Source organism: Dermacentor albipictus, chromosome 2 (genome assembly GCF_038994185.2).
Source record: "Dermacentor albipictus isolate Rhodes 1998 colony chromosome 2, USDA_Dalb.pri_finalv2, whole genome shotgun sequence".
NCBI lineage: Eukaryota > Metazoa > Arthropoda > Arachnida > Ixodida > Ixodidae > Dermacentor > Dermacentor albipictus.
The window spans coordinates 104456022-104599778 of NC_091822.1; the positions used below are offsets into that span (position 1 = coordinate 104456022).

General features: G+C 47.2%; 5 protein-coding genes and 4 non-coding genes across 13 annotated transcripts; 4 read left to right on the plus strand and 5 right to left on the minus strand.

Moving 5' to 3' along the window:
- The first annotated feature begins 4402 nt into the window (after positions 1–4402).
- On the plus strand, positions 4403–19583 carry LOC135921072 (sporozoite surface protein 2-like). The gene is made up of 3 exons (XM_065455391.1): positions 4403–4541; positions 17710–17813; positions 17928–19583. Exons 2-3 carry the CDS (start codon positions 17799–17801, stop codon positions 19257–19259), a joined length of 1347 nt encoding a protein of 448 aa, XP_065311463.1. The 5' UTR covers positions 4403–4541; positions 17710–17798; the 3' UTR covers positions 19260–19583.
- LOC139055755 (uncharacterized) lies at positions 12895–13749 on the minus strand. The gene has a single exon (XM_070533288.1). The coding sequence runs from the start codon at positions 13747–13749 to the stop codon at positions 12895–12897; it is 855 nt and encodes a 284-aa protein (XP_070389389.1).
- A 22196-nt stretch (positions 19584–41779) lies between the features above and the next one.
- bur (GMP synthase burgundy) lies at positions 41780–82345 on the minus strand. 2 transcript variants are annotated; one of them, XM_065455408.1, is made up of 14 exons: positions 82195–82345; positions 75350–75558; positions 73408–73522; positions 71472–71569; positions 70188–70291; positions 66525–66718; positions 65309–65434; positions 64564–64752; positions 62780–63059; positions 61024–61139; positions 60490–60615; positions 56604–56722; positions 50669–50972; positions 41780–42825 (listed from the first exon to the last, which is right to left on the minus strand). In XM_065455408.1, the coding sequence occupies exons 2-14, from the start codon at positions 75532–75534 to the stop codon at positions 42724–42726; spliced, it is 2058 nt and encodes a 685-aa protein (XP_065311480.1). In that variant the 5' UTR covers positions 75535–75558; positions 82195–82345; the 3' UTR covers positions 41780–42723. The 2 variants fall into 2 exon arrangements, with proteins under 2 accessions (XP_065311480.1, XP_065311481.1); XM_065455409.1 differs by lacking the exon at positions 82195–82345 and adding an exon at positions 81884–82188.
- Positions 81512–111108, plus strand: LOC135921087 (nicotinate-nucleotide pyrophosphorylase [carboxylating]-like). Of its 3 annotated transcripts, none has more exons than XM_065455412.2 (5): positions 81512–81744; positions 100014–100273; positions 106668–106949; positions 107998–108129; positions 110314–111108. In XM_065455412.2, exons 2-5 carry the CDS (start codon positions 100019–100021, stop codon positions 110512–110514), a joined length of 870 nt encoding a protein of 289 aa, XP_065311484.1. In that variant the 5' UTR covers positions 81512–81744; positions 100014–100018; the 3' UTR covers positions 110515–111108. The 3 variants fall into 3 exon arrangements, with proteins under 3 accessions (XP_065311484.1, XP_065311482.1, XP_065311483.1); XM_065455410.2 differs by lacking the exon at positions 81512–81744 and adding an exon at positions 83284–83421; XM_065455411.2 differs by lacking the exon at positions 81512–81744 and adding an exon at positions 95386–95756.
- Positions 111109–113934: 2826 nt separating this feature from the next.
- On the minus strand, positions 113935–119670 carry LOC135921070 (uncharacterized). Of its 2 annotated transcripts, none has more exons than XM_065455387.2 (2): positions 117566–118980; positions 113935–114436 (listed from the first exon to the last, which is right to left on the minus strand). In XM_065455387.2, the coding sequence occupies exons 1-2, from the start codon at positions 118463–118465 to the stop codon at positions 114089–114091; spliced, it is 1248 nt and encodes a 415-aa protein (XP_065311459.1). In that variant the 5' UTR covers positions 118466–118980; the 3' UTR covers positions 113935–114088. The 2 variants fall into 2 exon arrangements, 1 of the variants encoding a protein (XP_065311459.1); XR_010570432.2 differs by lacking the exon at positions 117566–118980 and adding an exon at positions 119417–119670 and having other exon boundaries at positions 114303–114436.
- Positions 119671–121438: 1768 nt separating this feature from the next.
- Positions 121439–121511, minus strand: TRNAK-CUU (transfer RNA lysine (anticodon CUU)). Its single transcript has one exon. It is a non-coding gene; the product is annotated as a tRNA-Lys (tRNA).
- Positions 121512–129392: 7881 nt separating this feature from the next.
- Positions 129393–129465, plus strand: TRNAK-CUU (transfer RNA lysine (anticodon CUU)). Its single transcript has one exon. It is a non-coding gene; the product is annotated as a tRNA-Lys (tRNA).
- A 7547-nt stretch (positions 129466–137012) lies between these two features.
- TRNAA-AGC (transfer RNA alanine (anticodon AGC)) lies at positions 137013–137085 on the minus strand. The gene has a single exon. It is a non-coding gene; the product is annotated as a tRNA-Ala (tRNA).
- A 3611-nt stretch (positions 137086–140696) lies between these two features.
- Positions 140697–140769, plus strand: TRNAK-CUU (transfer RNA lysine (anticodon CUU)). The gene has a single exon. It is a non-coding gene; the product is annotated as a tRNA-Lys (tRNA).
- The last annotated feature ends 2988 nt before the right edge of the window (positions 140770–143757 follow it).

Below are 143757 nucleotides of genomic sequence, written 5' to 3' on the forward strand. Positions count from 1 at the left end.
TTGGCCAATGCTTCAGGTAATTCATTTTTTTCTCGAGCCGGTTCAACATTTTACCATTTGAATATATTTCATGCAGATAACCTGGGGGCATTAGGTTTATGTATGTTTCTTTTCCGCGCAAACAAGGTGAGCTGGCGTTCTGGTCAGTGTGACAAGTATCTAAAACTTGTGCAAAACTATCCCGTTTTGTTGTCGTCGTCGTCGTCGTTGTTGTTGTTGTTGTTGTTGTTGTTGTTGTTGTTGTTGTTGTTGTTGTTGTTGTTGTTGTTGTTGTTGTTGTTGTTGTTGTTGTTGTTGTTGTTGTTGTTGTTGTTGTTGTTGTTGTTGTTGCACCACTCAGCAGGACCACTTTCAAGAACCTACCTGAGTGACGTGACTGCATTGTGGCATTTGAGTTGAACTTCAAATTTGAAGCTTCCTTACTTTCAATTTTTGTGTAAATCAGCACTTAGATGACTGGTGAGGAGGCAATCATTGTGTTAAAGGAATACGGACACGAAAATTTAGTGTCCCCCTTTTCTGCCCATTTAAGGTAGCTGTCAACTCCATAGTTATCGTATGAAGTCTTAATTCCTCGAGACCACCACTAATGAATAATTACAGGACCTTTTGGATGGCCTGCCCAGAACACACGCCAAACGCAGCGGCACCTCTGACGTAAGAAAGTACTTCTCGCGTCACTGAAAGCGGAGGTAACGGGGTGTGGTTGTGGAAGGGCATATAATGACTGTGTTGCAGAAAGCTGCTAAAGTGGCCCCTCCGATTGTTTCGCTTATCTTGGTATCCCAGAAGGACGCTCTCTCCCCTATTGTCCCGTCGAGTAATGCATGGGCTCAACTTTTTATATAGGCACCACTATAACAGTGTGTGCGTACGCGTCAGTGGTATCTGCTACCACGAGAGCGTCGCAACAGGGTTCTGTGACGAAATAGGCAACATTTTCACATTCGAAGCCGCGCTGCTCTTGGTGCGCGTGTTGAAATGGTCGTATTACAAAACTGCCGCAATTGATTATTTGCTGTGCTCTCGGGTAACTGAGACTCCATAACGTAAATGCTGGGTCCAGGGCTATCCAATAAAGCACTAAAAACAGGGCAAAAAGTGCTGTCAGTCCTCCTTTTAAGGCGTCTTCAGTTTCCGGCTCAATGACACTTTCCGAAGGGCCTCGCCTGGGAATTCATCATCTCTGGAGCCAAAACATCTACTGCACTGGTCACGAGCGAAAGGGCACAGTGCCACCTACGAGGTTTGAGCGATTTCACTGTTCCCGTACATTTGCAGTGCTGCCTATACAGGGCACTTGGCGCCTGCGAATCTTGTGAGCTACTGTGCAAGTTGTGAGCCACTCTCGCTTCCAAGTCGTTGTTCGCATGGGCGTTGTCAATGCTTTCGGCATTGTAGTTCACCAAGCACCTGGTTCTCGGCACGTCCTCAAGTTTGGTTACGTCTCATCTCTGAGGCTTGTCATCACAGATGTCATAGACGCTGCTTTGATGACGCCAAGGCAGTTTTCACTAAAATGACAACGAATAACATCGAGCGAACTCACAGCCATCTTTTCAAGAAACATTTTTACTCGATGTGTACAGTGTAATCCTCGTCCACTAGCGTATTGCTCGTTTTGGCTTACGAAATGCATGCCCGGACGCCGCTGTTCTCAAAGTCTGTGAGAATTAGTGCAAATCCTTGCTCTAATTGCTAAGGACTGTCGTTGCGCGATAGCTTACCGGTTAGCGAGCTCGACCCCCAAATACACCGTGCTTCACTGGAATATACTTAAATCCTGGTAAGGGCGGTTGTGGAGAATGTTTGGTTTCTTTGCGCCGTACAGTGGCAAGCTGGGGATGACGAGGTGGCCTAACGATGACAAAGAATGTTCGTTGTAGATCTTCCATATCGACACCTGTCGTCTTCAGCGGCAGGCCCAATCTTGACTGTACTGATGTCGCAGTAAAGGTACGTTCGCTTTCGAGTGAAAATTACTTTCATGGTAGCAAAACATTATTATGTCACTTTTTGACGCCATTTTGACCCTCCAAATGGGGCATTGTTAAGCATGAACGGTAGAAATAATGAAAATGGGATTTTTTAATATTTTTATTAGCCAGGCTAGGTTCCAGGTATTAGGAAAGAAACGTCAAGTTTTTGTCCATTTGTTCTCACTTTTCAGACGTCTGTTTTGCTTCTTCGGTGACAGCAATACACACCAGAATGCGTTTTACACGCAGCTGTAAAATTTAAGACATAGCTTAAGGCTTTAAAGAGCTACACAATTTACTAATTCTCTAAAAATAAATGTCTCAGCAGGAAGCCAAAATACACTATCATCTGTATAAATATTTCGGCCACCTTAATATTAAATTTAGCGATTCGCACGTTCTTTGAATTTCTTTCTTTCAAGTTCCTAAGTGCATGAGATATCCTTAGATATCATATTTACTCTTCCTTAAGCCACAAAATTACGCGTAAATTCGATTATCTCCGGGAAAGACATGAACTTTTCATGATGCATAGCGAGCACGACGCGTAAAGATAAATGATAATAAATAAATTATTTGCTGCTGAAAGATCAACACCATGTTTTACTTAGGAAAGCCCCTTGCTAGCATTTAGGACAATAATTGCATTCTACCGAAGGAAGATGCTTTATTAAAGAGAACACAGGAACGGTCGACCTTAGGAGCGTGCCTCTCGCTGGCTACTCCGTACCAAGATAAGCATTTTCGGTATGATATAATTTTTGAGAATGAAATTTTAGTTCTTTCTGACAAAATAGAATGGCTGGATAAATAACTTGGTCATCAGAAATGCTCAGGCGAGCTCTTTTGATCTTAAAATCTTAAATGCTCATCTCTAAACTCTATCAATTGCATCTTGTCGACAGAGGAAATAATTGGTCGTTAAAAACGAAGAAACCCGAATTTCAACAGATCTGTTATGTGACCCCATTATAGTAAACACGCAAGTAAATCTCTATTTTACACGATACAAATACTAAGCTAGGAAGCATGACAACCGCGATTGAAACAGACACAGTTGTGTGATAAAGAAGGTTGGCTATTGACGGTTGAAATGTGCATTATTCGGACGCTTAAAAAATCTATTACCTCTATGTTTCCTGGCAGCACACAAGGTCAGGAACAACGGTATAATTGACACAGCGTTAATGTCAAACAGTACTGGTTTTATGATGCGTTTCGAAAGGAAGACTGGCAGCGTTGGCGAAGACCTACAGGCTTTGCACATTAGCATGAAAATTGTGATAAAACGGCAGAAATCACGAAATGAGTACATAATATTATTACGATAACTTTATTTTAAAATTGAGGTGCCACATAGGCTTTGAGTGCCAAACCGATTTATACGTGGGATACACCGAATTCGATAAAAGACAAGGCTGCCTTTCTAGGATGGGGACAAATACGAAGCTCAATGAAAATTAGTTTAGAATCATGCGTACGGACGCATTCTACTTGTGTGTCATTTAGAACGCTCCGGTTGAGACTCAATCAGATTATATATATATATATATATATATATATATATATATATATATATATATATATATATATATATATATATATATATATATATATATATATATATATATATATATATATGTAAAGCAAGAGTCTGCCGGGATCCGGTAGTGGAGCTGATTATTCAAAACTGAAGGCAGCTAGAAAGAACAACAAAATCTAGTGCAGTGACCCCAATGTCACAACTACAAAATACATCCGCTTAATTATTTCTATTATCCGTTTCCCATGTTCTTACCAGTATGCAATTCAAGTGGCCAAGCCACCTCTATTTGTAAAAAGATTATGTCGGCGCCCTGGAACCACTGACACAGTGCCTAATACTATAGCTTCTTCGAAATCCTCTCACATGGGCATGTAAGTGTCGCATGACTGTGTGCAGTGACACATACATGCGGTGCAAAACGTTGGTATAAATAACCATCACACTGGCAAGGTTAGCATCCCGCGATTTCCTTTCATTCGAAAGTGGAGTTGTAAAACGGTATTGATATCAGTCATTTATATGACGTTATCAACATTATCAAGCGATCGCAATGGAAGCATTTTCTTTGAGGCACATGCTGATGCCAACTTTATGTGGTTTTTCCAGCCAAAGCATTGCCCGTCCACGACTTCACCTGCGGATCACACGCACCTGGCGAAGCACTCTGCCCAATTTTAATACAACTTTCCAAACTCAATACGACAATGACTGTGTACTGCGTCGAGCAGTGCGGAATATGGCAATGCAAAAAACACTGACCTTGACGTGGAAAGTCTCTGGATAAACACAAAAGATCGCCTCGTAGACTTTAGGAAAGGGCTTCGCATTTGATGTCGCCAAGTTTGTTCTTCCAATTTTTCTGTCCTGCAGCAAGTAAAAGCACACGACTTTGCCTGCGCTATCTACACGATAGCTGGTAACATCGTCTGTCCGCACAGCGGGCTCACCGATACAGGCTCGAGGATGGCTGTTATACGCCCATGGCTGGGGCTGCTCATTGTCGCAGTCTGTATAAGGTAAACTTATATTTTTGTTTGATTTATGTTTATTATCTGTAATGTTAACGTTACAAACCTGATTTATAGTATAGCCCTAACGACAGTTATCTCTTCGTTTTTGGGGAAATTTGTTGCAGCTCTTGGTAAACTTTGACTCTCAACTATGTACAGTGATGATAGTTAGTTAGACGTCTGAACAAATGTTATCCAAAGCTATCTAATGAACCTTTCATTTTAACCACCAGTATAAGCCACAATTCTCATTCTTACGTGAACCTCTAAGCTACCGAAATAAAGCTCAGCCCAGCGATTTGGACAGTTTTGACCGCAAGTATGCCATATGAGAAAAGTTAACGATCGGTTGCAAGTGGAAGAGCTGTATGAATTGTTAGTTGCACGATGATTCAAAATTGCCAGCAACAAATTGGTGCAGCTCATAATTCAGTGAAATCTTGACAGTTCTCAGAGCAAGGACCCGAATGTGCATCTTGCAGTATTCTTGGAGAGGCTGTCGACGTTTGACCATCTTGACATACATCTCTGTGTTCCTTGATGTATTTCTTATAAGTTTACGAATATTAGTTAGCTGCACTTTATCTGATATCACATGGACAACTCAACGATAGCGCAACATCACTTAAGGTTCATACGTGTGGGACAACCTAAATGCATTTGGGAGAAACGGGGGCGAAAATATGAGCCAGAAAGCGGTTGAAATCGTAATCACGCCTGAAATTTCGGACACTTATAGCGTGGAAATATATTTATTGCAAAGCAGCACGCAATTAACGAGGGCAGTAAATATATTAGGAAGGACGAAGCTGCAAAATACCTTGTAAGTCGGTTGATGTAGATTTTCGAGAGCTCACTCACGCTCAGAGCCACTTGTGATACACAGTGAGGTTCTCAGTCAAAATTTAGTGAGCCCAGGTGAACCCCGGAGGACAGAACTGCTAGTCTCATCGAGTAAACCGGCGTCCGAGTGGAGTATGCTGAGGCGAACCTAAGTGGGCGTGAGACAGAGCTATAGCGAGTCCTATTGAACGCGACGTTGTGTGAGTTTGAATAATATCACACCTGAATGTCATGTGATGTCACCTGTTTCTGAGTCAACCAAAGCTCACTGCGGTGCTGAGCTCACATGATCCCAAATTAATCACACTCTGCGCGTTCACAAGCAGGGTCCGCCAGAATAATGGACGTTGTCGCATACCAGTTTTGATTATTTGAATAAAATTACTGTTGAATTGAAAAAAACTAGTAAGCCAAAGTGCAGCCATATGGAAAGTGGCCTATGAATTTAACTTTATTAGTTTAGTATTAGTTTATTAGTATATTAGTTTATTATTATTTATTTGTTATTAGTGTAATCCATTATAGGCTGATGTACAGAACGAGGTTTCAAAGTTAAGCTGAACTGAGCTTCATAAATGCAAGGTACCTAGCTATATTGCAATTACGGCTGACCTACTCTTGTGAACGGTACATTTTAGCAAAGATCCCTAGCTTTACAGTGGTTGGGATTAAGCGCTTACCCTGCCCTCTGCCCTGCACCTTAGAGTAGAGTTTTTTTTTTGTTTAGTTCACAGGTACTTATGCGTTCTGTCATTGATATAACGCTCGCGTCATTGACTAATTGCTCATGAAAATCAAGCAGAGGCTTTCTTTTAAATTCAATAACACTAAAATTGGGTTCAGTGCAAGACCACTGGTCCAAAATGCAATCTCGCACCGTACAGAATGGACGACGAATCCAAATCAGTGCGACGATTTCTTACATGGGTGACGTGCCTGTAATGCCTTAAACCTTTTTACGTACAGCTGAATAATTTTTATGAATAAAAATACGTTCCACAACAGGCCTATTGTATTACCGTTTTGCTAGATTCCATGCACGGGTAAGTTGCTTTAGGCGGGTCACGCAGAATATGATAATACAACGAAACGTGACGAAACTTTCTTGCCCACATCACTTTAAAGTAATGCGCCGTTAACATATAAACGGGCATGACACATGCCACTAATATTTCCTGTTAAATGTTTGTTAACACACGAGCTCATTAAGGCTGCGCTGAGTGGATGATGATGACACACGCTACAGTATACCCTGCCTGCATAACCAACGTCCGCGGCCGCAGTGGACGCGTCCGGGTGACGGTCGAGTGGAGATGAATGTACTCTGGGTTGATGTCGACCATCGGCATTTTATTTTGCAAAATGCAACAAGCGCCTTTGTCGGCGGTACCACGAGGAGTGGGCATGCGTCAATGGATCGCAATCTACGAAACGTTTGCGCGCTACAACACGAAAGCGGTTGTATGAATGGTGCAATTTTCTGATCGCCGACTCACAATGGCGCCCATTTCGCGCGCCGGGAAAGTGTACCAGAGCAGCGACGTGCAAAACGTGCTCATAGTTCTGCCGTTAGTAAAGCGCTTGAATCCGTGCCATCTGGACTCCATTAGGCAACATACTTTTAAAAAATATGGGACTTCACGCGCCAAAACCACGATCTCAGTATGAGGTACGTCGTAGTAAGGGACTCGGGCATAATTCGCACCACCCGGTGTTCTTTAACGTGCAGTCCAAGTACACGGATGCTTTCGCATTTTGCCCCCTCGAAATGCAGCCGCCGTGGCCGGGATTCAATCCCGCGACCTCGTGCTTAGCAGCCAAACGCCATAGCCACGGCGGGTAGGCAACACACTTCAAATCAGGCTCTTGGTTTTTTTTTCCGAGTACGCACTTCCCGTTTTCGCAGGATAGTTCCTTTTGCGTCAGTATAGCAAGATACAATTTAATTTGGCAGCCAGTCAGCAAGAAGATGCGACCTACCTCCTGCCAAAAGACCCTATTCCTACGCGTAGTGCACCTTGTCCGCCACTACCAGTTAAGTACGTGAAATGTTGTCCCTGACCATTTAGGAAAGCCAACGCTCGTTCCAAGTTGCAGACAACGACATTCGACATCACCAAAGGTTCAGTTCGAGCAGTCTTAAGGTCTCCTGCTGACTTTCAGTTGACCTCTGGCGGTGAGAAATGTCGTCCGGGTCGAGTGTAAGAAACAGCGCTGGTGAAAGCGAGTTTGCCGCAATAACGAAAGAGCAATTCCCGTTGCCTATTCGTGATACCAGCGCCGTCTTATTTTACCGATAGGTCAAGTAGTTCATGTACGTATTTGCAGATAAAATTCGTGATGAAAAATGTCAGCGGATTGGCCTGAAGGTTACTTAGTTTGTTTGACCGTATTTCTAAGCGATCGCCTTCGCGACATTATTCTCAGACGATGAATTTCCGTTTTCGTTCAAGGTTTAGTCGACGTAGGTCTAGATTATCTATATCAAGAACTGCCGCATGGTCGATTTCGAGTATTATCAGCTTCTGTCCTTTTCTGTCGAGTCAAAGCTCTTCACTTTCAATCAAAGCTCTAGCATAAACTCTAAGGTAGACCGGAAACCAGGAAAAAAACCTGGACCCAAGATAAACTCGCACGTATAGCCACTACATCGGAAGTTTAACACAAGGAACTGGAGCATTTTCGGTCATCGCACTCAACGGACACCAAATCACGCACTGACGATGTCACAGAAAAACAAGAGAATAAAAGAAGTCATAATTAGTTGTCCTGATCAAGCCTCTACTCACAGCTGTAAAATCGATTTTCTAAAGCCAACAGCTTTTTTTCTTTTTTTACTACCGTGCCAATTTCTGGAAAATTACCGAATTACGTCAGCGCTCGGGGGAAATGGGCATTCCTCTTCTGCCTGTGTGCACGTGACTTGGTGTAGCGCGGAGACGTTAGATACCCCTTTCTCCACCGCATGCTCTCTCTCCGATTCGTGTGCTTACAAGTCCAAAACCGTACCAACTACGATGCTGCCTGAATGCAGTCACTAACCTAAAGCTGGGCAGGTGGGGCACGTAATGTTAAAGTGAACAGCGCACATTCTAAATGTGTTGTTATATGACAAGACCGCAATGCGGCTGCACGTTACGAGACTCGACCATTGTCGCCGCGCTGTTATTCAAGACGCTTAAATGATAGAATCCTCTTCGTTATCCAGTGATTAATGAACAGCGAACTTCACTGTGCTGCCACGAGTTGACGAAGCCCCACCCGCGAATTTTCGCACCCGTGAATATCCGTCTGGACGGCATTTCCAAGATGCGTACTGCGCTGAAAGCAAAATCCTCGCCGAGCATCCTTTTTGTGACAGCGGGCGCTTCGAACCTGAACTAAGTTTCCTGAAAGATTAGTAATTCGCTCTCGCATTGTCGCGTCGAGCCTGCCACTGAGACAAACTTTCATTGTATACAATGCCCCAGATTTGCTGCGTCTGCAAGAAAACATGTCACATGTGAAAAATTGAAGATCAGATAACAATGGCTACTCGTCGCAGCTGATAATAGAGGAAGGCCAATTAAAAGACAATGCTAAAAACTTTTAATTGAACTTGCACTTCCTAAATATAAACCAGGAGCATACTTGTGGAATGCACCCTGTAGCTTTTTGTTTATGTCATGTTAACGCATTATCATTCTCAAAGTGTGGCATGCACTTATATTCTCCAAAATACTGTTGCAATATTTCTTTCGTACGTCTCCTGTTCACTTTTACTATACCTTTTTTTTACTGTTATGTGGCAATTCGCTGTACCTACTTTGCAACAGCCAAGACAGCCAACAGTATCCAGATGTAAATAAATTATTTAAATAAATAATAGATCCCACACAGTCCCTTACACAAAGAATTAACGTAGCAACATATTTGACAGCACCTGTCGCAATGTAGTAGCAGCTTCAATTCATCTATGACAACTTGTCACCTGCAAGTGAGAAGCCAGATGCGTTTACGATAGGAAATGCATCGACACTGGCAGTTGTCACGCACATCTTCCTAATCTCGCTTACTGAGCAACTGGAAGATGCCGAAATTGGCCCAAAACCCGATATTTACGGCCAAGGAACATCAAACGTAACTTTCAGCATTTAGGCTTGACTATCGAAACGCTTTTTTCTGAAGTAAAGGTATGACGAGTACACGTAATTTTTGACTTGCCATATCGGAATAAAGCCGTTGTCAACAATGTCCCCGCTCGCAAATATTTCTTCAGACTCAAAGCTGTGTATTCCTCACCGTGACATTGAACACATTTTAAATATACGCACAAATAAGGCTGCGATAGATGCCGAAGTTCACCGAGTGGCTCATTCCCCAGAATCATAAAAAGCCAACATTCCCTACACGGAGGGTAGCAGAGCTGTCACGATCCACCCCGGTTCGTGAACAAGGGAGTGCTCAAGGCACGCTCCGATAGACGGACGCTCCGCAGCGTGGTGGTGCAGAACGATGACTAACCGGCAAGCAGCCGTGCTCGTCGGTGTTTATTGTGATGCGGCGACCAATGTTGCCTGCCGAGCTTTAGCAGGCCACCGAGCTTGGCGGGCGAACCAAGATTATGTCCGAGGGGGCGTCACATACTTGCTACACCACCTTAACCCCAGTTTGTTCGTTAAATAAAAAACAAACGTCCACGTTCACAATATGAGGATCTGCCTCGATCCTAGCTGGGTTGACTGTGCCTGCTGCCCAGGCGAGTAACGGTCTGGTGGCCTCCGCGGTCGAGTACTCCTCCTGGGTGCCGGTGTTGATTGGTCGGGTGTGGCAACGCCGGGTGTTGCCTGAGCCAGCCTTGCTCCATCCGGAGGGTTCGTAGTGGTCGGCCTTGCGAGTGGTGCTGGGCTCAACACCAGTCGAACGGGAGCCGCACCAGTGGCTACGGTTGCCGCCTCCGAGGTAGGTGGTGCTCTGCTGGGAGCGACTGGTGCTGCCGCTAGTCCTTCTGCGGGCTGGAACTCAGTGGCAGTCGAGGGTGCTGGCCAGGTCCCGAGGCGAGGCCTGACATGGTCGGCGTGTCTGTGCCACATGGCCCCATCTGGCATGCGGACGAGCAGCGATGAGGCGCTGGCAGGAGACACCACCTGTCCGGCAGACCAGGGTGGGCCAGGACGGAAGTTCCTGGCGAAAACTGGAGCTCCCGACACTGGCAAAGGCCCGGGACGGCATCCTTGGTCAGCAGCCAGCTTCTGCTTCAGCTGCTTTAAAAGCACTGTGGATCGAAGGTCCGGATGCAAGACGTGCAAGGGTGTCTTGACCATCCGACCCAGCAAGAGCTCACAGGGGGCACGGCCAGTAACATCGTGAGGTGTGGTCCGGTACTGGAATAGTATCTGGGCAATCTGCGTCCGGAAATCACCAGTCTGGCTCTTCTTGAGCTTGTCTTTGATGGTTTGCACCAACCGCTCGGCTGCACCATTTGAAGCAGGGTGGTACGGTGGAACCATCATGCGGCGGATTCCGTTTTTCGTCAGCCAGGCCAGGTACTCTGCGCTGGCGAAAGCAGGACCATTGTCGGACACGATGACATCTGGCAACCCCTGGGCGGCGAAGACCTGTCGTAGCGCTGCAATGGTCGCGCCTGGTTATGGAGTGGCGACAGGTATAACCTCCGCACACTTCGAAAAGGCGTCCACCACCACCAGGAAGTAATGGCCTTTGAAGGGTCCCCCAAAATCCACATGTAGGCGGGACTAGGGTCTCTGTGAGAACGGCCAGGGGGTGATTTCGACACGACGCGAGGCTCGCTGATTCTCCTGGCAGATTTGGCAGCTCTGCACCAAATGAGCGGTGTCTTGGTCCAGGCCAGGCCACCAAACATGGGACCGGGCCACCATCTTGGTCTTTTCTATCCCTGGATGACCCACGTGCAGCAACTGCAGAACCCTAGACCGGAGATTTTGTGGGATCACCACCCTCGAACCCCACAGTAGGCAGCCCTGCTGCAAGCTCAGCTCAGCGGCCTTGTGGCTATAGGCCTGCTGCACCAATTTCTCTCCACGGGACACCGTCTTGACCACCTGAGACAGGACTGGGTCCCGGCTGGTCGCTTGAGATACCGCAGATCTGGAGAGCACCTCCGGGTACGCGTGTTCCAGCATGAACACTTCGGCAGGTTCTGGAACAGCATCAGGCACCTCTGGCAGGGGCAGGCGGCTCAGGGCATCAGCAGGTCCCAGGTCCTTTCCCGGATGGCAAACCAGCTGGTAGCTGTAAGCCGCCAGCCTCAAGGCCCAGCGTACCACTCGAGGTGATGCTTGCACAGGAACTGCCTTGTCGGGCCCCAGCAGCCCCAACAGCGGCTTGTGGTCCGTGACCGCCTCGAACTTCCGGCCCCACAGGTACTGGTCGAAGCGTTCGACACCGAACATGAGGGCCAAAGCTTCCTTGTCCAGCTGGCTGTAACGTTGTTCTGCAGCATTAAGCCGTCGAGAAGCAAAGGACACAGGGTGTTCCTGCCCATCTTTGTCCCGGTGTGCCCGGACGGCTCCCACACCGTACGGCGACGCATCTCCGGTAAGGACAATAGGCTTAGCAGGATCGAAGTGCACCAGCACTGGAGCCTTGGTCATTAGCTCCTTGCTGTGCTGGAAGGCCTGGTCCTGCTCCTTCTTCCAGACCCATTGTTGACCATCTCGAAGCAGAAGATGGAGCGGCTGTAGATGCTGCGACAGGTTAGGCAGAAAACTCCTGTAGAAGTTGATGAGGCCCACGTAGCTCTGAAGCTCCTTCTTCTTCTGGGGCTTAGGTGCCTTGAGCACCGCATCAACTTTGCGGGGAGCCAGGGCTAGGCCTGCCTGGGAAATGACATGTCGCAAGTACTCAACTCTGGGAGCTAGGAAAACACACTTTTCCAGCTTGAGCTTGAGGCAGGCGTCCTGTAGTCGTGCCAAGATGTTGTGCAGGTTCTGCAGATGGTCCCCGTCATCGCTGCCAGTAACCAGGATGTCGTCCAAGTACACCGCCACGTGCTTCATGCCCCTGAAGAGGTTTTCCATTTCCCTCTGGAATATGGCTGGGGCCGAGGCCACGCCAAACGGTAAGCGCGTGTACTGAAAGAGTCCCAAAGTTGTCGATATGGTGACATACTTCCGGGAGGCATCCTGGAGCACCAGCTGCTGGTAAGCATCTCTGAAGTCGAGCTTGGTAAACTTCTGTCCACCAGACAATGCTGACCAGAGATCTTCAATCGGGGCAGCGGGTACTTCTCGACGGTAGCGACGGGGTTGATGGTAACTTTGAAATCCCCGCAGATGCTGACACTGCCATCTCGCTTGAGGACTGGCACGATGGGAGCGGCCCATTCAGATGTCTTTACGGGCACCAGGATGCCGTCTCGCTGCAACCGTTGCAGCTCCTGGTTGACCCCGTCCTTCAGGGCGAACGGCAGTGGGCGAGGCTTGAAAAAACGTGGCCGGGCTCCCTCAGGTACATAGATGCCAGCCATCGTGCTGGCAAATGTGCCCGCCCCTGGCTATAACAGGGACTTGAACTGGGTCAGGAGGCTGGGGACGTCTTGCACCACATGCAGGCTGGCTTCCTGGTACTGTGGCAGACGAACGCCCAGTGCATGGATCCAGTTTCGGCCCAGCAGCGTCGCCGATGACCCCTTCGTTGAGTAAAAAGGAAGGGTTGCCTCCCTGTCGCCAAAGCGAACGGTGACCTGTGCCTGACCCTGGACCTGGGAGAGTTGCCTGGAGTAGCTGCGCAGCATCACGCCCGAAGCCTCGACGGACACGCCAGGGAAAGTACGCTCGAAAAGCTTCCCGGCCATTACAGACACGCCGGCCCCTGTGTCCAGCTCCATGGAAATGGGGTGCCCACAGATTTCGACGGTCAGCATGTATGGCGGCACAGACGACGGTACAAAGCCTGTGTGCCACATGTCGGAAATCGGCGGGTCCTCGGCCACGATGTGGAGCCTGGCCGCGGCAGAACTTGAGCTTGCTGACATACGCCTCCGCCGCATACGCTTGCGATGGCTACACTGGCCGTGGGCTTGTCTGGTACCTGGGCTTGAATCAGGCTGCTCCTGCTGCTGTTTGCTGTTCGTTCTCCCCCTTCGGCATGCACGTGCCAGGTGCCCAGTTTTCCCGCACGTAAAGCATTGTGCTCGAGAAAACTGGCACTGTGAGGGGGCGTGGGCACCACCACAGCGACCGCAGGTACTGCTCTTTGTCTCGAACTTGTTGACCGCCGCTTCCGCCGACGGTGAGCCAGTCGCACGGGAAATCTCGCCGGCGTCCTTGGTGGCAGCTTTCATTGCCAGCGCTGCCTTCACGGCGTCGTCCAGCGATGGGTCAGGAAGCTCCAGGAGTCGCGTCTGCATGGCGGGGTTGTTGATTCCGCAGACGAAACGGTCCCGGAGCAGCGAGTCCAGTTGGTCCCCGAAGGCACAGGCACTCGCTAACCCTCGTAGCGCAGCAACGAATTGTCCGAGGGTCTCTCCTTCCCGGCGGCTCCGGTTGTTGAAGCGGAGACGCTCCATTAGTGTGGACGGTGCTGGGTTAAAATGCGAGCGCAGTATGGCAAGCACCTCACCCAACGTCTTAACGTGCGGCGTGGCTGGCTTGAGAAGGTTGAGCAAGAGGCTGAAGTCGCGGGTCCCACAGCTGGCAAGGAAAATGTCTCGCTGTTTGGCCTCGGGTGTATCGTTTGCCCGGAAGAACACGTGGACTTGCTCCTCGTAAATTTGCCAGGCGGACCCATCTCCCTCGAACGGCTCGAGCCTTCCGTACAGCGGCATGGCGACAGCAACGGGGGGCGGTGTTTCGGCGCTCACAGCGGCGTGTAACGCTCCGTGGGTACTCGTCGCCTGTGTCACGATCCACCCCGGGTCCACCCCAAGGCACGCTCCGATAGACGGACGCTCCACAGCGTGGTGGTGCTGAACAATGAATGACCGGCAAGCAGCCGTGCTAGTCGGTGTTTATTGTGGTGCGGTGACCAATGTTGCCTGCCGAGCTTTAGCAGGCCACCGAGCTTGGCGGGCGAACCAAGATTATGTCCGAGGGGGCGTCACATACTTGCTACAAGAGCGATACAGATTCACAGTGTTAGTTTGACAATCACGGCTCTAGTGTATGTAAAGAATCTTCGCACAGCAGTTATTGCCACAGCAAATTATTTATGAGCGTATGGATAAGCCCTTTGAGTTGCTGAACCACACTCGCACTAAAAACATCCGTGTCAATATTCAATTGAAAAATGTGACTGAACTGGTTCAGCTTCTGTGGATTCAATCCCAGAAGTCTGATAATAAACGTCAGCCGCAAGCAGTCATTGTAAGGTGAAAAATTCAGGATGTCTTTTCGTAGGGTGTCTCTGCAAACTATGGCTTTTTTCTATCTGTTTACTCGTCGGATGCAGCTGTATACCCGAAGAGATCATATTTTGTCATATTAGAAAGATGCCGGGCTGCAACAAAGAGCCGAACGGCGCTCAATCTGTTTCAGGGTTGGATCATATTTGCATTCAAAAGAGTGTTCAAGAAGGCACTTGGTGTCCGGTGTTGAACGAATTATTGTATGAATGAAATATATTTGGGAATAGTGGCTCCATGGCTCATGATCGGGGGTAGGAACATGGGACGGGGTATAAAGAAGAGGTGTGGTGCCACTGAAGACAAGATTCCCGGAAGCACTTCGCCACTCCAAGCGCCGACAGTAAGGCTCACCTCTTCCTCGAAGGCCTACATCCAGTTGACCGCGCTGGTCATCAAGACAAAGTTCCAGAGAGACAGTAGGGCAGCCGCGGCGAACACCGCGGACAGAAATATCCACCTTGCCATCGTACTTGCAGAAACATGATAGAGATAACTGGCAGCTTAGTGGCCTAGCGAATTTCAGAGCATGTGCGAGTAGTGGGTTTCGGTCCATCTTGGCAACTCGAGCACTCAACCTGGCATGGTTATGATTATGTCGGATTGTACTGTAGTTCTAGTTATCTGCGCTTTGCCACAAGCACGTAAGCCAGCGACTCTTCGAGCCATCTTCGTAGTCGCTTTAAGTATTGGAGAGCACTGTTTCGGCATCGACAAGTTCGTTACCTTGCAGAGCATAGTTCCCGGGTATCCGCGTATGTAGCACAGCGGAACCTTGTTCATAAATTTTCGGTGAAAGCGCGAGAAAAAACACTGTCCGGAGAAACACACAATCCCAAGTGACTAAAAAATTTGACAGACCTAACTGCAGTTGACATGTAGGGGATGCAATTTGTCGCGGCATAAGGCGAGATGCGACGACGCGCGTCGAGCTGGTGGGGCTTCGGCGGCCCAAGGCACGTTTTGGTGTTTTCCTGTTGCGTAGTGTTTTACGAAAGCGATGGGAAGCCCAAACGAAATAGAGCTGGTGGACGACGCCAGATGCCGCCGAAGCGAAACGGGACGCTCGCATCGCCTGCAGCAGCGAACGGCAGCGCAGTTGCGTTATCGCCTGGTAAATGAGTGCAGTACAATTCCAGCGGCACTAAGCTCCGCGCTATATAACAGATAGGTGAAGGTGCTTATCGCAATAGTGTCGGCGGTGACAGTTGGGAATGCGTCGTGCGTTGGCCTGGCAAGTGATTCGCGTGTGCCGGATTAAGAAACTGAGTGCGAGCCGGCGTTGTCACACAGGACGGCTGGGCGAGTATTGCGGTGCAGCTGCCACGGCGGGCTGCTAGTGTTCTCGATCGCGCGCTCCTCGCGCTTTTTCTTGTTCGCATGGGATCCAGTGGCCGGCAAACGCATCATACAATCACAGTTTAGCGATGTACCGAACGTTGGTGCCAAAAGAGCGTGTATTTGTGGAACGTGTGGACCGGTAAAAATTATTCGCAACTCTATTGGGTCATTCCTACAGCGAAGCTGTCAGCCTCTCGGTGGTCGGCATTTTTCGTGTCCGTCCGCAAAAGGACATTATCATCGCCAGCAATGACCAATACCCTTCCAGGCTAGCAAAAATGCAATAGCTCAGCCCCCTCGTAATGCACAGGCTACGAGGATTCAGCAAAGTAAAACGAACGGTGCATACATTCATTGAAATCACGCATGCAGCACAAAGAACAGCGTGTGTTTCAAAAAGAATAGGCTCAAAACAAGCATCCGAACCATCAGTAAAGCAGTGCATACCCCCATCAGCAGTTGGAGTGATGGTTTTGCAAAGGCTTCGATGGACATCCACTTTCGCAAGGCCCGGAGCCGAGTCACTTTTAATGCATAAGCAATCTTTGGCGAGTACCCCAGATCCATCACGTAATAAGTGTAATGCCTTGGATCTGCACAAAAATGCTCAATTTTCGAAGACATCTATACGTTATAATAGGCTAAATGTAGATGATTGTTAGCTTTATACGCGATGAGAAACAATCTAAACCAAAATGAAAAAGAAGCAAATGTCCGTAAGGATACATAGGGGCGCAGAAAATGCAAGGAAAAGCTTATAGTAGGGGCGGACCAACTGAAATTTAGGGATGGAACAACTTGAAAGCCGTGGGTGGGCTAACTTAAACTATGGATCCGTCAAATTGAAATTTGCGACAGGGCCAACATAAATATGTAAGTCGGCCAACTGGAAATTTCGGGAGGACCAAGTGAAATTTATGGTGGATCAACTTCAAATTTGGGGGTGAGCTGACTTCAAGTTTGAATCTGGGCCAGTTCAAATTTAGGGGTGGGTGAACTTTGTGGGTGGGCCAGGTTAAATTTGGGGGTACGCTTACGCATACTTAGACAAATCCCGTGGAGCTTCTGCATTTTTTTTATGTTATCGATCGAGAACATTAGTGCCGGGAAAGCGTACGTAACGGGATCGTGTCAAGGAGGTGTTACTACAATATAACCATTTCCTCTCGATAGAGAATAGAACTCATTAGTATGAAGAGCTATCAATCTGTACACGACTAGGGACCATAGAGCACTAGTATAATTCGCCTAAGATGTACCATTCGTTACGTTTGGTTAAGTTTGGTTCAATTTATGTGAAACGCCCAGTATATTAGCAGTGGTGTATATACGTCATAGTGGGTTTGCGAGTGAGATAGAAACCTGAAAAAGGACACGCGAAAGGCAAGAAGGGTTTATTGTTCTTGTGTCTTTGTTTTCTAAGCCCGCGCTCTTCGAGCCATGAAGCCTTACACTTTGCTCAGTTTTCCCTCGTTTTACCTCGCATGTGACCTACTTGACCAGAAAAATTATATTATAAAATTTCTTAAGCAAGCATTACTGAGGAATTAGGAGTTGGCAAGTTTTTACCGAAGAAATTACTCCTGTGTGCACGTTATAATACTAAATTTTCTATTCTTTCTTTAGCCTTACCTGCGCAGCACCATATCGGTCCATACCAAACGACCATGATGCAGAGAAAGGGCACGAACAAGCGAAGTTAACTGAAAGACGTGATGATGGCAGTCAAGGTGAGAATTACTCTGGCAGTGGAAGCAATATCAGTGACAGATACTATGTAGAATGTGGTAGCGGGATAGATAATAGCAACGATGACGAAAACTCAAACGATGCTCTTGGCGCAGGTGCTTCGGAAGAATCCGAAGAATCGCAAGAATCCGAAGAATCGCAAGAATCCGAAGAATCCCAAGAATCGCAAGAATCCCAAGAATCCCAAGAATCCCAAGAATCCGAAGAATCCCAAGAATCGAAAGAATCGCAAGAATCCCAAGAATCGCAAGAATCCCAAGAATCCGAAGAATCCCAAGAATCCGAAGAATCGCAAGAATCCGAAGAATCGCAAGAATCCGAAGAATCGCAAGAATCCGAAGAATCGCAAGAATCCGAAGAATCCGAAGAATCGCAAGAATCCGAAGAATCGCAAGAATCCCAAGAATCGCAAGAATCTCAAGAATCCCAAGAATCCGAAGAATCCCAAGAATCCGAAGAATCCCAAGAATCCGAAGAATCCCAAGAATCCCAAGAATCGCGAGAATCCGAAGAATCGCAAGAATCCCAAGAATCGCAAGAATCCCAAGAATCGCAAGAATCCCAAGAATCCCAAGAATCCCAAGAATCCGAAGAATCGCAGGAATCCGAAGAATCCGAAGAATCCCAAGAATCGCAAGAATCCCAAGAATCCGAAGAATCCCAAGAATCTCAAGAATCCGAAGAATCCCAAGAATCCGAAGAATCCGAAGAATCCCAAGAATCCGAAGAATCCCAAGAATCCGAAGAATCCCAAGAATCCGAAGAATCCCGAGAATCCGAAGAATCGCAAGAATCGCAAGAATCCCAAGAATCGCAAGAATCCCAAGAATCCGAAGAATCCCAAGAATCCGAAGAATCCGAAGAATCGCAAGAATCCGAAGAATCGCAAGAATCCGAAGAATCGCAAGAATCCGAAGAATCCCAAGAATCCGAAGAATCCGAAGGATCGCAAGAATCCGAAGAATCGCAAGAATCCCAAGAATCGCAAGAATCTCAAGAATCCCAAGAATCCGAAGAATCCCAAGAATCCGAAGAATCCCAAGAATCCGAAGAATCCCAAGAATCCCAAGAATCGCGAGAATCCGAAGAATCGCAAGAATCCGAAGAATCGCAAGAATCCCAAGAATCGCAAGAATCCCAAGAATCCCAAGAATCCCGAGAATCGCAGGAATCCGAAGAATCCGAAGAATCCCAAGAATCGCAAGAATCCCAAGAATCCGAAGAATCCCAAGAATCCCAAGAATCCGAAGAATCCGAAGAATCCCAAGAATCCGAAGAATCCCAAGAATCCCAAGAATCCGAAGAATCCGAATCCGATGATGATGGCGATGACGACGACGACGACGATGATGATGATGATGACGACGACGAATAGGAAGAAGAGTCGAACGAGGAAAGTGACGGAAGTTCCTGCACTGGTATATTAGTGGCTCTTATGAGTCTAGCGAGTGATAAGGCAATAAACACTTGGTAAGGATGATGAAGGAGCATACTTCAATGCCGAGGTAGGCACCTAGTTAATCTGGACTGAAAAAAGGAAATATTCGGCAGACCTCTAGGACAAGAATAATCCATTAAATATTTACGCATAAAAAATTACGGCTACCTTCCCCTAGATATGCAGGAACGTTGAATTTCGCCGGGAACATGTCACACAAGAAATACGCTCTATAATAACAGATAACGTCTTTTCCGTCTAAAGCCACCTTGAATAATGTATTGACCTTCAATAAACGTTGCGCTCCCATTGCCACGAATCGCATTCTTTGAAACTTACATTCTTGGATTTTCCAAGCCAAGTGTCCCAGACGTGCGGCGCGACACCGTCACATTTTGCTCTAAATATCGTTGATCTTGAGATCCTTACTCAAAGTGATCTCCCGATATACGTTTGCTTAGAAAAAGTTTTTCTCTGACGTGACGCATTTTCAATATTTGATCAAGCACACGAAACAAGGTACTGCAAAAAAATTCACAGTTCCGCCCCGCCCGAAAGGTGAAGCGCCAATTGCAATAGCAAATTAGTAGATAGCTGTACGAAGTAAGGGTGGTAGATTTATCGGCCGCGCAAAATGGTAGACGTTCCCATACTAACTAAATTAACAATGATAGAATGTGAAAGCGTGACTCAACGAGGAAGTAGAAAGAAACAGGCACACGGAGACAGCGCTGTCCTTGTGCGTCTACTTCTACCTCCTTGCTCAGTCGCGCCCACACATTCTATCATGGATTCAAACCAACTAGCCTGCCAACGTGTTTTAAATAAATTAACCAGCATGGTGTCACGCGCGCACATGTAAACATGAACACACCTCGCTCGATGAGCGCGGAAACTAGCTGTGAAAATTCTGGAGTGAGGAATCGCGGCAGCAGCAAGCAACGTTGACCTTCGTGCATCTCTCACTTCCACGCCAACGAAACGTCGAAAGCACAGCACATTCGATGATACCGGCACTACGCTTACTCTGCAAAGATCGCAAATCGCTTCGAAGATGAGGCCCGCGCGGGCGCGCACTTTGGCCCCGTCGCAGATGGTTTTCTATAGCTTTCAAAACACGAGCACCGCCAACGCGTCCCTACGCGATTTGCGACGCCAACGCCGTAGTAGACTCCACGGTGTCTCCACTCTGTACGGAGCGGCGAGCGAGGACATCTGTCGTGTCCGCTGCCGCAGCGGTGATGCGAGCGAAAGACTGACGCCACTCCGATGTAGCCACGTACCCAAAAAGCCCCGCTTTTATTAGACAGCCGCTTTTTATCGCTTTTCCTCAATGACGTCGCAGAGCCTGCGGACACGAGTGCTTGGTCAGATCAGAGATAACCGATAACACTACACCTTCCTTTTTTTTAACACATAGAAAACAAATGAACCACAAAATAACCAAACAGTATGAAACATACAAGTAGGATCAGTATGCATCGCGAATCGCAACAGCACTGAACTGTAGTATGCAGCTCTCAAGTGTAGCCATATTGCTGTGGCGGCCTTATTTCTCGGCCGTAGCGTGTCCATATAACCACCGGGTCTCCCGCCCTCATATGAGGCTGCAGCCGGCGTTGAATTAAGCGCAGAATGCTCTGCCGAGGCCTTGTGTTCCTCGGATTGGCCTGCAGCGTCCAGAGTCGCAGGAACATCGTAGGACGGATCATGCGTGCCGGTTCGCTCGCTGTGCCGTACCAACGAGCGTCTGTTTCTCTTTAGTTCAACCCCATCCTCTGTCCGCACCCGATAAGACCGAGGCCGCATCGTTGGACTCAACACTTTTGCTGGAATTTTGCTGTCCTTTAATCATACCAGGTTTCCTGGGGCGAGTAGCGGTAGCTGCATTGCCGCATGGCGACGGTCGTAGTCGAGTTTTTGCTCATTCCGCACTGTCTTGTCTTTGTATCGGAGGCTCCTGAGACTACTGGTCATTGACGGTGCTAGCTTTTTCGGGTACACGGGAAGCGTCCAGCGCAACCGTCGGCCCATCAATAACTGGGCTGGGCTTGTACCAATGGACCTGGGGAATCCCTATAAGCTAGGATGGTCAGGTAAGGGTCAACCGATTTTTTCAACATCCGTTTTACCGTCTGCACTGTACCTTCGGCCACTCCATTTGACTGCGGGTACCTGGGGCTGGACGTGACGTGATGGAAGCCATAACTTGTCGCAAAAAACGCTAATTCTGCAGAAGCGAATTGAGGACGGTTGTCTGTTACGACAAGTTCTGTAATCCAGTGCCTAGCAAATATACTCTTTATTTGCACAATAACCGCCACCGAGCTCGTGAAAGATAAAAGGGCAATCTCTGGATAGCGCGAAAAATAATCTACGCCGACAAGGTATGATCTCCCGTGCAAATGGAAAAGGTCAGCTCCTACCTTCAGCAAAGGCAAGCTGGGTGACTCTGACGGCATCATGGGCTCCGCTTTTTGAACGCGCAGTCTCGCGCACTCTCGACAACTGTTTACCAGAGCTCCTAGCTCAGCGCTGAGACCGGGCCAGCACGCAGATTCGCGGGCCCTTGCGCAACATTTCACAATGCCCTGGCGACCAACATGCAATGAACCAAGTATTTCACTTCTTAGATTCTGAGGCACCACGAGACGAGACCCATGCAGAAGCACACCATCACATATTGTAAGGATTGCTCTCTCCGACTAGTAACAGCTTAGCCAACTGCTCACTTTAGCGCGACGTGGCCAGCCCTGCTTACAATACAACAGAAGTTGTTGGCAGGTTCAGTCTTTTTCCTGCGCGAACTTTATTTTGTTCCAATAGGCTGAAAATTTCAGTTCCCTGGTACAGCCTTGTGCATGGCTCAATACTTCAGTGCAATCTAGCTCCCCCATCTCTACATCCGCTTCCGTGCAAGGTGCCAGAGAAAGGGCGTCGGCGGTGCCAATCTGCTTTCCTGGAACATAGGAGACTGAAAAGCGATATCGCATGAGCCTCAATCGGAATCTTTGTATTCTAGGGGGAAGCACATCAAGGGGTGACTGACCGAGTAGCGATACGAGCGGTTTGTGATCGGTCTCAAATTGAAATTCCAGCCCTATCAAAAACCCTTCCAACCTTTCTGCTGCCCGCGTCAGCGCAAGCGCTACCTTTTCTATCTGCGCGTACCGTTCTTCTGTTGGTGTTAATCAACGATAGTGATATGCAACCGGCCGCCTTTCCCCATCTGATTGCACATGCATGAGCACACAGCCGAGACCGAATGACGACGCGTCGGCGGACACAATAGTGCGCAGCTTAGAGTCGAATTTTGCGACGCATTGCGCCGAGGCGATCAATTCTTTCAGAGACTCGAATGATTTTTGCTGAGGCAGGCCCCAGTGCCACTCACGGCCTTTCAAGAGAAGACTACGGAGCGGTGCTGACATGTGGGCAAGGTTGTTTACAAACCTTGCCAGATAGTTTATCATGCCCAAGAACCTGCAGACATCAGCAACACTTGATGGCGTAGCCATTTCGCTTATGGCTCGAACTTTCTTGGGATCCGGCGTGATTTCCGACGCATCGACCACGTAGCCTAAAAACGCTACTCTGCTGACGCAAAAAGACCATTTTGCCCGAGTGAATGTTACCCGCGCTGCAACCAACGTTTTGAGCACTGCGTGCAGCCGCTCATCATGTTCACGCTTCGTAGCTCCGTAAACCAGAGCGTCGTCCCTCAGGGTCACTACTCCTTGAAGGCCATGTAAGTTTGCCGCCATTCGCTTTTGAAAGTATTCCGGGGCCGAGGTGATACCGAACGGCAGTCGCTGGAAGCACTACCTACCAAACGGGGTGATGAATGTTGTTAGCTCTAGACTTTCTTTCGCTAATTTAACCTGCTTAAATCCTGAATCGGCATCTAATTTCGAAAAGTATGCGAAAAGATGTATGCGTTGAGAGACAAAGCCGGCAATATCATTACTAATATGGATGAGATCGTTCATGTGGCTGAGGAGTTCTATAGAGATTTATGCAGTACCAGTGGCACCCACGACGATAATGCAAGAGATAATGCCTAGTGGAATTCGAAATCTCACAAGTAACGCCGGAAGAAGTAAAGAAAGCCTTGGAAGCTATGCAAAGAGGGAAGGCAGCTGGGGAGAATCAGGTCACGTCAGATTTGTTGAAGGATGGTCGGCACATTGTTCTGGAAAAACTGGCCACCCTGTATACGCAATGCCTCATGACTTCGAGCGTACCGGAATCTTGGAAGAACGCTAGCATAATCCTAATCCATGAGAAAGGGGACGCCAAAGACTTGAAAAATTATAGACCGATCAGCTTACTGTCCGTTGCCTAAAAAGCATTTACTAAGGTAATTGGAAATATAATCAGGAACACCTTAGACTTCTGTCAACCGACGGACCAGGCAGTATTCCGTAAAGGCTACTCAACAATAGACCATATTCACACTATCAATCAGGTGATAGAGAAATGTGTGGAAATGTGATTCAGTCGAAACCTCAGCAGTCATGGAGGCATTACGGAATCAGGGTGTAGACGAGCCGTATGTAATAATTCTGAAAGATATCTATAGCGGCTCCACAACCACCGTAGTCCTCCATAAAGAAAGCAACAAAATACCAATAAAAAAGGTGTCAGGCAGGGAGATTCCATCTCTCCAATGCTATTCACAGCGCGTTTACAGGAGGTATTCAGAGACCTGGATTGGGAATAATTGGGGATAAGATTTAATGTAGAATACCTTAGTAACTTGCGATTCACTGATGATATTACCTTGCTTAGTAAGTCAGGGGACCAATTGCAATGCATGCTCACTGACCTGGAGAGGCAAAGCGGAAAGGTGGGTCTAAAAATTAATCTGCAGAAAACTAAAGTAATGTTTAACAGTCTCGGAAGAGAACAGGAGTATACTATAGGTAGCGAGCCACTGGAAGTGGTAAGGGAATACATCTACTTGGGACACGTAGTGACCGCGGATCTGGATCATGAGATTGAAATAATCAGAAGTATAAGAATGGGCTCGGGTGCGTTTGGCAGGCATGCTCAGATCATGAACAGCAGGTAGCCATTATCCCTCAAGAGAAAAGTATAACAGCTGTGTCTTACCAGTACTCACGTACGGGGAAGAAACCTGGAGGCTTACGAAAAGGGTTCTGCTTAAATTGAGGACGACGCAACGAGCTATGGAAAGAAGAATGATGGGTGTAACGTTAAGGGATAAGAAAAGAGCAGATTGGGTGAGGGAACAAACACGAGTTAATTAATGACATCTTAGTTGAAATAAAGAAATGAAATGGGCATGGGCAGGACATGGAGGAGGGAAGATATCCGATGGTTATTTAGGGTTACGGACTGGATTCCAAGGGAAGGGAAGCGTAGCAGCGGGCGGCAGAAGGTTAGGTGGGCGGATGAGATTAAGAAGTTTGCAGGGACAACATGGCCACAATTTGTACATGACCGGGGTAGTTGGAGAAGTATGGGAGACGCCTTTGCCCTGCAGTGGGCGTAACCAGGATGATGATGATGATGATGATGTTGATGATGATGATGATGATTCTCCCGAGCAAGCCGCAGTGATTTTGGCGTCACCGCTTTCGTCACGCGGGGCTTGGCAGTTGGATGTAATAAAGCAGAGCGCACAGGTCTGATATCTAGGATGCGCTGCCGGCGTCGGCGATTGGCCCGCTTCTCATTGCTTCCCTTCCGTGGCAGGTAGAAGATCGTGGTGAGGTGCAAAAGAAGGTCTAATATGCCGTTGAAACGAATTCTCAGCCAATAAAAGTTGGCAAAGCGATGTTTTGTACGTGCCGAAAGGACTCGACAGCGTTATGCTGCCTCGCATAAATTTTTATTATACGTAAATAAATTCATTCTCGCGGCCAGCTCCGAGTAGTCAGTGCCAGAACGATCGTCTGGCTACCATCTTCTATTTATTTCGGAACGGGGCACTGTCCGGTGATTGCGAAAGAAAATTCAGTTTTGTTCGGCATATTAATGCATCTTTGATGCGCATACGTCACTTGTGCGTGGTGAGTTTTCGCAGTTTTGTGACGGCGCGTGATAAACAAGCGAAGTGGGCGCAGCCCGAGCGCTTTTGACCAATGGCGAAGGGGTGGTGATGAAAAAGTTGTAGAATCAGAAAGAATTATGTTTTCTTTTCTTCGGTCTAATCATGCATAATCGGTGTACACGCATAATATCAGATGAGTTTTCGCAGCTTTGCTCACGCCGCGTGACATACAAGCGAACTTGGAATGACCCGAAAAATGTTTTACCAATTTTGGAAGGCCGATTGCAGAAATGGAATAGGAAAGCTTGGAATAGCTTTACGTTAAAGCGCCTCAGCAGTGAGTGTCGGTTAGCGTGAGTATGAACGAAATTCAGTGAGTGTGAGTTTGAGTGGACGCATGAACACGAGTGACTGTCGGCGAGCGCGATTGTACGTGAGTAGTTATGTGACAGGGTGCCGGTGACATGGAGTGGACGCGAGTGTGAGCGTGAGTTGATGCATGCCATGCCAATAGAAGCGACTGCGTACGCGAGTAAGCGTTGGTGAGTATGACTTGATGCTCGTAGGAACGTAAGTGAGAGCCGATGAGCGTGTTTACATAATGTCAGGGAGCACAGAGCCTGCAAAAAATATCGGTGAGTTAGGTAAAGGGAATAGCCACTTACTCGGTCGGTGTCTCCATTTTCTTTTTTACCTATATTCATCTTCTAGCGCAAAAGTTCATTCTGTCATATCATCACTTAGAACAACCGGGGCGGACTTAGATTCCATTAGCACTTCAATAATAGAACTAATAAACGACACAGTTTCGCCGGTTCTTGCTAGCGTCATCAGTAAAATATTCAGGAACGTTACGTTTCTAAGCTCCTTAAAAAGCGGAAAGATAACACCCGTTTTCAAGAAAGGTGATCGCGAATGTATGAATAATTACCGTCCAATTTGCATTCTTCCATTCTTTAGTAAAGTAATCGAAAAGCTTTTGTACCGACGCCTAATGTCATATTTAAAAAATTAGACTTACTCTCTTCCCATCAGTTTGGCTTCCATCCAGGGTTGTCAACCGAACGGGCACTCATTAGTTTCACGAACAAAATTAAACTTGCTATACATGATGAATCACTAATTGGTGCAGTTTTTGTTGACCTTACTAAAGCTTTTGACGCTATTAATCGCACCATTCTCTTTCATAAAGTCGAGTCTTACGGAATTACTGGCCCAGCTTTGAATCTTATAGAAGCTTATTTAAAAACAGGTCGCAAGTTGTCGCATTCTATGGTAGCATCTCCAGTGCCAAGATTACTAACCAAGGAGTAAACCTCGGGGATCTTTTGTAGGCCTTTTGCTTTTTCTATTATTTATCAATGATTTGCCCCTAATACTTCGCCACACTGACTGCTTACTATATGCTGATGATACAAATATACATTACTCTCACATAAACATCACTGTATTGCAAGAAAAGCTCAATGTTTATTTAAAAAATGCCAGTGTTTGGTGCAAGAATAGCTTTCTGTGCATTAACCCGACAAAAACTACGTTTGTAATATTTCATTCCCAATTATTAAATGTCTCTCCCGTGGTGCTCACGATAGGGCAAGAAGAAATAACGGCTACTAAGTGCACCAAGTATTTAGGTGTGACCTTGGACGAACACTTAAAGTATAATCGTCTCGTTCATTCATTAATACAGAAAGTTTCTTTTGGTATCCATGTAATCATTAAATCCCTTGACTATATCCAGAGGCACATTATTTTGTCATTATGTTACTCCAACATTCACAGCCATCTTTCTTGTTGTATATCGTCTTGAGGTAACACTTATTACTGTCACCTAGACGCCTTTCAACGCCTTCAAAACAAGCGCTCCGACTAATGATATTTAATAATATTTTCACGCACTCGAAACCACAGTACCAAAGCCTCAATATTCTACCGCTAACTGAACTGTTGAAACAAAGGCTATCACTATTTATCTTCAAGCTTAAACGTTATGACACCTTAATATCGGTTTTTCTAAATTAGTTCCTCAAAAATACTAACATCGCCAGGTTTTCTGCAAACGGTAATTTACTACTTCCCTGCGTTCGAAAAAAATACGGAAATTTAACTGCCGTCTTCTCTGGGACATCATTTATACCGTACGAAATTAAATCATCATCATCGGTACATATGTTTGTATACCTCCTCAAGCAACATCTGCTACAGTAGGATACAACTTGAAAAAAAACAGCAGTTGGCAACCGAAGCACACAGACCGCGCGGCGTTCTGCTGTTCCGCTAGCCCCGTGCGCTAGCCAATCACAAAACCAAACAAAGTCGTCGTCACTCGTCGCACTTGATACCTCCGGAGCGTCTGCTGTTCTTGAAGAGTCTTTTCATCGGTGGAATCGATGAAGTGTGCAACAGACATGGTCGAAGTGTATAGAGTCTGAGCATTTCACTCTTTAAAAGTCCTCGGTACAGTTCATTTCATTGCTGAGCCCGTTTTACTCGTGAAACTTCACTGCCAACTGAAGTTAAACTTGACCGTAAATAGTTGCGGCGAAGCAAGCGTTTTATTTCTGTTCAGTAAAGAATTAGGCTTTCGTCGTTTCACTATCACAGAGGAGTAAAAACGTATAAAATTGCGCGCTTATAACTTTACTTTTGTGGTTGCCGCCTCACTTAGGTGACAGGAAAAGTTTGAAGTACGAACTATTCGCAGCCTCGCGGAGGAACAGTGGCTGGTGGTTATGAGGGTGTGAATGGGACTTCACTGCAGGCTTAAGTTGTATCCGACTATAGACAAGTTATATTAAGAATTGCAGTGATTATTATTTGTGACAATTTTGTTTTATTTCATGACCTGTTGCTCTAGTTTTCTTTTTTTCATTTTTTCCCCTTTCCTTTCCCGTGCATGGGTAAATCATGCAAAATATAATCGTACGTATGTGTTTTTATTGCTCCTGGAAGCATCAATTTTGCTTTCGCTTGTTGCGGGACCGCTTTATATACTGGTGTCATTCTGGAAGTTCATTTCAAGTGAATAGGTCTTCCGAGCTCACCGGCTACAATTCGCAAATTGCAATGGGTGCCGTAAGCCAATTCAGAAGATAGTTAGTGAGTTTATGCTAATTACATGAATATGTGTTTCGAGTTCTCGTGATAGTAATGTCTACCTCTTCGAATAATCCAGCTCAAAAAGGACGAGAATTCTGTGATCTGCAACCGGCAATTATTACAAGTTGCGTAAAACTTAAAAATGATCACCCTATAAATGCGTCATTTTGCGTCCATCTCACTACGTTTTGCTGCTCCATCAGTACAATGGTATACAATGGTGGTCAGTTATAGGCTATCTGTATTATTAACGCGACAGCGTTAAGGAGCTCGTGTCGCAGAAAAGCCGGTGTCGTCGGCGGCGTTGGCCGTGAGCGATAAATCCCAGCAGGCACTTTATGAATATTATGCTTCGCCCTTTCGAGTTTTATTTCGTGCCCTGCGAGGAATGGCTCCACAGAAGTGAGTTCAGCTGTGAATGATCGAACAAGAGAACCACTGCGGTAATAGAGACGGATTTTCGTTCGCACGGCGTGATGATGACCAACAATATTGGCCTCGAGCTCCACCACTGGAAAAGCTGGCGCCACCGTCGGCGTGACGTGCTAGGAGGGATCACGTGGACATAGCGGCCGCGTCGGCTGCTTCGGGCGCGCCGAAGCGAGCTGAAAACGAGAGTTTAAATTCCCTCGTACGCTGCGGTCCTCATTTAGTGGCGAGATTTTCCCGCTTCGAGTGTCTCCTTTACAACGCTTGAAAGCACTACAATAGGCAGTGGCTGCTTTTGAAGGCGCACAACATGGTAGGCTACTGCTCGGTGCCGCAATGCCGTACGCACGCAACGGAGCAGGGTGTCAGCCTTATTCACACGTAGCCGCAGGACAAGAAGCTATGTGAAGCTTGGCTCGCGAAACATAAAACCGGCAAACAGTCATCGCCAACAACTCGGGTATGCAGCAAGCACAAACGCGAGGAAGATTTCTGCTACGGCGCCCGGTCTGCGATGTTCTGAAAACGCGCACTGAGACGCTCGCCCGAGTCCGCTGCCCGACTAATGTCATGACGGTTCGGTCCATGAATTTGTCGATGCTTTATAAACTGGCAAGTTCAGTGGAGTGGAAAGGCAGCGGTATAAGAAGCACATTTTAAAAAAGCATGGCATATGGTCATGTTTGTGTTATGAACTAATGCACTGGATTACAAAAAAGGAGCAGCGGGGAATTGCACACTGAGAACCCCGATAAACATACAGTGCGACGCATCTCGAGAAATAGTATTGAAAGGTCAAAGAATTTAGAAGAAAAAAAAGATTGAATCGTCGCGACGGCACATCACAGTCCCCGTACGCGTCGAAGTCTCTACAATGAAATTATTTTTGAACAGCTCTGATAGCGCCCACGCAACAATGGTTGCTTGTATACTGTCAAATGCTCATATTCTGCGGCCTGAAGCTCATGGCACGGTGCGAAAACGCGCGCGCGGAGAAAGCTAAACAGTGCGCGGACAAGCATGCAGACGCGCGCAGTCGGTCGCTGCGAATCTGCGCGATCGCTGCATTGAGGCTTCGTTCTATTACGCTCCATTTAGTTATACAAACACTATAAGAAGATATTTCAGATAGTTTGCTCTCAGCGTTTACCTACCTTTCACGCAAGAAGCCGGTTCGGGAGACTCCATCGCGGCGACCGCGCACAGTGGCGTTCACTGTGCGTATTCGGTAAAGAGATAGCGTCTGTAAACGACTGTGTGCTTCCAGTTTGCCCAAGAGTATTATATAGACAGTAAGAAACTTCTCTCATTTCGAAAGTACTTACAGAAATGTCCGGGAGAGCTCGCGCGTGGTGTTTTCAGTGAGCGCTGACAGCAAAACCTATGAGGAGCGCGCCACGTGATCCCTCATACTACGCCAGCGAGGCGCTTCCGATAGATGGCGACTCCGTAACTCCTCGCCGCCAATAGGCTACACCACACGTTGGGACGAGCGCTGACTCGGCCATGGGGAGGGACAGAGGCTCGTCTTTCACTTGCGAAAGGTATTGCATCTCTTCATTCATTCATTCTTTCCATTACAGTGAACTAGCGATAATAGATGATTTTTCCTTGGCCCATATATATATATATATATATATATATATATATATATATATATATATATATATATATATATATATATAGCCACGGCAGAGAACGTGTTTTGCAAAACATTTTCCAAAATTCTGCAAAACATCGTTAGAATGGCTCCGACTTGACCTCAAGCCCGGGGCTGTGGGAGGAAGGGAGGGGGCTTAATAAAGTTCGCCGGAAAAGAAACTGCAAGCCCAAAGACGATTTTCAGCGCCGGGTGACTAAAACACAACCATGCAGTAAATATATCTAGAGCAGCGTTCTTTACTTATATCCGGATGTTTGTGTTATCGCGGGCTAAAATATGCGACACATTGACTGCGGAAGGAGTCCCCAACCTTTCGGCCCTCAGAAAAGGCAAGTGCTATGACAGAAAGCTCTCACGGAGGTCTGGCGGCATCTCCTGTTTATCTTCCGAATATATAGATGCAATAGTGGACCTGTAGTGAATTGTGCTTCAAGTGGACCTTGAAACACAACAGACTGTCGCAGCACGCTGTCTACACGCGGATGCCGCCTTGTGTATTACGGGTATGGTATTCCCAAAATTGTACACGTGCGATATACAGTACAACCTCCGGCTGAGGTCTAAGTTCTAGCTTTTTTCGAATACCGGCTACACATTTCTATCACGGGGCTTTTCTCATTGATTAATCTCGATGTTCTGACAAACCCGCCAAGGTCGCTTAGTGGCTTCCGCACTTCGCTCGTAAACAGGAGGTCGCGGGATCAAATCACGGCCACAGAGGCCGAATTTCTATATAGAGGTGAATTGCGAAACCGGCCGTGGGCATCGCGTTTTGGGTGCACGTTACAGAATTCTTTAGCGTGCACCCAATGCTCGTAACAGCTGGTGCTAATCCCAGGTGGTCTAAATTAATCCAGTGTCATCACTACGGCGTGCCTCACAATCGCAATGTGGTTTTCGCATTATAAAACCCAAGAAATTAAGAATGAATGTTGCGATCAGACACTACTCGAAAAAAGTACAGCATCCATGTCATTTCCTTTGTCTTTCTTTTTCCTCTTTGTAAAAACTAGAACATGTAGGATTTCTCAATTACTCACCATGTAACACCATCTGTGTTTGAAATATTTATTGCTTTAGCAATGTGTCACACGGTGGCGCCGAACTAGGTACGACTTTGTAATAAAGAGACTGCCCGCTCAAGACTGCGGGAGACAAGAGGCTGCGCACCAAGCTGCCGCATTCGGAGTGGTCGCAGCGGCTGCGACGGTTTGTCGAAGGAAAGCAGAGCCAAAGAAGAAAATAGGTCAATCCGTCAATTGTAAGTGCGACAGTGGTGTGTTACGGCTTTCCGTGTTGTTAAACTCTATTTAGAGAACTAGCCCACTTGTTATTATCATATTCCCTAATAGATACTTTATTTCGAGTTACCCCATCGCATCCACCAGTCAGCAGCGAGACTGACTGGACAGCCTGTCTCAGGTCCGGGGACGTCGACCGACAGCTTGAACTGGTGGAGCGGGCGGAGAAGGGCAAGCAGGCCCAGGGCCTTACTTGAGCCCGATCTCTCAGCCGCCTCCCCCTTTCCCCTTCCCCCTATCAATAAAGTTTACCACCACCACCACCGCTGATGAAAAGAGTCTTCGCGAACAGCAGACGCTTCGGAGGTATGAAGCACGAGGCCATTTTGAAAACGTCGCATGGTGACGACTTGGTTTGCTTCTGTGATTGGCTAGCGGAGTAACACAACCCCGCAGTCCATGTGCCTTGGTTGCCAACTGCTGTATTTTTTTTAAGTTGTATCCTACTATAGACTTTCAGAATTCCAGGTGGTGTGGGTCTCACTGCGCTGTTGTGCTAGCAGTAGTGAGGCCGATAAAGGCACTCCGAGTTCCGTCTGCGGACACGGCTACCTTGGAGTTTGTTGTCGCTAGTTTCTGCACTTGTGCCTCGCCTTTTTAACGCGACAGCGTTAAGGAGCTTGTGTCGCAGAAAAGCCGGTGTCGTCGGCGTCGGCGACACCGGCGGCGTTGGCCGTGAGCGATAAATCCCAGAAGGCACTTCATAAATACAAAACATCTTGCAAGATGGGCTGGTAGGAATCGAACCAGGGTCTGCGGAGTGTGAGACGGAGACGCTACCACTCAACCACGAGTTCGTTCCTTCGAAATGGGACAAAATCGCCTCTAGTGAATGCGGTGTTGCCTTAGAAACGCGCCGTGGAAAGTTATACTGCGGTGTATATCGGTAATTATGACCATGCAACTTACAGAAGTCACAGTTTCACGAGTAGCGAAGTACGTTTCCGTTAAATTTCTTCTGCGCTCTGCGCACTCGCAGAGCCATCTTGCGGCAAACACAGAAGACCCTCTCCTCACAATGTACGGCGCTGCCCCGACACGTGGCGCGCCACCTTACCCATGACCGCGTCCGCCTTCATGGCGCGTCGGGGCCCGGCTATCTCTACCGATCGCGACGTTTGGCTGGCGTAGCGCGTTTGAGTAGGCGGTGCGAACGGGATGCGATAACGTTATCGCGTTCCACACTTGAAGGCGAAGCTTAAGCGTCCTCCAATTTTTTGTATTCCTTTACACGTTCTGTAGACATTTCGCAAATTCAGGAAGTCTTCGAGCGCAGCCTTCCGCGTCGGACGTACCAAAGCGGTTCTCTTTTCTATATCGACATCGGACATCTACAGCCACATGTCATTGTTAGCGTCAAATACTCGGGGAAAGGTCCATCGCCGATTTGAAATAAAGTCAAAACGTAGCAGAACATGCATATCGCTGCGTATGAGCCACGTTTTTCCACCCTGAGACGAGTCAATATATGAGCGGTCGAGCCGCTTAAACAACGGCAGCTGTTATCTAGATACATGTATTACTGGATGTTAATTTATTACCGATTCTCGCTTTTCCTTTAACTTCATACACACAGCTTGCGTGTGCCATAAAGCATTACAAGAGAAAACTTTGCTCGCATAAGCGCGCACTTATAGGCCGTGTTGTTCTCTCGCAAGAACGTGGATACCAACTCTGACACCGTCGGTAACTGATCGAGGCCATTGTTTGTGCTGCTCTACCGAATGCATAGCGTCTCTTTTCCCGTTTGACGCAGAGGTAAACGGTGCAATTCTTGAATTACAACAGTAAAAGCGGACACCGATGACGAAAGTTTATAAGAGGGAAAGACGTTCCGGCTCTCGCACGGGAGCCTTGTTCACAATGAAGTTGAAGGCGGAAATGGTCCGGTTACGTAGATATTAAGATGTGACGTAGGCAACTTGTGCATACAAGCGGCGAAAGTTGCCGTCATTGCAATTAAGTGCGCGCTCGGTGGTCTGGATTGTCAGGGATTTTTTTTAAAAAAAGGGCGTAGAAGTCCAGTTCTTTTTTTTTCACTATTTTTGCGTCGTCACAGTCAATTTCGTGGCGAGTCGCTTCTGCGTGTTTTACAAGCACGCAGATTTTCGCGCGACTGGCCGCCCGAGGCACTTTGCGTGTATTCGCGGGCTTTTTTCACAATCGGAAAAACATTTTCATGTAGCACGCACTGAGCAATAGAAAGCTGTATCCGGAGCTTTTAATGTTATTCTGCAATTTTGTCATCGACACTTTTCATGAAATTATATTATTTGAGAAGTTAATTAATTAAAACAAATGTAATTAGGTGGAATGCAAAAATAATCTGAGTACCTCCAAGCCACGGCAAGCAACATTACCTCGGTTCTGTCCAGCTACGTGACATTTGCATATCCTTAAATCTTGGTGCATGATATAGTTGGGACACCCTGCGTAACAACACGCGTACATTGCTATATATTTGCCTGGAGAGTAAGTCTGCAAAAATAACGTGAACTATTGACATCGATATTGTTCATGTGATGGAGGTTAGACTACAAACGCAGATGAATTATTTTCACCCTCTGTGTAACGTTCGTCGTTGAAAGTCATAACTCCTAACGCATTGTAGTGTTTGATAGGACGACGTCATGGTTAAAGAAAGGCCAAAAAGAGCAAAGGTAAAATGGCATCACGTATAGCACATTGCATGCAGTTTACCGCCTCTTTCTTTTGAGTGACACAGAGTCGGACAAGACATGGGCAGGGAGGGATGTTTCCCACCGGACATGCATGGACTTCACAATCAGCGTCTACGAATAGCACGACTACCAGAGCGTAAATGTTATTGCAAAAACAATTACACGGACACTCCAGGCGAATTTTCGTCGTAGTCGTCGGCGTAGCCGTGATGTTCTGTCTAAAATACAAGTCCGATAACACTGCGACCATATGCCCTATGCTGCGCGTGCGAGTGAGAGCGTGCGAACGTGCCGAGAAGAATGGTGCCTCTGTCTCGCGCTCGCAAGGGCAGCAGGGGGGGGGGGGGGGGGGTAAGGGGGGGGGGTGTTGGGAGGGTAGCATTCTACTTCGTCGGTGGCTGTGTATGACGCGGCTGAGCGGGCTCTGTATTGAAATCGATCTATGGTGGGTGCAGAATCTAAGCGCGCAGAGGGCTGATAACTTCGTGTGCGTTGTGTTCTCGCCGCTTAGTTCGCGTTCAAGCGAGAGGCAGCGCGAAGACCAATTCGCTCGCTGCTGTTGCCGATCTTTCTCACGACAGCGTTCCGACAGCGAGTGTCCGCGGTCGTCGAGTGAGCTGTGGTAATGTTTGCCTGTTCGCGCGACACCAAGCTTGTTAGTTTGCAAGCTAATGGTCGCAAGTTTACACGGCCGATAAATATATCCTTACTTCGTATAGCTGTTCAATAATTTGCTATAGTAATCGATGCTTCGCCGCGAAACAGAGGCATTTTTGCACGTGTGATGCGTTTCTTTGCGGACGAACGAGTACGCGGAATCGCATTGCAATGCAACATTGTTTTAGAGGCTTGGCGCGAAAATGTGAATGAGCATGTTTTAAGGGCAATCAAGTTCGAAGCACACGTCGTCATCAAGAGAAGCTTAATGCGGCTATCGGTTTTACAGCAGTGGGATTCTTGAGAATAGGATCCGTATACGGATATCAACGGGCGCAAAAACACGCTGGCATGGTTTCGTCGATTCGTGACCGCACAGTGAAGGGCACCTCTTATCATTGCCTGGACTTTACAGCCGCCTTGCAGCAAGGCCTTAACATACACAGCAACGCAACCAATGCCGCCAGATGACTACGCATTTACAATATTCTCTATTGCTTAGCGATTGATGATAAATTGTGCAAAATATGGGCACACCAAGAACTGAGCAAGGCCCCCCATATTATGTAACATATGACCAAGCCCAGAATGCCATGCTCTTATGTGCTGGCCGTACCAGAGTATTGCCACAAAGACATTTGTTGTCCCTTCGGTCTTTCTACGGCAGTTTTTTTTTTCTTTTCATGTCCTTCCTGACGGCAAGGAATAATATAGTGCTACAAGCACAAACTTCAAGTGAATGTAGGAAATATTTGCTACAGTGCTAGCCATCATTGAGGTAAAAACTGGAATAATGTTACAAAAATACACTGACGATTATGAAACTCCCCAATGCGAAATTTAAGCGTTAGAATTTTGCAAAATAGTGTCTGGCGCGGACAATCTGTCTCGGGCGGCACGTTGCAAATGCAGCGAAGTGCGGGGCGACGGCCTCGCTAATCTAGAGATCGCGAGCCAGCGCGTGGGTGACGCGTGGGCGGAATTCACAGCAGCCACCGCCGACAGACCTCCCAGAGGACGCGCGCGGTACCCTGGCGCCATCTCGCGTCCATTGTCGCCGCACTACGCTTTTCTTCTCACGCTTTCACCGAGCCCTCCTCAGCTTTCCGCCTCATGGTTCCGCTGCACCCTCCTCTTCGCTTTCCTCCTCGAGTATTTTATCTCCCCCACTGCGCTCCGCTTTCGCTTTCATCTTTCGCTGCGTTCGCTCGCTCGGGTACAGGATAGGCACGCCCGCTATAAAGTTTGGAGAACGCGTAAGCTTCGCCTTTAAAAATGGAGCACGATAGCACTTTAAGATCTCTGACTGCTTCACACACTTCCCGGCAACTGCAGCTGATGTAACAGTAATGTTTTTCTGAAAACGCTGGCGGAGAACGCCATGTACGAAGGCAAGCTTTCTGAGGCGCACCGCGCCTACCACGGCAGCTGGATAAGGTGCTTGTGTTCGAGTTTCCGCGCAACAGAATTGTTTTCTCGTATATTCAAATTACAATCCGACGATATCATGTATGTAGGTCGTCGTACTTTACGATTTTTTCGACGCATTTGACTTTGAGAAATTCAGTTACTCGGTGATGCTTCTGCGCTATACGGAGGGCCTGCATGGTTGGGTATGCGTAGTTCGGAATCATTCCCAAAACAATGATCGACGCCGGATTCTCTGCGACATGGAGCCCCTTATGCCATCGCGTTAAAATTTTCAAAAGGGCTCTTACGAATCTGTACCGGTTTAAGAATCTGTACCGGTCATTACGCAAGATGGGTCCAAATAGGTCACGGAGCTTCGTGCAAAAAGCGGTTCGTAACCAACTGTCACCGACATCAGCAAGGGTGGTTATGGCCCGGGAGCAGCAATTGAAGAGTAACTATGTGAGGAGACAGACAGACAGACAGACAGACAGACAGACAGACAGACAGACAGACAGACAGACAGACAGACAGACAGACAGACAGACAGACAGACAGACAGACAAAGAACTTTACTAATGGTCCTGAGGAACAGCGTTAGGGTACCTCCCTTTTCAGGGACTCCCTGCAGTGTAGCCGTCGCGGGCCGCACCCACGTCGGGGTAGCAAGATTGTGGTCCTCCGCGCTGTCGCAGGCCCTCTGTACAGCCCGTGAGCTGCGTAACGCAAGGCATTGCCAGAGCATATGGGATAAGGAGCAGTACGCCTCCCCACAATCTGGACAGTGGGGTTCTACATTAGGCGCAAAATGACTGAGTCGGTCCCTGGAGGGGAACGACCCCGTTTGTAGCATGCGAAATACCGACGATTGTGGTCTATTAAGTTTAGGGTCTGGTAGCGGAAAGGCCCGTCGAGCGAGTTGGTAATGTGCCAAGATTTCATGGAAGGTGAGAAGTGAATCCCTGTACATTCCTAAGTCGCCGCCCGTGAGCCCACCTGAACTGCCGCGGTGTGTAAGACCTCGCGCACAGTCATGGGCCAACTCATTAGCGTTAACAACCTCAGAGCGCACATTGATTCCCATATGGGCCGGGAACCATTTGATGCTGTGAAAACCAGCAGCCCCCTCGCTGCCGAGGATGGCCGCCGCCTCCTTTGAGATCGAGCCGGGGGCGAAAGCTCGGGCTGCAGACCTGGAGTCTGTCACTATATTCGGACGTAGAAGGTCCTTCAGTGCTATAGCTATAGCAACCTGCTCGGCTACTGTTGCAGAAACCTTCCGCACGGATGCTGAGTTAATGAGAGTGCCGTTGGGGTCAACCGAAACTACGGCATAGTGATCAGAGCGCTCGTACTGGGCAGCGTCAAGAAAACATGCCAGATTCGGAGTGGCCGCAGCCGCTTTTAACAGGGAACGAGCCCTGGCTACCCGGCGCCCTACATTGTATTGAAGGTGGACGTTACGTGGCATGGGATCTACCTTGAACGAGTCTCGGACCACGGGTGATAGGATCACATTGCGCTCCATGATTTCTTGGTGACCGCATCCAACTGATTCGAGGATACGTCTCCCCGCTCGCGATGATGAGAGTCGTATTATTCGGGCCACTCGTTGAGCCTCGATCACCTGTGATAGGGTGTTGTGCATGCCTAGTTGCATGAGACTCGCGGTGCTGGTAGAGAGTGGTAAACCCAGCAGGCGCTTGAGGCTTTTGCGCATGAGGGCGTCGATTTTGGCCTCATCCCGTTTAGACCAGCGCAACGCGGAGGCTACATAGTTAACATGGCTCATCAGAAACGCGTGGTAGAGTCTGAGGAGATTGCTCTCGCTTAAACCCCCTCTGCAGTTCGAGATCCTGAAGATAAGCCGAAGCATATATTCTCCGTCTTGGAGGTAATGCGGGCTATAGTCTGTGAGTTGCCCCCACGAGATTCCAGCAAGAGTCCGAGGACCCTGATGGCATCCACTCTGTGGATTTGTTGTCCGTCCCTCGTATAAAGGGCTATGGCAACTTGATCTAAGGGTGTGGAGCACCCCCCTCCCCCCCCCCCCCGTCGGGTGGGCCTATCCAATAGGAGTTCGGACTTCATTGGTGAAAGACTCAGGCCCGTGTCTAGTAGGAAGTGTTCTGTGATGTCGAGAGCCTCTTAGAGCGCACTCTCAACTGCAGCGTCAGACCCTCCCACGCACCACACGGTAATAACATCCGCGTAGAGGGCGTGACCCGTTCCTCTTACTGTGGCCAGTCTGTCCGAGAGGCCCTTCATGGCGATGTTAAACAGTAGGGGAGAGATGACCGCCCCTTGCGGGGTGCCTCTCGCTCCCAGTGTAAATTCCTTGGATTTGATTTGCCCTATTTTGACAGTGGCCTTTCGATCCCTCAGGAAGGAGCTAACGTGCGCATGGAATCGTGGCCCCAGGCCCAGGTCCGAGATGGCGTCTAGCACGAACCGGTGAGAGATTTTATCAAAAGCCTTGGACAAGTCTAGAGCAAGGATGCCCCGAGTGTCTCTAGTGTCGTCATCAATGATTTGAGAGTGCCGGTCGAAAGCCGACCATGTTGTGATGGAATAACTCATTAGTTTCTATGTGCCTAGATATACGGTTGTGAATGGCATGTTCGGCCACCTTACCCACGCAGGACGTAAGCGAGATGGGTCGCATGTTCTCCGGCGCAAGAGGTTTGCGTGGTTTCGGGATGAGCACCACTGAGGCTGTTTTCCAGGAGTCGGGGACGAGGCCCGCTTCCCAAATTTTATTGACCTCCCCGGTGAGCAGCGCAACTGATTGTTCGTCCAAGTTGCGGAGGAGCTTATTGGAGATGCCATCCGGGCCCGGTGCAGAGCGACCGTTGAGCGTTTGGAGCACCTCCCAGATTTCGGATTCCGTGAAGGGAGCGTCGAGCTCCCCCCCCCCACTCCCCCCCGCGCTCCCCCCCCCCCGGGTAATGAGGATAATCCCCGTCATCGGAGGGGCCCAGCGGGAGATACTTTTCGGCCAACTCTTGAAGGAGGACGTGCTCAGATACACCCGCCGCCTTTTGATTATATACTATGCGATCGATGGCTAGTCTCCGATTGTTTTTGCTTTGCGAATCGTCGAGGAAGTGTTTGGGCAGGTTCCATTTGCCGAGGAGCAAACATTGCGAAAAAGAATACTTAATTAAAACGAGACAGTTGGATTCATTCAACAAAAACAAAATTCCTTATCAATGTTGTGTGTCTATGGCAAGGAAAGAAAAGACAGCTCTATTTTACTGTGAATATCAATAAATACCTTTTTTTCAGCAACCACTATAAAAGGGGGCGTTTACGCCACTATCACTTGCAATGCAATGCAGCTCGAGAAGTGTGCAAAAAGGCGCACTCGTAAAGTTCATCTGTTACAATACGCCTCCCTCACACATGGTTGTTTTGCTTGTCAACGTATGTCTGAATTTGGTGGCGCTGATGATTTCATTGTTCCATCCTTGCACCTGTTCAGTCAAAAGTAGTGTTACAACTGCCAGATAAGTGTTTAACTATTTCCGTGCGGCTGCGCTGGCCAACGGGCTTCGGAGCTGATGATGCAACCAGTACTGTTCCCCCAAGTCTTTCGTTGGCTTCCGAAGTATGTGTTCTGCGCAGGGATGCAATTTCGACACCCATACGGCTGACCTTTAGCTGCATCGCTTCACGCAATGAAGGCCGAAAACACCCACAGAATCGAATTTCGGGGCATTTGGAAATACAGCTCTAATGACAGGCCACCAAAAAGAAATTTCACGCCTTTGAGAACCAAATGACAATACGTTTCTTTTTTTACCGGATATGGCATCTTTTTTTCTTCAGCCAGAAGCGTTCATGTTTGAAATTTGAAGCGCCCATAAGACGGGGACAAAAATAGGGGAGGTAGACAGGATGGTGCCGTCCAGTCTACTTTCCTATTTGTGTCCCCGTCTTATGTGTGCTTCAATATAATTTCAATTATGAATGTCTACCAACTAGCCCAGCTCGCCATCTTATTGCAGAAGTGTTCCCTCGTCCACAGATGGTGCCAAGTGCGATGAACCACTGATAAACTGCCACGTTTTACGATTAATAGAATTTAGTGGAACTAAAATTTCCAGCGCGATCCCTTGAAATAAGAACTGCATGCAATTTCGGCCTAGTATGCAAGTAATTTTTTCTATCTAAACAAGGCCTGTGAACTTGCATGTTTGTTCAAACATGGTTGAGATTATGCTCATTATATGTACGCACTATAGGTGTACTTATGTATGCATATGTATATGTATGCGCTTTTTCCTACGGTTTTCTTGCGTGCTTTTTTCCCCTCTAGTTGAACTGTGCATATTTTGTTGTATATTACATTGGACCAGCCACTAGCCCCTTAAGGCTACCAGTTCAAATAATCCTTGTATATTTTTTTCTGGTGTTAATGAAAAATAACATTCCATTGATTGATTGATTGTTTTGAACATATGGGCTTCTATGGAAGCTCCGCTACCTGGTGTTCTCGCCTTCATTACCTACAGCCCTTTTTCCTCACGCATAAGAACTTCAGACGCTCACGAGCAGCAGGTTAACACGGGCAAGTGTGGCTCACCAACTGCATCTAGTGTAGCTAGACCTACGGGTCACGCCAGCCAACTAGAACAGAAGTGAGAAGCAGAAGAAAGGCTCCTCTTTTGTCCACCTCCATTTGGCCCCTGCACCGACGATATGGGCAGCCCATCGCAGAACACACGATGCCGCAGTAAATAGAAATGGCGACACAGAGCATAGGTTACACATCGCAGCAAATAGGAACCAGAGTTGTGTCAGCCTCTGGAAAGCCGAGGAGGGCACTGTCCTGCCAGCGATTCTCCCGCGGCTGTGCCATTAAAACTGTGGTGTGAAGCAGCGGTAGTGAAAAAGCGTGATGCAGAGGGAGTGGCAGCACAAGCCCTTCGGTGGCTTTTAGAGAACAAATTTCTCAAACCACAAACGAGCGCAGGCACCTAGCAGTTGAACTACGACATTGTTCAATGTGGCTACTGTGCGACCCTCGCCTCAAAATAAAAATCTATGTGCTGTTCCCTCAAAACACTTTAGCGAAAGAAGCATACAATTACGACAGAGAAATACTTGACGATACAATGGGCTTACTTCTATCCTTGCCTTTCATCAAGTTCATTTATTATTCACAGACAAACCGACCTGTTCAATCTGCGATTCCCTTACAAACATTGGGGCAGACAAAGGTAAGAAAAGAACACAAGCCTCCAGTGCACTTGCCAAAATTTCATATTCTTTAATCACTTTCACCTAGCAACATTGTACAGCGACACTGCTCACTCGTTCATTGCAGGGGCACCATTCACGGAACAAAATCTCTCTGCACGTGCCGCTTGTTAGCAAAGGTTTGTTCACAGCACAGACACTTCCATTCTTTGCACTTTTGTACTGCATTACACAGCTTCCGACAGGCTTCTTGAGGCCACAATGCACTCTGAAGGGCTGCTGCTTACTTTCCAGAACCAAGGAAAACTTATATATTATGCTTCTGGCAAACACTGGTTAGAGTCATTGAAAACCAGAGCCTATTTCTGCCCATCATTAGCACAATTGTAAAGCACAAGAAAGAAGATGCTACTGCATTCATGTACTCCACAGAGAAGCAATGCAAACTCTGCAGCAACGGATTGAACGAAACAAGATGTCTGTGCAGCACAATCTGAGCAAATGTTAATGCTGCAGACATTACACGACAAACCTTTCTGAATGAGAGAAAATAGTAGCAGCCAGTATTAGAGTATCACTCCCATTTCTTACATTTTAAAAATGGAAGGAAAGAGAATTCATTCACAGGATGTCCACAAGAAAGAAGACTTTAGCTGCAAAGAAAGGTTTAGAAACAATGCCAGCTTTGCTTACTGGACAGTTTAACATTTCATCTCAACTACAGAACAAAGACTTGTCAGAAAAGAAAAAAAAAGTTCCTCGAGGACTAAAACAATGTACGAGGGGGAAATGAACAAAGAAAACGATAGAAGTCCAATTCAAAACAACAGTCTAAAACATAGCTAACTCAGTCTCATACAGATGCTAGTCCCAACGCACAAAAATCCCGCAGCGAAAGTTGAGATACGCAGAACTGAGACAGAGCCCTGAGCTGCAAGGGCAAAAGAGCACAGTGGAGCCGATGCCATTGCAATCGCACATTGTGTCTTCTACTCCCACTCCGTCGTTCCTGGAGGCTTGGGTGTAAGGTCGTACATGACACGAGAGATGCCGGGGACGGCCTGGATTTCGCTCACCATCTTCTTGATGACCTGCACAAATGTGAAATGGAAGCCAAGAACATGAGCTTGGACACAGGCTATTTCAAGCAAGGTCACCTTCGTATACTATATTTCTGCACATAGAACACGCTCCAAATATGTGGGTGAAAAAGTCAGTAGCCCAGCTGCGGATTATAGGAATTTGACATTGTTAATAAAACAGATACCAAAACATTCTGGTGCATTATAAAGCCACTGATCAAGCTGACTAAAGCTCGATCGAATGATCAGGAAATGCTGTTTCAATGTTTTCATACCAAACTTTTCTGAAATTTCGATTATTTCCCTGCCTGCCACACAGTCTTACAACAATCCTTTAGTGTTTCCAATAGTAATAAGGGCAACTGGCGTCGAGTGTCATTAACAAAATGAAATCTTCCTCCTGGGCAGGCTGCAATTCCACTAGACCCAAATTCTTAAATAGCACTGCTGTCACATCACTGAAATATTTTAAGTCTCTTGAAACAGGTTCTCTGCTGGCACAGTGGAAAGTTGGTAAGGATATTCCACACTACAAATGCAGTAACAAGCATTTCCAACTTAGCTACTGTCAGATTTCATGTACTAGTATCGCCAGCAAAATTTTTGAGCACATCTTAGTATGTAATCTCGCTAACTTTCTTAAATCGAACTGCTTTTTCACTAATGTGTAGCACGGCTTCCGGAAGACTTACTCAAGTGAAACATTTTTTGTGCATAAACTAAGCGTCATCTTCGATCATTCCTCTTAAGCAGACAGCATATTTTTAGACTTTTATAAGGTATTCGATAAAGTAAATCACCAGCTACTAATACATAAACTTCACTGTTTAGACACTGACACAAAGTTCACAGCATGGCACGAGTGTTTCTTTATTAAGCATTCCCAGAACACTTCAACTACCAGCTTAAACTTGGAGGCAGGCCATGTTCTTTCCGGTCTACCGGAAGGCTCCATACTCTCCTCTTTCTTACCTACATTAGCAACTTACCATCCTGCATTTTCTCACATATTCAATTGTTTGCTGAAGATAATACAATCAGCAATTTACCCCACATAGGTGCGCCCCCCAACTTTGCGTCGGTTCTTTTCCGAAAGAAAGTGCGTTCGTTAAGCAAGTACATTTGGTATCTTTCAGAGCGAGCTCCTTTCCAATTTTTCAACGCACATCTATTGATGAAAGTGAAAAAGGTGAGAGTAGAAATAGTGACAACTCCACCCTCAATGTTGGCCCTGACATGGTAATGAGGAAAAATCTGGACAGTGGTAGCCCTGAAGGTATCTGCATTCACTTGGCTAGTGGAACGCAGTCGACCTTTATTCAAGTTGCTACAAGATAGAGATTTGGCATGTATATTAATGTATCAATAATACTATCAGTTATTTGTAATTACAGCATGTCGATGGTCAAAATACAGACTTGCCAGGTTACTCGCAATTGTATGTGCAAGCAGTGCGACTTAGAGAATAAAGACTTATTTCTGGCAACCCATTCTTTTGTTCTTCTTTTTTTTTTTTTGCTTTCCTATTACTTCAGATGTTTAGCCGGCCCTCCACTGAGTCTGAATTATCACTTGGTGACTGCTTATGATGCATGCAAAAAATAACTGCAAAAAACTTTGACAAAGTAAAGAAGCCCGTCTCAATAAACCGTCAATCAGCATTGCTCCAAAGGCGAATTGCAATGAAACTTCACTTAGGCTAAACTGCCTATAAATGTTTAGGATGCACGGTAGAACCTTACTCATACGTTTCCATTATGCAAGTTTTTCTGACACCAACGTTCGCAATGGAGAACACAAAAAAATGACCCGATAAAGTTGAGCGCAAGACACATGGTGCGATATTGCGTGCGATCCCTTGTGCGACCATTCGCACCCCGCAGCGGCACTCAACAAGTTCTCAACAGGATCCGCCACATGCGGCATCGAATCACACGCCGCGCGTGCAACCAACTTGCTGGATATTGTCGTACGACCGCCGCGTCGGTCAGACGACCGCAGCCAATGACAGTGCCTGTAGGGTGAACATCATGGCCATGTGGTAGACCCGGCGGGGTGGGGCCGTCAAGGAAGCGCCTAGCCGCTCCGATAGCGCCTGTGTTTTTCTTTTCTTTCTCTCTCCCTGGCCGAAACACTGGCCTATTTCGCCACTAACGGTGGCACATACATAGACTACATGTTGTTTTGACATGAAATAACTTATAGAATAAAGTGACCTGGAAAGCATGCATGTTACACAATGTTGTGCGAAATAGTAAATTGTTGGCATGATTTCTACTCAGAAGCGGGTTGTGCAACGAGACGCCGCAGCAATCGTTTTTGCGAAGCAGCTCGCCTGTCTGGCTTGTTTACTCATCGCTACCAACAGTGTCAGGAAAACTAATTGTATTTTCACTTAAAAGCAACATAGATGTTCCAACATTAATTGTGCTGGCAAATTCAGGCACTTTATTTGGAGCTGCAAGCTTGCCTGGCATGCTCATTCGCTTCCGTCTGCGTCGATGAAATCAAATGTACTGCAACTTAAGCGTGACAATTGTGTACACGTTTGTGCCAACTAACATAGGCGTTTCGTTATACAAGCTGCAACCGATCGTGTCACAGATGCCATCATTGTCGGATTCAAGAGCTCAGCGAGCTATGCCGGCTGGCTCCTAGTCATTGGCAGCTGTCAATGGAGCCGACACTGCGAACGTGGCTTTGCAGAAACACGTCTACAGCGTTCACATAGACATGCTTATCGTTTGTTTAAAACGAGATAGCTGTGCGAACATGCTTGCTTTCACTTCCTTCGCGAAGTTACGCAGCTTTCCCTATCCATGCAGGCGCCGGATCTGGGCGGAGCTACGCACCACATGCTCATTCGTACCATGTGTCCTGAATCGTCGCATGCGGCAAGTCAGATGCTTCGTGCCGTACGATGGATCACACGCAAAATCGCACCATGTGATTTGAGCTTTACGGTCATTTTCTACTGGTTCGTACGTTCTCAGAAAACACAATTTTTTGGCACCCATGTTCAGTACGTCAGCAAACTGCGATCGTATGATAGGTTTTCCGGCTGCTAAATCCCATTAAACAAGAAAATGCACAAGGCACACACGACTGAGAACAGTATATAGCTGCCCGCCGGGGCAGCTTCACCGCAATACTTGCCCACCCATCTCTCATGAAAGCGGCGGCATGCACTCCGTTTTTCATTTCGGCCCCAGCAAATCTTCTCCGGGGTCGTCGCACGCCACATTCACCGCTATCACCGCCAATCCCATTGCAATAAGGATCTTTGCTGTTTGTTTTTTCTACGTGTTTCACAGCACGTTTTGCCGTCGAAAGAGTAGTGCCTGCTTTTAACAGGCGATACTAAAACGTCACGCTGTTCCCCACTGCAGACTGTGATCGTATTTGTTTTCCGGCCGCTAGATCCCATGTGAACAAGAAAAGATGCGAGGTGCGTGCGTTTGAGAACAATAGCCCATCTCACGGGAAAACAACGGCACGCACAGCTTTTTGTTCCAGTACCAGCAAGTCTCCACCCAGGTCGTCGTCACATGCCGCATTCACAACCAAACCTATTGCGATAAGCATCTTCATCTATCTGTTTTACAACGTGTAGTGCGTAGTGCCATTGGTAGCGTGCTGCACGCTTTCAGTAGGCGATAATGCAAACGCACCGCCATTCCCTACTGCAGGCGGCGCTATGTGGGCATCACACTTCACTTCGGCGGTATTCAGCGTGGCCCACCACTGGATTTCGTTTCGGTTTCCCATCGCCCTCTTAAAATTCCACGCAGCAGGAAAACAACAAAATGCGTCTTGGACCGCCGGAGCACCACCAGCTCAACGCGCGACGGCATCTCGTGCCGCAACAATCCACGCGACCTTTCGCATTATGCATATGTCAATAGTCAAGTCGGTCAAATTTTTTGTTACTTCGGGTCGTACACTTTTCCAGTTAAAACGTGTTTCTCACGGTTACTTCCAGAATTTGTGAAAGAGGTTCTACTGTACTATCCATGTAATATTGGAATGGCTGCAGGGTTAGTAATTGCCCAGTTTTCTTATTAGCAACCCTTAAATGGCACTGTGGGGATGCGTGACTCACATGTCCCTTGATACATTGTTTTCTTGCATAGCTCCTGTTTCCCGTAATCTGGCTTCGCCACGTGGCCTGGGGCCCGCAGCAGTCGGTGTGGCTGAAGCGCAGTAAGAGAGATGGCGCGAGTGTTGCGCTGCGAATGCTGCCTCACGGCGGGGTTATTTGGGCGCAGAAAGATGAAGGCGCTTCCTCTTTGGTTCGGCGACAGCAAGCAACGCGGACATGCCGCGCATGCACCGATCCGTGCTTCTGCGTGACCGTCTCGCGTGGCCTCCTTCGAACGTGCCACCGTTCGCGTGTACGGTCACGCGAACGACCAGGCGTTGGGATCCAGCATGGGGCGAACATATTCGCTCGTTATCCGGTCGCGGTGAGTCGGACGTCTAGATATGTTGCGCACCCATCGGCATGTTTTGTGGATAGCAACTCGGCTAGCAGGCATTGATTTATGAAAGGTGCAATAAATGCCCTTGTGATCGTTTGCACTACTGTGTTGTCGTTCCTTTTGTGCCAAGAGCACGGGTGAGAGACCCCACAGCGCCTAAGCAGATGGCGTGCACTTGACGGTCAGCAGTAGTGATGTGGATACGGTGGAAGTTACAGAACAGTACGCAACTGCTGATCCCTCATTCGTGCCTAGGCACCCACGTGTGTTGCAAGCTCATTTGCAAGTTTACGGGTGTCCCTCTCAGCGTGCTTTCTCATTGCACACTTGATTTGAGCTGTTGCAAGAATGGTTGCTCGCTGCATGGCTGTCAGTTGTGCAAACACATACTTGAACACAAAGGATGGCTGTGCAGGCACACAACGCTGCATAAAGAAATCACGATAGCCCTTGCTATCAAAGCGATAGAACAAAACCAAAAACAAATAACCATCATATCAGACTCTCAAGCGGCATGCAGAAGCTACATCAGGGGACGAGTATGCACCGCAGCCTATAGGATTATACGAGACATAAAACCCCGAGCCAGGTTTCACCTTTTATGGGTACCCAGTCGTGAGGGAATCCGGGGAAACGAAGAGGCTGACAGAGTAGCTCGTGTGCATGCTACACACCATGGGTGCTCATAGGACGCCTCTGACGACCCGATCCCGATTGACCAGAACTACTCTGCAATTTTAAACTATCACAGAGGAAATAGAATGGAGCGACCCCCGCCAGATAAGAATCTCAGTAAGGAAGAACTGGTTATATAGAGAAAGCTGCAGACCTATACATATAACAACCTGCACATTCTTCATAAAGTTCATCCCGAAAGATATACGGATACACGCCCATGGTGCGGAGCCACGCCAACCTGAGACGACATCTCATGGGCATGCACGGTATATCCACAACAGACAAGCGCAGATATTGCTGAGCATACACAATGGGAGGCAGCGCTGTTCAGCTCACAGGAAGAGGTCCAAAGGGCCATCATCCGACAAGCAAGATGAGGTGCGGAAGCAAGGGGGCCCTTGTCCAGGGGCTCCACCCATTGAGCGTTTTATTCTTCAATAAAGTTGTACTTTTTCTACCCGTGCAACATCTGCTTAACAAACGCTTTCTCAGGATGACTACAAGTACTATCAGCCGCGATGGCACATGAAAAGCAAAGGTAAGTTAATTCAGGGGCGATACTCTCAAGCAATCATTTCCAGGAGTGCATCATCTTTGAGACATTTCACCCGTCTCTACATCGGACGCATTGAAGTAGACGGACGAAAGCCTTTCTGATATAGCACCAGAAACGCTGTCAACAGAAATCGCATTCTGCATTGGACCCGAAAATAGCGAAGCAATGGCCATGGTGCAGATGTGACAACTAGCCACCCAGGAAAGCGATGCCTCCAGGGCAAAATGGCAGAAACTTTACCCTGGCTACAGTCCAGCCTGTCCGGCCGTGACTTTATGTGCTCTTTGTGCAGAGTCCACAGCCAGGCAGAGGGAACCCACGGCCGAGACAGAAGGTAGACGGACCCCTCCAGCCTGGCCACGCCGACCATGCAGAGCCTCGGCTACTTCTCATACTTTACTACAGATGGCAGTAGTTGTCTGATCGGTCAACGAGTCTAACGTTTCCAGCGTGCCAGACAGAGGCTGGTGAAGTTGAATACGTGATGTTGGAGACAAGATAGCCAAAATTTTGCCCAGAGCATTAAATGTGATCCACAGCAGCCTGGCGATCAGTTGTTGCTGCAGAGGAAGAACACAAGTGTGGGGCAAGCAAGCGCTTTGTTATTTGTCGAAGGTGCACACTCAAGACGCTCACTTCAGTGAACCCAAACGGTATATTATAGACCAGCATGAGGCTGGTCAGCCAAGCTAACGTGCGATGCACTGCTCCAGCAGCTCCAGTGCGAGATAGGACATACTCTACTCCCACACCGGCCACGCTACACTGCAGAGCCCGTACAGCGTGCAACGTTCGCCACTTTAGCATGTAACTGCGCTGTGCATGGATCGCATCCATGTTACGCTGGACTACATCCACGCCTTTAGCTTGGTCACCCCAATGCGCTGTCTCCGTGCGGAGACAGAACGCATCGAGGGTCTGCTCGGAGCATACTTTACATTAAAAGAACATCGCAGGCACACAACAGCGTGAACAAAGCGCAGGAAGCAGCTGGCAGTGTATACTAACTCTGCGGCTAGCAGATGTGTGGGACCTGTTCACTGATAGAGAGCAACGGTACACAAGCAAAGGAAGCAGACTCAGGTGCTGGTTCTTTACAGTCTAAAAAGTATGTCACTTCAGACAAGTGGCAATGGGGGCGTTTGTTTTTCTTTCTTTTTTTTAAGTTTTGCTATGAAAAACATGAATTTTTGCGAGCGTGTTCTTAAAGGGCAACTCCGGCGTTTTTTTAACTATATCAGGATATTGTCATGTTCAAATGGCATTGACAGTCCTGTCACCGGTAGAGTGGTTCAATTTGCTTATGAATTCATAAATAATTTTAAATAACAGATAAACGAGATACCGAAACCAAAATAGGTAGCTGCTTCGTGTGACATCACGATGAGTCGATGTCAGGTCCTACACTACCATAATGTAAACCCGCAAAAAGCGTGTTAAGCATGCAGTACACATGGCGCTAAAGCCAAACAAGTGAAGCTGATGATGTCTCCTGAAGACACAGGGAGCTTTTACGGATTTTCTGAACCAGACAGCGGCGATTTCAGCGACGGTGGCGATGTAGTCTCCGATGTCCAAACACAGGGTGGCTGGTAAAAATGTCATGAGACAGGAACGCAACCGATATTTAATATTTATTTTCAAGAAAATTCAATGACTTGCAGCCATATTGCTTGGCAAAGATAACCAGAGCGCAAAATAGAATGTATATTCTAAATTTTATTAAGATCAATGGACATCGAAATATCACAGGAGTTGTCGTTTAAACACTCACTCGCATTTCAAGCGTAAAAGTTTCCACGGAGGTTACTTTATATCTAGTTTATCTAAAACGGCATTTTACGCGGTCCAGAATTTAATTGCAGTTGGCCTTTAAGTTGGGATCCTGGCGAACATTTCACAACAGATGCACGGGGGCATCTGTTTGGTCATTTGTTTATGGCACCAAAGGTAGCAAAAGAAAGGCTGACGAGTTAGAAAAGCTAGGAAACGAGTCAGTAAATGTTTTCAATTACCACTGTCACCCCACTGCAACAGCACACTGCAACAGCACACTTTCAAGCCACTCATAAAGCAATTAATTGAAGCAGAAAGCTGGCAAAAAAAAAAGCTTACGCAAAAACAAAAGCACACTCACGTCCAGGGGTAGGTGTCTGTTTGGTGTGGCGGGGATACCGGTCATGAAGTCCTGAGTGATGAACGTCCTGATGACAATCGAGTGCTGGCACGACGGCTGTCGGCTCACGACATCCCGGTCAAGGTGCAGGGGCAACAAAATCACTGGCATCTGCGAGAGTGTCGACAGGTAGCCAGAGGCCCGCAGTGCCCGTTGTGCCACAAAGTCACATTGCCGTAGCGTGCTCAGCACCAGAGGTGTCAAGAACGTTGGTGTCACGTCTTGCACCGGAAACACCACTGGGCCACCAAAGATGTACACCACCCTGCACAATTGCACACCAGGAACAGTGCAGGTTATACTGTCAACTCAACCCCTTGGCTCAAGAAAAGACCAGTCTAATCAACCCACTAATACAGTAGAACTTCATTCGTAGGTATTGGACAAAAATAACAAGGAAAATGTGCCAACTGAAGTCCCTAAAAAATTTGGCAGACTCAACTGTAGTTTACATCTAAGTAACGTGAAGCATTGTGCAAATCACTGCAGCACAAGATGACGCGCACTGCTGCCGTGCACATGGGGCAGGAGTCAGCCGACATGGGGCAGGAGTGACCCGAGACTCACATTTTCATTTTTGTTGTTTGTGCATGTTAGAGACATATTCGTACTCCTTTAATTCGGCCTGTGTCAGCAGCTTAAGTGGAGCGTTTTGACAGTAAGTTTTGAGGTGCCTACACAGTGAGAATCCTTGCAACACAAGACACGATGCGCATTGAGCTGGTAGGAACTCAAGCTGCCCAAGACACGCATTGTTGTTGCTGGGAAAGCCTAAACAAAATCGTGCTGGTGAACAACTCCAGATAACGATGCCAGAATGTCGCCAGAGCGAAACATGATGCCCGTTTTTTGCATCTGCAGCAGGAAACAATGGCACATTTGGGTTATCGCCTATTAAGGGGGGACACTGGTCAGAGACCTCTTTTCTTTACTGACAGTCCAAATATTATGAAACTAGGCACATATATTAAGTTTTTTCTGCTGATTTCAAATATGCAACTGTTTTTCCTGTAGATTAATTAGTTCCTGAGATATTAGAAAATTATTGCTACTGTCTGCCCAAACAATAGAAAAAAAATTACTCATCAGAAATTCAAATTTAACATATGGGTAGATACTACAATGTTTAAGGAGTGCAACGCTGAAAGCAGTTTTCAAATTGGGCTAACATTAGAGATTTAGCAGCCCACTGAACTTTGTGCTCCCAACATGGCGACTGGACAAGAAAAACAATGCAGAAAAAAAATTCCTAGAGATAAAAATAAAAAATCTGCTTCCAGCACTGCATCCTTTATAGTTTCAGCTTCACATTGCAAAAAGAATTATAGTTCTAGCTGCTCTAGGTGCTGAGATATCTCTTGGGCAAACTTGCAACCAGACACAAAACAAAGTTTTGAGAAAAAGGCAAAAAACAAACAAAACTAAGTTTATCAAGTACAAGCAAAAAATAATTACATGTTTACATCTCCAAAGGGTTAATAAGCCCCAGGCATGTAATCAGTCTGTTTTTTTTCACCAACGTGGCGATTTTTCAAGGCCTTCTGCATATTTTCTCTACATGCACGCTTGCATACTGATGCTCGGCTTCTGCGCAGGTCTTTTTCGAGCATGCGCTTTTCGCTTTGGGCACTTGCGTTGAGGATCAGCTCAGTGAGGATGGCTGCTGAGGTTCTTGCATTCCCGCTGTTGAATTTCATTACGGCTTCGGCCACAGCAGCCTCCACGGTAAACAATGAGGCATGCGACCGCTTGGGAGAAAGTGCCTATATCATTGAATGTAGACTCTCGTTGTTATTTTGAGTCTTCCCACGCAAGCATCGTTCCAGGAGTTTCTTCTCTGAAAGGCGCTCAAATATGGGCAGCAAGGCCTCACCGACAAGGGGAGGCAGATTGCGGGGGTGCCTTAGGGCAGGCTCACCTCTGGCTTTTGCCGCATTCTGTTTGCACCACGAGCTAGGCCCTGGTGGGCAAAATGAGTGGTTGGCCTTGGTGTCGTTGGCAGTGATATGATAGAATGTGGCCATCACTGCCCTGTTCATTGCATCCACGTCTTTGTGGGTTTTCAGTGCCCACCCATAATATGAGCTGATTCTGTTGATCAGCTCTCCCGTAAGTTTGCCCCGTCCACCGAGGCTGTTGGAGCCAGAGCCCTTATGCTTGGCTACTGCGTTTCTTAGTGCTGTGCCCATGCGCTTCTCGACATGGTTTACGCAGTCCTCTTTTTCAATGGGTATGTATCCATACACCTTTTCTTCCACTAAAGCCAGGTAAGTCCTGCTGTCGCCGTCGCAGAGAACAGTGGTGTAGCGCATGTTGTGGCGCTCGAGCGACCTCTTGAAGAGAATCAGCGCGGCCTCCACGTCCATCTCACCTGCCTTCGTCGTATTTTTTTGACAGACATGGCTGGCTGCCCATGTTTCGTAAGAAGGGTCACCCTCCTTCGGGCCCGACTCGCATCCGGCACAGCAGTTGCTTAGGACAACATAGTCCAGCACCAAACCGCTGAAAAGTTCGATAACCGTGCCGACGCCAACATGCGATGAATGTCCGCGCGTCATCCGAGATCCATCGTAGGAAACTGCGATGTTTCCCGGATTGCTTACGTGCAGTTCGGCGTAGAGGTCGCGAACCGACTGCGCGCACTTGCTGACGAGCTTTTGGGCCACGCGATTGGCAGCAGGCGTCAGCTTTGTTTTCACATATGCCTGCCACGTTTTTGTGTGCAGGCCTCGATGGCTCACATTCATTGCCGCGAACACGTCGTTCAAAGCCATTTGGCGATTGCCAGTGGCCTGCATGGCACGCGCGGCGAGGACATTCACAATAAATGGATTCACTTTCTGAGTGCCGTCGACGCGCGGCGAGCTCCATGCCGACGACGTCTTATCGCAATTATCGCACACAAGGTGCAACTTCACCGCAAGTCCATATTCCCGTTCGTCTCTCACTACTTTGACGCCACCACTGCACGTTTTGCATTTCGCGGACTCTGGTAAAGCGTTCACCGCATCCAAGCACAGAATGGTGAATGGAGTTCCGCCGAGTGGTTGGGCGTCGGCGCTGTCAGCGAGAAGTTCTTTTTTTTGCTCTGTTGCTGCAGTCGATCCAAGTTTCTCCGTTTTGTCTGCCGCTTTTCTTCGCTGCTCTTCTGCTTCCGAGGGCTGCAGAAAGGTCGTGTCGTGGCATACCCGGCTCCTGTCGTTGCCGCCGGTGCCGCTTTCGGACGTCGGACAAGTTAGGCCTACCGTGGTGGCTTCGACGACGCCGTCATCGGACGCTTGAAGTTCGATGTCTTGAGTATCCCGTGGTGTTGCGGTGCCCTTTTTGAAGTTCTCGCTGAGCGAACGCTTCACCTTCTTCCCGAAAGGATGTTTGGAGCGAAATTTCACAGCTCGTCGATGCATCGCGTGTACCGCTCCGCTGTCAACACAAGAACAAAATGGCGCTCGCTTGCGCACTGCAGCTCCGGCCGAGCGCGTCGAGCAGACGACGAAGGCGGCTTCAGCCAACCGTGTAGCGCCCTCGCGTCACGTGCCTCGAGTAACAAATAGGAGTGCGCGTCGGGACCTTTTTTTGGCGCGTTTTTTTTCTCTGGCAAACGAACGGGCGGAGACATGAATGGCGGGAATTTGAAGAGGGAAAGCTGCTCTTTCAAGAGAGACCAAGATGGCTCCGATAGCCCGAGTGGTACAGGAGCTGCGCGTCACAGTAAACTGCCGTTTTTGGCATCCATTACCGCTGAAATTTGGTGAACAGTGACAATATAAATTGATATTGCGCGTAAAATACTTAATTTAGAAGCGTGAAACCTTGCAGACAGGTGAAGAACTGGCAGCAGGTTTCGAGAATAACATTTTCAAAAAATCGATTTTTCGACGATTTTTCGGATTCTAAGACCCGTGTCCCCCCTTAAAAGAGTGCAGTACGCTTGCTATGCCTGACGCGCCGTGATATAGAAGAAAATGCTTATTGCAAAAGGGTTGGTTGGCGATAGCTGTGCGTGGCAATGTGTGACAACCCAAAAGGAGATCTGCTGGTACCAAAACAGGAAACCAGGGGCATGGTGGCATTTTCATGTGACATGTGCGGATGAACACTGATGGGAAGCTGCCATTGCGAGCGCCTGCTGCTCTGAATTGTGCTGCCTCATGCCTTTTCTTGTTCACATGGGACTTAACAGCCAGAAAATGTAATGTTGTAGATTGGCAATATACTGAAAGTTGGTGCAAAAACAGTGTTTTCAAGGAAAGTATGAACCGATATAAAAGAAGCGTAGCCGTATTGGGTCATTTTTGGTGTTTCTCGATCTGAAAGGTTGGTGGCTGGAAGTCGTACATAACAAGATCGTATCAATGAGGTTCCACTGTATCTGATGCTGCACTAAGCTGCAGCCTTGCACGTGGACTTCTCCTAACGACTTCCCATCACTTCTCACTTCATTGAAAATATTCATGGAGATGCTGTCACACTGAATCTAAAGGGCACTAGCAAAAAGTGAGCAAGGTGCACCTCTCAACACATGGATGGCTCATGCAGCAAAGGTTTTATTTGAGCTCCGTAACAACGCATTTGCTTCAATAGGTTCACAGAAACACGGCCCTGTAAAGCGGTGAAGCATACGACCTGCTGCCGTTTGTTAGTGGAAAGGGGATCTGCCACGCTGCTTCTCCATCACAAAAGGCCTTCCGGTCCGATATGTGCATTCCATGAGAATGCATGGCTAGCACCATCTTTCTTACTGAGTGGCTCCAGGCATGGGATGCCGAATGAGAGACGTCTGCACTGCCTGGTTTGTCTTGTAACCAGCATCTTTGGGTTCCTCAAGCAACCAAAACAAATCTGAACCGAACTTCCACTTGGGCAGATTTTTATATCACAGCTTGCATTTAACAAAACCACCACGCACCACACCCACCCTTCGCAAAAAGACTATTGCGGAGCATGACTCTCCACAATTCATGGGCCCAGAGAACACGCCGAACGCATTCCACAGGCACACGTCAGTGAGGATGGACTCTGGTGTAATGCAGGCTAAAAGCTCCTTTAGAATGAAACGGGGTCTGCTTGGTCGACTTGCTGCCGACGTACGACTATCACCCGTTTAAATGGCATATTGTAATGGACACGCACCATTCGCAGTACAAGTGCGCTGGTGGCAGCCCAGTGCATACAGAATTATTTGCTACAATTCCCAATTGCATGACAAATCTCGGCCACATGCACATTTACGCTGGTGTAAGAAGACAGCAATGAGAGAAATGGACACCGCGGTGACGAACTAGGCTGACTGGACGTGCAGACATCATTCGCTAGCGTGGAAGACGAAGTCATCGATGCAGCTGGTGATGGCAGAGATGCTCGGGCTCACTCCTACGCCCACTTTACTGATAGTTATCTAGTCCCTGAACATTATCTGCAGCTTTGTTGAGTAACAGTTGTGACTGAGATGCTGCACACAATTCACAGGCTAGTAAAGATCCTGACCCTTGGTGCAGTGAGCTACGATACCAAGCAATCCTGTATCAATGATTACTTCAAGTAGTCCTACCATACACACAATAAACGTGACATGCATTTGTCAGGCAGTTCTGCCCTTCTATTTGTTTTTTGTTTTTTTTTGTTGTTGTTTTCGGGCAATTAGAAAATTCCCTTAATTTGAAGACTTCTTGTGGTTCAGCGGACTAGGCCAAGTAGGTCAAGCGCACTGGCCGCTGCCAACCCAGTCGCACATTATCGTTTATCCCATCACGCTGTCCCAGCATTCAATTTTGCGACCTTCGGCCTGCTTAGGGTTTGGAGATCCCGGCCCCCGTGAAGACGATGTTTCCCATCACGGCCTGAACAAGCCAGCTGCCATATGGCTGCCAGAAATCAGATAATTGAAGAGGCCCAGTACCTGTTGATGTTGTGACATATCTTGGGGATGAGCTTGGCCAGGCGCATCAAGTCCTCCCAGTCGCTAGGCTCTTCGGCCGATGAGAGGCCTACTACGTAGCTGTACGTTCGCCGGTCACCCTGTGACAATGATAAGGCAACAGCAGAAACACTTCCATAAAAATTGTCACAATGCGTGAAACTAACTAAATACAACATCCTATTTTGTGTTGCCACTGGTAAAACAAGTTACACTGACCAACGGACAAGTTTAACCCGTTGTCCTTTCCATTTATTGTTCTAGCCTTTAAATTCAATGCACGTTACATATGCTGTCTTCAATTTTCATTAGCCACTAACAATGCTGTAAGAACATCTCAAATTTTTTTAGCCATTTTCACATTATTTCTTTTACCTGTGGTATATCCGACTAACGACTTTTAAGTGTTATGGCAGCATGCTTTTAAGGCTTTTTGCTAGTCGAAACCAAGCTTTCTGAACACATTTCTTTGGGCTCTACCTTCCACTGTATTCATCCAGCATATGGAGCAGATAATTTGACACTGTTGCCAGCCAAAAAGTACTGTTGGAGCGTTTACATGAGGCATGCAATAGCATGAGTATGCATACCACAGCAAGCAAAATACTCGTAGACTAGGCAAACGCGGGGGAAGAAAATGAGAGAGAGCCATTCATGCTCACAAGCAACACAGTCGAAGCATGCCCGATGACCTGCAGCCTGTGCGATCTCCCGTTTTGAAGACAATGTCTTTCTTGGTAAAGTACTCCAACTTTTACGTATTGGGTATGTCTGTTTCTAGCATCTTTGATGGACCAATCCCCAAGATAGTGCAGTCTAAAAATGTGGGCAGACTTCCACAATCATGCAGTAAAAGAAACATAAGCAGTTCGGCGGTACTCATACTGCCCTCGCGCATAGAGTGCCATCCACATCGACTCCATCCCATTCTCATGCTTCACTCACTCAACAAGATATTGTCGTTCATAAATGTGGACGGGAAGTTGAATCACCTTTCGAACTTATTTTTTTCTTCGGAACGCAGCTATGTGCATGATATCAGTCACACACCTAAAAATTTCGCGCCCCAGCTATGACTCTGGCAAGAATGTCACTTGGAGAGACCAGCATCCAACTGCAGCTCACCCACATCTTTAGTTTTAATGAGTAAAAAATATTTAATAATGGGGTTTTACAGTCCAAAACCAAATTATTAGAGGCATGCCGTAGTGGGAGCATGAATTTTAACTGCCTGGGGTTTTTCAACCTCCGCCTAAATCTAAGTACAGAAGTGTTCTTGCATTTTACACCCATTGAAATGCCGCTACCACAACCAGGATTGCACCCACGACCTTGGGGAGTTTTGAAAGCACCATGCTATAGTCACTGGGCTACCACGAGTAGTTTGGCCACAGCTTTCAGAAGTGATTAGGTCAGGAACATGCCAAGGCACGAGGCAAGAAACAAGAAGGATTTTCTTTATACTAAAACAAAGCTTGCAAACAGTTCTTGCAGCCTGCTTTGCTTAGCCAACAGTGGAATGGCATACTAGGGCTTCTTGTCGCCTTTTCCGTTATTTAAGTCTGCCAGATATTTCTGGAAAAACTGTCCAGCTTGTGTCACGGTTGAATTAACTGAAGACAACAGTTCAAGGTTCTAAGTTTAAGTGGCAGCTCCAAACAACCGAAGCGGTGGCAGGCTCACCAATGCAACCTAAGGCAGTCTGTGCTCAGAAGTACCATATTTACTCGAATCTAGGCCGACCCCCGAATCTCCAGAGCCAAAAAAAAATTTTGAAAACTTGCTTCAAATGTAGGCAGAAAAAGAAAAGTAAGGACAGCGTTCGCAAAATGAAAACAGCATTTATGTAATATGAACATGCCGAGCTCATGCTACGTCATCATCGCTGCTAGCCTTATCGATATAGCCGAGACCACACGTATGCTTGTGGTTGCACGCAAGCCCGTGTCCGTGCGCCCATGCACGTGCAGACAGGGTGCCACGGGTTGTATGTGTCGAAACATGGCGCACAATCTCAGTGAACAGTTCTTCTCCCTTATCGCACGCTTATTTTCCTTATCACTGTCATCTACTCGTTGCAGCACACACAAAAGCATCTCCCGTCGTTTTCCCGTTTGAAAGCGGCACTATAGTAGCATCGCCTGTCTGGTGCCATTACAATAACGTCCCATTACGGGCCACACCGCATGCCAATACGGCCGATACAACACAGGTCAAAATGGCAAAGTCGCTCGTGTACTTCAGTTGGCTACTGACACGGCTGGCAGCGGCTGCGATACTGACTTATCTAGATGGCGCTAGCTGTGCACCATATTTATAATTTTCAATTACAAACTGGCACATTTTTTAAATTCTCTAATCGAAGCCGACCCTAGATTTTGATATATGACTATTTGAAGAAAACTGTCAGCCTAGTTTTGAATATATACAGTAATAAAACTGCCTCAGTGAATCAAATGAGCAAAGAATACCTTGAATGAAGAAATGCCATATACTATACTTACTCGATTCTAACACGCCCTCAACTGTAATGCGCACCCGTTTTCATGACCAAAAAAAAGGGGAACAAGAAAGCCCTTGACTGTAACATGCACCCGTTTGCCACTACCTAAAAAAATAAAGTTTTACAGTACCATGTGCCTAAATCTTTCATTCGGAAATACAACTTTCTCTCATTTGAAAAAAAATGAAGATTTACTCCCAATGCACTAAATAAAAATTGTAGCTTGACGTAGCAGTTCTGTGGAAACCCGCAAGGTGGAGTGAAGTAATGAATAAAGAGAAAATCGGACATCCACCCGTTCATAGCAATTGCTACAAAGGAAACCCATACGGGTTCCTCGAAATACGGGTTCCTCGATGCTTTTCGTATGGGTTTCCTTTGTAGCAATTGCTACGAACGGGTGGATGTCTGATTTTCTCTTTATTCAAAAATTGTAGCAGTTTCGCCCGAAACGTGAAGCATCGATTACGACAGCAAATTAGTAGACAGCTATACGAAAAGTAAGGATAGTAGTTTTATCGGTTGTACAAACTTTTAAGCATTCCCTTACTAAATGTATTGACAAGCAAGAATCAACGTGCGCACAAGCAAACATGAACACGTCTCACTCAATAACTGCGGAAACTCTTTATCAAAGCGGTAGACTGAGGAAGTGTAGCTGGAGCGAGCGAATTGACCTTTGCGCGGCCTCTCGCGTCAACACGAACTAAGCAACGAGTATACAGCATGCGCCTAGATGCGTAGACTCTTGTCTCCGTCGCAGATCGCTTTTCAGATAGGGGCTGTGCGGCTGCGCCATATGTAGCAGCTGCCAGCATAAAACGCCTCTCCAGTTCGCGCCAGTCCAGCACGCAAGTTACGACAACTCCGAACGCCCGTGATAAGGCCTGATTATCGTTCCTACACACACATCGCTTTCCTTTAAATTGCAGCATCGTGATAAACTCGGCATGCCTCTGCAGTCGGCACTTCCATGTTGAGAGCAAAAGAAGAAAACGGAAAGATGGACGGCGCACTAACCTAAGCTAGGTAAGCCAAAAGAGGCATTGCTTAAGCAGATGTACTATAGCACATCGAGGAAGCTACAGCAGCTAGGCTCGAAGCCGCTCGAAGCGCATACAAGGTGGCCATTTTGAAATGCCGATGCGATATGGTAACGAAGATTTAGGGTCGTACTTTGTTCTAATGCACACACAGTTTTCGGAGCCGTTTTATCGGAAAAAAAGTGAACACTAGATTCGAGTAAGTACGGTAGCACTGCCAGACGTTTAGAACTGTAAGCATCCACCAACACAAAATTTACATGAGATGACATGACATGGCAGAAGTGTTACATGACCTTTACATGACAGAAGTGTCACACACCTGAACACCGACACTCTTTATCGGCAGCAGGGTAGATGTGAGCTTGTACTGTGTCGAGACGCGACTGAGGAACTCGCACTCGTCTTCCGTCGCACCATTCTGAACTCTGTTAATGAGGGAGTGCTTCTGCAGAAACCAAAGAATAACACCAGAGCAATGTTTTCAGTGAAAGGCATCCAAAAGACTTTCATAAACACTACTGAAAATTGAATCATCTTGCTGCTGGCAGTCTTAACCTGCCACTGCTAAATAAACATAACAGAAAGGAGATTACACTTTATTCAGTTCACAATACAAATGCATAATGCACACACCTAGAAGCAGCAGAAACAATACACACACTACCTGGCTCATTCCAGCAAATGCACATATGACAAAACGCATTACAGGAAGTACAATCATATAAAGCCCTAATTTCAATTCTTTCAAGAAATTTAACACAACTTGAGCAAAAACTGCAGCAGCTGGTGATACACTGAGAGCAGATTGGTCAAGCAAATGGTTGAAGGAACTGCTCTCGCAATGTGAACCCACCTTTTTAAGAGAGTTAGAGTAGTCAATGATTATCTTGACCAAGACACTAGTTTCTGAAAAGTCCTTCTCCATGTAAGGTTCGTCCCCACACAATACCCTGACAGCAAGGCCAGGACCTGGGAGGGTAGAAAGGGGACGCAATCATAAGTCAATGCTGCCACTATGCCATGCACACGCATGCACGATGAAAAAGGAGAAGGTGAAAATGTTTATCACAATAGGGCAGGCAAAGATGGCAATGAATGGCATCGTGCAATGACCCTCGAGATCTGCTGGTCAGGAAACCAAAACAAAATCCATCTGGCAAGCCAGAATACGATGCTGCCGGAGCAAAACACGATGCTAACTTTGCACTGCCTGAAGCAGGGAAGCATTTGGGTCATCGCCTATTAAAAGCATGCAGTACACTTCGAAGTTTCAACGGCACCATCCACACACGCATGCACTGTGAAGCAGATAGGTAAAGATGCCTATTGCAATAGGGTTGACAGTGACGGCTGTGAATGGTGATGTGCAACAACCTCGAGAGATCTGCTGGTACCAACAGAGGAATCCGTGCGCGCTGGCATTTTCACGTGACATGGGCGAGAGCCTACTTCTTTCGTTTCCATGTGTTTGAGCCTTTCTTTGTTTACATGGGATCTAGCAGCAGGAAAACATATTGTATCATCGCAACTTGGTGACGCGCTGAGCATTTGTGCTGAAATAATGTGTTTTCAATGAACATATCAATAGGTAAGAAAGAAGAAAAATTGCATTTTGGATAATATTTTGTGTTCTCAGTTGTCAATGTTGCCGCTAGGGAATCGTACAAAACAGGATCGTATCAACGAGGCTTTACTTTATTCAGGCAATGGACCTTGTTGGCTGACATAAGATGGGTTAAGTGGATATCATTCTTGTCATGCTGCGGGTAAAAAGTAGGAGGAACATGATGCTGCTGCAATAGCAATGATCCAATAAGAAAACATTCTCATTAAGCAGCCATCAAGTGCCTGAAATAAAAAATTCACTGACGATTACAATACTCCCCCATGTGAAACTTGAGCACAGCTTTATAGACATTCTCATTTCGCATATCAATATCTCGTATTAGTATATAGGTGCACTGTTTAGATTACGAAGAGAACGCTGTGAGTAGCGCGCTTTGTTTCCATGGAGACAGCGCCTGCTACTCTGGCGCCATATTGTAGCCATCGTCGCCGCTCAGCCCGTCCTGTGTGGCACCGCCCTTTTCTTTTCACGCTTTCGTTCCACCAACGACAAGCGCAGCCCTTCGTCACGGGGTAACCATGCCACCAGCGTCAGAGGTAACACCCAAGAGAGCCTTGCATAGAGCCTAACTCGTAGCCGCTTGCCATGACCCTTGCAGGAGCAGCGATCCCCGTGACACACACTGGTACCGCAGACTGACCACAGCAGCTGAAGCCGCAGACGAGCGCAGCTCTCCCCCCACCTCATGCCACCCCGGCCCCCTCCCTCAGAAGCGAAAACCAGATCGCCCCCGCTGCTGCGGATGCCGTGGATGCTGGCAACTCAGCACATACGCAGGCAGTTTCCCCTCCACTCCCCAACCACCTTCCACCTCGTGCGCGCTTCTTTAATCTCCCACTACGCTCTGCGTTCATTTTCATCTTTCGCTGTGGTACCTCGTTACGGAGCGAGTGACGACACCAAGGCACGTCGACACTTAACGCAGGAACTGCGCCTAGGAGTTGCATTCTAGAATGCCTTGCAGTGAGGTAATGCCACTCACCGGGGAAGGGGTGCCTCTGGACAAGCTCGCTGGGCAGGCCAAGGTCACGGCCTAAGGCACGCACTTCGTCCTTGTGGAAGTCCTTGAGGGGCTCCACAACGCGACCACGTGTCCGCAGTTGCCGCACCAAGTCGGTGTCGTTGTGGTGCGTCTTGATGGCGTCTGCTTGGCCGCTGGCCAGGTGCGAGGCACTCTCGATAAGGTCGGGCCTCAGCGTACCCTGCCCCAGGAACACCTCTTCCGGGTTCAGCTGAAGCTCCCCAATCACCTCATTGGCCACCTACACACACGGAAAGGAGGCATGGGTGTTAACATGGGTGTTAACTAAGTGCGAATGAAAATTTTTGGAATTGCTTGTGCGACTTATTTATTGATCCGTTTGAGCTACTGACCATTTGTAGTCCCAAGATTCAATCGACCCAAAAGTTTATGGGACACGACATGTGACAAAGTTGAACAATGGTGATTAACCCTTTCAGTGTCAATTTTGTTCACAACACGTGACCTGCAAGGGTTGATTTCCTTTATTGCAGATTTGTAATGTTTGGAGTGACCTATTCTGAGAAAAAAAAATTTTAAGCGACCATAAATTGATAAAAGAACATTTTCAATCAACATGCATTGTTTATTCAGGAGCGCTGATGCTCTTGCATAACTACTCATAATAACAATGCAGAAGGAATGCCAAAATACACTGCTGCTTCATTTAGCAATATTTTTTTTATTCTAACACACCCTCAAATCAAACATGCTCACATTTTTTATCGAGTAACTAGAAAACTAACATGTAAATCACATTAAAGCTCTTAAATAAAGTAGAAATTTATTCCACATCCTATCTTTCAGCGAGAAAAATGGGAAAAAAGTGTTGCACTACGACAGCCAATCTCCTAAAGTCAGATTCGCTGCAATACAACTGTGTTATGCAGTAAAGCATAGAAACGCCGTGAAGACAATGTGTCATGTACGATTGCACTGCGCAGGCAATTTTCAGCCAATTTTCTCGCAAAATAAAAAAAAAGAACAGCAAACCGCTACAATCGAGTAAATACCATAATCAGACATGGTGAGCTAGGGTAATGGCTTGAAAATCTTCCTAGGGCAGGCTGAAAATACGCACTTTCGACGAGAGATGATGTGTGTTAAACGCATTCAATGTCCTCAAGCACCAATCAATAAATTCTCAGGTTTTATGAGTCAAAACAACTAGGATTTGATAATGAGGCGCAGCGTAGCGGGGGCAACTCCGGATTAATTTTAACCACTAGGAGATTTTTAACATGCCCCCATTGCATGGGACACAGGTTCTTTCAGTTCACCTTCATCGAAATCGAAATGCGGCCACGACAGCTGGGATTTGATCCCGCAACCTCGTGCTTAGCACCACAAAACCACAGCCGACATGGAACCGCGGCAGGGTGTGCCTAGCTACTCCGAGAGAAAAACCGTCACTAAGGGAGTCGCTATCGAGGTCATCATAGAGGTAAGGCATAGACATTCTGACTGGTCGAGTTCGAATTATCTGGCGAAAACCAGTTTCAGAAAACAAAAAGTTCGAATTACCTGGCGAAAGCCAATTTCAGAACACAAAAAAACGAAGTATGGGCGCATAGGAACACGTGTATCGGCCGGGATCTTTGGTCGGGATTGAATAAACCAAAAAATCGCATTAACTAAAGTCGAATTAGTGGAAGCCTACTGTAGTTAAATTTACAAATCGCGAGATTTAATAGGCGATTTACAGGCACGAAATGATGCCGCCATAGCCACCGGAGTGCACGTACCCGCATGAAGGTGTCCCCAATGATCTTGCGCTTCTCCTCGGGATGTGCTGTCACGCAGAGCATCTTGGTGGTACGCTTGCGCTGGGGGTCCTTGGGGTCAATGGGTACAGTCGTGGTGCCATTGTAGAACTGGTGCGATGCGTCCACCATGCGCAGGCTAAGGCCCAACTGCCGCAAAGACTGCTCCACCTGGTCACAGCATGAGCGCAGGTATCGCATTAGCATGCCACTTAAGAAGCCGATCTGTTCGTTGCATATGCAACAGGCAATGAATGTCTACAGAGTTTATACAATAGGTCTGACTTTTTGCGTACACCAACATGTGGACAAACCTTAGATAGCTACATCTGTACAACTATTTCGGTATCCCGTATTCTGTCCTAACGAGATGCCACAAAAGGTCCAAACACTGCTGGCCCATCGGTAGAAAGTAGAAACGCTAAAATTTACAGTAACAAAGGTTTATTACAGACAAGTGTTAGATAGCCTGCCCTAGAGTTCCACTTAGACAGTTTCGGTAAAGGGCAGGTGGAGGAAGGGCTTGCAATGGCCAACTCTGTTACACAAGACATGAACAAACAAACTCAATGCTGTTAGGATACTAAATTCATTCGTGTTAGACTGAAATTCTGGCAAGGAATATAGATGCCCAGCATCCCTCTAACTGTGTTTTAAAAGAATCTGTTCAATTACGATCTTCATTCATGGGTCATTCACTCGTTCAAGGCGCTGAAGACAGTCTTACCTGTACACTCTCATCCTTGCGCATGAAGCCGTTGTCTATGTGCAGTGCTATCACCTGGTCCTCCCGAAGCGCCTTGTGCAGGAGGGCAGCACACACCGTGGAATCCACACCGCCGCTCACCAACATCTATAAGGCACAGAGTGTGGAGGGTTTCCCTCGTAATACAAAAAAGATTTCCTCGTCACAACCAAAGCAAGAAGTACTACACAACCACTCCGATGTCATCAGGTACAAGCACACGTGCACAACAACTTGTAGATGTGCTACTGCCAACTACTTGTAAATGAAGGTTGTCATGCCAAAGCAGCTAGTAGATGTTGGCTGCCTTGTGGTTACCACTCGTGTCACTGCAAAATAAACTAGAGGAAACATCCGCAATGTTGCTGATCCACTCGGTGACTCCAGGCACATTCCAGCGCACACACCGCAGTGCCATGAAAGACAAAATTAGCACATAGCCCAGACAACTTTACAGCTAGCTGTGAACAGCAGTACCGCAAGCTAGGAAAGATCACAAGGGGGAAGAAGATACTGCTTGATCAAGTCTGTTTCAATCATGCCTGAAAAGGAAGATCGATGGTGGTAGTGACAGCACAGTGTTTGGTTTTTAACGCAGCGAGAAGCAGGTCAGGAAACAAGATGACAAAGTTTTGTTCTGCCTCTGGCAAGTTGTAATGGAAACTGTGTCAACCGCAAAGCACAAGGTTTTCGTAGAGCCAGCTTAAACTAAAGCTACTTGAACTTCGCTGTCATGATAGAATAAGCACAACAGCAGCTTTACTATAAATGTCAGCTGCACTGCAGACCAAAAAGCACGGCTGGACATCAGCTGCTCCTGCTGCTGGGCACATTAACATGCCATATGGCAAATGGTCATGGGGCACCGTCTTCTCACTGCGTAACAAAAAAATTTGGCAGACTCAAGTGTAGTTTACATCTACGTAATGCGAAGCCACACAAGACGCCGACATTCATCAACCGGGTGGGGCCCTAGCGGCCCAAGACACACTTTGTCCTTTCCCTGTTGCCTAACACTTAGTTGGAAGCTTTAGCTCAGGGCCAACTCCAATGTCACCTCTCTCTCTCTCTCTCTCTCTCTCTCTCTCTGTCTCTCTCTCTCTCTCTCTCACAGCCTCACTTAAATGAACATTCACCTTTGGTGTCCCTTAAAGCAAGAACCGTTCACAAATGCACACAGGCCGTGCACGACACTGACCAAGACTTTGCTCTGTCCCACAGTGCGGCGGATGTACTCGATGCACTCGACCTCTCGACTTTGCAAGGTGAAGTTGCCCGAGAGGCCGGCAATGTCGTAGAGGAAGTTTGAGAACATGGCCTTGCCCTTGGGCGTCAGGTCCACCTCGGGGTGGAACTGCACACCGTACAGCTTCATCTTCTCATTGGCGATTGCTGCACAGAGAAAGAGAGAAAAAAGTAAAGAAAAAGATGGCTAAGTAGGGGAGATGTAAGCATGAAAGGAGTGCGTCTGTCTACACCAGGTAGCCATAAGGAACTCAGATGAGGAGAGGGTGCTCTGTAATACTACAGAAATGCATGGAAGTATGTATGACACGTAGTCCAAGTCCTGAATGGCAACATACAGATATCCTTGAAACAGAAGTATGCAACTGCTGCATTCTGTGAGTACTAACCTGCAGGGCCAGAACATCACAGCTGAAAAAGTTAAAAGTTTACTACTTTTACTTACCGTATTTACACGACTGTAAGTCGACCCCTTTTTTAAAATTTGAAAGTCTGAAGTTGGGGGGTCAACTTACAATCGAAACCGAAACGTGGCCCCGCCAAATAAAAAGCGATACCAACAGGAGCTACAACGTAGTTAGAATTTTATGTTTGCTTTATGGCCCTACCCATATCTTTTCACTATCCCGCGTGTTTGTTTGTTTTTCGGAAGGGTTTTTCAACATTTTTGAGAGTTTTACAGTGCATGCAACACTCATGGGGGGTGTCGATAGTTGATGGAAGCGCCGCAGTTCCCATTTGCGGCGTCACCCTCAGAACTGCGGCGCTTGCGGGGTATATCGGTAGTTCATGGAAGAGCAGGCACTGTTCGCTGGTTTCTCTTTCTCTGTTTGAAGGCATTGGTATTGGCATGGTATTGGTTTGACGTGTTCCACTTGACTGCTGGCTACGTGCTAGTTCTATGCTTCCCCAGTCGTCACGAGTGCTCCAGGCCCACTAATCGTTCGGCACTTGTTCACAGCAGCGTTCAAGAGGGCTGCCATCCTTTACGCCGAAGAAACATATCACTGCGTTTCTAAACGGTTGGTGCGAGAGTGGCGACTGCAGCGAAGCGAAATTTTCACCTGTGACGACAAGTGAGAAATTTCCCACGTGCCAAAGTCTGGACGCTTTCCGTAGCTGCAGGCTAAGCTTGCGGCGTACGTCGCTGAAATGCGTGATCGGTCCCTGCCAGTGAAGTGCGACGTGGTCATGAAACAAGCCCGGACTTTCGCCTTAATTAAGGTTCTGCTCCGCCGTGAGTACAACGAGTGGCTGGCGGCAGAAGACTGCGAAATTACGCCAACCGGACCTATCAAAAGAGCCTCCCTGACGGCTGCGTGTGGTTAGGTGCATTTGGCGTGGGCTGCTGTTCTGCAAGATGTCCTGGTGTGGTCGTTTGCCAAATTTGAAATTTCGCTGGACCACGACGCACTGTGGGACCGCAGCAACGATGACGATGGCAGCACCAGTGAAGACGAGTAGTCCAGTGACCATGTCAGCTACTAATAAATTTTCGTTATCGAATGCGCCCTAGGGTATGCTCTAGCAATTATTTTTTTTCCGGTCACGCGATATGGGGGGGTCGACTTACATTCGAGTCGACTTACAATCTTGTAAATACGGTATTGATGAAAGGTGCAGAGATTGTCAAACCAATGTACAGGGTCATGCACATTTAGGGTAAACGCCTCATTAGTATTCAAGCCGTCATAATTTCAACAGAGACGTTCCTTATGCAGTGAAATCCTGATAATCTGAATTGATGGATAATTCAAACCACTCTGTTGATCCCGGCAAAGTCCAATGTACTACTTGAATAGGAAAAAAACTCCCGCAAATTCTAGCTCTGAAAACTGCACCACCGTTATTTCTAACAAAATTTGCCTCTCCCGTTAACTACTTTTCAGACCAACCCGAGCCAAAGGCAAAAGTTTGATGCATGGCTAGCTACCGTAATTTCTCATGCTGTGAAAGCGACGAGAAAACACGCGCGAAGAGCCGAGACCAAACCGCAGCAAGCACAGCGGCTTGTCCCCCTTTCCCATACGAGAAAGGAGCAAGAAGAAAAAGAAAGTTATAGTTCTGCCCGAAAGGCACAACGTTGACCGCAATAACAAAGTATTAGACAACTACATGAAGTAATGTCTGTTGTTTTATCAGCCATGTATACTGCAGTAATCAATAGCTTACTAATTAGTATAGTAACAAGCATGGCGTCACGTGCGCAGGGAAACAAAGATATCTTAATTGAACATTTGCTGTCACAGTGCTAGTGTCGTGAAGGGTGCCTGCCTCAGAGGGACACGCTTCGGATTGCATTTTGCTTCAATGCATGTCCGAGTCTTGAGATTGCATGATCTCCCACACCAGCTACTCAAGAAGACAGCGCATGAAGTGGCCAGTCATCTCAACGCACCCGCCACAGACTGCAGTCAAATCTCAATATAACGAATCACGTGGCACCGCTGAAAATCGTTCATTAATCTGAAAGGTTGTTATAGTGACAGCCCCAAAATTAACCATTCCACCCATCAACCCATCAGTTCATAAATTGTCATCGTTCGAGTTATCCACGAAAACATCGCTGTTGGCTTTTGGCTCGCTCCATTGCTATTTTCCGTTGATTCTGATTTTAAGCTGACTTTAAGGAACCGGTATTATGTAACACCCTCTGCAGTGGTAGCTTCGGTCCTGCGGTAACGGCAGAATGTCCCGAAAACAAGACTGCAAAGGGTTTTTGCGTCTGAAATTTCAGACGTTGTTATACACCGACTCTATGGGGTACGTGGCAGTGCTGCAGAGGCGTCTGAATTATCAGGAATGTCCGAAAAATCGGACGTTCAGTAAATCGGTTGACTGTTTATAGCCACGGAGCTCCATTCTAATAAAGCTGTTGCAAATAAGCATTTTGGTGTTACTGCTGCCTCTGTCACCATTTTCTCGCTAGTACTGTTGCTTTTGTTCACCTCTAATGAAAAGTTCAAGGGCGAATGTATGATCAATGAGAAGCTCATGCACAAACCATTTTTGCATGCATTTTACTAGCCCAAGCTCTGCTGAATACCATCAGCAAATGAGGTATCCGATTACACCGACAGTACTGAGCAGCAGAGCACCAAGGTTTTACCACAGCTAGCCTGCCTCGTCACAAATGCCTTGGGCGTGCCAGCAAAATGCTACCACAGATCAACTTTGGCAACTGCCCACTATCATTGGCCCGAGTTAAACCCTTCACAAGCGCTCTACACATTTTTATGGAGAGCACTTTCAGAAATAAACAAGACAAACAATGAATTGTACGGAAACCATCGACAATGACTGTCCATGTCAACAGCCCAAACGAACATCCAAGCAAGAAAACCAGCGAGTGAGCGAGTGGACAAACAAATGTTTTGTTTGCCGAGCTCTCTACAAAGCTCATGTGCAACAGTCCCCTCTCCCCTTCCTTTCTTCTTCCTTCCTTCTCGCATCTCGGGAGCGCGAGAGTGCACACCCTTCCCTTTGGTACCTTTGTACAGCAAGTCCGACCATCAACCACCAACCTATTACCGCCGATCGCCACCAATCACAAAAATGGCCGAAAGAGCCAAGGAAAGCTACCAATTCTAAAAGAAAGCCAAACTGCACAGCTCACCTGCAACAGTTGTTCCCGACGTAGCGATGACCTTGAAGTTCTCTGCAGGCTTATCAACACTGTCGCCATGGGTTAGTAGTGCCTCTTCCTCTTTGTCCATACCTCTGCAATAAAATAAAGTGGGCAGATGGCCGAGGTTATTCCTTACAGTAACGGCGGCGCATTGGAAAACAGTGAGCACATTCTTTTTTCTCCGAGGATGCTATATATATTTTTTTTTTCATGCAACAAAAGTTGATTCTCCTCATCCATCCTAAGGAACTGTAAAATGGGTGAAAAATGAATCGCCTAAAGCAAAACGTGGAGAAAAAGGTAGCCTACTGTGTGCAGGGATGCAAGGTGTCACCCAGCCGACCTAAATGTGGAAAGTTCATTTGGGGGAAACAGTGCTAATGAATAAGTAATGTAAACTGAGTCCTCACTACAGTTAAACCTCAATCTAACAAAGTCGGTAACATCAGCACTCTACTTCTTTGTATCACTTTCGCTGCATTGAAATTTAACCTTTTATACACGGTACAGTAACCAACAGATTCTTCCTTTTATAAGGAAGAGGCTGCTAGAGAAGTCGTAATAATTGGGCAGTCTAAAAAGCTAATTTCAATAACAAAAAATACATTTTGTTGATACTGAGAGCCAGCAACCACTTTTATGGTTTGATGCTGCACCAATGAAGTGCTCGTTACAGCAGCGATTGGTGTAAACGAAACTTTCGCATCCATTCTGCTGCAAAATTTAGATATGATGAAGTAATGTGCTGATTTTTACCAACATTGTTATATTGAGGTTTAACTGTGCTACATTTGACTACCATTAATTCAACAGCATGTAATTTGACCATGTTCAAAAGTCCCAAAAGGCATTATTGCCTTTCAGGCACTTCCTCCAATTTGAACTTTTGTGAATCGCAAATAAACACTACAGTCCTCACAACGTGTAATTAAGGGCTATTGACTCCATTACAATGTCACTGATGCTCAGAAACAAAGCACCTTGAGACCAAGAAGTTTTCTAAGCTACTGAGAGATTTTCGATGTAGTCTTCAATAATGCACTTGTCATGAAAGCCAAGATTAAGATAAGCAGAGTAACGCCTTAACTGTATCCTAACAAAAGCGGGTCTTAGACAGCGAAGTTACTGGCACTATGCTTCAAAATTTTATAGAATGTTTCCGTTTTGATCTTGTTCTTTGCCTCTCTGTAGTTCTTCACAGCAGTATTGTTTGTTTACTGCCTTTATTAAGCAAAGTGTGAACGCCGTTAAAGAACAAGCCCGACAACTCACTTGAACAATGGACACTTCTGGTCCACCACAATCTTGAATTGCCCATCTTCTCGAGAGTCCTTTTGCGTCACAGTTCCGCCAAACTCACGGTTGATCATCTAGTGGGAACAAACAGCAGACGACGACAAAGGTGGCTGAAAACTTCAAAGCCAAGGATGCACTTTGCAATGAAGGCATCAAAATAGTAATGTGCAAAAGACATAACATGAGACATCAATTAATCATTGTTGCAACAATTTTCCACAAAAATTTGTGTGATATCACGAGTTTCCCTGGAAATTCATGAATTCAAATTTGTGGCAACTTTCCTGGAAATTTTGGCTTTCATGTTGCATAAAATCACAAAAAACAATATTGTGCAACCAAACTTTCAACGCACACTTGCTAAAGGGCCCCTTCCCCTGATTTGGGCATTACATACGAGTGCAGAGCATAGGTCACGTGGCAGCAATCATGCCTGCAAAGAGCCAAATGGCTGCACGGCCCAAAAACAGTTGAAATTTCAAACAGAAGCTCGCATACCTTTCCTCTCAATGAAGTCCCGCTTCCAGTCGGAGAGTCAAGGTCACATGCACAAATGCGTGAGACTCACTGCCCGCAACATCACTCGTGCTCATACTGCTGCCACTGACTTTTTTTCTTTTAAAAAATTTTTGCATTCTAGCAAATATTAGCACCTGGCCACCATTTTTTTTTTTTTCAGTATTCACATTTCTGAATTTTTGTTTTGTAGTCCACACACTCTCTCTCGGTGAGAATGCATCTATCGTGTTGCTTTCCCCTGCTTGCTGCATCAACTTCCACTTCCTTTCAAGCACTCCATTACCACACATATACACAGAACTTCCACGCGAGTGGTTCTCAAATGCGGTACTAGTTTGACACGTGTGCATTGTTTAGCTTTTCAGGGCAACCATTCTATACTAAATAGCAAATGTCAAGGTTATCGCTTGGTGCAAAACGCATCTTAACGCATAGGAAATTACTAATTCTGTTACCGATTCTATCACGAAAATATCTTGTCGAATACTATTGCGTGCCTGACACAAATGGTGCTGTATATACTGGAACATACTCAAGCACCAGCGATTATACTGGAATATACAATGATTCGTGCATAATTAGCCACACACTTGACCCGTAGATAAAATTTTCAATGACCGACGACTGTGCTCGCCACTATCATTGCATTTTGTTGATGTTCTGCTGGGCAAAAGGTCACCAAATTAGGAATTCAATTTCCAGCTACTGCATTAGGAAGTTCTATTCTTCACCATCACTACAGCACAACAATATTACACCACTCGGTGAACAGAGAACTGCGAGAGACGCTTGGAAAATCAAACGCACAACTTCCTAGTTGAAATGCTACGAAGCTCATGCTGACAGCGACAAAAAAATCTCTTCTAAGTTAAAGGATGCAATGTGCTAGTTTCATGTACTGTAATAAGAGCAGTTATTATAAGTGGAGTCAGGCATGCTTCTCAGAGCCTACACTGCAACACACAAATCCTTCTATACACAAGACCCAAAAGTTGGTACTACTACATCAGCACACACTATTTGAACTGCAGCAGTTCTTGAGAGTCAACAATGTGGTTGCTAAAAGCTATTCAAGGTGTGTAGTAAACCTGTAAGGCTAGTTTGCGATGCTTCATAATTATGCTTCAGAAACATTTATTTTGCAATAAAGTTTTCAGCTGCAGATGCATTATCATTTATACCTTTTTATTCATCTGGGTTGCCATGCAGCACAACTGTTGGAATTAAATTGCATGTAATCATGGAGGCCTGTGTCGGGTCGATGCTGCAGCTGAGAATGGTGAAATGCATTATCTATGAGGCAGTGTTTATGGCTGTAATGTTGCCTGCATATTTGTCTTTTGGCACGTTGTTCCTAACCACAATTCAAGACATGCTTGCATGGTCAGCATACCTGCATTCCATAGCAGATGCCCAGAACCGGAAGGCCACATTGGAAGATCTCAGGGTCGTATTTGGGAGCATCGGGTGCATACACGGAGCCAGGACCCCCAGAGATGACGATGGCCCTGAACGCAGTGCCGGTAAAAGAGAACAGCAGTAAGCAACCGCACCCCAAATGTATGAGAATCCAATCATAACTTGAAAGCAAGGGAGATTTTTATATGCAGTTTCTGAAACCAGCACTTCACACATATGGTCATGAATGTCTAACTTTCTGAGCCTGCTAGGAAGTTGGACAAATGGTAGGCTGAACAAGAAACAAAACTGATGCACTGGTATGAAAAATTACCAGCTTTTACCACTACCTTCCTTTCCCCCGTATTTCTGCATCAGGTTGTTCGACCTGCTATGCACCTAGATGCCCAATTTGAAACCGTCAACCCTGCACTACAGCATTAGAGTGACAGCCTTTCCCAAGCAAGGACCTCATCACAGGTGCTACATTGAAGTAAATATGAACTACGGTTGCATGGAGCATTTTTTTGTTTTGTTTAAACACTGGTAACAAATCCTTTGCATGAATGAATGACAAAGAAAATAATGCTCAGCTCCTTTTATCAGCAAAATACACTGCCTTAATATCTTATTTTCTCCCACAATTACGTGTCTTTCTTTCCATCTGGCACATTGGAAGACCCAATGCTTTGGGCAGTAAAGAATGGTTGCCAGGAGAGGGAAATGCAGTAAAGAAAAAAAGAACAAAGTCTAGGGTGTTGCATGCCAAAACCATGATCTGATTATGAGGCAAGCTATAATGTGGCACTCCCGATTCATTTTTTACCACCTGGGGTTCTCTTTAACGTGCACCTAAATCTAAGTACACACGCGTTCTTGCCTTTCACCACCACTGAAATGTGGCCGCCATGGCAAGGATTTCATACTGCAACCTCGAGCTCTGCAGCGAACGTTGTAGCCACTGGGCTACCGCAGCAGGGTGCACAGTAAACAGGAAGAATTATGTGGCCTGATGAGATCAGCAAATGTGTAAGCAGTTGATTAAGGAGAAGCCTTTGGTGTTGGAGTGGACGTAAAATAGGCCAATGATTACGATGGCTTCAGTAATTGCCACATCTCCAAAGGGAGAATTCCTGATGAAAAGCGGAGGGCACTAGGGAGACGACCAAGGCCCGCAAGCACCTTGGTGTCAGTGAAACATTACCACCAGAAGAAAAGCCTTCTGGCCTTGCTTGCAAACGTATTAGCAGCACCCCTGAACTGTATGCCATACAGTGTCACATCATCCAGCAGACCTCCCTATGCTGACTTGAACGACACTTCTGCTTTATTATCAGATAAAATCGTGGAAGCTTCTACCCAAATGGGGCATAGTATTTTCCTCGGTACCTTAATCTCGTTCCGCATTGCCGACAGTTGTAGGTGCCTTTAGGTTATGAACACAGAACAGTAGCTCAACCAACGCATCTTGCCCGGTACTGCGTGGGCGGTTAAGATGAAAGTGACCAGTGACAAAATATGGCCAGGTGCATCCACGTAGATGGGCCAAAGCCTTTCTAAATAAACTATACACTAAGCCTTGCATGTGCCACAGAAGTACAGCAGGCTTGAGGCTAAGCAAGGAGGTAAGAGAAAAAACGGAAAGAATGCAGCAGAAGCTACGATCAGTGCTCTGAAGCTTTTCTGAATGCATAAATCCAACTCGTGAAACCACATACAGCCACAAACTTTTGCAAACTGGAGTGTTTCACATGTTGATGCAAAATAAACTCGTGAGGCAGTGTGAAGTGAGACAAGGAGAAAATGCTCATGACAAATCAATGCGGTAAGCTGCCAAAGTCTATATAGGAAGTGCTCAAACAGCAGATTTCTTCCTTGTTTCTATAGTTGCCGAAAGAAACCCAAACACTGTATTTCGGGTGAGGAAGCCAACCCACCTGTATCCCTGGCTGACCAGTGTCTTGGCGCTGGTGGTCAGGGGCAGCATGACGGACTCGACGCAGAGCTCACGTATGCGCCGGTCAATGACCTTGCCATACTGGGCCCCTGCGTCTAGGATGGCCACCCGCTCGCTGTGTAGCACACCATTGAGGTGGCCCTCACTCTGGCCCGTGTCATGCATCCCGCGCTTCGTCCCACAGCAGCACTGCACCACACACAGAGGCAATAAAACGACAACAAATGAGTACAGGAGGACACAATGTTATATGGTATGGCCCATTCCTACAGCGAACATCAGATTAGTATGCTGCCATCGATTACTGCCAAGTTATAACACGAAAGCCTGCAGACTATGTATGTATTGACCCTTCATATAGGGCCATTTCCTCCGATAAGGCTCAAGAACCCATGTCGTTACGTCCTATTTATCATTTAGGAATTCCCTTTAAGAAAAAAATCATACTGTACTCTTATGGTGTTAGAAACTAAGATAGCACCCGTCACAGTAGCTCTGTGCCCAAGACATTCCACTGCTGAAAAAACAAGGCTGCAGCTTCATGCTCCATCCCTGGCATCAGCTTGTGATGTAAACTTTTATCAACGCATTAGGTTCACAATAGCATTTTGATGAACAGCCCAGCTGAAGATGAGTCAGCAATGCGAATGAGTTGCACATCTGCTGAACATAGTGAGCAAACAGGCTTTTGCAAAAACAGCATTTCGCATGTTTCGCACAAACCATTCTGTCAACACCTTGAGCAACCACACAACGAGCAATTTAAGTTATGCTGACACTAGGTATACCATGCCCCAATTTCTTTTTTTGTTAGATATGCTTCTACTCATGCAATGGGATCCCTGGAGGCATACAATATGAATGCACTACAGAATGTGCTTTCAACTATGGTGCAAGATGTCAGCATGATAGCACCCCCCCTTTAGACTAGACTTCCGAGAGTTAAAGCTATGGCTGTGCCCCTACCATTTGCCATCAACAGCACAACAGTTATTCCTAACCCTGCGCCAAAGTCCTCTAACACTACAACCCCAACTGCAGGTCATTCCACGTGTGCACATTTCTCTTCAGCTGCTTCCTAGCCTTCATGATGCAACAGTTATTTTATAAATAAAGGTAACAAAACTGCACCCAATGTGTTTGTGTGGAGGGAATGCTCGAAAATACTTTTCGACCAATTGTTGCTCCAAGGTGAAACTTGGGAATTCACAACAAACAAACAAAATCTTGCAGACCTATGCAACCTCTCAGCAGGCATAGGTAATGTAGCGGCATAACCACAAAGGCACCACGGGCACACCCACCATCAGAAGCGACTACAACCCAGTGACTCCCTTCCTCAGACTGCAACCTTGATGCCACAACCAGGGACGTATATCAGGGTGCCTTTAAGACAATCAGCTGCTGCCTTCACATTTACAATTGAGCGTGTAGCTACATCCTTCGTCAAATGTATGTAGGATACTGTACATAGCTTGTACGTCCATCTTCAACTTTGGTGTTATCAGTTCCTCTGTTTTCTCATGCTTTCGTCCCGTTTTCTGCACTTCTTTTCGCCTGTGGTTTTTGCTTTGTTCGTCCTTTTTACCAGAATGGAAACTGAGGGGGGTGGTATATGTAGCGATATAACCAAAGCTTTGATGGCACCCGAGAAGAACACAAGGCCAAACAAGCGAGCCTCAAGCACTGCTGCCATGTCCAGCCTTCCATATCAGGTTTCATCATGCAGTCGTGGCCAGACAGGGAGAAGTTTACATGAGGACTGTTAGAAACTTTGAAAAGGTTCTCTGCCAGCCGCCAAGTCGCCCACGGTTCACTGCAATTTGCAAGGTTCTCCCGAGACCTGGCATGCAACTTTCTTTGCCAAATGTTTATATATTATGCTACGTTGTGCACTGCAACACTGAAATGCAGACTTTCTGTTACTTTTCCTAAAGTTCTTTAACCTTCTACCCTCCTCCATGGAACTGTCCACTATACTGGACATGGGCCCCGTACAAGGTCCTTGTCCTTGCACTAAAATGTACATTTGTGTGGTATTTGTATTATGATTAAGGCTGAAAGTGATTAAAAAGGTTATGATGCATGAAAAAAAATCAAAAGTAGATATGTGTCGACCCGCTTCCTAATCATACATCTGTCGTGGACCACACGCACACTCAATGCCAATACTTCAAGAGCTACTGCAAGACGAGAAAAACAAAGCTTTCACCATACTCGCTCTGCTTTCCCGTCTACCCTGATGGTGAGTGGGATGCATATTCTTGGGTATTGGAGGGACGGTTATGTCTCCGATGTGTCTGGGCATATCTGCTTTGATGCCGTGTCGGGTATGATACTTTATACCTAGGCAATCCAATATTTGCCTACCCTGTCTTTTCTTTTTTTACTTGGGATGCTGAAGCACAGTAACTGTTCTCAAAAATTCGCCACCTTTAGCCTTTGGCTCTCTTAAAGAATAATTAGGCCCAAGGCCTGAGCAGACGCTGTCAAAAATCAGGGTGTCACAGCAAGCTGGTGCAAGAAGTTAAAGACCCACCCATCTTTAGTTTTTTTAGTCTTTTCTGGCTTGACAAGTATCTTCACATGGTAGTAGTTGCTTTTTATTACTGTAGAAGTGTGATTACTCATAAGCTCGAGTAAATTTTTCTCTTTCACGCCATTAAAGAGACTCACCAATACCTACACAGGTTCTCCACTATGTTCTTACTTCTTCATTGCTTCTACTGAATTGAAAAAATATCTGCCTCAGAAGACTTGCCTAATTTTAGTCTGAAGCATGGCCGTTAAATAACAGTGGCTCAGCAACAGCGGCAACAGAATGCTGCGATAAAATTGAAACAAGTCTAATGACTGCGACCACTTACATCCGCTGCCAAGTTTTACTTTTTTTTAACCTAAGCACACAGCCAGTGAAACCTTCAGATTCTCATTTCTTTTGCGCAAGTCAACTGAGGTAATTTCTCTACTGCACAAGGTCAACAACTTGGGCTTTTTGCCAATGCTACAATGAACTGAAATGTGAACAGACCCAATTGTTATCAAGGCCAAACCAGTGGCGCACTAAATGGCCAATCAAATGTGTTAATTATCAAATTCATGGATATGCAAATATGAAGTTCCTAACTGAAGCACCCATTTCATGCTCCTGCATGTGCATTAGCATATCCGTAATAAACCATTGGTCCAGAATCATGTGTCAGCTACAAGAACTTAGGCCTATTATCAACATCACTTGCCCAACATCTGGTCCCATCCAACAACTTTTACACTGCAAGCAATACTATGACAAAGCGTATATTTGATCTTGGCTGAGTCTTTTGGAGGAATTATGAGAAATGTGCAGTAGATATACATGCATGCGCACAATACTGCGGTATCTAGATAACGAAAAGGTCCTTCATGATGCACAACGACTACAAGAGTAGTAGCCCTATTGTGCTTGCATTCCTACCAAGCTGTCTCCCATGTACCTAAGAGGTCCCGCAGTACAGTTAAACGTTTTCAATGCTTCAGGCCTAAGCATGTTCAAATGGCCTAGCATAAAGGGACATTAAAGAGCTACACGAAGTCATAATAATGCACAATTGCTACTTTTGCAACTTCAGTTCTATACTTTCACTGCTAGTCGGAGTTCCTATTCCTTGATTATATTTCTGGTTTTGTAGATAAGACAACTTTTTTATTCTTGCAATGTTACGTTGGTGTTCTATGTTTTGATTGAATTGATTATTTTGCCTTCTTTTTTTACATATTTCTATGATTGGATGGCTTTCTATTTGCTTAAATTTTTATTTTTCTGCTCGTTTGCAATTTGCTTCTATCAATTATGTATAGAGTGTCCTGGAACAGCCACTCGCATTGGGACCCTCTTCTGCATATTCTATTCCTACAATCACGTTTTGATAAACTCAAAGTTGAAACTTACACTACATTGGTGAGTTACGCTAACAAATTTGGGTTGTTTCCAACATAAAAGCCGTCGAAATGCATGACAACAGTAAATAATCCACGAGACCACGCTGCTGTTGTAAGCACACATTCTACGTTTGAAATTTCAGAACAGGAAATTTGACCTTCCTTCCACTAACAGTTGTCCCTCCTCCATCAATGAAAACAAACATGAGAGTTTTGAAAGAATGCTCTTCCAGTTGGAACCTATTCACCCCTCAAGTGTAGATTTCGACAACACATGCAGGCACTGAAGGCTATCACACCGAACTTGTCAAGCCTGTTTGTGAAGATAAAGAGTCCGATAGCCGGTAGGAGTGTAATGTCCCGAAGCAATCGCAGCCTGCAAGTTGTGCTGCCAGTCAGGGATTTCCATATTAATTTTGACTCTCTGCGACCACCCAGAGCTTCGCACAAAAGGAGTTTTTATTTTTTCATTCCGGCCCCTATCGAAATGTGGCTATGAAACAAACCCCCAACCTCGTACACAGCAGCCGAATCCCACTGAACCCCTGAACCGGACACAGCTGCACAAAACGACAGCTAATAAGGGTGTGCATTATTTATGGGCCAACTCAAAATACAAGACGAAGTGTCCCGGTCTAATCGCCTCGAGTCATACGCATTCCGAGTAACAGCATCTCCTGAACATGCTAAAGCCAATGAAAAAATTTCATTGCTGTCCGGATGGACAGAGCAGCAGGCCTGGCAGAACAGGATGAGAGAAGTCAGCATATTATCGGTTTTCATGCACCCATGGTCATTTTAGGCAGTAACAAACATAGAAAGGCTATTGCAAAGTGTCCAAACAAAATGGCTGCAATGTAACGATGCGTGCCCTTTGATCAACAAACTTTAGTTAATCTTTTTTACATACAAAGAGCTTCTCCTCAAAACATCTATTAAGTTTGCCATTACTAAAAAAGTATACTATTTCAGAGCAGCAAATTATACGAGTCACCTCACACTCCCAATGTGCACAGCACCATCCATACACTGGGCATTTCCTATCGGAATTTTCAGACTGACAGAACTCTGATGAATGCAGTCATGAATGCAGAGTGCTTTATTGCACTCAAGTGCAATAAAGCACATAATATTTAAAAGAAGAATACGGTGGAGACCATGCTATTTTTTCAAGATTTATGGCGTCGATGGGGGGAGATGGGATTTCAGTAGCCACAGCAAAAACCAAGTTTGCTTACATCTGTACCCCTTTCACTAGCACACAAGTGAGGAAACGGACGTTTGTGGCTTCAGAACACAGTAACAATTTCTTAAATTTATGAGAGTAGAAATGGAATCTTTCAATGAACCAATGATTACACAGAAACTGCACAATTTTGCATGGTTGGTGCCACTTGTTTGCATGCACTATCACCGAGATTGATTGTGCCGCAAAGTTTGTTCAGCTCTTTCACGTACATGAAGTGAGGAACATGCTCAGGCAACCTTTCCAAGTGCAAAAGGCTAACAATGTGGAGACTGTGCTTCCCAAACTGCCTAAAGCTCTGCTCCCAACAAGCAATTTACTGCAAACGCCCCGGCTTTTGGCGGTCTCTGCCGATTTGCTAGACAATGTTCTAAAAGTATTAATACGTAAGGTAAGGCGCCGTTATTCATGTACCCGAAAGAAACCTCGTCATAGTACTCGCATGTCCCAATACCTGTGGCGTAGACGTAGCACAAACATTTACTTTGACCTTGCCTTATTGGTTCCGAGAAGCCGGGCGCAACACCATTCAACACGGGGTCACGCAATCAAGCTTGCTAATGAAATAGCGCTTCACCAAATGGTGCAACGACACTAACACTCGACGTCACCAGGCGCAGAACAGTTCCGTGCAGCGTTGTCATTTCTCAATTGTTCGCCGTCTGCCGTCAATAATGGTGCGCATTACGTGACCGCTGATGCGCGACAAACTGTTTGACAGAGCTGCTAGCAAGCACTCTAATTACAACCCGTCGGTGTGCCGATGCGTTGGTTTGCTTTACGATTCAGAACTAACGGCATTCGCTACCTCTGCTACAATTGTAACGAAGAAAGCCGAGACAAGCGTAAGTACAATACATAAGAATCGGCGACAAGCCGACTGCGGCCTGTCACACGATCTGCAGCAATGAAAGTTGCATACATGCGATATCCGTAGCACCTGTCTGCTCACGGAGCGGATGGAAACAGCTGCGCACGATGAGCCGTTTCCTTCTTTTCGTGCCATACAAATCAATGTCGAGGAAACATTCACAACATACCTAACGAGTGCAGAGCGCCGGGTGCACTAGCTAGGCAGACAGCCGGCCTTTCGCAGCTAAGAGTTCAAACTAAGCCTAAGAACTTGATAATCAGCAAGAAAAAAGCTCGCCGTTATTGACAGGACTCGCAGTCTCTGCAAAAGCGTTATCAACGTGCGAAGAGACACCAACGTGAGTACGCAATGTACAGCACGCCACCGAAAGCGCAGCGCGAATGTGAGCGAGTGGGAACGGGTGGCTGCAATACATTCGGAAAGTAAGCGGTTATCCACCGCTTCCGATGCTCAACACTGGTGCGTCAACAGCTCACCTCTTCGCGGTTTACTGTGAGTAACCTAGCCGTGAGCAACTTTCGGGTCTTGGAAACGAGAGACGCTGGCACAAATTTTGCAGCAGATGCGAGAATCTTCGATGCAAAGCCGAGCTCTTTTTAAAAAAAGAACTTTCGGAGTCGTCCGCGGGGTCGCCAGTAGTCGGGAATGAAAGACTGGCGTCGGTCGCTGCGCGGGTTAAAGTAGTTTCCCCTTGCGTTGTTGCTGGCAACGCTAAGTCCAGGGAGGGCACACACACATCCAAGAAGGCACCTGCAGTGCAGCGAAAGAGCACGACGCATTCACTCACCGTTAGCAGAGAGATTTTGTCAAGAAGTGAGAACGGGACAGTAATCACTACCGTTCCGGACAGATAAAGCGCGTGCGCAGAGGACAGCGCTCCAAGCGGGCGCGGCTTGTACTTCCCAGGTTGTGAAATCGCCACCCGTTTATTGCGTTTCGCTCGCTTGCGCAGGAAAAGGGACTATCGCCATGTTTGCAAGGTTGTAGAGCGACGCGTTTAAACTGAGCAAAAGCGTTCGCGTGCTCTCGAAGCGCTGAGCGAACACGGAGTTCGAGCACTAAACAGTGCTAGCGCAAGGCGCCAAATTCGAAAGCAAAACTGAAATGCCCTGGGATTTACCCGCGCTTTTTTAAAAATACGTAGATGATCACTGCAGTTTAGATGGGCGAAAGTAGCAGCATGATCAGCTCTTACTTTTCAAGGTCTAGTCTCAAATACACACTTTGCGCGTAACCATTTTCATTGAAAGCAATAGAGAAGAATGTAATGGTTCCACTGACGTGGCTCACTGTCGCACGCTGACTGTGCAAGTTCACTACCAACCCGTGGTTTCACTCTTTCTTTACAAGCTCTCGCTTGTTCGTCCCGAGGCCAGAGCCGTAATCGACTCCAGCGAAGCGCTCCGGGGTGATTATTTAACCGCTTAAAACACTGTACAGCCTTCAATACGCTGGTAACCAAAGCTACGACTGTGCAATGGCCAGCAATGCTGTACGGCAGGATTATCTCAAGCTGTGCTAAACGCTTGTTCCTCGAATGCCTATTTCAATCGTTATGTTTGTAACAGGTAAAATATCCTACGGCTGATTATATACACTTATTTTCTACGGCCGGCAATTCAAGCAGCGACCCTCGATCAGGCGGCCAGGAAATTAGTAGACCCGTACGACTCGTCGCAAAAAACTACATCCTGCAAGCTGTTTACATTCACCGTGCGTGTGCGTCGGGCATTCTTTTTTTTTTTTCTGTGAGGACGTGGGATCGAGACAGATTTTAATTCACTCGGGGCATGCCGCGTGTGACGTTATCGGGGTACCGTGCCAAAGAGGAAAAAGTTTACCGCGTCTTCGAGTAGCGACCGAGGAGCCCCCTGATCACGCAAGACCTCTCGCCGCTTCGGGGCTGGTTTTCGACGAGGATACTCGTCGCAGCCGCTTATCTAATCGGGCCGCCGCGGGGATACAGCCCGCTCAGGCCACGGACGTACGGAGGGTCGCCTGATGCTTCCACGTGGTACGTAAGTACGTACATGGCGGCGTCTGCGAAGGAGGGCTTCGCGCGATAGCATCGTCAGCAGCCATATAACCTAGAGCTCGGTGCCGGGCGGCGGTGAGGGCGAAACGCGGGCATTCCGCCGAGAGATGTGTTTGCGAGGGGAAAAGGCAAGGCGAGCTGACGCCTCGCCCGAGCTGATTACTGAAGGCGGAAAAAACAACGAAACGAAAACGTAACTGCCAGGACGTTCAGTAACCTTCATTATCTTTTCTCTCTTCTTTTGATTCTTAAGAGAGTCCTCGCAAGGTCAGAGAGTGTAGATGGCTGTGACACTAAAACGCTGCTGGCAGAAACTTTCGTTCTGTGGAATTTGTTCTCGACGAAACTTTTTAGAACAACGTCTATCTTGTAGCGCGACGGAAGTCTGCGAAGCAGCCAGTAAGTGCAGTTTCAGCGACTACTGTGCAACAGTATGTGCAAAATAGAAAGAAAAAGTAATGAGCACGCGTACGAGCGGTTTCCCTTGCAGTATGGCTGCTACATGATACTCTTATACGTTAGCACATTTGAAGTTTCCTTTAGGTTGCGTCTACATTTTCATTTAAAATTTTATTGTGGCTAAAAGCTTGCTGCGTCATTGTCGGTACGACGTGCGCTGCTTTTAATTAATACTTTCGCTTTATTTCTGCAAATCCTGACAATAAGAGGACAAGCGAATTAAAGGCACCAGCGGCGGTTATCTCGATCGTGTTTTCTCACTTCAACATATTTTTTTAAAATTTTCATTGTGAAAACCATGCACAAACACAATATATTTACATATGTACATAGGACCAACTTTATTGTATGTTTTAAAAAGAAGGAGGTAGCCAACCAACAATTAATTTTTAATTGTAGGTATAGCATATATGCCTAGAGAATGGATATGTTGCTGTATGTTCACCTCGCTTCAAATTGCATTGCGTGAATTTTTTTTTTTTACCCTGAATAAAGCCTGCAGACTTCAGTGACTGCAGGGTCTTTTAACAAAGGTGTGTGAAATGCCTGTGAATTATATGTGTCTCAGTATTGGTTCTCTGTCCAGTAGGAAACATCGCCAGTTCCATGCAGATAGCATATATATATATATATATATATATATATATATATATATATATATATATATATATATATATATATATATATATATATATATATATTCAGGCAGTGAAGGCGCTTCACTGTCTTTTTTCTTCTGTCCCTTTTTCACGAAATACATGTATTTCGCGCCACATTCAAGTATAGCTAGGAAATATAAGACAATTACACAAAGTAAAATCCTTACCGTACAAATCCGTGTGAGGGTTGCATCGTAGGGCCACACCCCTCACCAACTTGACTGGAAATATTAAAAAGAAATCCAACCGAGAAGCAATCGCGTTCGGTGCGCTGATTCCGACCACGCTCGACAGGAAATTTTCGCGCGCAGCATACTTTCGTGCATCGATACCAGATGGCGAGAGCAGTCGATCGCGGAGGCTAACGGCAGACTTCGTACACGTGGTTGGATAAGTTGGGTCCCGTGGCCCAGTCCCATGTAAGGCTCGTCGAAGTCGTCACAAGAAAGTGCGGCCCTCACACGAGTCTATATGTTAGTTATATCGGCCATAGAAACTGTAGTAAACATTCACTTACTAATTAAGACAACAAGCATAGTGTAATGCACGGACCATGGAAAGCTGTAAATATCTCACGTGATGACTACGAGAACTCGCTGTCACAACGCGGGCATTGTGAAGAGCGCCGGCAGCCGGGGCGAACGGTTCGTACAGCCGCGATATTCGCCGTGACTCCGCAAATTAGATTCATCATCATGTTCTGCCTATTTTTATGTTCGCTACAGGACGGCATCTGTCAGCGATCTCCAACTACCACTCTCCCTGAGCTTAAACTATACGCGTTCTGGAACGCTAGGGGCGCGGGAAGGCTGCCCGGGAAGGAAGACACCGTGCCTGAAGTTAGCAGCCATCCCTGCTCGGCATCGATCATTGCACCCGCCAGTGATCACCAAAAATTATATGTGGATCGCGGGCCGCGTAGGCGTCAACCACGCACAGTCATTCGCAGCTACGGCAGGGATAGTGGGGCAGACGCCCACTCTCCTTCCCAAGCGCGCGTGTGATCACGCGATCTTTTACTAACCCGCATATACTGAGCGCGTAGGAAGATAACTCCCACCAATATTAAAAAGCTCCCCATCCATTTCGGCTCACTGTTACGTGATTTTTCACGTACCCACAATGTACGGGTCGCTCTTTCACGAGGCTTTTGGACTTGATGCGGGGCATCACGACGACGACGAGAAATAAAACGAGAAACAGTAAACAAGCGTCGAGCTCACTTTTACCGCGGCTGCAGACGTCGCACTGCGCACCGGCTACAAAAACAGCACGAGCGACAGCTAGAAAGCCGGCAGCGTGCACATCGCTTATCGGTACTTCGCCGGAACCCGTCTGACGTTGAAGAAGGAACGTATTTCACCCCTTTAGCACCAGCGGAAACATAACCACTAGGCGTGCGGGCAGAGAGCGCACACAAAGGGAGCGGCCATCTCGCATTGCAAGCTTGGGCCCGGCGCAACGTATATCTCCAAAATAAAGCGCGCGACCCGCGTGTGTAGGCATCCTCATGGATCACGGAGACAGCCAACTACAGTCACTATGTCTGATTCGGCATAACTGACTGATCAGAAAAATTGTTCGCTCTCGTTCTAGCGGAGGGCTGCATCTTCAAGAACATTGCGTGGTGATAAGACTGGATAGAAGAAAGAAGATGGCAGCTATCGCATAGCTATGACCCGTTCTGTATAAACCAGGGCGCCAGTTTTACAGAGAGTGATCCTACTACAGTCAGGCATACATCAGGTATTCAGTTGGCAAAAGTTATCAGGCTCTACACGAGGTGAGGAGGCAGTGAGGGAAACTTCGGGGAATTGAGGTAAGCTTCAAGCAAACCACCTGGCTTAGAAAACAACGCAAAAAGTTGTACAAAGGAACGAAAATGGGTCACGTAACAGCGCAAGCAGGGTGATCCCTTTTGGTTACGCAAAGACCTTTGGTTTGTGCTATTTTATAAAACTCCCTGTTCTAATACATGTGCATATTCCTCGTTAATTTTGATTCGTCATGTGCTGTATCAGCTGCTCAATAACGCAATCCACGCTCTTCCCACTTACCCTCGTGTCCTTTCGCACTTTTGAGATATCGTTGTGCCTTATTATTTATTTATTTATTTGTTAATATGGTCGTTTCGTAGCGCGTTTAATGACTTATTACCCTATTCCACCACCGGGAAACAAAGGGAGGCAATGGCAAAAGGCATGCTTTCACAAGTAATTAAACTATTGCGTTATGGAGTCACATGGCTTTATGCGAATAATTCGCCAGAAGTTGCGTTCAGAAATTGTACTATTGTGTAATTTTTATGCATCTTACGTATTATCTTTTCAAATGATCTATCGTTAGGAAAAGATTTCTCGATTGTATCTACGAGCATTAAAGCTTTCAGAAAGCGTACATGGCTTTCATCATTGATGTGTACTTGTGCGACTTAATACGCGCAAAGGTATATGTCATACTAACGTGTTTAACTGAATCCGCTTGTCTCATGGTTCATTCGAGAGACACCAGTCTCTTGGTGGTGCGAGGGGATAGGGGCTGTGAAACTCTACTGTCTCCTACTATAAGCATGCGTAATAGGCAAGTGTAGGTTCGGCTTTCACCTGTTGCATGTTGTATTTTTCTCTTATAAGGTCGTCACTTCAGTCAACCATTCTTCCAGGTCAAACGAGGTTTCTTCAAGTGCAGCTGTTATAAAAGTCATGTTATATATATATATAGTCATATAATGAGAAGCAAACAAACACTGACACCAAGTACAACATAGGGGAAATTGCATGTGCTTAATAAATGAAATAAAGTAATGACAAATTAATGGAAATTAAAGTGGATGAAAAAACAACTTGCCGCAGGTGGGAACCGAACCCACAACCTTCGCATGTCGCGTGCGATGCTCTACCAATTGAGCTACCGCGGCGGCGTTTCCCCATCCACTTTCATGGGTATTTATGTGTACTAGTAGAAACCTGGGAGTGTTAGCCAGCGCCCCCACTCACAGACCTTGGCGGCGGACGTGGGACGTCTTTTTTGCCGCAGGCGTCACGAGAATGTGAACTTTTCGGGTGAAGGCAACTGGTCAATAAACCCACATATGCTACCTCCCATATGCTACACTCCCAGGGTTCTACTAGTACACATAAATACCCAAGAAAGTGGATGGGGAAACGCCGCCGCGGTAGCTCAATTGGTAGAGCATCGCACGCGACATGCGAAGGTTGTGGGTTCGGTTCCCACCTGCGGCAAGTTGTTTTTTCATCCACTTTAATTTCCATTCATTTATCATTACTTTATTTCATTTATTAAGCACATGCAATTTCCCCTATGTTGTACTTGGTGTCAGTGTTTGTTGGCTTCTCATTATATGACTAATAAATATCGGGTCCCTCGGTTAACCCCCTTTCTTCTCGTTTATATATATATATATATATATATATATATATATATATATATATATATATATATATATATACTTATTTATTTATTTATAGGTGAGGTTCGGAAAGTTCATCGGGCCCGAGCTCCCTCCCCCCTCCCTTGGGAAAATGAAAACTTTCCGCCTATATGTGTAAGGCGATGAAACTTTCACTTCCAAATCTGCTCGGAATAAATTAAGTAAAAAAAATGTGCAGAAACCACGGACGATTAATGTAAACGTCAGCGACTAGCCCGAACCGACGAATGAATGAATGAGCAGCGCTGAAGGTTGTTGACGTGCAAATCAAATCTTCCTCGAAAACCAGTACGTCTCTCTACTGCTTTGCTCAACGTTGGAACGTGTTTGTGGGAATCATTCCTAAGTTTATCTGGTAGGTTCTCGTAGGGTGGTGTCTGGAAAATTATGGTCTTATATTTTCTGAGCTTTCGTGGTGCATCCCTCATTTCTTACACTCGTATTAAAATACTTTATAAGGGAATAGATTTGCCCCTTTCGCCCGTTTTCGAGTTTGCGATGGTCAGCGGTCGGTGGTTGATGGTCGGTAGTCGGACTTGCGATAAAGGAAGGCGCCGAGGGAAGGAGTGCGCGCTTTCACGCAACGAGCACCGGGGAAGGTTGGTGGACAGGGGAAATCCACGGTAGGAGAGCAGGGGAATGTCGCGCGTGAATTGTGTGTGTGTGTGTGTGTGTGCGTGTGTGCGTGTGTGTGTGTGTGTGTGTGTGTGTGTGTGTGTTGTTTCGCCTGACCGAGCTAGACCCGCTCATTTCGCGTTCGTGCTCCTTTATACTAGAATGTGTCACTGGAACTAAAGTAGAGAGCGTAGCGTTACTGCAAAGTTCAGATGACGCCAGCGAATCAGGAGCGCCTCGATGCGGACGCACGTGCCTCTACGCTGAGCGTTCCTAGGTGTCATAGGCTCGGCCTCGAAAGCGCATCTCTTACGTGGCATCCATTTCAGTCGCGAAAAACAGACAGAGATATGGAGAGGAGAAGAGTAGAAAAGAAGCCGCATCCAGCCATGACGTTTCGTTCGCTGAAGAAAAAAAGAAGTGTATGTGACTCTGTGCTTCCAACTTAATGGCATGGCATGCAGTGTGCACTTCCAGCGCCTCGCACAGCACTGTACTTGGTTAACAATCCACCTGTAAATTAACCGCCTATTAAATGAAGCCGTGAGATATCACGCCTGCAGCACCACACCTTGTGTCCATGAAGGGCAGGTAAATGTTGCCTGTACTTCACTTTTGCCGCTGTAAAATATTTATAATGGCAGCACATACGAGTATAGAGTCTCGCTCTCAATTTAATTATTTAGTTATCTTCATTTTATCTTTTTAAATTTATTTTCCGGTGGCAAACTTGTACAAACCCATAACTAACCCTCAGTGTCAGTGAACTAGCCGCACTAATAGGACGTCCAGAAAAGTGAAGTTTTCGAGAATCATTGGACTCTATAAAAAATTCAAATCCCGTTAACGCGGCTGCTGATGTGGCTTAAACGTACATCTTATTATACCTATTAACCCATTATGATTACTCTAACTTATCCTGGTTATCCTGAAAGGGTAGTAGTGCAGATTGGCATGTGAGAGTGGAACCAGGAGTTGAATATGTGGGGCGATGTGGGGTAGGCCGGGTGGAAGGCAGCGAGTATCTCTGAATTAAATTATCACAAGATAAACATGGTGCCTACGTCAGTGTGTTAAGTCGGAATTGAACGCAAGGACCACCACTGGAAGCGCCGGCGCTCCAATCGTTGTTGCGCCGAAGCTTGGACCTTGTGACGTTGCTGCCACGGCGGGAGCGCGAGCCGACATTATCCGAAGATTCCGGAGGTTTAATTATTTTATTTTGAAAGCTCTGCGAACATCGCTGGGTTTTGTGACCGTACCTGCGGCCTGGGTGCTCCCTTGCCGAATAGGCCAGCCAATCACACAGCTGGGTTTCTTTTCCCATTACCAGATGGCGCTCGCCTCCGCGGCAGCGGTGGCTCCGGCTGTGCGGGGGAAAGAAAAAAAAAGAACCGGAAAGCTCGCCTTCACGTATACGCGGCTGCGCGGTAATGGGCAAGTAAACGCTGCTTGCGAACAGCATGGATACGAGTTGTGCTACGCACTTATGCGCATGTTGCCTCTGAAACCATACACGTTCAAGGCGTCCGTCGTACTCGCTAGTAGTCAGGAACTCCGCTTCACAAAAGGCTTCGTATACATTTTTTTGCGCTCGTGCTTTTGTGTGTGTGGGGGGGGGGGGGGTGTACGTGCGTGTGCGTGCGTGTACTCGTGTTATGACTCTTTATGCACTCACATAAAGATTCGCTATATATAGATTCCACTCGTTGGGCCTGCTGCAATTGTTTAAATTTTATTCGTGCATTAGTACTAGGATAGTGTCAAAGCGGAAGAAAGCGTATGTGTGTGAAGTGTCGAAAATGGGTCGCGTGGTAAGGGCGTGTATATATATATATATATATATATGATGCACTGATACGCTGTGGACGTGTTGCCTCACGGGAATATTATTTATTCATTCATTCATTCATTTTCTTTCTTTATGGAGTTGGTCTCGATAGAAACGCCCGACCTGGCGTCGTGTTGCAACGAGGTGAGCTATGGGGAGGCTGCTCAAAAAACACAATGAAAACAGACAAGAGTATATATTTGTGTATATTTCTCTGACAGCGTTTGCGTGAGGCAGCCGATTCGATCCCAGCGACTGACCGAGCCTGAGACGGCCAGAGTGTCTTGATGTCATGAAGCACTCACCTTCTGGACACTGAAACCGAAAATAGTTAAGCAAGTATTCGAGCTATTTATTTGTAAGGCTCTCGTACGTGCTTGCCAGCTTTTTTTTTTTTTCGCTGGTTTCGGGGGCTTGGACCTGTCCTTAAAGCAGAAAAAATGAATGGCAAGTCGTAAAGGTTATGTTAGCATTTATTCAAGCTTTGTACGCTGCAGTGTTGGGAGAGCTAGCACGTCGGAGAGCGCCTCATTAGAAGGAAGAAGAAGAAGCAGCGAATAGAGACGCTACGTCAACAAGGTACAAAACTCTCTTTAACGAGGCGGCACACGAGGCTGCGCGCGGGCTTACAGACCGCGCGGCTTCACCCAACCACTCGGAGAATAAGGACGCGCCCACTACATACAATGAAATCACTAAACACTGCTACCTACAATGCAGACAGTATAGCACGCCACACCGCACGCTCACTCGAGCTCAAGGGGTTACACTCAGAATGCTACAAACAGACAAATACCCCACTCAAAACAGATTACACCATTACATGCCTGAGCTCTACGACAAGTCTCATTGCACCAATTGCAATACATCCCTTAACGTATATCATTTACTCTGGCCGTGCTCGCAAGCTCACGTAAACTACGACCAGGACAAGCGCAAGTTTGAAGAAGCAATCCGGAGTGAAGAACTCGCTCTCCAACTCTGGGCCGTCCAGCAGGTCCACGACGCCGCCAGGAAACTCAACTTCCCGGTTCCGTCGTGGGAGACGCCCACTCCATGAGAGCCCAAAGCTCTCGTGGCCTGCAGGACCTGAATAAAGTTGATTTCCTTCCTTCCTTCCTCTTGCCTGAAAAAGCAGCGGCTTCTGCACCTGCCGTCAGGTTTTCATTTCTCCGCCTTCATGTTCTGGTTTCTCTGCTTTGTGTTCTTGCCCAGTATAGCTCATGCCTTCGAGTGTACGCAGCGAGCTCTGCAAAACGCCCCTGCACGAATACTGAAACGAACAGCGACCTTATTCGTGGCAGATACAGCTGATGTGTCGAAGGCTTTTTAAATATATTGTGGATGTGATTGAATCGCTTTCCCCATTTACTGCAGTCTCGCATTACCAGTCCCGCACTCGCATGTGGCAACGCAAGAGAAATTTATATATGTTCCAATTAACGATCGAACTTGCGAAAGCATATCTCATATTATCGCAAAACTTCTTTAAGAAAAAATATTCTAGAATCAAGATTTACACAGATCAGTTTAAGCTTTTCAATTATAAATATCCTTTCTCTAGGAGCCTCCTCTCTTGGAAAGTGCCACAGGGATATTTGCTCAAGCGTAGAGGAATTTGTAATTGCTACAATGAGATTGTCTTGAATTCTTAAACATCTTATTTTTGTTCGTTTCCTCCAGTAGCTTGACCAATTTTTAGTATTTCATAAAGATTGCCTAATTTCACCCAAACTTTAGCCAATCCCCCACAGTGGGTGCGCGCCATCGCATAAGGAATACCATACCATACCATACCACAAGCGCTACTGGTATGCTATGGTATGATATTCCTTATGCTAGTTTAATTTTGGTAGATTTTTGTAGTTTGTAGTTTTTGTAGTTTTTTTGGTAGTTTAATTTTGGTAGTAATTTTGGTAACACTGCTAGTTTAAAGTTTAATTTTGGTGTTTGACAACGTAATCGGGTAAAGATGACTCTCTGATACTCTTCGTCTTCATCTAGTTTGCGCCTGCTGCTTGTCGAATACGAACTTCCACCGACTCTGCCCAATTTTCTTTGTACTGTTGCTCAAGCACGTCGGGAGGAAAAAATGTGCCGCGGAGTGGTTGGCAAAGCACCTGAACACAATGAACACCTGCGTGAAATCGAGCACACTGGGCCGAGTCCGCCGAGCGCGGGCTCACGTGTTGTGCCTTACTTTTCGAGAGAAAAAAAAGTATACGCGTGCAAAGGCTGCCTGTGTGACGTAACGCTTCCTTATAGTTTATTTCCTTCCGCCATTGTTGTCAACTACACGCAGATGGATTTCAAAGCCTCTGCCCCCCCCCCCTTCCCAGTGTCCTTCTCTCATTCTCTCTCTAGAAAAGGAAAAGAAAAGAGAAAGAATGACATCTAAGAAATGAAAAAGAGAGCCGAGGAAGCCAGGAAAACTTACTGGCGCTGGCATTTTGCCTGTACTTCATTTCTCTCTCTCTCTCTCTCTCTCTCTCCCCTTTTTTTCTTTTTCGTTCGCTCGGGCCTCACTGTGCGTTCACGAGCTCATTCTTCTTCGCATGCATATCAACTGGTTTCACTTTTTATCTTTTTCACAGCGGCCTAGCAATTGTGGTAGTCCTATATAGTCTCGGTGTTCGACGGATTCCTACGATGCATGCAGTCGACGTACGTGTCTGTTGTAGTAAGGCAGTTAGATTGCAACGCAGTCGCAGCGACAATGTTCAAAACACCACATTGTTCAACCATGTGCGAAACTTACGCAAAATCATTGGGCAAAACGAAAGTTAAGAAACAAACGATCCAACCTCGTAGCTGAAGGAACTGGCACTAACTTGGCCAGCTGTCAACTTTATTATGAAAAAAAAATGTATCCGTTTCTTTTAAACTCGTCCGTTCCGACATTTGCGGGAACGCAAACTTCTATTCTTGTTCCCTTTGGACGCATTGCTATTTCTTTTTATTCACGTACCCTGAAGGCGTTTTCCATTTATTACGTAGGGTAGTACGTTACAGTAAGGCAAATGTGCAGTCGTTAAAACTAAATTATGGGGATTTTACGTGCCAGAACAACGATCTGATTATGATGGACGCCGCAGTGGGGAACTCCGGAAATTTGGACCACTTAGGGTTCTTAAGCGTGCACCTACATCTAAATACTCGGGTATTTTCGCTCCCATTGAAACCCGGCCGCCGTGGCCGGGATTCGCTCCCGCGACCTCGTGCTTAGCAGCCCAACACCATGGCCACTAATCAACCACGGCGGGTAAAAAAGTACAAAGCCTCGCCTGTCCCCCACTCCGTCCGAGGGGCGGACAACGCCGAATGCCATCGTAGCTATTGCTCGTGGGATTCGAACGCGGGCCCTTGCCACTGTGCGCAGCCGTCGACAGCAACATTAATGAAGCAAAATTGCATCTAGATAAACAACCGCGTATACAAAACTAGAAATAGTAAAATGTGGTGGAAATAAGAATTAGAATACAATTATTTATTCATTAACAAACTATTCAGCTTTTGCACTATGTGCTGTGGTTTAATGTGGGCACAACATCGAGTGGTACATTATTCCAATGACAGATGGCAAAACGTAGTGGTGAGTGTATCATAAGGTTAGTACGCCTGAGCTGAGCTTGGACCTTAAGAGGGTGATCTAGGCGCGGAAGCACATGCGGTGAGCAGGCCGTATAGAAGACGTCGTGAACGACGAGTGCTTGTGACAAAGCTTTTTGAATTGCTCAGATAACAGTGCAGGCACTCTGCGTCGCTCAAGTAACGGAAGGTTTGGCGACGCTTTGTTAGCCAGTGATGCTGTAGTGACGTAAATAATTTCTCTTTATAAACCGCGGGCAGCGTTATTTTGAACGGACTCTAGTTTATTAATGAAGTACGCGTGATGCGGGTTCCGAAAATTCTATTTTAGAGTGAACCAGATAGCGGCGTGCCATAAAGTGCCATTGTGTCAATAGTGCGAGGCCCGCACGTGTCGTTACTGTGCTAAGCCAGATCCCCCCCCCCCCCCAAAAAAAAAAATCTGACAACTCGTCGCCAGGGCCAAGAGGGCAGTCGAAACCAGAGGGTTCCTGCACTAAGAGCCTTCCCACCTCAGTGTGATACCGGACTGTTTCGTATAATAAACGTTTCTTTCTTTCTCTCTCTCTCTCTCTCTTTCTGACGTAGATCGTTACTGGCTACTGTGCTGCTCCGAAGCGGTCAGTTTAACCTACAGTCCGATGCTTCATACGTAGTCCCCCGTAATGAGATGTAAAGCGTTCGCTCTCCATCACCCTTTCAACCAATCTCTCTCTCTCTCTCTCTCTTGCTCGCTCGTTCGCTCGCTCATGCGTTTATTACGCTTTGTTATCCCAGATGGACTAGGAAGAACGGAAAAACACCAACTGCGCTTAATTTCTCTGCAGATATGCTCTAGCTGCGCTGATTGTCCACCATGGCATGCTAAATATACGCCGGCTCTAGACAGGTTGCCGTAGTTAGCAGCAGTCAGCTCTCGGTCAATCCTCAGAAGGCGGATTAACTGGAAGTGTCGAATAACGATGTCTCCCTTGCTGGCCCCGGAATAGTTCAGCTCGAGTGCTACAGTTACGATGGAGGTCCACGGCAGGGCATTCCCCCTGCCCTTCGGAGACAACTGCTCACCGCATTCTCTCTAGCCCTTTCCCTCTTTCTTCTAAAACACACGCACACGCACGCACCCATACACGCACACATATACGCACACGCACACACACACAAGTCAAAGGTCAATGTATTGTTGTTCCTTGCGCCTGCAAACGTTAGATAGAAACGCGTCCAAACCCCCTTCAGCAGCCGATAAGGGCTCGATGACCCTGAAGCCACAGAGGGCGGCACGAATTCAGGGGGTCGTGCGACCTCGGACGGGCACCCGCCACTCGATCAAAGAACGGAAGTTCCCAATGAGCAGCACCGGAAGTGACAGAGGAAGCAACATTAAAGCCCCGCACGCCCCTTTTTGCTGCCGCATATACGCGTTTTGCTTCACGCCTTTCACGCGTTCAGCTTCCACCGGATTCCTCGTTCCGCAGCGCCCCCAAAGACCCACGGTCGTCTCCCCTCCGCTGGCCACGTTCCTCCCTGTCAGACGTCACTTCTCCGCTGCGCTCGCTCCAAGCTGAAGTCAACGCGGGAGGAGCAAAATAATACAGGACCAACAGTTTCGCTCGGGTCGAATCGTCGGACGCTTTTTTTTCTTCGCGCAGCCAAGGCTTTCTCCGGCGTCAAACTCGGCCGATTTATTTCCTTCGTCCCCGTGTCTTCCTATCAGGTGAGCCGTCCCTGTATTATCTGTCTAGTGTGTCTCGCGGTCTAGACACGACGGTGACTCGGCAACTCTGTGCGTCGCCCTTATAAGCGTTATCGCCGCGTGCTTGCGGGCGCGCGAAACTCTCACTCGTATCTAATCGCCGCGAGAACTGAGTGTGTAAATGCGGCGCACCAAGGACTCGGCGAGTCCGGCAATCTGCTTGGGGGCTGCCGTAGGTTATCTCGCTCGGTCGGCGACGAACTGGCCTGCTGATTACTGAGAAAACGCCGAGCGAGGAACATCGCGAGGCTGTGCGAAGAGCTCCCCGCGTAATTTCCCAGCACATCTTCGTTTCCTCGCGTATTAACCTTCGTTTTGTGCATCCATAGTCCCCGCCGCAAAGCCCTTGTGCTTGCCTTGAGCAGCGCCTGGGTATGATGCTATGAGAACAAGTGGCAGAAATCGTGTCAGGATGAGTGTCAAAGTCGAGCAATAGCTTCCCTGTATAGCGCCTGCCGAAATACGTATCGGTTATAGCTATATCGGTTAGCGCTTTAAGGAGTATGTATGCTACGTGACGTCACATTGCCCTCTTAGTCGGCTCCCGTTACAAACAACATTGAAGTCATTTTGACGTCACCTTACGTTACGTTCGTAGTGCGCTATTGCTGCGTTCCGGGAGCACTTATATTTCTCGCAAGATCAAAAAGAAAGATAAGAAAACGTGAGTTGAAGAACAATCTTTCATGTTCTTCTATGCTGTAATTTGGACGTTCTTCATCCGCTTTCGTGCTTGATAAAAATTTGCCTGCCTCTCATCAGCAGGCTGCTTTAGCTTGATACGATTGACTTGACTCTGATTTTACCCATTCAAATACTGGTGAAGCGCCAAAATGCTATCATGAGAAAACAGTGGGATCAATTGGAATGCAATTTGTTACATTTGAGAGATAAAGCCAAAATATAGCAACAGCAACGAGAAAAAATTTAGAAGTTGGTGCTCATACTATTGCGAAACGTTGCCCAAAATCGGCAAGCTGAAACGTTTTTGAACCACCAAGTGTAGATGTCCGTAACTCTGCGCCAAAGGGCAGGTAGCGCAGTTCTATAGTGTGCATTTGTTAGAAAATCTAAAATGGGCACATTTGATATAGGTATTTACAGCTTAGATGAAGTTATGACAATGCGTATACGACGGTTTTGCGAAAGTACCATTGACAAATTAGCTATATATTTCGGCACGATGTATAATGCATCAGCTTTTGTCCGCTTTATATTTATTATTAGGATCTACTTGACAGACTCGTGCACGGCACCATTATTTATTACTGCACTAAGGAATTGAAAACTTGTAACATCAGTTAATTTCTTTCTTTCTTTTTGCAATTTTGCACAAATTTTGTAAAATAACTGCCTAAATAAGAAATCTGTTTTCTGTTCGGACACACACACAGGCGCGTGCTCATATCTACAGGGAGATTATTTTTAAGTTTTATGGAATGTTTAAGGATAGCCTGTTGTAGATAACCTAATGTAGTCTTTGAGCTCGATTGCTCAGAGAGGTGGACATGACTTGCACGAGAAATCGAGACATATCCAGTTAATTAACAGAAATCCACTAATTGCATTTGAATTAGTTACTTTGAGGTACACATTGCAGTTTACGAATAGTATCCGGTGAGTTTGCAAGGCGTATCCACTTGAAATGAATTTGCAGAATGACGACAGTTTAGAGATAGGCGCCATCAAACGCCGTAAAAATGCACCGTTGTTCCGCTTACTTCTTTTTTTTTCCTCTTTCTTTTTTTTAACAAAACGCTCTTGAATGTTCCTTCTGTAAGGTTGCTTAGTGTTTTCTTTCTCTTCTTTTCTTTCGTTCCTTTATATAAACATGTTTATTTTTTCCGAGAGTGCCATTTTCTGCCACTACATTTGTTCTCTCTTTCAGAGAGACGATAGTTCACTGACCTCCAACAGAGAAGATAATCCCCCTCCTCTCCCCACCCCCCTCCCGTCTTCCAGGCCCCTTCCACGGAAAAAGGTACAGCGACACGTCAATAACCGGCCGATACACGACGCTACCTCACATTCCTTCACCGACATTGAATAGCAACACTTCTGTTTTCAATTCTACACCCTCGCCTCTAACACACCCTCGTTCGTTGCCTCGTCCACCTACATTACCCCCTCTCCCCTTTAGAAGACCCGTACTATGCCGAGGAAAGCGTATGGTCGCCTCGAAGAAAAGTCGAATTGTCGAAACGTTGGCTCCGGCTTCCACCTTGTTCTCGTTTTGCCCATCGTCTTGAATTTTCAGCGCCTGGCTTCCCCGCGTTTTACCTTTTTATGCATTGAAGCACAAAAGCAACTGGAATGCGCTTGCATTTCGTTCCACGCTTTGGGAAATAATGCCTTGAAACTGGTGTCACCCTGGGAATTCATTTTAAGTGGATACGCCTGGCAAGCTCTCTGGCTACAATTCGTAATTGCGGTATGTGCCGCAAAGTAAATAATTAAGAAGTTAATTAGTATATTTGTGTTAGTTGAATATGTGGTTCGAATTCCCCTGCTAGTAATGTCATCCTCTTTGAATAATATAGCTCAAGAACAGGAATTACGCTATCTGCCACAGGCGATTTCTAAAATTTTCATAAAACTTAAAGATGATTACCTTGTATATGTACAGGTAGATGGTATTTTCTTGTCAGCACCAATTAAAAAAAAAAAGAGGCCCGTGGCACATAACACAATATTCTAAAGTACTCATGAGGGGGACATTATTTATTTATTTATTTATTTATTTATTTATTTATTTATTTATTTATTTATTTATTTATTTATTTATTTATTACACTGTCGGGGCCACTGGCATTACAGAGGGGAGTGGGGAATTAGTTGAACGTAAGTTATGCGCAATAGCATCAGCAAACAACCAAAATATACTAGTATGACTATGCAATATTGGCGGATAACGAACCAGAGTACGTAAATATTATTTCTAATTCTCCAAACTACATAATTGAACGACCATTACATAAACCGATGTCCATAAGAGACGTTAATAAGCAGAGTGCACACTTCACAGTGAGAAGCGCATTCAAACCACAGTTATGAACACAGGGAAAACAAGAATACTTAAAACGAAATGTCGCGTAAGGTTTGTCTAAAACGGTTGGGATCACTTTCGGAGGCCACAGTTACGGCAAGGTGTTTCCACTCACCAGCTGTCTGCGGGACAAATGAGTGTAAGAAGGAGGGTGATCTACAAGATGGAATACCAACTTTGTGTCGGTGATCAAGCCGAGGTGATATGTAATCTGATGCCGAAAGAAGCTCGTTTCGTAGTACAGGAGGATGCTATACCTTACGAAAAAAGAGAGAGCCCCAAGAGTTTACGCCCCTGTTGCTAAGGGTGTTAACTGTAGGTTAGGCTTCAGTGTGCTGATGCTGGTTGTCCCGTTGGAGAATATGAATCGTGGTTAATTGTTCTGCACCCTTTCCGCTGAATAAATTAACTTATTTTAATTAGGATACCAAACTGAGGCGGCGGATTCGAGTTTAGGCCGGATAAGTGTTTTATAGAGCGAGAAGTTCATAACTCGAAGGGCCGCTCAGCGGCGTTCAATCGGACATTAATGTTTTCGCATTCACTACTTATAAGTGCTTAGGTTTCCACGGATTTTTTTGTGAATTAATATGATATATCTTGATCGTTTGCTCACAAAAGGTGGGCAGCGTTCATTAGTTTTGTCACACCCGCATTTATTGTCCTTCACGAAAGGCAAACCTGGGCGAGAAATCGGGTTTAACCCTATTTTCAGAAATTTCGTTCGGGGTGCAGAAATCGACAATTGTCGGGCTTTATACCTGAAAACGAAGGACCCTATACATGCATATGACATCGCGGAGACTGCAGCCACACCTTTTATCTACTTTCGTCTGTAGATCCGCGCACGTTCTAATAAGATATGCCTAATCGTGCGAAAGCGCGAAGCTGCTGCTTATAGATTCGTTTCGTCTTTCAGTGGTCCTGTTGCTGCGCCGTTTTCTTTTCTTTTTTTTTTCTAGAAGAAAGGCGAATTTTCTCCGCGCGTATTTTACCAAACGGCGCTCAGGCCCCACTGTAAAGCGCCGTTCAATATATACGTTCAACTGCAACGCAGGGCAGAACAAGACGTTCCAGTGGCGGTGGCATATCTTATGCTGTTGTTGTTGTCGTTGTTGTTGTTGTTGTTGTTCAAGGAGAGAGACCAACCTCGACAGCGCGTGCGCGTACAGGGTCAATGGCGGCGTCTCTGCTCAACCCCGCGGTGCTTCAGGACCTGGCGCTGAGCTGGCTCCGCGAGGACCAGCCCAGCCTCGACGTGGGCCTGTACGTGGTGGGCGACGCCGACTGCACCGCCTACCTGTGGTGCAAGAGCCCCGGCGTGCTGGCCGGCGTGCCGTTCGCCAACGCCGTCCTCTCGCAGCTGGACTGCGACGTCAAGTGGCTGCGCAACGAGGGCGAGTGGCTGCACCCCGTCGCCAAGGTGGCCGAGGTATACGCGTGCGCCCTCTCGCTTTCGCCTTGGAAGCCGTGCAGCTTGAGCGAGGTTTCCATTTGGCTGAGTGGGTCCTAAGTGTGTGCTGAGAGAGAGAGAAAGAGAGAGGGAGGGATAGCTCTTGAATGAATTCAACGCGGAGAACTCTGCCGGCGTGTGTATAAACTCGCCTACATGTAACTCCGCATGGGTGAGGGGATGACGGGTTGAAAAGCCCCAGGTAAGCTAGAGATAGCTTACTTATATAGATAGAGAGAAAGAGAATACGGGGGGAGGGGGGTCTGAAGAAAGAAAAGAGTGCGGTGAAGAAGGTGGACTGGGTACTTACATGCAGATGCTCGATGCATTACGTTCTAAATGAAGGTGATGCAAGAATAAAGTTCGGTCATTCCATTGTGTATATAAAATTTCTTAAGGCTTCTCGAGCAAGCCATTGTCCCGAAGATGAGGGAACAAGCGTAAGGCCTGCTGCTGCCTGGAATGACAACGTGTCGGAGCTAACGTGCTTCTTCTCGTCACTGGTGCCGGATGCGTGCATATAAGCAATCGTGGCCAAGCCGTAACACTGGTCATTGTCTAATTTTCTCGTCAGTACGATTTCAACAGGACCTGTACCGGAGACGCGTGCACCGTGCTCGCGGATGTAACGCACATCCCACACAGTGACGTTCAAGATCTTTAGCGCGTAGTGCATGGCGTCCGAGATCATGCGCGATCATGGAGGCTACGTGTCGCGGGCACAGTCTCTTATAAAAATTACTAGAGGGTACTCTCGCGGTAGTCTCTGCGGGAGCCAAAAAAGTATAGCGGTTCAGCCAGGTCTGGAATGATACGGAGTGCAAGGATTTGTCTAAACTTCGTACTTCTGGCAGGCACGTACCCAGGATTTTTTTTCTGGGGGGGCCCACCACCTCCATCATCATCATCGTCATCATCATCATCAGCCTGTTTTATGTCCACTGCAGGACGAAGGCCTCTCCCTGCGATCTCCAATTACCCCTGTCCTGCCGCCAACCGATTCTAACTAGCACCCGCGAATTTCCTTATTTCATCGCACCATCTATAGTTTTCTGCCGTCTTCTACTGCGCTTCCCTTCTCTTGGTACCCATTCTGTAACCCTAATGGTCCAACGGTTATCTAACCGGCGCATTACATGACCTGCCCAGCTACATTTTTTCCTCTTGGTGTCAATTAGAATATCGTCTATACCCGTTCGCTCTCTGATCCAAACCGCTCTCTTTCTCTCTCTTAACGTTATGCCTAGCAATCTTCGTTCGATCGCTCTTTGCGCGGTTCTTAACTTGATCTCAAGTCTCTGCCCCATACGTCAGCACTGGCAAAATGCACTGAGTGCACACCCTACTTTTCAATAATAATGGTAAGCTCTTATTCAGGAGCTGACAATGTCTGCCGTATGCGATCCAACCTATTTTTATTCTTCTGTGAATTTCCTTCTCATGATCAGGGTTCCCTGTGATTAATTGACCTATATAGGTAAACGAACTCCTTCACAGTCTCTAGTGGCCGACTGGCTATCCTGATATCTTGTTCCTTTGCCCGACTATTTATCATTATCTTCACCTTCTGCATATTAATATTCAACCCCACTCTTACACTCTCTCAGTTAAGGTCTCCAATCATTTGTTGTAACTCTGCATTGTTGAATAGAACAATGTCATCGGCAAACCAAAGGTTGCTGAGATATTTGCCGTCGATCTGTACTCCTAAGCCTTCCCAGTTTATTAGCTTGAATTCTTCTAAGCACGCAGTGAACAGCTTTGGAGAAATTGTCTCACTGTCTGACCCCTCTCTCTATAGGTATCTCCCTGCTTTTCTTGTGTAGAATTAAGGTAGCTGTAGAACCTCTGTAGATATTCTTACGCGAAGGACGAGTCAGTAAGACGAGAAACTATTTACAGATTATATTTACAACAATGGTTGCAGCGCTGACCGGTTAGATTCACAGCGCGAGCCCACTTCGTTCTTCCTCCTCTTTTCTGGAGTGATGGCGCCCACGCGCCTCGTTCAAACAAACAAATACCACACGCATGTAGCAATATTTTCCAAGATTTTTACGTGAGCGTTCTGTACTCCTTGATTACGTAGTGCCTCTATGACTGCTGGTATCTCTACTGAATCAAATGCCTTTTCGTAATCTATATAAGCCACGCAGAGAGGCTTATTGTACTCTGCGGATTTCGCTATAACCTGAGTGATGACATGGATGTGATCCATTGTAAAGTATCTCTTCTTGAAGCCAGCCTGTTCCCTTGTTTGACAAAATGCAGTGTTGCCCTTATTCTATTGGAGATTATTTTGGTAAATATTTTATATAATGCTGGGAACGAGCTAATGGTCCTATAATTTTTCAATTCTTTAACGTCTCCTTTTTTGTGGATTAGTACAACGTCTGCATTCTTCCAGTTTTCTGGGACCCTTGCAGTCAATAGGCACTTCGTACAAAAAGCCGCCAGCTTTCCAAGCATTATGTCTCCTCCATCTTTGATTAAATCGACTGTTATTCCACCTTCTCCTCCCGCTCTTCATCGTTTCATTTCTTGCAGGGCTCTCCTGACCTCATCGCTAGTTATAGGAGAGTTTCTGTATCCTGTTCATAACTGTTTCTAAGTGAGGTATCGTGTCTCCTCTGAGTACTGTATACAGGTCAGCTTAGAATTTTTCCGCTGCTTTTACTATATCTTTGAGACTGCTGATGATATTATCTTTTAGTGTATACATCATGGTTTGTCCCAAGCCAGGTTTCTTTTTTACTGATTTCAGGCTGCGTTCATTTTTTACGGCTTCTTCAGTCTTTCTCAAGTTATAGTTTCGAATATCAGTTATTTTCGCCTTGTTGATCAGTTTTGACAGTTCCGCGAATTGCGTAACGCTGTGATGCTGCCAGTCCCATACAACCGCGTAGAGCGCAGGACTGCGATTCTAGACGTACTGCGCTCGCTGCGAAAGGTTAGAAAAACACCCACACAAGAACAGCAGAGAAGTGGCTACGTGAGTACGGTTCGACCGATAACTGTAGAAGCGTCATTCAAAACAAGTAATTGTTCTCCACTGCCGGCGGCGTTTTCTCTACTTCCTTTTTAAATAAAAAGATGTTGATCCATAAATATTCTCATAAACAACGGTTAACTTTTTTATTATTCGCTTTTGCTTGCAGTTTAATTGTTGCCTTGGCTCTCTAATTTAGTAGATCGCTTAATTTCTCAACTGCTTGCGATTTTTGTTTCCAGTTGCCAATTCCGCACGAGAAGTGCTATACAATTAGGGAAAAACAGACGAGGTAATGGGCGACAGTCATCTTGCTTATGGGTTTAAGGGTTATTGCAGGGTTTCATGATGGACGCACTTTCACGTTATTTTATTTCCCACCTTATCTAGCCCATATCACGTGTATATGGTTGCGGGCATCTGCCAGCCTCGCGGTGAGCCGTAACTCAAGGAAATAATGAAACAAAGGGAAAAGTTAAACGCAATTGGCATTTTCTCCGGCCGCAACTCGTTCCCCGAGAGTGCAGACCAGCTCAGTAACAGCCGCATCCCTTTCCTGGCCCCAGGATCAGCCTAAACGTTGAACTAACAAAAGCAACAGCTATGCGCGTGACGGTTGAATAGATGGTGACAACTGAACGCATCTCGGTTTAATTGCACGGGTGCGGAATCTATGAGAAAACTGTCCTTCACATTACAAGAGATGCCGATAACTACCGCCATCTAAAAGGAGTGAAAAAGGCAGCGTAATGCTGACCGATGAACAGCTGCCAAGTCTCAACATTGATCTGGCGGCGCTTTAGGAATGTGTGAGAAGTGGTGGCGTGGGTGGAGTGGGGAGGGGGGGGGTTATGCCACTTGATTTCGGGGGGGGGGGGGGCCGGGCCCCCCCGGCCCCCCCCCCCCCCTGGGTACGTGCCTGACTTCTGGTTTCAAACGGTTTTGTGTCTCGGCAAATTGATCAGTTTCAACAAAATAGCAAGTCTTGTTGCTGGGCTAGTTGGTTAATGGTATAAAGTACTATTAAAAGAGTGCAAAAAGAAAAAAAGGGAGAGACACGGACAGATAGTGTAGTGTTCAGACTTGGTCGTGTCCTTTTCTTTCGTGAGCTCGTTTAATTTTATTTTATAGCGACAAGATATAGCGCTAAACATGCCAGAATTTACAAATGATAATGCATCTTCCTTTGCTTTCATTGGTTCGCAAAGGTAAGATCACTTAGAAATTTATACAATGTAAAACGTGTACGACAGGAAGAACATCTCGGGCCACATGCACAAAGATCAGACACATTCGTGTAGTGGCCACAATTCCCATACAGTATCTGAACGAGCGCAGTGCCAGAGTTAGCTCGTGTAAGTTTAGTAGGAAAGTCCGTGTGTTCGCAAGGGAGTGTCGATCGCATAAGGTGGCTTCTATGTACAAATATTTGTTTGTTATACGTAACTGAAATCCGACTAAAAAATTTAGGACTATTCGATTTCTCAACCAAACTTGATTACCGCAGAAGCTGCCGCCGCGAGTGCCAAAGCAACAGTGAACGTCGTCACAAATAGGTTTGCAAGTATATATGACACTGAAATGTGTATAACCCGCAAAAGCTGAGTGCACTAGCCAAGCGTCGTCCAGAACACAAGAAAATACTTGGCAGTGGAGAGACGTGACACAGCGCCACCATCGTACACAGAGTGTAAACTTTTCGGCCTGAAAGCTCTCGCCGGACATGAAAAAACGTGCGTCTGAAAGAGCTGACGGTGTTCGGCGAAGAACAGGCCCGTTCGAGTACGAATACGGGCAAAAGATCCAGACAACGCTATTCGCTTTAATAGGGCATGAAGGGAGCACGTAAATGAATCCGGTTTACTAAAGGAATGATGTTCTCGAAAGAGTACATTTGTTACAGTGATGACATTTAGGTTACGTTTGTTGTTGCATGGCGTAATTTCATCGAGAACAGAGCCGGCAAGCAGCACGTCTGCAGGGGTAGTACAGATGGCTATACAAGCATATAGGCCGACTAGACATATGTGTGCTTTTCTGTTTTGAGCCATGTCGGGCGATCACGTGGTTTCTTCCGTCAAATGGAAGTCTGCCGGGACGTCTGTGGAGGAAAGCGCTTCTGTTGTAAAAGAAACGCATTCGTGGATGCTTTCAGACAACCAACCGTTATGAAAGAGACTGACGCGAGAGGCTGACGCACCAAGCACGAGCTCCATAGACCATGCAGAGTGCGTGGTTATGGCAGGATCATCTTCCTTTCCCTCTTTGTTTTTTGTATTTTAGTTGTGTCAATTAGCACTGTATGCGCTCGCTCCCCGGCACCTTCACCCACTCATGCAAATCGCCATTGCGGTACTGACGGCAAATAATTTATGCATAATATTATTTTATTTATCGACTGATTTCTTTTTCTATTATCTACCGCCGCAACGAGTTGCCGAGCCCGGTACTGGCATGCGTCGTCGCCCGACCGCTCGCGAATAACTAGCGAGAAGAATGAAAACTGAAATTGACTACTACAAAAGAAAAAAAGAAAGAAGCATAAGAAAATAATCAAATAGAAGCAGATGCAGTGCACATTTTGAAATTATGTGAAGGAAAGCTTTCGCGAGGCGATTATAAAAGGTTTGATTAAACCCGCACGACCCACGTGACCGACAAGTCGTCACGGGGATCGGCCCATTTTTTCACCGCACTCCCTCCAAGATCAGCCCAATTTACTATTTCACTATAACCAGGGTCGTCGGCGCGCATTACTTGACGAAAAGCCAACCGAACAGACAAACAAAACCCCGGGGTGGGGGGGTGGCGAGTGGGGAGGGGAAATGGCATAGGAAGGTTCGTTTTAATAAAGCAATAACGTGCTTCAAGGTCCACTTTTACTGCACTAGGAATATTTAGGTACCGTTTGTCGTTGGACCGCATAACTCCAAGGAGCACAGCGGCAGCCACCGGGAACCTATGTATAGAGGCAGCACAGACCGGGTTATACACAAAGCTATTTAAGTTACATGAGTGCTGTGCTGCGCTATTCGAAAAAACAACAGCAGCCACTGCGGTCAGCAAAGTCACGAGAGGGTTCGCCTAGACAGCTTCGCTTTTTCGAGATGCAAATTTCCGCGTCCTCCTTTCTACTCCTGTGTACTCCTTCGACTCTTACCTTCTTGGCGCGCGCGCGATAGACAGTAGAATCAGAGATGTACAAAAACAAAGTTCCCAATAGGGGGTCATAAAATTTTGCTTATTGGAATTCATCGAGGGTTTCTTCTTTTTTTCTTTTTCAACCTAGATAGGACATTAGGCAGTGTAACAGCAGGAGCTTGGTGGCGCAACCCGCCGCCCCGTTCCAAAGGGGCACCCCGCTCACAACATCCGTCCGCGCAGGTGACCGGCCAGGCGCGGCGCGTGCTGCTCGCCGAGCGCGTGGTGCTCAACTGCCTGGCGCGCGCCAGCGGGGTGGCGTCGTCGGCGCGGCGGATGCGCGAGGTGCTCAACGGCATGCACTGGGACGGCGTGCTGGCCGGCACCCGGAAGACGACGCCCGGCTTCCGGCTGGTCGAGAAGTACGCGCTGCTGGTGGGCGGCGCGGACACGCACCGCTACGACGTCGCCTCCATGATCATGCTCAAGGACAACCACCTCACCTCGGTGGGCTCCATCGAGAAGGTGCGTGCGTGTCTATATAGCGGCGATCGCCACTGCGCCCGAGTTGTCGGTGGACTTTGGGAGAGTAAGAAATCACCGCCGACCCACTCCTGCGAAGGTGGTTGGTCAGCGAAGCTGTAGACGTGTTGCGCCTAATGTATAGGGCAACTTGTCAAACACCGATCCCATGGTGCGCGCCCATTGAGCACATTGCTCTTCAAAGTGATATATGAGACAAACACAAGAGTCAATGCAGTTTACAAAACCTTTATTTTCTTTATTACTTTGAAATGACTGATATAACTGTTTTGTGGTCGCTATGATACACACTGATGTCTTCCGTTCTTATTTGACAAATGTTTGTGGCCAGAGATAAATAGATGCACGACACCCAAACCGCCGTGGTTGCTTAGTGGCTATATATGGCGTTGGGCTGCTGAGCACGAGCGACGTCGCGGGATCGAATCCCGACCACGGCGGCCGCATTTCGATAGGGGCCAAATGCGAAAACGCCCGTGTAGTTAGACTTAGGTGCACGTGAAAGAAACCCAGGTGGTCCAAATGATACCGGTGCCCCCCACGGCGTGCATCATGATCAAATCGTGGGTTTGGCACGTAAAACCCCTTAGTTTAAAATTTAATTTTGGCAGGTGTTTAGGACTGTCACGCCATCTTTAGATTTCACTGCTCGCAGCACACTGTAAGCTATCAAGATGCCAAGGAAAAGTAGCTCTCCAATTTGGAACTGCACAGAAGAGCCACAGATCACTACTTTTGTTCGGTGGATCACTTTAGTCAGCTACTGATTGGTCGTTAGAAGCGTATTCGTCTTTCTTGAGCAGTGGGACAGCTGATTTACCCGATCATTCAGATTATTCAAGTCTGTTTATGGCCAGTTGTCGTAGTAAATGAGCACTCAACGAGTTGTGCGGCGAGTGCATGGGGCTCGAAGATAATCCGGTCGAACCTGACCAAACCTTTGGTATGTGGTCACTCTAGTCTTTTCTTTCTTTCTTTTTTGTGCATTTCTCTGCGTCTTCACTTGCGCGGTTCACCCAATATGTCGCAGGCTGTCCGCATCGCCAAGAAGATGGGCGGCTTCACGCGGAAGGTCGAGGTCGAGTGCCGCTCCGTCGAGGAAGCCCAGCAGGCCGCCAGGGCGGGGGGTGACATCATCATGCTCGACAACTTCGAGGCAAAGGTTCGTTGCTCAGCAGTCTTGCATTGCACTGTGGAGGAGCTCAGGCCCATTTGATGTGTGGATCACTAACATGTATTTACTTTATCGCGGGGCGCGCTACAATTTATTGGGGTGCAATGCTCGCTGCTGCCCGTGTCGCTGAACGTTTCAGGACTTGCGCTGCCCCGACTGCTGGTTGCGAACACGTAGTTGGTTTGGCGCGCGCTGGCCAAGATTTAATAACGTCGTGCCTAATCTGTGTGAGCCGTACAGTGACAAAGAGTTGGGATGGCGCTATAAAATCGACTCCACATAATATAACGATTATAGTAATTATTCCCCTTTAACCGTCTCAAACCTGTATTGTGAGTTGCAGGAAACGCTGTATCAAGGAGCGGCGGCGGATGGGGAGGCGAGAGAAGGAGCTCGGGGGTGAGAGGTCCCGGCTCTTGATTAGTTCCTACTATCTGTAGGGTACTCTAGTCTAAACATCAACATAGGATCACCTGCTACTCTGCCCCTAACAAGGCCATCACCACCGGAATTCAATTCTGACGATCTTGCGCCGAGAAACAAAGACCATATATATATATATATATATATATATATATATATATATATATATATATATATATATATATATATATATATATATATATATATATATATTCGTTCAGCTACAGGTGGCTGCAAGGAACACTTTTTTTCGTGGCTGTCGTATAATTCGAGAGACCCGGCCATAAGTGTATAAGTGTCGCGACAGCTATAGCCTTGGATTAACATAAGCTGTAAGCATGCACCTGGGAGGTCGCTGTCGACGCTGTCGCAGACTCATTTGGAGAGCACCGCCCTTTCACACATTTAAGTCTTATCCAATAAGTGTGCCTCGTGCGCGTGGAGATGCACAGTGTGCTAGCTGTGCATCGAGGCGAGTGTATGGCGTGCTTATTCGCATACGCCGCTTCTCTTGGTGCCTGCTGCTGCTCGATACTTAATCTCCCTCGGTCCATGCTACCTGCCGCAGTATGTGTCTTACATTGCGCTTGCCCTTGATCTAGCCTAGCCTACAGAAAGACATGTAAAACCCATGCACCGTCAACATTACAACAGCGCACGATGCGAAGGTGCCTACAGCAGCCATGACTCGAGCAGCTTCTATAGCCACTGATCTACTCTTATCCCTGCTACTTTCTCCTTACTTTCTCGAGCTCTGGCTTCCTCGTGTTTTCACGCTCCTGGCCACGTAGCCATGGCGTGGTACAATCAACACTCAGTGAGGCAGATTTATGCCACGGGAAAATGTGCTCTTAGAGCCCAGCTAGGCGCCCGTTCCTGCGGCGAGCGTTGGCGTCCCTCGTAACCGAGCGAGCACAGCGAAGGATCAAAGAGCGAACGCGGAGCGCAGCGGGGAATGAAGGACGGCGATAGCGGAGAGAGCACGAAAAGGAAAGCAGAGGAGGAAGGCGCAGCGGAACCATGAGGCGGAAAGCGGAGAGGAGGAGGGTATGGCGAAAGCCTGAGAAGAAAAGCGTAGTACCGCGCAAGACGGACTCTGCGGCGACGATGGCTACGAGATGACGCCAGAGTAGCACGCGTTGTCCACCGATGATGCCACCGATACCATATATATATGGAAACAAAACGCTGCATGAGCAGAGGTCGGTTTGCAGCGGCTACTGTGAATCGCGCCCAAACGCCACCCCCGCGCTGCCTTTCGCGATCTCCCGATTAGAAAGTCAGTCGCGCGACACTGAAAACGCGTATGATACGTAGAGCTGCACTCAAATTTCGAATTAGGAAGTATTGTAATCGTAGGTGTATTTTTTCTTTACATCTTGCGGAGATCAAACGGCTCTAGTTATTTTCAAAAAGAATTACGATTAATATTTCAGCATTTTAAAGCACCGTGAGTAACAATGCGCGAGACCATGCATGTCTGTCAAAACGTCTAAGTGAGCCAAGCGCGCTTGCGTTGGCACGCGTCTTCGTAGATGCAGCCCGGCATTCCTCGCGAGGCGCTGCAATCGCAAGGCACGCCGGCGAGAGCTTTCGCGCGCAGTTGTAAACGTACGCGTAGTTTGGCCTTAAAACGTCATAGGATTCCTCTTGCTAGCGTGCAGCTCGTCTACACGTTGTCATAGACGCGTACATGCGATGAGAAGGACCGTCATCAGCGTTCGCACTGATCCAGGTGTTTCCGCGCAGGACTTGTCGCCGGCGGCGCAGAAGCTGAAGACCGAGTTTCCGGGCGTGCTTGTCGAGGCCTCGGGAGGCATCACTCCCGAGAACGTGACCCAGTACGCTGTGCCGGGCATCGACATCATCTCCTCGAGCATGCTCATCCAGGGCTACCCCACGGTCGACTTCTCGCTCAAAGTGCAGCCGCCGAAGAAGCCCGAGTGCTAACAAGTCGCAGGCGCGGATTGAGAGAGAGACGATCACGCATGCGCGTGCTCACCTCTTGCAACACTAGTGTAGCGCGAACAGCACGAGAACACACGAAGTGCACATGAACACACAAAACACCCGCCGTGGTTGCTCAGTGGCTATGGTGTTAGGCTGCTGAGCACGAGGTCGCGGGATGGAATCCCGGCCGCGGCGGCCGCATTTCGATGGGGGCGAAATGCGAAAACACCCGTGTGCTTAGATTTAGGTGCACGTTAAAGAACCCCAGGTGGTCGAAATTTCCGGAGTCCCCCACTACGGCGTGCCTCATAATCAGAAAGTGGTTTTGGCACGTAAAACCCCATAATTTTTTTTAATGAACACACAAAGACGGCGCTGTGTTCGTGTGCTCCTCTGGTGACTTCTTGTTGTTTGCGCCAAACAAGTATTCGAAGATGTAATACTAATAATCCCGCGTTGCGGCATTGGCGGTCAACTCTCTCGGTCCGGAAAAATGCAAGCCCAAAATGAAGACCTTCTCGCTATTGATTTTTCTCAAGCGACTGCGAGATTTCATTTTTTTTTTCTCAAATAAAACATTCGTGTATGCGCATACCGCGACTATTTCTCAAATGGTTCAACGTTACGTATATACAGCCACGAAGACGAATGGCTGAGGTCTGACTTCGCGGAACTCTGGCCGCATAGACAGACCATTGCGTTGCCCCAATCCCACCAATCATATTTGGACCTCCAGTATGCCAACACTACACTCTAAGAAGAATTCCGGGGAAAACGGGAGTAACTGCGCAGTTTGTCCCAAATAGGGCGCTTTCGTCCCTCAAGAGAGTAACTGCATGAATGTGCGTGCCGTGTGCAAATTTTGGAGAGCAAGTGTTTAGTCCCTGGTCGGAAAGAGAGCAACGGGAGGACGAACGGCAACAGTTACTCCCCATGCGCTCCGCTGTTTTCGTCCGTGTCGTGCAGTGATGCGGCAAAAACTGTATTGTCTATAAATCGTGAATAGTTCGAAGTTCGTGCACTGTCCATTGAACTACGTGCAAAGCAGCACTTTGCCTCTTCGTGAGAAAATTGCGTGAAATTTAAAGTTGGAATGTGAAGAGCCATGCCCTTCGTGCGCACCCCATAAGTGAGCGATACACATTAAACGCGCAAGTCATTAATAGACTGCCAGATTTTGCTGGTCAATAGTACCTAAGTTCCTTCCGTTCCAAGGAGATTACGAACTTAACTGAAGCGATGTGTAGCTCAAACGGGACACACTAAGCGACAGAGCAATTGTCCGTCTCTGTCGTCTTAGGGCCGATTTACGCTCGAGCCGCCCATCGCCGCAAGCCGCACCGCACGCGTGCGGTCGCGCGAAAGAGTGCACGTATCAAACACTTGTGCACAAATTTTGGTTTACAATGTGTAAGGTATACACTGCGCACACAGTGTAAATGGTAATTTGTGCACAAGTGCTGGATACGTGCAATTTTTCGCGCGACCGCAAGCATGCGGTGCGGCTTGCGGCGATGGGCGGCTCGAGCGTAAATCGGCCCTTAGTGCCCCGTTTGAGCTCGCTACACGTTTACATCGTGTAGTGCCTAAGTTTAAAGCACCCTAAGAATACTCGGGCATATTTCTTTTCGCACTCGCTTATGGTTGCAAGTACACTCAACGTTACACTCTCCCCGCACAGCATAGAGAAAATGCCGAGTCGCTTTTACATTGCCGCGCCTGCGATCCATTGCTTAACCTGTCTCAATTTCCTACCCCCGTCAAGATAATTCCACGCAATAAAGAAAAAAAAAAGCAATCTGCCGTGGTGCAGTGGTTACAGTAGCTAACATGGGAGCGCGAGGACGTGAGTTCGAATCCTGCTTTCGGGCACCCTTTTTTTTTTTCAGCTGAGTAATCTTTTTTATTAGCGTATAAATGGCTAATTTCATTAATTCCACCTTTGCGGAGCATCGGAAATAATGACCATTACTCTTTTGAGGAGCATCGGAAAAGAGCAACTGTTAGTCCTCGGAGGAGTAACGGCATGGGGAGTAACAGTTCATCCCCTCGCACTTACCCCCTAAAGGGAGGAATGGTTGTGGCAAATCAGTTGCTCCCCTAAAGGAGTAACCTCAATACCCCATTTCCTCCTTTTCTTCTTAGAATGTACCACCAGCCTAACTGCAGCCATTACTTTTTAACTTATCCCTTGCTGTTTTCTCCTGGCTGCAATTTTGGGGCATTCTGGGTCGCGCGGTATAATCGCTGCGATGTTCTCCCATTGCGTTTCAGCTCAGGAGGAAGCCTTAGCTCGGATGCTCCAATCAAAATACATGCGAAAGGAGAATTCGTTTTTCAGTCTGAGAAGAGCTAACAAAGGACATGCACTGTCGGTGTTTTTTTTTATCATTACATTTGTTTGTGGGTTGCCGTTTTAAAAATTGCGAGGAATAACTTTGTAAAGAATGAAATAGAAGGTATGAACAACTTTGGTGGTAGAGAAGTTATTGAGCACGCGTGGTTCGGAAATTGGTTAGAAATACTTTTTACCGAGGCGACATCCAACGCTAGACGCCGACACGGGATCCTTAACCCTGTCGCTTTAAAGAGGGCGAACCTTATAAGATCGACCCACGCAATTGAGAGGCCGCGTTTCTACCAGAAAGCTTGCCTTCGTGCATAGCGTTCGCCGCTAAAGCGTTTTCCGGTAACCGCTGCGGTTACACAACCTGCAGTTGCCGCGAAGCATGAAAAGCAGTCCGCGGTCTTTGAATGATGTCGCGTTCCACTCTTAGGGCTCATTCACATCGGCGACTGACAGTGGTCGCGCGACCAAGTTGGTCGCAAAGCGACCAGTCGCAAATGGTCGCAAACGGTCGTTTTTCTCGAAAGGCGACCATTTTGGGCCAGTCGCGCGACCGTGGTCGCAAAACTGAAAAACCAATCAGCGGCGCACCGGAAGTGATCTTTCATGTGTCTACATCCGGCCTCCTACCGCGTCGCGGAGAATTCCGCGTAGATTCCGAGAGTTCTCGCTGAGAAAGATAATCTTCGGGATTGCGACTTGCGGGTCGCGCTCAGCCGGGCTTGCCGGTGTGAACATCAGTCGCCTCCGGTCGCTTTTTGACCGCGAGTCGCAAATGATCGCGCGACCTCCTCAAGTCGCCGGAGTGAATGAGCCATTAAAGGCGAAGCTTAAGCGCCCTCCACATTTTTTTAACACAAAGTGGGAAATTAGAGTGTGTTCGGCTCACAATACATATGTAAAAGGACAGAGCCAAAGAATATCGTTCGTTTGTGTGGCGATGGCGGGGGTGGTGACAAAGGTGGACGTGACGTGAGGTGACGTTGCCAGGCCGGCGCACACACACCAATCGTATATGGTCAAAGAACATCGTCGACGAATACACGAACGAAGAATGGGCCCGAAGGCGGACATCAGCAGAAAAAATCAAACGCATTCTTTATGGGCGAAGCTGTTACGCGATCGGTATTGCGCACAAAACGAAACAAAACTGGCGTGATGCGCCTCTAAAATAAAGTCCCTATATAGGGAAAGAAGGCCCCCGTCTGGCGTGACGTGGCATATGCACTAACGGCGCTGCACGTCAGCGAGCGCGGCCGAAAGTGCACGCGACTCGCTCCCCGGGGACAGCAGCCTCGGGGGCGACAAGACGGGCAAGTTGAGCACGAGCCACCAGGTGTGGTGGCAGCACGAGTCCACGTGCACCTGGCCGATTCGGCAGGCCTCGACGATGATGACGGCCGCCATCACGAGCAGCGCGGCGCAGTCGCTCTGGCGGCCCGACACCTCGTCGAGCACCAGGTGCGAGACGGCGAGTGACAGGCACGCGTCCAGGACGTACACGAAGAGGTTGACCACGCCGTGGTGCTCCAGGCTGCGCGCCTTGGTCAGGGCGAAGAGGTACGCGAAGCTCACCTGGGAAGGTTGACGCAAAAAAGATCGCCGAGGAATCAGAACGGAAGCGAGCGAGGAAAAGAAAGCTTGCTTCGCTGAAAGTGCAAAGCGCGTCCATGGCAAAAGATGCAGCGCGTTGTCGCAGGCACTGCCAGCGGCGCATAAGAAACTAAGTAAGCAAGAAGAGATAACATGGAGGCAACTCCAAGCGGGGGTGATCTGCAACCCCTACATTCTGAAGAGATGGCACGATAGCATTGAGAATATGAATTGCAAACACTGCGGGGCAAAAGCGGACATGATCCACATAATATGGACATGTCCTAGATACAATAAACCAGATAGGGATAGACAATCCTGGGAGACTTTAATGACCAGCTCGAAGGAAGATGATCAAAGAGAAGTCATCCGCATGGCCCTGGACACCGCTGAGCTCCAAGGAGCATCAGCCAGCTGAAAAGGGAGGAGCAAGCCGAAGAGAAAGGAAGACTCAACTCCTCGGCGCTCTTTTTTGCGGGTGCAAATAAACGTTATTTCTCTCTCTCTCTCTCTTGTCGCAGGAGTAATCCAAACGCGGCAAGTGTGTTTGCAGGAAGGAGGCAGACTCGAAGTGGCTCCACAATTGAGTATACACCGGAGCCAACGAGTCGACCTGAGGATTTCATCTTCGTCAGGGCTATGACGAAGTGTCCTGGCCCGACGCCGACTTCTCGTTGATGCACCTGTTGTTCACCCACTGTTTAATATAATAGAAGTAAACGCTAGTGATGTTTAGCGCAGAAATAATTGGCACGCACTATAGGTAGCAGCTTGCAAACAATGTCTTGCCTCACTTCTCGCTATAGCGGCAACCTCCTCCTCGCTCCTGGTTTATCGTTGTCGGGTGCGCCATTGGCCAACTGCCGGGCAACAATGACATCGACCCACTAGCCCGGTTTTCAATCTTTCTCAAGTGCTCTTACATGCTGCCCACCTGTCCCTTTCGGCGGTCCTATACCCTAAGCCGTCCCACTGCCGGCATCGAAGGTGCGACTGCTTAAAATTAGCGCCCTGAAACACTTCTGAACTTACCAGCAGTTGACTCTAATCACCGAGTGTCTTTGCTTAACGTGGGAAAATTTTCAATAGGTGATAAGCCACCTGCTTACATCCCAACTAGGAATTTTGTGCGACGTGCCCAATGCACCTATAACATTGGACTACCTTCGCTATAGCTTCGAACGTACACTTTATTGTTCGCGAGTTTAGCCTCGCTAAGTCCAGTGGTTGGAACGCGGTGAAGCTCGACAAAAATCATAATTAGCACAAATTTGTTAGCTTCCTCTATGGTCACCAAAACACCTACATATATTTTACTAATCGTGTGGCGCTTATATAGTATATGTTGCATTTGGCTTGAAAGACGAAGGAATGAACGGTTTTACGCTTTGGAACGTCGGCACTGCCTAAAAGTATACTGCGCGACAACACCGGTTCTTGGTAACACACTCCTCTTCGGTCAACATTATTTCCAGCACTTTCGGTAATTATACAGTTCAAGTGGCAGTCTGAGGCATACCTTCCGAAGAGGGTGTCTTAACCTAACCACGTAAAAGCTTTATTCTTTTACAGAAAATAAAATATAAAATAGCAATATTCTATCGTGAGCAGTGGTTCGCCTGCTATATGTGACAAGATCCAGAAAACTACATTTCTGGCCGTGTACCAGCCCTCTCTCTCACCCCTGTGGTACTTTAATGCCAAGAGAACTTTCGCTCTTTCTTTGTTTTGCCGGCAACACCAGCTCCTCCTTCAGGTACCTTCTCACATTCCTGGAGGACACGGGGCTGTCGTGCAACTTGTCAATGCGCCGCCTGGCTACCGCTGTCAAACATGGGCTCTGTGACCGCCTCGGACTTCTCTTTTCTCCCCTTCCCCAAGGCGCTGAGCCGTGCTCCCTAAAGTGGGCAGAAAATAGCGCCTACTTCTCTTGACAATCACTCTCTCTGACTTTTCTTGCATAATATGCTTTGCTCAACGCTTGATTCCCACAGCCGTCATCCTCCCCGTTAAGTAATCGTCATGCAGCGGCGTCCGTCAGGAGAGAACGTTTACAGGCAACGTTGGTCGATGCGTCCGGTGCCCCGTTTTACGGCGAAGCTGTGTATATGGCTAGGGCGCCGGTGTCACAGAAAATCCGGCGTCGGCGTCCCGCGTCGACCGTTTTGTGAGCGAAAAATAGTTCGGAACAGTGGCGTAGCAATGGGGGGGGGGGGGGGGCAGTGGGACGGGGGGGGTGTCAAATATGTCTGTCGATATCCTCGCCTTCCTCGACTACACCCGGGGGGGGGGGGGGGGGCGATGACAGAAGACCTTTGGGCCCCGGGTGCCAGACGACCTAGCTACGCCACTGGTCAGGAGCCAGGCATAATCAGGCAGGCCCTCCGTGTAGCGCAGATACGTTGCTGAACTAACAGAATGTCTCAAGTAAAATGCGTTAAAAAAATCGGGAAGTACGACTTACCCACTTAGCGGCGTACGACTTACGCCGCTAACACACCTTCGGTCGTTGCCTCACACAGCCGCCTTACCCTCCTCTCCCAATTAAACCCTATGCTCATATATACAGTGCTGAGAAAACCATATATGTCGCCTTCGAAAAGACAAGCCCACTTGTCGAAACGTTCGCTCCTGCTTTTACTTTGTTATTGTCTTGCTCTCTGACAAACCTAGAGACATTGCAATTTGAATATACGAAAAAACATAATTCTATTACGTTAAAACTCAAACGCAAACCCCTTTTCCAGCGTTTTTGCCATCCATAGAGCGGCGCGCCGAGTTCCTTGTAACACCGTCCTGATGGCGCTCGCCTGCGCGCATCCGCGGACCACGCAAGAAGCCGCGTTTCTACCAGAGAGCTCGTCTTGGCGTCTTGGAAAGCAGAAAGGCGTCTTGGATGCAGGACGATGACACGGAAGAAAACTAACGCAAAGACGGACACAGCGCAAGACACAAGCGCCGTGTCTGTGCGTTCACGTTTTCTTCAGCGTCCTTGTCTTGCTCGCGTTCGTCTGCCATTCCAAGACGATGCACTAACAACAACAAGCCCGCAGTGCGACACTGTATTATAGTCGTTCGCCGAACGCTGCCCGTCTGTACCGCCGCTCGTACCTGCGCCAGGAACACCATGGCGCCCATGTCGAGGTCGTCGTACAGGGCGCGCATGTTGTCGAAGAACACGACCAGCACGCAGGACGCGATGAGGCTGACGAACGAGAAGTGGAACTCCTGCACCACGCTGGGCAGGTGCCACGTGGCGTCGTTGAAGCGGCTCACCGCGGCGCGCAGCACCGAGGCCGTGAGCGTGAGCGCGCAGCCGGCCGCGAAGCGACGCGCCGACGTGGGGTCCGAGGCGCGGTACTGCTTCGAGTATCCCAGCAGGCACAGCGCGAGCGCGGCCATGCACAGCGGGAGCACGCGACCCACGGTGGCCCCCTGGCGGCTGGCGCACTCCGGCAGCACCGCCAGCACGGGCCCCAGGCTGCTCACGGTGTACGCGTCGATCACGGTCAGGAACCGCAGCGAGAAGAGGCGCGCGAAGTGCGCGCCGGTCATGGCCACGCTGCGCACGAACAGCAGCGACTGGGCGGCCAGCGGGCCGTAGGGCTCGGCGACGCCCGACATGAGCGTCATGCTCCCGACGAAGATGCCCAGCGAGAAGTGGAACAGCAGCTTGGGCGTCGCGATGGACGGGTTCACCTTGAACATCACGTCCAGCATCACCCAGAAGAGGGAGGCGCTCGAGGCGAGCAGCGACGCGTCCCAGGAGAAGGTGGACGTGCTGCGCTCCTCCTCCTGGAGCTCGACCGCGGTCTCCGCGGTGAGGAAGGGCCGCCGCGCCGCGGTCGCCTCGGACAACGCGGTCGTCATCTCGGTGGCGATGCTGCGCCGGACAGATTGAAACAGGCGGGAAGCCCTGGAGCTGCGGGAGGCCGACTCCGTGGGAGGCCTGGACAGCCGCGACGCCTTCGACGTCGATTCCGAGACCATCCCGGGCGGCGAGTGCGACATCTTCGACCCGCCGACGGGGTTGCTCGGAGGTACTCGGCGGACGTGAAGGGCCGGTGCAGCAGCGTTGTCTTTCTCGAGGCTCGCGAAGGGCTCGGGAAGGCGCCTTCGACTTAACGTAAGCAGAGCAGCTACGCATGGAACACGAAGCGCAAAGCACGCGGCGCGGGTCACGTGCACCCGCCAGCTCGCTCTTCAATTCTTCTTCTTCCCCTACTGTAAGCTGGCGATCAGGGATGATTATACGTAGGTGGCACTGCCACTGATTCGCACCATTACCGAGACCAAGACAGGACAGTACCGCGTTGTAGGCTATAGTAAGCGTTTAGTATAGGAGATGGTGCATCGCGGCATTTACCTTGTCAACATCAAATGAAAGTAAATGACACCTTAGTGGGGCACCCATTTCCGGAAAAAAAAGAAACGAAAAATGAAAGCATCCGAGCACCAAAAAAAATAAAGAGGAAATATTCCTACACAGGCATGTTTATGACCTCGAGAGAGCACTAGTAAGGAAAGTGTCGCACGTTGATTAAATGAAAAATATATTTGTCGATACTCCGCATTGCATCTCTGTCTTTTTATCTAACATGCTGCACCACAGACACTGTTATTTAGACCTGCTCAATGTGAGGGGAGAAACGCATTGAATGACAGACCACATCTCGTCGGGAGTTGCGAGACACAACTATACTGCGACCTATATAAAGGTGTACAGTAAGTCCAAAATTGCGGAACGGCCGCAGCGTTGCAAAATCCGCAGAGTTGCAATAGGCCACAGTCCCGCTTAACTTACAGTCTGCTTTCGTGTAGGGCATGGAACCAAAGACTTCGTACTGTTTCATATAATAAAACGCGCTTTCAATCAAGCAATCTCCAATTTCGAGCTGTACAACAGGGTATGTGAGTACCTATATACCATACATACCAGACAGCTACCGCAAGTGTATTTACCTGAGAGTGATTGTCGATCGCCAGCTCCCCATGTAACGCTCCGTCAAGGCGCCCCGCTGCCAGCGCAGCAGCACTTCCATGAGTCAGAGAAGAGCTGCACCGCGGGACTCGCTTCACTGCACGGGTTCGGCCGTGTTATTCAAGAGGTGGACTACCGGTAACGACTAAACGGGGCGGCAACAATGCTACCTAGCCTGCTAGAGCTAATCGGGTTTATTATGAGCTAGCTATTGACGTCCTAGAATTTCGCACACACATATACTGCATCTTGTCAAGTCACTCATGCCTCTTTGCGACGCGCTGTGCGATCATTCGCACTGCACCCCCCACCCCCCCCCCCCCCCTTCCCTCTTTCATTTTTTTCTCGTCTAAGCATGGTTAGTGAAATGCCTTTGCGCGTGACTCACGTCCGAAAGAGTGCAGGTTTTTTTTTTTTTGTTCTCTAGATGGTGGCGATCACAGCCGGCTGCTTGCTTGCTTGTGCACGCCGTAGTTTAATCTGCGTGCTATTCTGACGGCGAGAAAGGCTGCAATCGTAGCTGTGGCACGCGAACGACTCTGCAATTGGCGAGCGCTCTTTCCGCGTAATCGGGAACGCGAGCGCATAGCGTGCGTCTCCGGCAGAAAGAATTAGAGATAGCAAACGTATAAGACACCAGGAAATGAGCCAAGCAACATCGTAATGCCCACATGAACTATCCGATCTGCATGACTATATAGCAACTTTCCTACGCTCTTAAACAAAACTACACCGTTTAAATCGTATCTTGCCACACGACAATAATCGTCATCTTTCTTTTTCTTTAACGCTGCGAGCTCGGTACTTCCAAGTCACGAACGGCATGCGCGTTATCAGCATGACGGGGCATTTCTCAACAGGAGAGTAGCGAGCGCAGCATTTCCAAGACAGGAAGCGCAAGCAAGACAGGTGACGATTATCGTTGTGTAGCATGATACGACCCAAAGGGTGCAGTACATTTGTTTGGGTGTGCACCTGCAACTCTCGCTCAGTGCCTGTGTCGTTGCGATGCAGAGCCCGAGGTGGCCGCGGGTATAGAAAAATTTACACCCTTTGGGGCGTATCTTGTCCCACAACGATAATCGTCATCCGTGCTGCCCGCGTTTCCTTTCTTTAACGCTGCGAGCCCGGTACTTTCCAGTCACGAACGGCATGCGCCTTATCAGTGTGACGCAGCATTCTCGACAGGAAAGTAGCGAGCGCCGAGTTTTCAGGAAAGAAAACGCAAGCAAGGCACATGGCGATTATTGTTGTGGGACAAATATACACCCCAAATGGTGCAACCGTTTTAAGAAATCCCGGCCGCGATGGCCGAATATTTTCTTTTAATGAGGGAGAGCGGCAGATCTCCTGTAGTGCGCAAAGTTTTTTCTGCACATTTCGTTAGTTAACAAGCGAACCGCGCTGCAATATTTACCGCCGTTGGAGATAATTGTACTGCTATTCCATCTTGTTTTTTTGCTGGTGATATTTATTAGAACAGTTTATATGGTCTGATTCACCATAAACTGTCGAGATCAATATAGAAGTGTTTATGTGGTCATAATTGTCGCACAGTACCTGGAGTAGCATGACAGGCAATCAGCCAGGCTAACATCTCCAGCGCATCATTAAAGTTCGTATCTTTCTCTTTTTGCTCATAGCGGAAGATTACGGATTATGCATACCCACGCTTCGTATTTTTCTAGTGTTCCAATTTCTACTTCCCAGCTCTTGACCATACATACTGCTTACCATTTACGCATGTCGCTCATGCTAGAAATTAAGTTTTCTTCCTGCAATTTGTATTTATTTTCTCTTCAGCATTCGTGAACTATGCAACGTGTACTTCATCCTCGTGCAGAAATCTGTGACATGGGTTACAGTGATAGTAAACACAGAAATGTAGATAAAGTAATTAGTCAATAACACATGGACTTCATTTTTGTTAGTATATCTCATCAGCATAATAACCGAAACAAAAAAATTACAAAATACAATACCAAGCAAAAAAAGAATACCTACGCCCAACGTGGGGCTCGAACCCACGACCCTGAGATTAAGAGTCTCATGCTCTACCGACTGAGCTAGCCGGGCGACGGGTCAAACGCAGATTTTGGGACGTGTTCTCACGCTGCACATTAGCGCCAGAAAGTTGAACCAGGTCATGGAGGAAGGAAACTAAGGAGAGGCCCTACCCCCTCCGCGCGCTAGCAGAAAAGTGTGGCGGAAATGACGTAGTAGGTTCTCATTTTTTTGCTGCTTTTTTATTTTTTTTTTGTATGGCCACGCCTTTTGGGCCACAATGGCGGCGTTGTTCTGATTTTGAGCGCTCACACGTGTTGCTCTGGTAGGTTTCGTGCCGTGGCAGAGGCGCTGTGTGGGTGGGTTTGCGTTAGTCACCGTGTCTTGTTGCGCTGTGTTACCTGCACCGTGCTCTGCCGGATGTTGCGCGAGCGTGCGCGAAACCACGCGCAGCGCGGCGTGGTTTCGCGAAAGATGTAAACAAGAGAGGAGGGTGGCACGAAAGGCGGAGCATCGCGATGAGCAACGCCAACTTCCGGCTTCACTTTTGCTTCACAAAGAGTGACGTCAGGGCCTCTCCTTAGTTTCGTTCCTCCGTGAACCAGGTTGATCAGGTCATGAGAGAAACCAAACGTCACGCGCAAAGCGCTGTTGCAACAGATAAACTGTCACGTTCCAGTGCGATCGGTGCAATAGTAATACGAAATACCGAGCGCTGTGCGGGCCAGTGTGGTCAGTGTGGTTGCACACTTTAAAAAATGGGGCGCGTTTAGAATGACCATTTACGAGACACTGGAGATACGCGAGCTACTGCTACTAAGGTCGCCCCATCTTGTAGCAATGTTTTCAACTACGGCGCACAGAGCATGGCCTCCGAGATAGCGCATTGGCTGATCTTGCTTCCCTTTACTCCCTTCTCTTCCCCTCCCCCTTTTTTGGACTCTGGATTAGAGCACCGCACGGGAGGTTTTTTTCAGACCCGGGTCCGACCTGAATCCGACTGAAAGTGTCATGCACTGGCCCGGTCATTCCATACTTCACTCGTACCCGGCCCGTCTGAAAGGTTAAAAGAAAAGCGGGAAAAGAAACGCAAAAATAAAAGAATATTTATCCTCTGTTAACCATGCTCACGCTTTGGATGTGTGAAATGAACGCCCGTGCTACACTTTCCAATTAGTTGTACGGCAATATACAGGGTGTTTCACGTAATTTTAGCCAAACATTAAAAATGTGCAAATGCCACGTAGGCAGTGGCGGATCCAGGGCGGGGGCGATTGATCGATTGCCCCGCTCCTACGTCACCCCACCCCCCCCCCCCCACCCCAAAGCTAATAACCAATTCCCACTCATCAACACAACCGAAATATGAGGGGAGTGGACCTCATCGACAGGTATATTTTATATGATAGGACGAAGGTAAACTCTAGGAAATGGGCCGTTGGGATGCTCACACACTTTCTAGATATTGGTGTCCGCAATGCGTAGGTTGAATGCCGTTGCGACTCAATACCTTTGCACCTACAACAAGAGAAAAAAAAAAGAAGTGCAGCCTCTCCTGTTCTTCAAGCAGGCTGTAGCCGAAACATTAATCAGATATAACCCAAATCGAAATGGTACCCAGAAATAGATGTACGAAAGTAGACCAGCATCTCCAGAGAGAAGACCAGCCTAGCTGCCTGACGGCGACGCGAGAAAATGGTTTCTTTTACCACTTCCCAGAATTTCATAAAATTGAAAATGTGTTGCAGTAACAAAGAATGCAAAGCAAAGACGAGAATTTTCTGCATGAAACGCAAAGTTTTCTTGTGCCTGCAAGGAGAACATTGTTTCTCTTACTTTTACCATGCTCCCAACTAATTACCACGTCTGTGGACTCATTTGTATCGTTTGAAAATGAAAACTTTTTCACAACTATTTTCTCTGCCCTTCTGAAACCATTTGAAATGAAATGTTGAAAATGTTTTTGGTTTCTTGCCTGCATTTTTTTCCGTTAGTGAAGAGCATAAGTACGAATTGTACGTTCCTTTTCTTTCTCCTTACAGTTATTAGTTTTTAGTGCTACTAGAAGGTTTGACCACGCCCACCGATGTCGATCGGTAATCGGGTAAACGCAGGATGGGGCGTTGGGTCGGAGCCATGAACTAGAGCGGCCTGCATGGTGCTGCCAGCTGGTGGCGCAAAGCTCAAACATACAAAAACAGCTAATATTGCAGTAACCAAGTGTATTTTACTTTGCTGCGGGTATAAACTTTTGGCAGCAACACAATTACGCCAGTGCCGAAAATTTACACCAGCAGCGAAGTAGAATAGACTTGGTTACAGCGATATTAGCTGCTTTTGTCAATTTGAGCTTTGCGCCGCCAGGTGGATGCACCATGCAGGGCACTCCCGTTTATGGCTCCGCCCCAACACCCCAACTGCGTTTATCCGAATACCAGACACGCTAAACTTCTCTAATACATATAAAAACGACGTCTGTCGACACTTGGCGAAAGATTATCTAGCCGCTAGCTACTCGTAAGTTCTCCTACACCGCAAGAGTCACGTGGGTAACGTGACCACTTAGGGGCAGCGATGTTTTCGGCCGGCCAAACAACCCTAGGACGCAAGTAGACGTAGCGATCTGCGCATGCGCAATGCCATCACCCCTAGTTCTTGCTAACGCAAGCCGCTTGCCTCCCCTACACTAAAACTCTCTAATAAACGGCCCTTAATGGATGCAACTAACTGAGAACAAATCATGACCATTTGGTTACAGACTGCCCCTTCCCCCACCTCCTTGGATCCGCCCGCACGTGGGTAGATCGAACCAAGGTAATGTTGTGTGCCGTCGTTTGGAGATACTCAGTTTATCTTTTTTTGCATACCACTTACTTATATAATTAGTTTCAATTAATTAATGAACTTCTCAGTTTTTATAGTTAGATTAAAAAGTGCCAATGAGAAAATTGTAGGGGGGCATGAAAAAACTACCGATAGAGCTTTCTGTTGCTCAATACGTTCTGCATAAGAGAGTTTTTCCGAGCGTGAAAAAAGCTCCCAAATACACGCAAAATTGCCGCGCGAATGGTCACTCGAGGCACGTCCGAAAATTAACATAAGCGAATCGTCGCCTGGCTAGCTCAGTCGGGGAGGAAGAAGAAGACGGCGTTCCGAACGGTCGCTTTTTTCATTTTCTCCGCTCCAAAGGATTTATCGGCCCCTGGCCGAGGTGCTGCTCAGGCTTCAGCCAGCAGCAATGACTACCGTGTTGTGATACCTCGTCTTCCTACCGGTAAGCTGGTTGTGGACTCCGTTTTCCTGCATGCTGACTTAAGTGGTCGACCGTACAGAGCCCAAGACTTCAGAGACGCCCTTCGGAACGTTATTGACCTAAAGGAAATAAGTTCCATCGGTCAATTTCAGATGTCACACGTGTGGATGGTGACGTGCAAATCATCAATTACGAAATCAAAGCTAGTCACGTGCGGAGAATTATCCGTAAAAGGTAGACGCTGCCTCGTTATTGACCCCGAGCCCACAGAAGTGAAAATGAAGCTTTTATGGCTTCCTGAGCGTTTGGCAGACGATTACATTCGAGAAGCGCTCCAGGCTTACGGGAAAGTGAAGTCTATATCAGCAGAAAGCTGGAGAGTATCGGAAATGGAGCAAATGCGTACCCTAAATCGTGACGTGGTGTTGACTCTTGCCGATGGAGTCGGCGTGGGAGACGTTCCACATCTGCTACACGTTTGTGGAGTGCAGAGCCTTGTATTGATTCCAGGCCGGCCCCCACTTTGTCTCCGCTGTAACAAGGTTGGGCACATTCGTCGAAACTGCAGAACCCCACGTTGTGAAGCCTGCCGACGCTTTGGCCACACAGATGAAGAATGTGTTGTGACATACGCCGACAAGCTACGACACAGGACAAGGCCTCCAGAAGAAAGCCTGCAGGAACACATAATGGATGTTACTGAGGTTCTCGACGCAACGGGAGACGTTCCCTCTTCCGCGAATACCAGCTGTGCCAGTAAAGCCCCTCTACATGTTGAAGACAATGACATCGCAGAACCGCCCGTGGAAAAGGAAAGTAGCGAAGAGAAAGACGTGCCCGCTACTACGCAGACAGTTTCCTCCCAGCCAGCGAATGAGACAGCCGCTGATGACTCATCTGCTACACCGAAGCACGTCAACACGTGCGCTATGCTGTCAGAAGACAGACGAAGTAGCGCGGATACGTCAATTCCGAAGCGCCGTGCGACTAACAGATCAGAATCAAGCACGGACAGCGAGACGGCCAGTACCACAAGGAAAACACGTCGCCGCAAAACATCGACACACTCAGGACAGTGCCGGCGATCAAGGTCCAGGAGGCCTGGTGAGGGTTCGGAGGGAGCCTCACCGTTACCCTCTAAGACCGACCGCATAGAGAATTAGGTCTAAATAGTTGGTATTCACCATGGCCCTGTCCCAGCAACTTCTCTTCGCAACTTTGAACGTGAGAGGCCTTAGGTCTTTGCAGAAACAGGCGCAGCTTCGCCGGCTTTTGTCTAGGAAGCGGCTCGACTTCGTCGCCGTGCAGGAGACGAAGATTGAGAGTGATGACGAGACAGAAAGGGCTTTGCGACCTTTTCTGTCTGAATATAACGTCTGCGTTTCACACGCTCTTGGTTTATCCGCGGGCTGTTTCCTGTTTCTGAAAAAGAGCCTACTTTGTTCAGCACTTAGTTACCATGTAGACGATGAAGGCCGATATATATGCTGTGATATTGTGTTGCAGGGTGTGCCATGGCGATTAGTCAACGTCTATGCATTTAATGACGCTGCAAAACGAATTGTCTTATTTGATACTGTGCGTAGTCTAATGGACTGTGATCGTTGCATTGTGTTAATGGGCGATTTCAATTGTGTATGTGATCCGTGCGATCGAAGCGGCATTAACACTCAGCGGGACAGGAGTGGTGAAGTTTTGTCTAACGTAATAGAAAATGCAGGGCTCGTTGATATAGGAGTGTCGGGACAGGGAGCTCGCTCTTATACACGAATTCAAGGTCGCTCTTATGCCCGCCTTGATCGGATTTATGTTTCTTCATCACTCCTCTCCCGGGAACTGTCCTGCACTACTATCCCAGTTTCGTTCTCGGATCATTGCATGGTTATCGCAAAGATTGGTGAGAAATCTGCAACCAATTTCCGACCACAGTGGGCACTCTGGAAGCTTAACTCTGACCTCCTAAATGATCAGGATTTTATTAATCGCGTACACATGACCCTAAAAAATTCTCTTTCTACTGACTTGCCGTTATTTGCAGCTTGGGAACTCTTTAAACAAGAGGTTCGTACAGTGGCTATAGAAATTGGATCGCTGAAAGCATTCTATAGAAAGAATGAAGAAACATTACTTCTTAAGAGCCTACACAACCTTTACCAGATGGAATGCGAAATGCCAGGCACTTACATTGTTGACATAGAAAATCTTAAATGTGAGTTGCAAAAGTATGATGCACTGCGTTACAGAGGTGCGCGAGTTCGATCTCGAAACATGCGCGCTCTGCAGTCTGAGCAACCAACACGTCAAGCTTTACTTGACGAGCGACGTCACGCTGTTTCCAAAGTAATTCCGGAAATATACTCCGAAGGTACTCTTTTAACACATACGAATGACATAATTTCTAAGTTCGAAACTTACTACAGTGTGTTGTTTAGTGCTCGGCCCGATGATCACGATGCAAAAGTTTTAGAGAGTTTTGTGTCTCTTGTAAAACCTTTACAGGATGATGACTGTGCATGCATTAGTGATACCCTTACGATACAAGAAATTGAGCTAGCTATTGATCAGCTGCCTCTGTCGAAAACACCCGGCCCTGATGGACTTTCCTGTGAATTTTACAAAGCTTTCAAATCAGTTATCAGTCCCATATTATTGGACATTTTTATTACAAGCTTAGAGGTAGACGCCCTTCCGCAATCTTTTTGCAAAACCCACACAGTTTTAATTCCAAAAAGTTCAGATAAGGAGAAACTGCGTTCTGTTGAAAGCTACAGGCCAATCACATTGTCAAACGTAGATTATAAAATTTTTGCAAAAATTTTATCGAATAGATTGCAATTTGCGATGTCAATTCTCATTGGTTCCCATCAGACGTGTGGAATTAGGGGCAGATCCATTCAAACCAACATACATATCGCCCGTACACTCCTTCAGTATTGTTACGGTTCCACTGAACAACTTGCAATGCTCCAGGTAGACCTTGCTAAAGCTTTTGACCGTGTCAGTCACTCCTATCTATTTACACTTCTGGAGCATGCCAATGTTGGCTCTGTCGTGCTTAAAGGCGTTAGGCTATGCTATACGTCTTGTACCACTCGTTTAGTTATTAATGGCCAACTCTCTAAACCAGTTTCCATTTGCTCTTCGGTAAAACAAGGATGCCATATGTCCCCATTACTATTCGCCCTTTATCTGGAACCGCTATGCTTAAGCGTAATTCAGTCGAGTGACATCCATGGCTTCAATATACTGGGTAATGAAGTAAAAGTCTTAGCTTATGCAGATGATTTAGCGTTCTTCTGCACGGATAAGTCCAGTGTTGAAAAGGTAGTATCAAAAATAGAGGAATTTGGCAGCGTATCAGGAGCACGAATGAACTCCGCAAAAAGCTTAGGCTTATGGTTTGGCGCATGGTGCTATACACCAGAACAGTTTGCAGGCATTAATTGGACCGGTGTCCCGCCAAAGTATCTCGGCGTGCCGCTACACGCATATAAATTAAGCGCACACTATTGGAAAGAACAGGTTTCTGCCCTGCAAGGTTACGCCCAGACATTCATTCCACATCGACTATCTATTTTTGGGAAAGCTGAGGCCTGCAATAAGTTCTTGGCAACAAAAATTTACTATGTATTGCAAGTTATACATTGTGCCAGGCTCTACATCCAACGCTTTCACCGAATCTTTGCGACCTTCGTATGGTCTTCCACTTTTGAGCCCATGAGGCGAGACAATATTTTCAGGCCCGTTAGTGAAGGTGGGCTGGGTTTAGTACATCTTTATGTGCGGCAAATAGTGTCTCGTTTCTTCTTTTTTCGTGATACATCACATCCTATAATTCGGTCATTCATGCAAGTCACACTTGTTAATGCTTTACCTGATTTAATCGTTTCTTCGAATTTTTCTTCACGTTTATGCTTGTGGGGGTTCATGCAAGAAGTTTACTTGGCGGTTCGTTTCCTGACAGTTCGGTTTTCCACAGAATACTTGTACTCTGTGTCGCGTAAAACGTTATACAAAGATCTATTGTCCATGCTTTTTCCGCCTCCATTTTACCGATCACTATACATCCAATGGCCAGGTCACGATGTTCTAAAACGAGTTCGTAAAATGTATATATCCCCTTGCTGCAAAACATTCTTTTATAAAGTTCATAGTGAAACCATACCGGTTAAAACATGGCTACAGAAAAAGGGTATCTTTGTCTCTTCTGTTAACTGTCGCCTTTGTGACGTGCCAGAGACGATTGAACACTGTTTTATTAGCTGCACCGACGCCATACTATTTTGGGATGTCCTCCAACGAACTTTGAAAAAAGACTTTGACATCAACGCTCATACTGTGCGATACCTGCTGCCGACCGCTGATAATAGTGCACCTTTTGATATGTTTTTTCTCATCGGAATGCACAGTTTGTGGAAAACGCGAATGATGGACAGAAACGCCGAAACGGTTGTACCTACAAGGGTGAATTTCATCCAAATGACCCTACACCTAAAGCAGGTTTATGATGAACTTGATACCCAGCCAGACTGGTACCCCATTTTGGTGAGGTGCCTAACCTTACCACCCTTCTAAAGTGAAACCACATTTCTACCCACAGTATGAACGATGCCTTTTCTCTGAGTGACTGTCAGTGTTGTCAGTGTCAGTGTCAGTGTTGTTGCTACTGTAATAAATACCATGAAAGAAAAAAAAAAAAAGCCTGGCTAGCTCAGTCGGTAGAGCATGAGACTCTTAATCTCAGGGTCGTGGGTTCGAGCCCCACGTTGGGCGTGTAATTTTTTTTAGCTTTTCATGCTTTTGATATGTACTAGCAAAAGTGTAGCCCATGTGTTATTGATTGATTACTTTATTCATACACATTTCTATGTTTCGAATCTTGATTTTGGCACGTAAAACCCCAGCATTTAATTCACGTTTCTGGAAATCACCACCCTACCTCACTGAGAAATGACAGCAAAGAACAGCAGAGCAAGGAATTTGATCTCACAGCAACAGCCCCTCGGTTCCAGGCTATGGGTTCCAGTGTGCGTGCGTATTCCTGTTCATAACCTCGAACCGCCTCCGGCAGGTGGGGGGCGCAGCAGGACGACGCTAAGGTCCCTCTATAATTTTCAAGGTAGCGACATCTGCCGCGCGCGCCACCTAGGAAGTTCCTGTAGCAGACGGCGCCCACGCTAAACCGCGGCGCCGCGGCATTCGGGAGGTGAAAAAATATCTGCATACGCGCGGAAATAAAGCCTCCTGGTGCCTGACTGTGGCGAAAAACGAAAGAAGGACCCGAATTTCAAATGATCGCTCCAAGAAATAGCTCAAGAGAGCGTAATGAGGGCTGGATCGCCTCGATTCCGCGTGTTTACATTTCGTTCGTTTGCGCTCAATCACCGCGCGAGCCTTGGTGATTGCTTGCGCTTAATCCCGTATGCTCTGTGAAATCTTTTGCATGTAAGTGTGCTGCGTATACATAGTGGTTGCATTGAACGAAGAAGTCGTGTAAAAATGAAGGCTGACACTCGCTTGGACCGACAATCTTTCGACATAACATCGCTCAAACGTGCGATTCTCAAAGCGCGCAGCCCTCACGGCAACTAAACAACATCCTGTGTGTGTGTGGAAACGAGTGCGCCAACAGTCTTCTTGCCGCTGAGTGTGTCTGTCGTGTAGCGATTACAAGACGACTGCATGTGTCTTGTGGTTCAATGCTACGAGCCAGTGCAACTGTCGTGACATGATGAAGAGACGGTATGGATCGTGTCAGAGTGTCTCCTCGATCGTGTTCGGGCTGCCAGCGCGATCTGATCTCGCGACACACCAATATCAAGCGTAGTGTGTGCGCGTGTGTCAATGCAGTTGACTGTTCTGGTGAACCGTGCGACGTCGCCGCGTAAACTCGAATCATGACGCGCATTGTTGTGTTTATCCCTTTTCGCCTCCGTGCACCGCTAAAGCCCCCTAAGAATTAGAGAGCCCTTATACGAAACGCACGCGTATTGGCCCAGCTATTACTGCACTGTGTTTTGCTGGCAATCCGCGTGTCAAGGTTTGATGGTGGGGTTAATTGCACTCTCCGAACCGGAGGGGATGGGGCGACAACAAACCCACCCCGCGTGCGTTTAGTGAGGGTTCGACTGCTGACCGGCGATAAGGTCCACGCCTGATCGACCGTGAACCAGAGGCATGAGACGGGAGGCGACGTCGTACAACACACACTTTCAATTTAATACAATAAAATCATGCCCGAGACATAATGGAAAAAAACATGCAAACTTCCAGTAGTGGGCCCTAGCTCGCGGAAGGCGTGCGGGTCACACAGCACACGCCCTGACGCCACTCGCGCGACACTAAGCCCACCACGAGGGAACCATTAACACTCGCGAAATACATATAAAATACGCAACACAAATGAAAAATACACGCGACAATAAATACGGCAAGTACTACACTAACAGAACATATAAGAAACAACACGCGATGGATAAACAAAGGAAAGATTAAACGCGATTAGAAAAGAGAGTCCGGCGGAAAGTTGTGAGAGCGGCCTGGAACACGAGGCTTATCTGGGGCGTGCTTGCCGAGATCCCGGTCTGAAGAGCGTCGGGCTGCTGGTACCTCGCTGCCGAAGATCCTGACGGACTTGCACCGTCTGTCGGTCGAACGGCGAAGACTTCGGCCTGGAGGTTTCAGCCTGCCGACCACATCTTCAGCTGTCTCCCGGTGCACGACCCCGTTCCTTCGTCTTCCACGCTGCTCTGCCGCTCGCCGAGCCGCGTCGTCCCTCCGTCGCGCTCAGGCGACCCACGTGATCAACCCGTCGGGCGGGTTCGGGGACAATGGGGAGCGCTCTCCCTCATCGCCGTTCAAGCGGCGTTGCTGCTGCTGCGGCAATGGCGGCCATCTTGAGAGGAGCGCGGGCATGCAACTCTGTGACACCGTGTATCGCTTGTGGCGTTTTTCTTATGCTCATTTGCAGTTGTGTGTTTTTCATCAGTAAAATGGCATTGACGATTACTGAAACATCTTCGAATGTAAGGGAAACTTGGAACGAGCTCGCAGCTGTATGTAACGTACTTTGATATACTGTATTACGCTTTATTATTTGACGGCCAGTAGCTGTGGCTATGCAGTATTCGTTTTTAAAAACGGTATATTGCAGGCACTTAGCAGTATATTTATTCACATATGCAATGCACAAGATACGATTAGAATATTGGAAATTACTTTTTGGACATGTTGTAAAGCGCAGTTAACAACGCGCGCGCAAACACAGGAAAGTCTAAAAGTAGAATTCGCTGCTGAATTTTATTTTTTATCGCACGTAACGCAATGCGTACATTTGTCAGCGCGTTAATGCGTGTCTGCCCCACTATTTACTTGCATGCTAGGTCATACTGCACTTGCTAAGTCAACGGGCTCGTAATGCACTAAATATCAGTAATCTCCACAAACTTCGGCCATCAACATTCATGCGCGCGAATGAAATAATACTGCAGCTCTGCACACACAGGTGCATACTTTCTATCGCACCTTTATATCGTTGTATGTTACTTGCCTCGCATAGTCGTGCTGTTACCGACGGTTAAAACAGTTAAAAGTCCGTCCGTGCAATTCTGTGTAACCATACTTTTCGGCTGGTCACGTTCTGGTTGCCGCGCGCGATGCAAAATAACTTCTTGCCATCCTTCGTCCGGTTTCGACACCCAACCGCACAGCAACAAGGCATTTCTGACCTCCCGGAACGAAATTATCGCAGCGATGTGCATAGAACAACAGGCGAAATGCGCGCACTTCGCCCGGCGCGCAGGAACTTTCATGGCGGCAAAGGGGCGGAGCAAGGTCACATGTCGCCGATCAGCCTATCGCAGGCGTTGTCGGCTGGATCAAAGCCTGGCGGTACTTTTGAATGATTGAGGAACTTTAGACGACGCGGTTACACACTAAGCTGCCTGCGTTTCCCTCATCGTGAACAACCTCGTTTACAGTAGTGTACGCGCCTGACCAAGGGCCGATTTACGCTCGAGCCGCCCATCGCCGCAAGCCGCACCGCACGCTTGCGGTTGCGCGAAAGATTGCACGTATCAAACACTTGCGCACAAATTTCGGTTTACAATATGTAAGGTATACACTGTGCACGCAGTGTAAATGGTAATCTGCGCACAAGTGCTGGACAGGTGCAGTTTTTCTCGCGACCGCAAGCGTGCGGGGCGGCCTGCGGCGATGGGCGCCTCGAGCGTAAATCGGCCCTAAAGCGAATCCTAATTGAGCCGTGAGCGGTCACGCAGGTGCCAACAAAGTGAGTACATGCGACGCGCATCTCCTATACACACGCGCACACGTCATCAACAATTACTGCCGTCGTCCTCTCTCGCCCGTTCCTATGCAGCGGCACAATAATACAGGGTGGCGGCGTGAGTTGTCGCAGCCGTACTTGCTACCAGGCTGCGTAAGGACCGGAGTCCATGCGTCAGGAACGCTTGATGCTTTCGGCAAGATAGAGCGTCTCGCTAGCCTGTCCCATTGGCGGGGTACCTGGCGCCCCTGCTAGTGGCAGCCTTGAATCGAAGCGAAGTCGGTGGCACGTGCGAGCGATACGGCTTCACCGAGATCCAGCGGGGCTTGGCTTATTGTTGAGTGATCATTTTACGCCTGTTACTTGTCATCATTATATGCATCTAGCATATCGCAACTATATATAATAAAATCATAGGTAAGGTACCTGGCGTGATAAATATTGTTATAAGTAGACGCATAGCGTATCGGGCAAGCCACGGCCACAGAAGCCTCGGGCGGAGCTGCCATAACACTGCGTTACACAAGGTAGTTCGTGTTATTGATACCGTGCTCCCAGTACTACAATCAGAATAAGATAAATCACTAATGAGTACCCCACGTTGCATTCACATTTACCGAATTATATAGAAGTCATGAATTATTTTCTACTCACCAGGCGTAAGCTTGCTTAAATGTTTGTCAACCCAGGGCGAACCTAGCGGCCGGGAATTCTTCAAGTGGGACACCTCTTGTCCATTGCATCATTTTCCAACCACATCTGTTGTTTCACGTAATAAGAATCAAATTTGAAAAAACAAAGAATGCAGCAGATCCTACGAGTTGGAATCTATATATAGCAAAGCTTTGTGTGTGTGCATAAAAAGCGGGAACACGAGTTTGTGTTGCAAGAGGCGACACGGAAGGCTTTATTCAGGCATTACAGAGAGGCTAATGCAATACCGCCGCGGATGCGCGCAGGCTAGCGCCATCTGGTGGTAGTGCAATGAATCCAGCGGCGCTCTCGGCGTGCGTACTCCGCTGTGATTGGTTGCCCTATTCTGCAACAGCCAGGCCGCAGCTCTCACTGTCACGAAACCCGGCGAGATTCTCAAAGAAAAGCATCGCTTTGGGTGTCGCTTATCTCCTATTATCTCCCGGCAACACGTGGCATCCATTCCTGAAACGCTCCTTTCTGCAAGTGCCAGCAGGCGGCGACACAAGGTTATACTTGCGCTGTCGCGGCCCCGGTTGGCATCCCCATAAACGAAGGCAAACTTGCACTTTTAAAGCGAAGCTTTCTTTGCATCTTCCTTGGACTTTCCCACTGCAGCTGCTGCTGCAGATGCTGCTGCTGTCTGGCACACCACGTCGGGGGCCGTTCAGAGAGTGCGCATAAATGACAGGAGCGAGGCAGAGAAAAAAGGCGACGCGAGAAATTCGTTTCGACCCCACCGCGTCGAATGTGCACAATGTGCTGTGGAGCTTCCTGGGCATCGCCACATTAATTAGCCTCTTGACAGCTGTAATCATTCGTGACCCTCCTCAAAAGCATTGCAGAAACTTCAGCGCTTGCCTTTCTACTAACATGCGAGTCTAGAGGGGACGTAGATAGAACTGTAGAGAGCTGGGGGGAGAAGAGGCAGTCCCCATACAAGGAGGGGTGGGAGGGCATAGGGAAAAGGTGACGTAAGGCAAGGCAACGCTACTACTATAACACGACAGCGGTTGCGGGAAGCTGCATAAACTTAAGTACAAGGTAATATACAGTACGTTTTTGCTGTTTCTGAAAAATAAACATCATGCAAATTTGTCATGCGGCAAACTTACGCAGGGCGTGCCGAAGCAAAGCCGCATTAATTAAAGCGCAACGCAGGGTCCAGGTGACACTACGGAAGCGATCGCATGTCGAATCAACACTTCTGTCCCCGACGCGGTAGCTTTGCGGCTATGGCATTGATCAACATCGCCTCAAGCAAACACCTCTCCCTGTGTGTTCTGTACGCACTACGCAGACAAACAGCAGGGGTGCACGCAAGGTAACGCCTACCATCAACTCACCACTCTCGTGTTAGACTAAATGCTGAAGAAATTAAACTTTCGCCATCAACGTCACCGATAATTATCGTCAATCAAAGCAATCAGCACAGAAAGCTTGGCTTACATCGATTCCCACAGTGAGTGGAATCTGCGTAATTATTTTTCTTAAAGACCAGGCAATTAACGGTGGTAAGCGTTACACTGAACGACGTAGAAGCCAAAATGCGATCTTACGGGAAAATTTGAGCTCGAATAGTGCAGCGGTAAGCGCAAAATATTTTTTCAAACCCGTTAAGCGAAATATGCAGGTCCCTGTACTTCTCTCTCTCTTCTTTTTCTTTTTGTATTCGCGTGACCGGAGCGTACTGCATCGTGGGCTGTTATCACATTCGTGTGACGACTACACCGTCTGTGCTGCTGGACTCTCACATAATCTAACTGGAGAAAATGTGCTTCATCGTGAAAACCTGAGTTTTAATTTTTCTCAACGTGGCCCACAACGTTTTAACTGACCTCTCAAATGACGAATCAACGGTAGGCAACTAGCTTAACTTCATCGATTATATCCAATGAAATAATAATTGAGAATAGAGGGCAGTACTGCTAGCATTTGAATTAAGAAGGAACAGCGCCAAGTAAGGCGATCACGAGAGGGAGAACGACACAGGACAAGCGCCAACTTCATCTATCTTTATTCACTTTATCTTTATTCAGAGATGACGTTGGAGCTTGTCCTGTGTTGTTCTCCCTCTCGTGATCGTCTTAGTTGGCGCTGTTCCTTCCTAATTCAAGTATGCACCATCTAGCCATAATGAACGTTGTCCTGGACTGCTAGCAGTTTATGCCGGACAGTTCTGAAGCCTATTTTATATTGATAACTATATATTCCGAAGAAGCCGGCCAGGACTGGGAATATTCGCTTCTACTCCCACTCATCCCCCCCCCTCGCTTTCCCAGCTTTAGGAATTCCCGAACCGTTGGGCTGCATAGCATGTCAAGAAGCTTATCGTGGAGATTCGCAAGAAGTATTTTGTTCAACACCACGCACCCACTGAAGTTAAGACACGTTTTTATGTAAAAGTATCATATTGCTACGGCACAATGTGTGCGATCACGAAAGGCAAGCAGTGTGAAGACGACGACGACGATTAGAAGCTAGCGCGGGCTGTTGCCTCTTGGCCAAGCGCAGCGTATTTTCCTGTAAATGTACTTGTACATAGCTTTTCGTCTGCGTTTTCCTACGTAACATATCTGGTGGAGGTGGACGGTCCCTGTACCTCGTCACGGAGCTTCGCAGTGGACGGTACGTCGAGCCTTCCTTCATGGCTCCCGGCGACGACAACCCGACTTCGCCGGCTCCGACACCTGCTGCCACTATATAGCAATATATATGTGCTGATTTCAATGAAATGCCCACTCATTATGACGCTCTTGTTTTAGTATTTAAACGTTTTAATTGTCCCTAATGGCGAAATATGGTAGGCTGCGGCACTGGGAATCAGTTATGTATCTGCTTCATCGGCAGAAAACTCAGACGCATATGGGCTTTGCTCATATTCTTTCTTTGTCTTTTTTTTTTGTTTAACAAACAATCAGCATGCAGATTTCTCAACGGAAAACAGAAATACTTATTATAATGACTTTTTTTATTAAGAGAAGCCATAAAGTCTTAGCGACATGGTTTGGTTACTTTATCGACAAGGAATACGTTTCTACATTACATGCTTACATTTTCTGTGACCGGCCAAGTTTTTAGGTTACCGCTTTCATAGTTGGTGTTCTTCAAATAGGTTGCTAGATTTAACGAAAGCATCCAGTTTCGGCATCAGTAGGCAAATCGCGGTGCTGGCGGGAAAACGGATTGAGTAGACGCGAAAAAAAGCTGCAAACGGCGTTGTTGGGCTGGCAGGAGCCGTTGCCGTTGGTTTAGTAAAGTAGCGGCTTGGGCTTGCGAAGTGCATTAAAACACTACAAGCTTAATAAAAAAAAAAACACCAGCGAAAAAAAAAAAAAAGTGGAGGTGCGGGGTATCGATCCCCGTACCTCTCGCATGCTAAGCGAGCGCTCTACCATCTGAGCTACACCCCCAATGGGAGAACCCGTCTAAGCGGAGCGGTTTTGTGAGAGGCCAAGCGCCAAACAACTGCCGTGTGTTTTCTGGACGAGAGTGTGATTGAATTTCGCTTTGGCGGTGCAGATTTAAACAGATAAAAACGCGAAAATGGTATTTGTTCGCACGGATCAATGAAGCATGCCTTCCATTTCAATTCGTGAGATTCGTCGCGCGGCAACATTTTGAACGGAGCCCTTCGAAGTGTGTGCACAGCTCGGCAAACAACTTCGCAGTTCGAGATGCTGCGGCTAGGTTCTGCTTGTTTGACGAGGAAGAGGTATGGATATGTGTTTCGCCTGTAGTCGCACCACGTTTTTTGGAGCACTAAGTAAGTAGTTAATAAGGTGAAAACGCACTTGGTCGCGTGACATACTATATTTCCCGAATGAAATGAACAAATACTGCAGACGAGCGGAACTAGGAATCGCAACTTGTTCCAGGTTGCTTCGGCGGATGTCGGCTACGATGGATTTTGTGTGCAGGATGAATTCCGAAGGCACAATGAATGCTAACGTGGCTATCAACATAGCGAATGAGAGCGTAGTACGAAAGGAAATTGTGGGAGTGTTCTCTCTCTCGCTCTCTCTGAGCATCCACCTCGGTACCATACCAGTGCGCGCAAGCTCGTGCGAGAACGGCAGCGAGAAAACGTTTTCTCAATTTTATATTATCGTGTATGAAAGGCCATCCATCACCTGAAACAATTTTTGGCGTACCTCTTCTCAGGAGTACTTTTCTCAACAGCGAGGAGCTACATACAATAAGCCGTGGCGGCGTTCGTATTGGGCATTTATTTTTCCTCCTGTGGCCATGGTTGTGTCTCGCCTCCTCAGAGGCTTTGCGTGCAGCTCGTGTGTTTTTTCTATTGTGTCGTGCAGTGGGATAAGCCGGGCCGGCCGCATGCATCAGATCCGAGATCGGGATGTGCGCACTGTTGGATCTCGGAGGTCTTTATTTCTGCCGCCGAACGAGACATCCCTGCAACTACGTTTAGTGAACGTAACCCCTCTGCGTCCCGCTGACTGCCGTCGCCATTGTACTACTGACAACCTTAGTCGCATTTTTTAAAGTCTACCCTTCGCCTTCGTTCGCGCAGCCTCACAAAGATTCCACAAATCCCGACTTTTCCTTGCATGCCCGTGCACAACAACTGTTGTAGCAGACGAACCGTATTCTTAAGCAGGAGCGCGCCATGGCTCTGAAAAAAAAAAAAAAAATGTAAGAAAAAAAACCTTCTGTTGTTGCATTTGTGTTTCTATTTTTACAGGTACATAAATCACTGTGTGTGCATATTCTAAGAAATATAAGCTTAATGAACCGGCATCATTAAAGCAGTCAGTGTACTGTACTTTAATGATTTTCCCTTTATAACTGTGTACTGCAATTAAAGCATTTCCGACGACGTCACGTGGGAAGCCAGTCGGGTTGCAAGCTCAAGTGACATCACTATATATTTATATATTTTTTTATTCGGTCGGCTATCCGCGTGTTTCAAAAATAAGAACAAAAGAAGATACATCATACAGCACGGCATGCTTGAATAACACCGTTTGTGGCGAGGGGTTTCGTGACGAAGCTTTCTAAAGGTTTCGCACAAAGAATCGACCTCGCAAAGTTCTACATTGAAACATTGCTTGAACTGATTGCGTGTCGCTGCTTCGTTCCCTTCTGTATCCAGCGGGAGCAATACGTACCACCCGGCATGTGCAGGGATGGAGTCGCGCCAATACTCGCCCCAGAGGTATGCGCTATTATTACAGTCGTCGAGCGTCCATTCACGGCGAGCTGCCCCCCGCAGACCTCGATTCTCCGAGGCACAGCGGTTCTGTTACACCCCCCTTCATCGATTGCACGCACGGGGTACGGCCAGGTACGGTGCAGTGAGGTACCGCCGCGGGGCCCTCGAACCTCGCACCGAGGTGGTGCAGCCCGGCGCAGCGAAACTTGCACCGCCTGCACTTTTTTTTTAAATTTTCGTTTGTGATGCGGTGCACCTTTTTCCGAATCGAAGAACACGTAAGCGTTGATTGCGTCGGGCAAAAGGTGCAGTGTCCGTGTACCGCCAGTTGCCGCCTGTACACGCGAATATCCTTCAGAGCACTCGCACTCGTCACTAGGACTCGGGACGATAAGAAGGAATGCCGCAAAATCAAATAAATAAATGAATAAATAAAAATTCTTTAAGGCGCGCTCGCCGGCAGCGTCGCGATCATTTCACCGCCCGCCATGCTGGTTATATATATATATATATATATATATATATATATATATATATATATATATATATATATATATATATATATACCAGCTTAAAATTTGTTTGACTTCGCTTCCAGCGTTTCCATCTTTTCATCTTTTTTCTGGCTAAACCAAGGTTATTGAGTTGTTATCGATATTTTAATGCCTTTTGAAGTTTGAAGTGTGCCACTAAACTCGTACGTCGATTTGTGTCTGTTTCTATTTCTTGGTGTAATAGTAATAAATCAGTCAATGCATCAATCAAAAGTATTTATAATAGCGCCCAGGACCAACTTCGAGGGCCTTGGTGCTGGCGCACTAGACAAAACAATGCGCAGGAAGTCAGGCCACGACGAAGAAATGAGGCTTCTGCTCCCCCTAAAGGTACAAATAATGTCCAGCCACGATATCCTGCTGGCGCTTCAATCGTGCCTCCATTCGCAAGGGGAAAAAAATCACTGCGTGGTGGGTCTTCGGTATCAACACGACTGTTCTATGCGCAATATAGCAACCATCGAGCGGCCGTGATAGCAACTTATGAAACGTCCCTTTTCGTATTGCACGGATAAATCTTGTTTCTAAAACCAAAAATGCAATAACACCGATAACGGGAACATATGAATACTGATCGAATTCGACAAAGATATTCACTGATTAACAAACCTGCGACCAATGAAAGAAATAAACGGAAAAGAAACGCGTGCTTTTCTTCATCGTAGCGTCACGTCCGTTCTGCACATTGTTTTCCACTTAACTTTTCCTGCACGATCGGTACTCTTGGCTGCTCGCTCACGCCTTCATTCATATCCCCGTTGGCTAATGAAGCACGGACACAGATACAGGCAGAAAAAAAAAGGAAAAGAAAAGGCATACCGCTCTCAGCGCCGGATGGCAACCGGGCGATCTGGTTCATCGAGACAGTGCAAAAATATCTGTCGCGTTTCCGTCCGTCTTCGAGCTGCAAGTCCCCTGGGCGGTTTGGTCACGTTACGTTTTCTTTTTTTTTTTTTTTCACCGATGCGAGACTTCTTTACACCTTCTCCCCCCATCTCCAGCCCTGCTGTAAGGCCACCTGCTCCATCGTTACTAGATACTCTAGTAACGTTGACCTGCACCACAACAGCTATGTTTGCACTCCACTACGCAGAGAGCAGAGAGAGAGAGAGAGAGAGAGCACCACGCGGTACCACGCGCGCTCTCACGCGGCCACGGCCGGGTCACGTGGATACGCGCGGCTTCGCTCCCTTCACCTCTCTCTCTCTGTCACTGTTCCTCCTTGCTCATGTTTTTTTTTTTGCTCTTTTGCTCCCTTCCTACAAGAGGGTACTTTTGGCCGCCTGTTCTCGTCGCCCGGCTAGCTCAGTCGGTAGAGCATGAGACTCTTAATCTCAGGGTCGTGGGTTCGAGCCCCACGTTGGGCGTAGTTTTTTTTTCTTCTCTCGTTTCCTTTTTTTTTTTTTCACGACACACCGTTATGTGCATTCTGCTTCTCAACCTTAGCGAGACAGTCTGACAAACCACTTGTGTTACTGACCGAGTTGACGAAGAGTTTTTACTGGGCCGGCAGAAACAGACGACCAAAGCAACTGATAATAGTAACTGCTTAAAATAATATAAGAAAACCACAACGCTAAGACCACGGCACGTTATTCAAATTTGTTTAATGAATTGTTTTCTGTCCTTGCGTTGTATAGTTGCATTGTCTAGATTGCTCTGGCAATTGTATATTTTGCATAATTTTCAGGTTTTCTTTGCTAACACAAAAAATTTCGATGAAGTTTTTTTCTGGTTTAATAAGTATCTGATGACCCAGTAATCACTGCACGAAAGCTCATTTGTTTCAGAGCGCGACAGGTAATTTATTTGGAGTCTTGTTAGTAGCGACCAGTCCAAGTTTCGTTCGAAGCAGTGGTAGATGCTGGATTACAGATATCTTTGCTCAATATAGCGCATGGTCCAAGCATGGGGCATCAACGTTTATATACCTATAAATGTCGTGCGGCATTATCATGCAGGTCTTATTGCGACGTTAGCCCATTTTCTTTCTTCTTTCTTTTTCGAGAAAGAGGATCGTAACCAATTTTCTTTCTTTTTCGGTTTTGTTCATTACGTTCTCGACGACACACTCAACCGTATTGAGGAAATTTTGTCCTCACAAATAGTCGTTGCATTCTTTTCATGCGATCCCTGTCGGATACTATGACTTTACAGGACAAATAGGCAATGCCGATGCACATAGCTTATATATTTATCATGCTGGGGCGTAACACAGGTTGTCCCACCTAACTTGAGAGGTCTTAAAAATGAAAGGCGCTCCGAGCGCGAGTTGAGCCGAATGCATAATGTTGGAATTGGCCTAGAGTTATTTTATTTATTTCAAGTACCCTCATGGCCCTGCGGGCATTATTGAGGGGAGTGGAACAAGACATACAATAATACAGATAACAAGATATGTAAATACATTTATGGGTCACAGCATTACATGTCATTGCATTATAGCATAACATTGCATACATAACATTACATAGCTCACTGCACTGAGTTTTACAGATTTCACAGATTTCAGCAATTGTGCACATTCATGGAAGGCTAAAAAAACCGAGAAAAGAAAACAACTAACAACGCAAACTTGAAAATCAGCAACACAGAGTTCGTGAGGGACCACGAAACGAAAGGCACGCATGTCATCAAGAAGAAACGTAGACACTTAACTTATGAACTTAACTTAACTTAACTTAGTTACTCAGGCTATTTTTTATTTTCTCCTTAACTAACGGATTAGTTGGGTTTAATTGATCAACTTTTTAAGCATTGGCTGCAGGCCCCAGGTGTGATACGCAAAGTTGTAGAGCACCTTGAAAAACCTCTCAATAAATTGTTTCCAACACAATATATCTCGCGTGGTCCTTTCGTCCGCGTTTCAAAGAAAGCTCGCGAGATATGAAAAAATACCACGTGAAGGGACGATTGCGCACTGTTATTGTGGTGCTCTCAATAAGTGTGCGATGGATCAACAAGGTCCGCTGCAGCGAGATTGGCCCGAGACAGGGCGTTATGTCTGGCGTAGGTATCTGGGAACGCGGCTTCTATCGCATGACGGTGCAAATGCGTGCAGCTTGCCGAGCTGTGCCGAAGCGATAAAGCGCGTAAGCATGGTGTAAGGCCACGAAAAAGAAAAGACGAAAGCAGCATTTTGATTCTGCTTGAAAGAATTAAAGGGCGAACCGCGTGGGAACGATGGAAGGCGATGACGGCTGCTGCAATTTTGCCTTTGTACACAAATGACCTTGTAGTAGTTTTAGAATTGGACGATGAGGCTGCAACTTTAAACCTTAGGGTTCGAAGAACAGCGGATGGATCACATGGGGAAAAAAACTAACTAGTAATAAAAAAACAAAACTTTGGCTATATTCAAGGAAGATAACGCATGTCTTCTTCAGACGATGACTGTTTTCGCACTGACCCCGTCTGCTCTCCTCGCACTTACTGTCTACGAGACGTTCTTTCTTGATCTCGCACCTGCGCATCGCTTCGTGGTCGCAGTATCGGGTGGCCGCGCCTGGCTTCACACTTGTGCTCCGTGACCGGTGCGTCAGTCCCTGAGGGAGTGCCCCCGCAGGCTGTTCCAGTTTACCTGATGTAGATCATACCTTATATATCACGTTTCAACCGATCCCGGCGAACTGCAATATATCCAGTGCTCCTCAGGCACCCGTATTCCTGCGTGTTCTCCAAAGCAACGCTACTTGGCTGTGACCACCGTTGAGCAGCAGATATGGCTTACTCCAGTGACGAAAGAGCGGATATAGTTTTGGCTCTGGGTGCGTCAAGTGGGCATAAAAAGCGCGCAGTTGAGCTATTTCAACGCTGGCATCCAGGTACGCGCCCGAGCTCAATGACGATTGTCCGTGCAAATCAAACGCTGACACCGACCGGGACTTTTATGAAGGAACGACATAAATCTTCGCTCCTGCTCGAGGACGTGGTGAGAGATATTCTGTCAAAACCTTCTTCAGACCCACATGCAAGTGTTCGTAGTGTGGATGCTGAAGCTGGAGTGTCAAAGTCTTCAGTGTGGAGAGTACTTAAGAAGAGGCAACTTCATCCGTATTACGTGCAGCTGCACCAGATGTTGGAGCCCCGCGATTTCCAAAATCGACAGGACTTTGCAAACTGGATTATAATCAAGACGGAAGGGGACCCAGGATTTTTCAACAATATACTGTGGACCGATGAAGCTACTTTCTTACGTAATGCCCAAGTGAACATCCACTACACTTACTATTGGAGCGAAGAAAACCCTCACTGGGTTTTGAACACACATCACCAATACCAGTGGTCGGGTAATGTATGGTGCGGAAATTACGGTGGCACTGTCATTGGCCCCGTGTTTCTTTATAGCGCGCTAA

What these genes read in the sequence shown, in the direction of transcription:
- LOC135921087 (XM_065455410.2), top strand. An exon ending in CGGTGGGCTCCATCGAGAAG is followed by an intron (nt 106,950 to 107,997) that starts GTGCGTGCGTGT and finishes AATATGTCGCAG; the next exon opens with GCTGTCCGCATCGCCAAGAA. An exon ending in TCGACAACTTCGAGGCAAAG is followed by an intron (nt 108,130 to 110,313) that starts GTTCGTTGCTCA and finishes GTTTCCGCGCAG; the next exon opens with GACTTGTCGCCGGCGGCGCA.
- LOC139055755 (XM_070533288.1), bottom strand. Translation starts at nt 13,749, where the DNA reads ATGCAGACGCGACTCCTGGAGCTTCCTGACCCATCGCTGGACGACGCC.
- bur (XM_065455408.1), bottom strand. Translation starts at nt 75,534, where the DNA reads ATGCATGACACGGGCCAGAGTGAGGGCCACCTCAATGGTGTGCTACAC. An exon ending in GCATCTGCTATGGAATGCAG is followed by an intron (nt 71,570 to 73,407) that starts GTATGCTGACCA and finishes TGTTCCCACTAG; the next exon opens with ATGATCAACCGTGAGTTTGG. An exon ending in GCAAGGATGAGAGTGTACAG is followed by an intron (nt 64,753 to 65,308) that starts GTAAGACTGTCT and finishes TGCTGTGACCAG; the next exon opens with GTGGAGCAGTCTTTGCGGCA.
- LOC135921070 (XM_065455387.2), bottom strand. Translation starts at nt 118,465, where the DNA reads ATGTCGCACTCGCCGCCCGGGATGGTCTCGGAATCGACGTCGAAGGCG. An exon ending in CCATGGTGTTCCTGGCGCAG is followed by an intron (nt 114,437 to 117,565) that starts GTACGAGCGGCG and finishes CAACCTTCCCAG; the next exon opens with GTGAGCTTCGCGTACCTCTT.